The 121,896-nt window shown below is 41.8% G+C and overlaps 2 protein-coding genes and 1 pseudogene across 2 annotated transcripts; all 3 read right to left on the bottom strand.

Moving 5' to 3' along the window:
• Window positions 1-5,420: 5,420 nt before the first annotated feature.
• LOC139447056 (uncharacterized) lies at window positions 5,421-11,572 on the bottom strand. Its single transcript, XM_071228210.1, has 4 exons — window positions 11,484-11,572; window positions 7,940-8,152; window positions 6,255-6,488; window positions 5,421-5,680 (listed from the first exon to the last, which is right to left on the bottom strand). The coding sequence occupies exons 1-4, from the start codon at window positions 11,536-11,538 to the stop codon at window positions 5,421-5,423; spliced, it is 762 nt and encodes a 253-aa protein (XP_071084311.1). The 5' UTR covers window positions 11,539-11,572.
• Window positions 11,573-22,412: 10,840 nt separating this feature from the next.
• On the bottom strand, window positions 22,413-75,683 carry LOC139449116 (uncharacterized). Its single transcript, XM_071230599.1, has 38 exons — window positions 75,434-75,683; window positions 74,125-74,340; window positions 73,058-73,255; window positions 67,439-67,663; window positions 66,548-66,772; window positions 65,264-66,082; window positions 63,789-63,844; window positions 62,992-63,144; window positions 61,451-61,533; window positions 60,106-60,286; window positions 57,780-57,924; window positions 56,466-56,696; window positions 55,233-55,478; window positions 53,246-53,463; window positions 52,669-52,742; window positions 51,265-51,460; window positions 49,232-49,373; window positions 48,055-48,282; window positions 46,448-46,663; window positions 45,574-45,798; window positions 44,937-45,182; window positions 43,795-44,012; window positions 42,371-42,447; window positions 41,411-41,612; window positions 40,656-40,791; window positions 37,105-37,307; window positions 36,721-36,812; window positions 36,047-36,248; window positions 34,931-35,045; window positions 33,325-33,735; window positions 32,838-33,064; window positions 31,931-32,025; window positions 29,443-29,632; window positions 28,071-28,188; window positions 26,993-27,219; window positions 25,555-25,628; window positions 24,030-24,228; window positions 22,413-22,547 (listed from the first exon to the last, which is right to left on the bottom strand). Exons 1-38 carry the CDS (start codon window positions 75,681-75,683, stop codon window positions 22,413-22,415), a joined length of 7,494 nt encoding a protein of 2,497 aa, XP_071086700.1.
• An 18,483-nt stretch (window positions 75,684-94,166) lies between these two features.
• On the bottom strand, window positions 94,167-97,679 carry LOC139448782 (uncharacterized; annotated as a pseudogene).
• Window positions 97,680-121,896: the final 24,217 nt, after the last annotated feature.

Genomic DNA, 121,896 nt, shown 5'->3' with positions numbered 1-121,896 from the left:
TATTAATGATACACAAAACTGAACCATAAAACCTGTCGACCAAGGACAGTAAAATTACTAGATTATCACTAGCATGTCATCATAACTATGCATAACGATACAAGGTAAAAATGGGCTATACATCACCGATAACCAAAGGTAGGTCACCATACTAGGTACCATGGGACCCGTGAAGATTCCGGGATAGAATAGGTCTTCAGCAACCCATGCTTACCGTAAAAGGCGACTATGCTCGTCGTAAGAGGCGACAAACGGGATCGGGTTGTTAGGCTCGCTGACTTGGTTGAGCATGTCATCGATCCCAATTGCGTGGATCGATGCTCATGATGTCAATCACTGGATTGTTTGGTCCAGTTTCGATTATTTACAGACCGCCGTCATATAGCTGGAATATTGCTGAGTGCGCTGCTAAACAACAAACAAACACTGACAGTGGAGCACATCTCTGTATCCTCTGGAACAGCAGTCAGGTCCCTTGAAGTGACTACAACAGCAGCATAATGGTTACAACACATGCATTGTATCAAACTGCACCTGGTGCTCATCGTATGAATCTACATGTCGCCATTCCATCTCAGTGGTGTGTATTAACTCGAAACATTGAAACCACCGTATCCACCGATCTAAACCGAAACGTCGCCTTTACATAAATTAGAGAAGTTGCTATCCATAAACGTTGTCTACTTTGTCATCCGTCAACTTCTAAGTAATGCCTATCACACAAATCACCGTGTCAAGTTTGGCCGAAACCGCCACTTCCGTATGCACACAATTCTGAAAGGTTATATCACTATAGTATATACAGTACATCCGTCAGTTCGATATAAGCGTGTTCGTTATGAACGTAGTTTACTGTAATGTCTATCAAACAATTCACCGTATCCAGTTTGGCCGAAACCGCCACTTCTGTATGCACACAATTCTGAAAGGTTATATCACTAAAGTATATACAGTACATCCGTCAGTTCGCTATAAGCGTGTTCGTCATAAACGTAGTTTACTGTAATGTCTATCAAACAATTCACCGTTTCAGTTTGGCCGAAACCGTCTCTTCCGTATGCACACAATTCTGAAATTTATATCACTAAAGTATATACAGTACAACCGTCAGTTCATTACAAGCATGTTCGTTATAAACGTAGTTTACTGTAATGTCTATTCAACAATTCACCGTATCCAGATTGGCCGAAACCGCCTCTTCCGAATGCACACAAATCTGAAAGGTTATATCACTAAGGTATATACAGTACATCCGTCATGATCAGTTCGTTATAAGCGTGTTCGTTATTTCGTATTTCACTGTGACAGTATACATAATTCTGATTTACCTTACACTGTCATGCACTCGTTCAAAGTACTGTAGGTCCATTATCGGTGTGTTGCTGCATCTATACATCAGCTAACGCATTTCTATAGGTCAATTTGGTGCCAGATGAATAGATATAATAGATGAATAACATTCAATTATATCTGGTAGTAAAAGAGTTAGATATTTGTAGCGGAGTAAATAGTGCTTTGTGGGTCGACATGTTATCTTTTAGCATATCAACAAGTCGTCACTTCTTTGAAGTAAATCTGTAAGTCTCGTCTGTGTAGGAGACAAACAACTTTTATGTTTTTGTTGTGAATTAATTAGTTGTCTGTTTTTAGTTATAGATGAAGACGTTGTCAGTTCTTTGTTGAATAAATTGCCTGATTCTTGTTTGTGTCGATACGTTGTAGCTTCTCCGTTGTCGATGGATACGCGTCTGTTCTTTAAAGTAGATCAACGTGTTATCTTTAGTTCTTTCTAGAGCAGAAGGTTGTCAGTTTTAGGACCCGTGAAGATCCCGGTTTGAATAGGTCTTCATGAACCCATGCTTGACGCAAGAGGCGATTAACGCGGTGGTCAGGTGTCCTGACTTGGTTGATGCATGTCATCGTATTCCAATTGCGTAGATCGATGCTGTTGATGTCAATTAATGGATTGTCTGGTCCATACTAGATCCTTTACAGACTGCCGTCATAAAGTTGATATATTGCTGAGTGCGGCGTTAAACAAACAAAACAAAACAGTTCTTTGTAGTTGATAAAATAGAGGAATAATATTGTGTTAATTATTTCCGGTTTGCGGGTATTAATGAGTAGGTTCTAATGGAGGTCCGGATAATTTATTTGGAACCGATGGAGTTTGGTCCTTGTAAACAGCAGGATGTGTGCATCATCTAATTTTTTGTAAACTAACGGTAACACTCAGGAATGACATCATAAACAATGGACACACGCATGTGGACATGTGCATCACAGTGCCGTCCATTGAGAAAACGTTGAAATTTAGCATGACAGTTATTTGTATGCCGTTATATGTTCGGGCTGGGAATCACGTTAACTCGTGGTTTTCAACCGTAATGAGACACGCGTACATTTAGCGTACGATTGTGCTTTTGAATAAACTTCATATCCTGTCACGTGTGCATCGAACATATGTAACGAAAATTAAAGAAATACTTCTGTTAATGTCAATATGACATATATATATGTTCTGAATAAAATAATTCATGAGGCGAATTACTCATCTTTCTTCTTTGCATAACCCCGCACGGGTTAAATTAGAGCCGCAGCCTATTTTGCTTCTTGGGGCGGTGGTAGCCTGGTGGTTAAAGCGTTTTCTCGTCACGCCGACCACCCCGTAAGAAGCGGGGTTATATCGGGTGGTCAGGGCCTCATTTCACAAAGGGATCGTGGCGGTATGACTGTTGTATTCTAAACTATGGCTGTTAGCCACATCTTCAAAGCCATTCCGCTCGTCATTTTAGCGAGTACACACGTATCTTCAAATGCCGCTCTGGCGAGAAGACCGTATGATCGGAGATCTTCGATCGCTTTGTGAACCGGGGCCCAGGTTGACATAGTTGATCATTACATCAACCACTGGTTTCATTCCATTATAAACAGGCCGCCAGATATAAAAAGAATATTGCTCACAACAAACCAAAATTTAGTTGACTTGCCTTTGCATGTGTTTGTGACGGATGCCACCAGTTGGAAGGATAAGCCTACCTTTTCGCGAATACTTGATATCATCACTATTTGATAGTGATTCACGCTCATGGTATAGTCGGAATCTTTCTCATGAACGTGGAAAGGGTTTTGTCGCATATCTTTATGCTTATGGAAAGGGTTTTGTGGATGTTATTCACAGAAACAAATGGGGAATCGTCAATAATTTTGACTGGCCAAGATTATGTATGATGTTCATGCATGTCCCCACATCCGTTGACAGTGAGTGTGGTTTTACGCCGCTTTAAGCAATATTCCAGCATCACACGGCAGGGGACACCAGAAATAGGCTTCACACATATTGTACCCATGTCGGGAATCGGTCTCGGATCTTCGGCGTGACGAGCGAACGCTTTAATCTTCAGGCTACCTGACATCCGTTGACAGGTGAACTGTGTTCAGCTGAACAGGTACAGAAATAGTAGCAGATCTTTCAGGCTGTTTAGTGACTGGTTTGTTTGTTTGTTGCTTAACGCCGTACTCAGCAGTATTCAAGCTATATGACGGCGTTGTGTAGTTAATCGAAGTGATTAATATCATGAGCATCGATCCACGCAATTGGGATTGATGACAAGCATCAACCAAGTCAGCGAGCCTGACCACCCGATTACGTTAGTCGCCCCTTACGACAAGTATAGTCGCCTTTTACGGTAAGCATGGGTTGCTGAAGATCTATTCTATCCCGTCAGCCCGTTTGTTAGTCAGTCCGTTATTATTCTGAATGATGAACGTTGTGTGTGTTGTATTATAAAAAAAACATAAGGGATATGGCAATTATGTTAGATTTCCTCCAGAGAAGACGGAGGTTACAATCTTGAAACAACTGTGGACCCTTGATGACGACCCGTGAAGATTCCGGGGTAGAATAGGTCTTCAGCAACCAATGTTTGCCGTAAAAGGTGACTATTCTTGTCGTAAAAGGCGACTAACGGGATCGGGGGGTCAGGCTCGCTGACTTGGTTGATACATGTCATCGATCCTAATTGCGTGGATCGATGCTCATGATATCAATCACTGGATTGTCTACTCCAGACTCGATTATTTACAGACCGCCGTCATATAGATGGAATATTGGTGAGTGCGGCGTTAAACAACAAACCAACCAACCAACCAACCAACCCTTTGTGACTCTAAACGCCTACATACATGTACATCAGGTGAGGATCGTTGTGGTGGGTTAAAGTCCATTTTAACACTCTTGTTGAAAGTTAATAATTAAAGTCATTGGCGTGTATTCAGCTGATCCTACTCACCAACAACTTATAATATTATTGTAACGCATGCATCCATCAGTGAAGACACGATCCATGTGTTGGGCTGAGTTCTTTATTGCACAGCTTGATCACGTAGTTACAACGGTCCTGTCAACATTATCACATCCAATAATAAAATACTCTATACCAACTGTAACTGACATACATGTATAGTTAGATGCACATTACTCTGTACAGGACGTACAAAATAACTTAATAGCAAAAGAGCATCACAGCATACAAAACATCAACAAAAGGTAAATGGCAAGTGACTGCTTAATTACAATAGAGATATTAACTTTTTATCTTTTCTACTGTACCTTACCATAATTTTTAAGAATGAAATGACGGCAATGTATACAACACTTATAATTACCAACTATGGGCTGAACCACGTATTCTCACGAGCAGGTATTACCTTGGTTACCACTACCATATCCAAGCTACAGTATAGCAAATGCACCAAATAATACAATAATTAACTGTATAGACAAAACTGCCAAACGTTTACTATCAACAGTTATTCTGTACCCAACTACACACTTGAAAAGGTTAAGTTATTACCAAACTGCATGAACAACAATTATACTACTGTTATAAGTGTAAAACAATACAACAATTTTTATCCATATTTTATACATTTTGTAAACAATTTTTCTAAAACAAACTACACTAACCTGAAGTGTGGTTTTCACAAACCCAGCAAGAAAAGAATAGATGTTCCCACTCCTGTTGTCACCAGCCAATTGATCATGCATGTAGCCTGCTCACAGTACAAAATACATGTACATTTCCAAACCAATGAAACTGGCAATGAAACTGGTATTATGAACTCCGAATTTCTTAACCAGAGAAGAGTGTGTGAGTGAGTATGGTTTCACGCCGCTTTTAGCAATATTCCAGCAACATCAAGGCGGGGACACCACAAATGGGCTTCACACACTGTACCCATGTCGGGAATCGAACTCGGGTCTTCGGGGCGACGAGCGAACGCTTTAACGACTAAGCTACCCGACCGCCACTTAACCAGAGAAGAACGTATTGATATTGATGCTTTTGTTCGCTCATCATGTCGTTGACATGACGCCCCAGTATGTCACATCTGCAGAACAAATACTGGATCTGGTATTAATTGAACTGGTCAGTCAGGAGACAGGTGATGTTGCTGGAACACTTCTCGATGGTGTATTTGGTCCAGCCGGCTGCTGCTGCTGCATCTTCTGGGTTGGATGTCAGGAGACAGTTGGGAGCAGCTGTTGGGTTGTAGCTGAAACTGAGGCAAGGCTGGAACACGTGACAATGGTAACCGCATTCATTGGCAGAAGCAACCGTGAGAGATGTCATCGGTGTTTGAACCTTAGTGTTCATCATTTTTTGGTACTTGGTTCCTGAAATCAACACGAATTATCATTTGTTAAAGATGTATATTTCTAAGCTCAGATAATTAAAATACAATAGCTACTTAATCGTCAACAAAAACATGTCATGTTGTATGAATGAATTTGCTTCAATCCTCGAAGCAAAAAAGTTGGAAGCTATTCCAATGCTTGTTTCTTTCTTTCGTTGTTTGACGCCGCATTCAGCAATATTCCAGCTATATAATGGTGTTCTGTAAATAATCGAGTCTGGGCCAAACAATCCAATGACAAACGTCGATCTTCTCAAATGGGATACAACATGCATCAATCAAGTCAGCGAACCTGACCAACCGATCCCGTTAGTCGCCTCTTACAACATGCATGGGTTGCTCAATATCAATTGCAACCCAGATCTTCACCGGTGGGAAGGATTTCAATACAAATAATTGATAATTAGCTATAGGAAGATATCTGCCTGAAAAGATAATAGGGTTGACAGTTACTGGCAGATAGTTTAATAGGTACACAGTTATGGCAGCTCCGTGGCTGTGGAAGGATGGATGACATATTGCCAGATGGTTTCCCAAGTGACAAGGTATATTACCACGTTGTGTTGTTGGCGTGCCTTCAACCTCAACCTCCCCAACAGCTAGATAACCAGTTAAGTGTCTCCAGACCTTCACGAATCTGACCGGTCGTGGGTGGGAACAGTTGAACGTGAAGGTTTCTCCTTGACCAACAGATGCTGGACACTGGCCGCAGACAAAGATTTCCACATCTGGGCAGTCCATGCTGTCATCAGCAGACACGCCCACGTACGCACTTCCCAAGTATGCCTCTGTTTGATACAATATTTTACATATTATGGGTTGTGTGTCCAGTCTGGTCAAAATGGTCAAACTCAGTAATTCAGTGACTTCGTAACTCAACAAATCACTCATCCCTGTTTAAGTAAATGTAAGATAGTTACATCCTTCTTTGTTCGTTCTTTAATGCCGCACTCCGCAATAATGTCGCTAGGTATATGACGACGGTCCGTACACAATACAGTCTGGACAAGACATTCTTGTTATTGACGTCATGACCATCGCACCCGTGAAGATTTGGTCTTCAGCAAGCCATATGTATGTTTGTCATAAGAGGCGACTGACGGGATCGGGTGGTCAGACTCGCTGACATGGTTTATACATGTCATCGTATCCCAAATCCATGAATCGATGCTCATGGTATCAGTCAGTGGATTTTGTAGTACAGACTCGATTATCCGTTTTCAGTATTTACACTGCAGGTACACATAAAACAAGAAAGAAGTGAGCAAAGCCCACATACCCCCGTTATCCCCGCCGGTCACCAACAATTAGTAAACAGTTTGTTAATCAATGAAATATTACATATTTCTACCTGAAGTTAACTTCAATGCTTCCAAAACTAAGATTGAGTTTCAGTGACAATTGATATTAACTATACAAAACCAGTCATCAAAATTTCTAAAATCCATCATGTTTCCATGACAACAGCAAAAGAGAACACTTTCAGAATCTTATAACAGATAAAAAACAATCATAGTGGTTAATGTAGCAAGTTTTCTGAAGCTAGGATTCACAATATTGTAAACATGGATCGTACAAAAACTCTACCGAAAGTTTAAGTTTCTAATGTTTCCATGGAAACGGCAAAAAATAAAAAATTCAGAATCTTCAAACTAGCAAAAGGCACAAGTACTCATTGTGGTAAATGTGTGTAGCAAGCTTGGTGAAGCTAGGGTGCATGGTTAAAAAGTTATGGGCTGTACAAAACACCCACCCTAAAAGTTTAAGTTTTTTAATGTTTCCATGGAAACGGCAAAAATTAAAAAGTCCAGAATCTTCAAACTAGCAAAAGGCACAAGTATTCATGTTGCTAATGTGTGTAGAAAGTTTGGTGAAGCTAGGGTACATAGTCAAAGGATATAGGCCGTACAAAACACCCACCTTAAACGTTTGAGTTTCTTATGTTTCCATGGAAACGGCAAAAATTTAAAAAATCAGAATCTTCAAACTAGCAAAAGGCACAAGTACTCATTGTGGTAAATGTGTGTAGCAAGTTTGGTGAAGCTAGGGTGCATGGTTAAAAAGTTATGGGCCGTACAAAAGCTCGGACTTAAGGACGGAAGGACGGACGAACGGAACGCTATAAACCCCGATTTACTTCGTAAACGGGGGTATAATTACAACTTTGTGGCTTACATGGGACATCGAAGTGTGCAGCTGTTGATATTAAGATTACAATTTCACAAACACGGAGACTCACCATTACCATTGTAAATGGCACTTGTAACATATATGTTATTGATAGTATACCACCCCTGAAGATCACCCTGCCAGGAGGGATTCACATAGTCAAAGTTTATGGCTGCTTGGCTTTGGATGTTCCCATCATTCGCAAACGAAGCGGCGTTGTCGATTCCATTCATTTTACTCGGCTTTCTCAGCATAATGTTCTCTGCCTTAATCAGTACAATATCTGAAAGTATTGAAATCCTGGTGAAATTCACGTCACATTTCATGCAGCAAACACTTTTCTTCAGTAGCCAGAGATACCTTTCACGGTATGTTTTGTAGGTTATGAAAGTAAGTAACAATCTACGAGGAATTACGGTTTATCTTTCCCAGGGAAAATAATAATTTAGACCTCCAGTGAGCGTCGGGAACGAGGGATCTATAGCAAGGCAAAGATGCCCTATATTATTCCTAGCTTTGAGTTGGTTGATCTCTATCTTACCCATAATCAAAAGTAGTACAAACCTCTTAAGACATATTCAGAGAAATGTGTCCCGACGCAGCAGAAAACAAGCGACCTTTTCACGACACCTCGGATTCTGTAAAATAGGGGGCACGGGTGGCCTGGTCGTCTTAGGCGCCGCGATTTGCAATGCAGAGAGTTGCGTCCCTTGGGCGCGCCAATAACCTATGATTCTGGGTTCAAATCCCGGTTCGCCCCGATTATGATTCTAGGTTTGTCAGCACATACCCATGCACAGACACTTGCATCACTTCGGGCTTTCCTCCCACATCAAGCTGACACGCCGTGATATAGCTGGAATACTGTTAAAAGCGGCGTTGAACGCAACTCACTCACTCACCACTTTTGCCTTTAATATGTAGTATTTTTGTGTTAGCTACACGCACACAATTACAACATGCAAATGCAAGTAAACAATTTTGAGTGCGAGAAGATCAGGTGAAGGTCACATGCGTTGACGTAACGTAACAGCGGCTCACTCAAAAATGTTCAAACATTAAACAACGCAAGTCATGCAAACCACCTGGGGGTATGTATGGATGAATGTGGAATATTTATAAAAACGTTAGGTATTCGGAATGTGAATCCAGAATTGTACCACGTCGGTTTGCATATTTTGAACTGGATTTTCTTTAGCGCGTTTTCTATATTTCCCAGCAGAAAATTGGTGAAAATACATTATGTTGCGCGTCATCTGTATCAATTTGATGAAAATAATAACCCTCTTAACCTTATTCAGATTTACGACAATGTCGTATTGGCCACAGCAGATATACACACGAAAATTTATCAAAAGGTGAAGACCCTCCATTCTGTATCCCTTGTGATGAGAGAATCACGGTCAAGCATGTCCTGCTTGACTGTTGATTTTTCCATCATAAGGGATCAATATTTCAAAGTTTCATCGCTAAAGAATCTTTTTAACAATATTAGTTCTCTTTAAAGAAATAGTGAGTGAGTGAGTGAGTGAGTTACGATTGAACGTCACATCGACAGTATTTCAGCCATATCGTGACGAGAAGCACATTTAATACATATATTATGACTAAATAAAAAGCTCTCAATTATCATGTTCCCATGGCGAGAGAGTTAACTGACTATAAAAGTCAAGTTTCCACCCTTGCCGAACTAGGCTGGAATTACTTGGCTCGATCGTAGCGCCACCAGTGGCTATTACCAGGTATGTCCCTTCTGAGCCTCTCCTATGGACCAATCAGATTCCACCTCTCGTATCACTTGCGTTTGCTTCACACAAAATGGTGGCGCCCAGTCAGGACGATCTGATCGATAATCAAGATCTATATTGTGATAAAACGGGTCTTACATCGCAAAATGCATCAAATTACGTGAACTCCTTGATTAAAAACATGACAAGATTTGGAAAATATCTGCTGACGAGTTGGCGGTGCACATGCTTTGCAAATCCTGCAATCGACCGAAATCTACATGACAGTTTACGAACCGGATTTCGATTTCGGTGGGCGAATTTGATTAGACTATGCATAGACTCGTTAGTCCAGCCAAAATGTAGCTCCATAATACCAGCCTAGTTCAGCAAGGGTGGAAACTGGACTTTTATAGTCAGTTAACCTCTTGTCTCGGGAAGATGGTCAATGATGGACAGTACATAATAACTAAAATATCACTCGATTTAAAAAACTAGTTGAGAATATATAAAAGCAGAAAGTATTAGGTAACAACTCATTATTAAAATGAGCTAGAGATCGTTAGTCACTAAAGGGAGATCACCATACTAGGGACCATGTGGGGGTCTTACAGTACCTTTGCTTCCTGCATGGACCCCGGTAGAATTTATATCACCCTACAGTCACTGGCGATAGTTTGCCAGTTAAGCCTTAGATTAAAATGACGAAAATACTACGTTTAAAAGTCTGGCATGCATATAAATACTTCGAATGATTTGGGTTGGTTGGTTTGTTGTTTAACGCCGCTCTCAGCAATATACCAGCTATATGACGGCGGTCTATAAATAATCGAGTCTGGACCAGACAATACAGTGATTGCATGAGCTTCGATCCAAGCAATAGGGATCGTTGACATGCATCAACCAAGTCAGCGAGCCTTACCACCCGATCCCTTTAGTCGCCTTTTACGACAAGAATAGTCACCTTTAACGGCAAGTATGGGTTGCTGAAGACCTATTCTACCCCGGAATGAGTGATTTAGGACTTACATATCCACTCAGAGGGACAATAATTTAACGCTATTTGAACCCCTTCGAGGATACAGGCACCAACAAATTATGTTATTGAATAGCACTACCAATTTATAAAACTAGCTGATCAATGGTGATGTAAATATATGTTTCTTATGAATTGTATAATTATTAACTGAGATTGTTCATGGCTGTGATTGTTTGCTTGTATGTTGTTAAACGCCGTACTCATCATTATTCCAGCTAAATGACGACAGTCTTTAAATAAACGAGTCTAGACCAGACAATCCAGTGATTGATATCATGAGCATGACAGGCATCAACCAAGTCAGTGAGCCCCAACCCGTTAGTCTTACGACAAGCATAGTCGCCCCAACGGCAAGCATGGGGTGCTGAAGACCTATTCTACCCCGGATCTTCACGGGTCCAAATAAGCGAGCCTGACCACCCGATCCCGTTGGTCGCTTCTTCCGACAAGCATAGTCGCTTTGAACGGCATGCATGGGTTGCTGAAGACCGTTTATGGCTTTGCCCTTGACGGGGTTTGAAATACTGTAAAATCATTGTCCCCCTGAGAGGGTATTGTAAAACTATGTCTTTCAAAGTACCTACCTTGGTTTTAATTGCAGCATAATTTTTTGTTTTTTTAATTGATGGCTAAAAATGCATGTCATAGCCAGCAGCTGATCACTGTATCGTCTGGTCTAGACCGCCGTCATATAGCTTGAATATTGCTGAGTGCGCGTAAAACAAACCAACCAACCCAATTGCGTGGATTGATGTTCAACAACTAACTAACTAACTAACTAACTAATGAATGTTGTCCAATCTAACTAACTAATGAATGTTTTCGAAAACGTTAAAATGGTTACATACCTTGTAGAGAAATATAACACAGAGCGACCAGTAGATTGAGGCCTGTTTTTCTCATCGTGGTTGTCTAAGTTTCTGAGCATCAGTCACACTCATACTGTTGTTGAAGGCTGCTTCCGTCATGTTTCATTGCAGAAAATCAATCGACTGAAGTACAGACAAAGCCGCTGATTAAAGCTGTTCGACAAGTGTTTGACACATGAAGTACAAAAATATCATGCTGATGAACTCTTTCCACTCCAATCGATGTATAGATCTACATAGACAATTGGGACTGATCGCCAATTGGACAGATGTGTTATTCGTGGAGTCCGAGTGTTTGACTGTGCCCAAAGCAAATATGAGTCCGCACAACAGGACACTATCGGGATATAAAGGTACGGCTGTCCCGCCACAGGCTTGGCTCCTTCTCATCCTTTGTTCTGGCAATGGTACGTAGCTATCTTCCTCGTCCTGTGTACTGCTATATTAACAAACCAGACCAACGTAAATGTCCTAAGTCAATAAGTTGCTTCTTTAACAATGGTTGAATATTGGTTGAAGTCAATACTTCAACTAATGTTGTGGCTATGAATGAGAATCGCAGTTACTGATGAGTCTAATCATAAACAAATATTGACTTCCTTCGGAACATCTTGTAAGATCATTAACGAGGTACTATCGATTAGTTGCACATGAAAGTCAGTTTTCATCGTAAAGGTAGGTTATTCATAACCTCGACAAAAATCGAACACTAACATTGTGCGTTGTTTATTGCAAACTTGACTACCAGAAGCTCACAGAAGATGACCAACCATCGTATACAGGCAAGTTCAGTGACTTGGTTTGACAAAAATGTCAGTCATAAACCTTTACCAATTAACAAAACTGGTACGAATGACACAAACAATGAACCCCCTACCAAAGAAGACAAAAGTGGAAAAAAATCCAAAATGATTGGATTACTAAATACAACTGGTTACAATTTGACAGTTCACTTGGAATAACTAGTGATGTTTGTGTTTCTGAAACCAAAACCAACACATTACCTGTTGGCTGCCTTAATTATAGGCATTCCACTCTGGTGAGGGACCCGTGAAGATCCGGGGTAGAAGGTCTTCAGCAACCCATGCTTGTCGTAAAAGGCGACTAACGGGATCGGGTGGTCAGGCTCGCTGACTTGGTTGATACATGGCATCTATCCCACCGAACCTGACCACCCGATCCCGTCAGTCGCCTCATACGGCATGGGTTGCTGACGATCTATTCTACCCCGGATCTTCACGGGTCCGTATCAGTTACAAAGAAACTCCTAATATACACAAAATCTCCCACTTCATCATTTGATGTTGAAACAAATTTCCTCGCTGATGTGTAAGTTCCTGATGGCAAGGCTACTACTCTCCAAGAGGTTGTCAAGGAAACTTTACAGGGCCGTGTCAAGCATCGTTGCTGTGGAGTCAGACGGGGCCGCCGTTGTGACTGGACGCAAGAAAGGTTTCGTGGCATTGCTCAACGAAGAATCAACTGTGCCTGTTGTCGGTGTCCACTGCATTGCTCAGCGCCTTGCTCAAGTTACTAGACAGGCTGGTGAAAAATTCCTTACCTGAAGAAATTTCAAGGCACTTTATCAAACATATTCTATTTCTTTAAGAAATCTTCTGTCCCAGATAGCATTCTGACGTTGGCCCAATGTCGGCAATGGCTGGCAGTGTCGCGGTCGGATTTCATACATTGGCCAAACTTTGGTACAACGTCAGGTCGCATTTCGGAAATTATTTCCAAGGGGCGCTACTCTTAATTGACAGCTTCTCATTGAGGGCGCTGCGTTTTAACGCCTCTCTACGAACAGACGGCGCGACACAAGCACAAACTCGATCATCGGAATACATGTCCTATTTTCTTTGAATATATAGAGGTAAGTGTTTAATTAATGTCTTGTTATAATGTTCAAACAGTTCCCGAGAAAAACAACAACCATTGTTCATTCAGAAATATCAACACGAGTAATTATTTTCCAGAAATTGAAAACACCACGTTCACTAACTTCATGACCGAAGCCAAAAAGTAATATGTCACTCTGAAAATATAGCATACCGAAAAAAATCGATCTTGTCCGTGTCATAAAGTGTGACGTGATCGTGAGGACGAGTTAGTGCAAAGAAATGTGCACCGTATCGCGTAAGTTGCAGTAGCTAGACCTAACAGTTGGAGGTCACCGGACAGCGAGCGACCACATGACAACCTAAAAAAATACTGACTATGGTATTTGTTAATGAAAACTAGTTGTTCCTATTCTCGCGTATGTTTACAAAATAACAAGCAAACTCAAATGAAAAGGTCAAATTCGTTTTCGCTTGTGACAACTTAACGTTCAAAAAGATCAATTAAAATGAACGATTGAGAACGAGACTTCTAACATTTAAAGCAATGATAAAATAATACCATGCAGACTCATACTGATCAATGTACGGAGCTTTTCCCAGTTGTCGGGAACATCGCGAGTTCAGTTATCGTTCACCAATCAGTGGCCGTGGGATTGTGTTTGTTGCTATTTGGTTGGTTGGTTTGATGTTTAACGCCGCACTCAGCTATTTTCCAGATCTATGACGGCGCGGTCTGTAAATAATCGAGTCTGGACCAGACAATCCAGTGATTAATATCCTAGGCATCGATCCACGCATGACCGCGGCCCAAGCTCCTCTCTCTGCTAGTGAGAGATTCTGATAGAAGAAATCTCTTTTTTGATCTGTCGTTACTAGGGATGCCAATGAGCACGGCAAATCTGTGCAGCCCACGAGGCTGTCGCACAACGTCTTCAAGCCAACACTGACGGTGCAGGCAGAGACAAAGTTTTAATTTTCTGCACACGTTTTCAATAATATTCAAGTATGGACTTTGTGCCGGCCACAACATTGTCGGGATATTGTTCGTAGTTTTCCCTTGCATCGTATGTCTTGACACATGGTGTGGGGCATTATCATCCTGGAATATCCAGCGGCCCTGCGGAAATACTTTTGCCACTACAGGCCACAAATTCTCATCAAGAAAGTCTACATATTTCTGGGAGTATATGTTCCCATCAACTGGTACCAGTGTCCCCACACCGTCGTATGTCAAGCATCCCCAAAACCTAACAATCACCCACACTTTCGGGTCAGGATCTGCATGTTCACTTAAACACCTCGGGGCCTATTTTTCATCATCCTTTCTCAAAATAACGACTTTTCTATCTTTCCCCAACACAATCTGCGTCTCATCAGTAAAAATAACTCGTTTCCAAAGATTTTCAACAGTTTGATGAAGTCTTGAACGACACCATGCCCGTCTCCGAACCCGATTACGCTTCGATACGACAATTTTCTTCTTTACAACTCTTTCTTTTGTAACCATAAAATTTCAACCATCTATTAATTGATGTCTCAGATATTGTTGTTGGGGCCTGAGCATTAAAAAGTCCTGTTATGTCCTTTAATGTATTCCTCCGATGACCTTTCACTATCCGTAAAAGTTGGCGATCCGACCTGACGTAACATTTTGTTGGCCGACCACTTCGAGGTGTGTTCTCCAGAGATCCACGGTCTTTATGTCGTTTGAGAAATTTCGTAATGGTAGAAGGATTAATTTTCAACCTTTCAGCAATTTTTCGGCCACTTACTCCATCATTTGACATTTGTACAATGATTTCTTTTACATGTACCGGGATTCTCTCCGCTTGGTTGCCATTGCTAAGCAGACGACAAAAATAACAAAAGAGGGGATATTTACTTCCCTTGTCCGATTCATAGGTGTTGACCCACTTAACATCCCCATTACAAAAGATCCGTCATGAATCCGTTTAGTAATTATTTATAGAGAGCGGAAAACGCGAAGCGGTTGTAAATCATATATTCGGCTGCCATTGTGTGGAAAACTTTTTTGGCCTTTGGATGCAGTCACCTTTTACGGCAAGCATGGGTTGATGAAGACCTTTTCTACCCCAGAGTCTTCACGGGTCTGTTGTTATTTGAAAGGGATGGCATAATCGGTTATTTATTTGTGAAATATTTAGAAATTATTAACTACCACGGGAAATTACGGTTAAAACTAAGGTACAGCAGAAAGGTGAAGTTACTGCTTTCGAATAATCTCAGTTGATTTCTATTGGCCGATAAAAGTATTTGCCAAAAATAACACCATTGTACGGAAGCCTTTTAGGGCCATTTGTTTGTTTTTTTTATACAATCTTGAAATTTCAAGATACTAAGTTGAAATTTCAAAATACTATCTTGAAATTTCAAGATATAGAAGTTGAAATTTCAAGATACTAAGTTGAAATTTCAAGATACTAAGTTGATATTTCAAGATTATTCACTTCAAAGGTATTTTTACATCTTAGGGTGTTAAAAACTTATCTTGAAATTTCAACTTAGTATCTTGAGTTTCAATATAGTATCTTGAAATTTCAACTTAGTATCTTGAAATTTCAACTTAATATCTTGAAATTTTAACTTAGTATCGAAAAAATTGTACCATTGAGATCAGACTGTTAGTAAATGGAATTTATCTCTGCTGGTTTATTTGAGACTGTGATACTTTAAGGTTTCTATTTTTCTTTCAGGTGGCGTTTACAGTATTGTGGAGGCATATTTTTAAAGTACATCACAGCCAGAAAGGTATGCATGATGCAATAATATATACAAACATCTTCAATAAAAAAAATTAGATGTGCTGTGCAAAGTTTGATATTGATATGTATATTTTCTGAACAAATATGATTCTTTAAATGTTTTTTGAACTTAGAATATTTATTTTTATTTCAACCTTTGTGCGACCTGAACTTGCTACTGGCCAATATGACATCGTCTTTTGTTGGTTGCCCAGTCATGTGGGCATCAAAGGCAACTCAATGGCTGATGCTGCTGCTAAAGCAGCACTCAACAAATCTGTGACACCACTTCTTATCCCATACACTGATTTTAAACCTGTAATCAGATCTTATATTTGTGATCTTATGCAAAAGAAGTGGGACTCCCAAGTCGGTATCAATAAATTACATGCAATTAAACCAAATATTGGTTACACCTACTTGGGCTGTCAGTCCAGATTTGAAGAGGTCATTATGCGACGATGTCGTATTGGCCATAGCAGGTATACACACGAATATCTTTTGAAAGGTGAGGATCCTCCATTTTGCATCCCTTGTGATGAGAGAATCACCGTCAAGCATGTCCTGCTTGATTGTGTTGATTTTTCCATCACAAGGGATAAATATTTCAATGTTTCAACCTTAAAGGATCTTTTTAATATCAGTGTTCATTTAATTATTGCCTTTTTAAAAGAAATTGAATTGTTGCATAAATTTTGATTGATATGTTTCGTATATAGTATAATTTTTATAATTGGTAAAATAAATTTGATAACTGAGATTGTTAGTGGCTGTATCCTCGAAGGGGGTTGAAGTAGTGTAAAATTATTGTCCCCCTGAGAGGATATGTAAGACCACGTCTTTCAAAGTATATTTATTTTGACCACATTTTTAATAGTAGTATATCTGTTCGTTTACCTTTGGCTAAATTTGTCATAATCGCCAACAGCTGAAGGGATGATGTAAATCCGGCTGGGGTCCATGCAGGTAGCAAAAGTACTGTAAGTCCCCATGGACCCTAGCATGGTGGTCTACCTTCAGTTGCTGGCGCTCTATAGCCCGTTTTTATACTGTCATGTTTTGTATAGTGCTATTGATTTTATGATTAAATACTAGTTTTACATTTATTTCTGTGATATATCTAGTTATTTTACTGTCCCTCGTTGACAGGTTTTTACATAAGCTTCAATCTATGTATTATACTTAACCATTGCTAGTCACAATATGGCTGAAATATTGCCGATGTGACTTAAAACTTAACTCACTCATTGTGCGACCTATCACTTGAACACTACTTCATGGATTCTTTTCCAATAAGGGGTACAGTTTCTATACCCATAGAAAAGGTGCAGTGCGATGTTTGGTTTTGATTAGTGTATTTTCTAAGAAAATATAGCTTTTTTCATGTTTTGAACTTAGAATATTTTTTACTTCAACAATTGTGCTACCTATAACTTGAGAACTACTGCATGGATTCTTTTTATATATTAATTGGCGAGGTTGATTTTGATATGTGTATTTTATGTTTTGAACGGCAAAGGTTGATTTTGATATGTGTAATTTATGTTTTGAACTTAAAATGTGTTTTTTTTTAATTCAACATTGTGTGACCTTAAACTTGAGAACTACTGCATGGATTCTTTCCAAATTTAAGAAACTGATTTCTATAGTACTAATCGAAGAGGTACAGTGCAAATGTTGAATTTGATATGTGTATTTTCGGGGGAAAAAAATATTTGTTTCATGTTTTGAACTTAGAATTATTTTCTTCAACATTTGTGCGACCTATAACTTGAAAACAAATACATGGATTTTTTTCCAATTAGGAGTAGTTTCTATACCAATAGGCGAAGTGCAGTGCAAAATTTGATTTTGATAATTAAGTTTTTTCCATGTTTTGAACTTTAAAAAATGAATGAGTCGTTACCCTTGTTCATTTCAGTGTTAACAGCTTTTCTGCCTATGTATGATGCAAGAGTATTTTGGCATTACTGTTCATGCTACCTTCCCAGTTTTAGCAGTTTTTAACAGTTTAATGATTTGGAGGGGTGGAGGTAGCACTGCTGAGACTTTTTTCAGATATCAAATTATTATTTGGGGTAAGGCAACAATTTTTTATGTGAAAAAAATGTCCCTTGCCTTGCCATATTTATTATACCCCCGACCTTTTAGGTAGGGGGTATATACATGTAGTTGTACCAAGGTTCCGTCCGTCCGTCCGTCCGAAAACTTTGTCCGCGTGATTTCTCTTAAACTATTCATTGGATTCATCTCCAACTTAGTACATATAATCTGTTTCATATGGAGGGGTGCAGTGAAAAGAAAAAAAAATGTATTTATTAATTTTCCATTATTTATGAATTTTTCAAACCCTAACCCTATCCATTTTCTAATGAAAAAGAGTGACTTCCATCAGGCATCTCACACAGTGCAATTTGAGCGTGATGGACTGGTTCCACGGCCACCTCGACAAACTCATGCTGTATCGGGAGATGGGAACTGTTTTTATCAGATCCCTCTCCTATGTGTTAACTGGAAGTCAAGAGCAACATGGAGAACTACAAGCTCTGGTGGTTTCACACACAACGTCACTACAGGGCCACGCGTGGCACTATTTTTAAGCTATTTAAATTGAAACTACTGACACACTAGGCGAGTCGGGGGTGTTAGTGAGCCTAGCTCACTTTTGCCCTTGTTATATTTGTGTCATTGTTTTATTCAGTTACCATGGCACAAGGAGAGACTATGGATACATTTGAAGATCATCCCTGTGATAAGTTCTTCTGACTCTACGTCTGAGGATTGAAAAGGCTCCCCAACCACTCAGCCCAAGTTCTGACTTGTCATTTAACAAATTACTAAAGGTCCCCGAAACCAGAATTCTATTGTCATGTTGTTGCTCTCATCATATCTTTTAATGGATCAAGGAAATGGATTATACATGATAGGACATCCGATGCATGGACTATTTTGCTTGTCTCAGCGTTGCTCCTCAATGCTGAATGTATTGGGTAAGGCCAAGAAATATTAAATGTTTCAATTCATGCCGTCTTATTGTCTGATGGTTTTTAATTTGCAAACTCAGGGGGGAAATCATATATCTTTTAATAGTGTTGAAACATTTGTGAACAATATTCACAATATGCACATAGTCATGAAAATTGTTTTGGAAAGTAAATATTACATCACCAAAGTGTAAATGTATTTAAACCATTCTGATTTTTTTCTTGGCCGTATTTCGAACTATGTATGCCGAGGTACCCTGCCAGAAGAGAGCACATTTCATTGGCATGCTCTTTCGTGGATAGCGTTCAGAGTGAATTTAGTTTGCAGAATTCGAACGTATTGCTTGTTACCTGATGTCTTAACTAGATTGGTACAAACATTTCAGGCTGCCAGGGAGGTAGTGAGGAATTAAACAGGTGTAATCTAACGTTTCGGCCAACGTTGGCTCAACGTCATTTTGACCGGCGGCCCAGCGTTGGCAAAGAAACGTTGACCCAACATTCGGCCAACGATATTCAGGCAACGTTGAGACCCAACGCTAGCGCTGGCCCAACGTCTGACTGCTATCTGGGGTCAGACGGGAGCGTTTCTATGCATTAGAGGAGGTGTTTGAATGTGCAAATGTCGCTTAAAAAGAGATTCACAACGGCAGAATAGATTGGTTTGTTTTTTTGCGGCGCACTCGGCAATATTCCAGCTATATGACGGCAGTCTGTGAATTATCAAATCTTGCCCAGACAGTCCAGTGATAGATATCCATGCTTAAACATCGATCAACACAATGAGGATCGATGACGTGCATCAACCAAGTCAGCGAGCCTGACCATCCGATCCCGGTAGTCGCCTCTTAAGACAAGTATAGGTTGCTTAAGACCTTTTCTACCCCGGGCTGACTGGTTTATGTCATTGGCACAGTTACAACCTAAACTCACTGGTACATTGGCATCGGAACAGCCCTTGTACTTGAATTAATCCATGAACTTCAAATCATTGAGAGATAAAAACAAATGTCTTCACCAATGGCTGATAACCAATGTACTGCCATTTCACTTGGGCAAACGATCCGAGTAGAGAATATGGGTCGTTAGCAATCAATGCTGCTGTAAGAGGCCACCATCGGGATCGGGTGGTCAGGCTCGCGGACGTGGTTGATGCATGTTATCGTATTCCAATATTGCGAGACCCGTGAAGATTCCGGGATAGAATAGGTCTTCAGCAACCCATGCTTGCCGTAAAAGGTGACTATGCTTGTCGTAAGAGGCGACTAACGGGATCTGGTGGTCAGGCTCGCTGACTTGGTTGATACATGTCATCGATCCAAATTGCGAGGATCGATGCTCATGATCTCAATCATTGGATTGTCTGGTCCAGAATCGATTATTAATACAGACCGCCGTCATATAGCTGGAATATTGCTGAGTGCGGCGTTAAACAACAAATAAACAGTATGGTATGGTGTAGTGTAATCAATCTAGGTCGGTAATGTGAGAACAATTAAATCGCACATCAGTAATACACTATTTGAAAACCTGGTCGCCTTAAACGGTACGTACGCGAAAATAAATCCTCAGAAACTAGTTTTATTACCGGGCTATGATATTATGCAGGTTGACTGAACGTGGCTCGTGATGCCTTCCGTATATTTTGAGCGTGTCTCATGTCCACACAATCCTAACTTGCTGTCCAGCGTTAAAAGGGTTATATACCTACTCATTCGCCGGCCATTTTGTTATTCCTCAATTTCTTGAAATAAAATAAAGCGTTGTTTTCTTTGTTTGTTGTCTAACAGCGCACTCAGCAATATTACAGCTATATGACGGCGGTCTGTAAATAATCGAGGCTGGACCAGACAATCACGTGATTAATATCATGCGCATCAATCCACGCAATTGGGATCGATGACGAGCCTGACCACCTGATCCCTCTAGTCGCCTCTCACGACAAGCATAGTCGCATTTTACGGCAAGCATGGGTTGCTGAAGGCCTATTCTACCCCAGATCTTCATGGGTCATGTGAGATTTTGAGCTTTTGGAAAATTGTCAAACTTTATCATAACCAGTTTTTGAACTGTGGAGTTTGAATTGTTAACCTGATTAGCAAACATCAATGATACGAATATATTCTCTGCAGGCTTGCGGCCTCTCACTGAATTATATGACAGAAATGACCCTTTACCCTGACCACGCGGTAATGGTTGGTTGGTTTGTTGTTTAACGCCGCACTCAGCAATATTCCAGCTATATGACGGTGGTCTGTAAATAATCGAGTCTGGACCAGACAATCCAGTGATTAATATCATAGGCATCGATCCACGCAATTCGTCTTTCCGAAAAGTCAAGTTCATTGAGAGTTATCCGTCTTGTTGGAACTCTTCAATTGGTTGGATGAACTTCCGTCGAGTACTGTCAACTTCAGTCGAAAATAGCGCGCTGCTTCGAAGCTGTCAAAATGGGGAAGCAATACTGCTGTATTTGTAGCAATTTTAGGGGAAAGATAGTCGGTGAAAGAATAGTATCACTACACGTCATTCCATAGTCCTGCACCATGACCGTGGAATATACTTATTTTATGAAAAAATAATAATCTAGAAATGCATACAAAAGCAAGTCTAGCCAGCTCAAGCTAGCTCTATTAAATCAGCATAGGGAATTTTTTTTATTTTTAGAGTCAAGAAGGATATTGTGTAATATAAGATTTCAGAGACTAAATGTTAGTCTAGTCATTCCAGTAAGCAAGTCCCTACGACAAGCGTGGATAAGGCGACTTCGGTTAGTGAGAAAAGACCTCACAGTGACCAAGCACACGGAAATATGCTCAGAATATTTCGATTGTCTTCACCAGACAATCGAGTGACTAATATCATGAGCAACGATCCACGCAATTGGGATCGATGACATGCATCAACCAAGTCAGCGAACCTGACCACCCGATCCCGTTAGTCACCTTTCTAGGCAAGCATGGGTTGCTGAAGACCTATTCTATCCCGTAATCTTCACGGGTCCGACGCAGTAATGTACGTCAATCCTGATGTAAAAGTGTGTTTCTTTTTATCTATTTTCCAAAACGAAAAAAAGGAATAAAAAATAAATTTCTACACCTCTTACACTAAAACAGTTTTATTCTCAACTAAACACATTTTGATTTCAATAATCATTTTATAATGTTTCTAACTACCATCGACGATGAGTACAGTGACGAGACACGATATTAGATGTATGAACGAAAGACGGTTCCCGACACACAGGTAAAGCCATCACCAGACAGTCACGTGAAGGCAGGGATGGTCAGCTGAGCAATGTGTCGGGTGGACAGGTCACGGTTACCCCCGCGGGGGGATGGTGTCGAGGAACTGCAGTTCGGTGATGCTGACGCCGTTGGTGATGATGAGGTTCTCTGTCCTGCTGGCGGGCGAGATGTACAGGTAGTCGTACAGGTGGGTGCCGTCAAGGACAATCTGGAACAGGGTAGTTTCATGTCTCGGCTTTAGTCATTACAAATAGATATTAATCACTGGATTGTCTGGTGCAGACTCGATTATTTACAGATCGCCGTCATATAGCTGGAATATTGCTGAGTGTGGCGTTAAACAACAAACAAACAAACAGACCCCTGGTACGGGTACTTGCAGTACTGACTTGTCGTAGCTTGCCATGCAGAGGAGAGGGACATATTTGAATCTGAGCCGGGTGTGTATGTGTCTGTGGGTGCGTGCGTCTGGTCAGCTAAATTTTTTGGGGGAAAACAACGTCCGACTTTTCATTAGTAATGCTGCTGACAAAACAAACTGAACTGTTGTTCTTTGTTATCCCCACGACATATAATGACGGGGGGATATAGCCATCAGTATGTCCGTCCGTCCGTCTGTCTGTCCGTCCGTCTGTAATCATTGTTTGTCCGGAGCGTATTTCCTAAACCGTACAACCTAGCTTCACAAAACTTGGTACACTTACCAATCAGGCTCAGTAGAAGTGCCTTTTGCTATTTAAGAGATTTTTAGAATTTTATATTTTTGTCGTTTTCATGGAAATATGATGAACTTAGGAAATTTGAGGGTATTGTTCTTGTCCGGACCATATCTCCCGAACCATACAACTAAGCAACTAAATACATTTGAAGATACACACAGTTTACCGACATGCCACGTCGGGGAGATATGTCATCTTCGGTTGACTCTTGTTTGTTCTTTGACGCCGCGGGGGCACGGGTGGCCCAGTCGTCTAAGGCGCTCCGATTCGCTATGCAGAGTTGCGTCCCTTGGGTACGCCAGAAACCTATGATTGTGGGTTCGAATCCGGTTCGCCCCGATTATGTTTCTAGGTTTGTAAGCACCATACCCGTGCTCGTGGGTTTCACTATAAGTGGTAAACGTCTGAGACCTGCATCACTTCAGGCTCTCCTCCCACATTAAGCTGACACGCCGTGATATAACTGGAATAATGTTAAAAGTGGCGTTAAACCACACTCACTCACTCACTCTTTGACGCCGCAGTCAGCAATATTCCAGCTATTTGACGGCGGTCTGTGAATAATCGAGTCTGGACCAGACAGTCCAATGATTGATATCATGAGCATCGATACACACAATTGGCTTGGATGACATGCATCAACCAAGTCAGCGAGTCTGACCACCCGATCCCGTTAGTTGCCTCTTACGACAACCATAGTCGCCCTATGATGAGCGGTAAAAAAAAGGGAGGCAACTCTGCAAAGCAAATTACTTACCGCCCATGACATGGATGTTCAATAAATAATACATAAATACATTTTAAGAAAAATGGCTGTGAGGTATATTTACAGACATTGTGTTATTTAAACAAATTACAAATCTAATACAAAAAGGAATGGATCCCATTTACGGGTCGCAATTTTTCAATATCAGCTGCGATTTCTGACGGCACCTACATGTATGCTTTTAACAATAAAGATCATGACTTACTGCATATTTATCTGAGTGCAACTCCACTAGAAGTGTGAACAATGTGTTGACATTCATTGGAGGATTCGCAATATGTTTCGAGAACAAGACATTATTCAAGATGGCGGTCTTGAAGGTGAGGGTGGAGTCACCGGCTGCTGCCACGTGAAACTCGACCATCAGCTGTGCCTCGGACCCAGCCCGGAGGTCAAACCAGAAACTGAAATTAGACATGGTGACATAAAATGATTATTTCCAGATGAGCAGACCCCCCAACTACAGATGTTATTTGCTGAAATTGCAAACATGGCTGACCAAAGACGAGAGAGCTGAAATAATACATTGAATTCGTACAGAAAACTAATGGCTGTGGCCTCCTGAGAAGACCTAGCACATTGTTTGTTGGTTTGTTTGTCGTTTTACGCCGCACTCAGCAATATTCCAGCTATATGACGGCGGTATGTAAACAATCGTGTCAGGAGCAGACCATCCAGTGATTGACAGTCATCATGAGCATCGATCCATGCAATTGGGATACAATGACATTCATCAACCAAGTCAACGAGCCTGACCACCCGATCCCGTTAGTCGCCGTCATACAGCTAGAATATTACTGAGTGCGGTATATTAATAAAAATAACTATAAATAGCTTACTTAAATAGACTTATATGAGTGAGGTTTATCACCGCTTTGAACAGTATTTCTTCCAGTTATTATTATCACGGCGACTAGCGGGATATGGTGATCAGGCTCACTGATTTGGTTGATATATGTCATCGTTCCTAATTGAGTGGGTCGATTCTCATGATATCAATCACTGGATTGTCTGGACTAGACTCGATTATTTACAGACCGCCGTCATATAGCGGGAATATTGCTGAGTGCGGCGTAAAACAACAAACCAAACCAAAAAATTATCACGGCGTGTCACCTTGATGTGTTTGGACACAGTGAAATGGATTTAACGCCGCTTTTAACAGTATTCCAGTTATATCGCGGCGTGTCAGCTTAATGTGGGTGGAAAGCCCGAAGTGATGAAGATCTAGGGCATTTACCACTTTGGTGAAACCCACGAGCACGAGTATGGTGCTGACAAACCTCGAAATTAATGGGGGCGAACCGGCATTCGAATTGCGGCGGCTTACACCACTGGGCCACCCGTGCTTCAGGGTGATGGAGGGACAAAGTGTATAAAAAAAACTCCTGAGGTATTGGCAATGACAATAATCATGGTGTCGTGAAGACAAGCCTGCCCCGGAATCCCCATTGGAGACATGACCCGTGAAGGGGTAGAATAGGTCTTCAGCAACCTATGCCTGCCGTAAAAGGCGACTATGCTTGTCGTAAAAGGCGACTAACGGGAACGGATGCACATCATCAATCCCAATTGCATGGATCGATGCTCATGATGTCAATCGCTGGATTGTCTGAACCAGACTCGATTATTTACAGACCGCCGTCATATAGCTGGAATATTGCTGAGTGCGGCGTTAAACGACAAACCAACCAACTATTGGAGACAGACCCCTAGGAGAAAATACTCACTTGTTAGCTGTTGAGGCTGTTAGTTTAATGGCCATTCCGTCAGCCAGTGGGCATGGAGGAGGGTAGAGCGTGGGCTGGAATAGGCATGTAAATGTTCAGGAAAATTCTTACACTCGTTTCTTGTTCGTTCAATGCTAACCAGCCATGCCCTTTATAACGCCCTAATGCGTCGCGTAACGTACGACGCCTTCTCATTGCGCGGACAATCTCTCACCTTACCCGGTCATACCTACTTGGGTTGTTAGTCAAGACATGACGAAGTCGTTTTACGACGGTGTCGTATTGGCCACAGTCGGTTTACACACGAATATCTGCTTAAGACAGATGAGGACGAACCTCCTAAGTGTATCCCTTGTGATGAAAGGTTCACCGTCAAGCATATATTGCTTGACTGTGTGGACTTTGCAATCGCAAGGGATTCACATTATCAAAGTGTAAATCTAAAAGATCTCTTTTCCCGTGTCAGCGGGCATCTCATCATAAATTACTTGAAAGAAATTGGTCTGTATAATAAATTGTAAATATGTATGTGAATAATTAAATGCTTGTTTTTAAATTTGGTGTGATGCTGTTAGCAACTGACATTAATAAAGGCTCTGTCCATCAATTTTCATCAATTGTTTTAAATATGACATTGCATAAATAACTAAATTGTGTATATACTAGCTTGGTCTCGTCGCTATATGGCTGAAATAATGCCGATGCGACGTTAAATTTTAACTCACTCACTCACTCGAATCTTCTAAAAATAGAGTCATGTAAATTCAATATTTATTTCACATACTTAAAGTTAACAGGCCTATTGTACATTACAAATTGTCCAGTAGTGAGTGTCTTGCATTACAAACAAACTTTTATCCCACAGATTTTCTAAAATTCATAGCTGAAATATATACATTGATAAGTTAAGCAAATGTATAACAATTTATGTTGACATAAATAAAGCTATATAGATAAGGAGAATGGCTAAACTTTTTAAAATATTTACATCGTGGCTCCGAATTTGCTGGGCAAACACGTCTACGTTGTTTAAGTTTAAACTGACAAATTTTGTTTTCACCTGGAATACCTGTATATCTTCCCGTCTAAATAAATAATTCGTGTGAGTGACAACGCAATCTTGCAAGTTGTACGAATTTACGAACGTTTACATTTATTAAATATTTTTCAGTAAGAGACCGCTCCTTAAACAAAGAATAGCACGTTAATTTACTAGACAAGAAAAGAGACGCATGCCAATTCTAAGTGTACATGTCCTTTAAGGTTTGCGAAACACAATTAATAAAGTTACAGGAAAAGAATTACGGCAATAAACATGGTCCTGTATCATTTATATTTTTTATCAAGACAGAACTGTTGATTGAAAACGTAGTCAAAATATCAAAAGCAGGTTTTGTGGTAGTTTTACTCTGCATAACAAACTTTTAAAAATACCAACCATGGGTAACTTTGCTACGTTTGTCCATCTGTAGCGTTTGCAGATCTGGTCTGGTCCCACTAACCACTGACCATTCTTGCCACACGTGACCTTGTCGTCGGCGCTGCAGTATTTGTAGTCTTGGACGCACTGCAGAGAGGCCTCGGAGCCCACCGTCGTGTCGTTGCCGGTGACGTGAGAGCTGGGGACGGTGGTGACACTGCACGTTGCGCTGAGCCCGGGGGAATCTGCCGGGGAAAAAATTGTCATTCGGCATGACTCGTGTCATTCCGGTTGGTTGGTTGGCTTGTTGTTTAACGCCGCATTCAGCAATATTACAGCTATATGACGGCGGTCTGTAGATAATCGAGTCTGGACCAGACAATCCAGTGATTGACATCATGAGCATCGATCCACGCAATTGGGATGAATGACATCCATCAACCAAGTCAGCGAGCCTGACCGACCGATCCCGCTGGATATAAGCGTGATTGCAAACACATTATCCACGTGCCTAAAAGTATCCTGCTGCTCATTAGTGAAGACAAAACAGAACTCTGAGATAATACCAATATAATCTCCATTTTAATTTTGGGGTGGTGGGTTAGCCTTGGAGTTCAAGTGTTCGTTCGTCACGCTGATGGACATGGTTCGATCTCCCACATACCTACAGTATGCGTCCGTCTTAAACTATTACAGATACCAATAAATCATTACATCTGGGCCAGACAAACTAGTGATGGATATAATGAGCAACTTCCCACATCGTCGGGTGACACGTAATCAGTCAAGTCACCGTACCTGATACATTCAGTAACCTCATCTGACAAGCAAGTGAGTCCGGGATCTGTTCTAACCGCTGGCAGCGACATTACAGCAACATCTAACAGTTCAAAATAGGTTTCATACATTGTACCAAAGTCAGATTCAAACCCAAGATATCGGCTTGACGAGAGAACACTTAACACCAAGGCTACCCTACTTCCCGAACCTTGTAAGTAGGTCAAAAGGAGGAAAACTGATACATATTCGATCATTATTAAAAAAATAATATCATTAAGTTTAGAAATAATGACGTCGTTGAAGGTTGTTTCCCTACTCTGCGGGAAGGCCTGCAGGTTCCTGAGATGGTAGTCTTGGAGGATGCTGATGTGCGTCATCTTGTCGAGACTGACGGGCGACGTATACGTATGCTCCAGCTTCCCATCCACGTAGATCTAAGTACACACAAATAACTATCATTTTCAAGTGAGTTGACAACACATAAAATAAAGGTTGTACACAAGTTTGGTATGGTGAAACATTCGTCTCGTCTCAACCCATGCTTGCCGTAAAAGGTGACTATGCTTGTCGTAAAAGGCGACTAACGGGATCGGGTGGTCAGGCTCGCTGACTTGGTTGATGCATGTCATCGATCCCAATTGCGTGGATCGATGTTCATGATAGTAATCACTGGATTGTCTGGTCCAGACTCGATTATTTACAGACCGCCGTCATATAGCTGGAATATTGCTGAGTGCGGCGTTAAACAACAACAAACCAACCAAACAACAGCAAACCCAATCGTCGCGTCACAGTCCAATTGGAACCCACGCCAGAACCTACAGAAATCCAAACTGGAACTGCAGTCTCGTGCGTTTGACTATCAGATGACCACAATGAGGCGGCATTTTTCAAATTGTCAAAAACTCAAAATGATCTCCTAATTTCTGTAGGATCCACTTGTCTGCAAAACAGCTGTTATGTGAACAACAGGTTAACAGTGATAGCAGTGTTTCGACTCAGTTGCTGCCAGAGGTATGATGTAGTCAACGGAATATGCCGAGTGGATTAGAATAACTCCCGAAATAAACTAAGGTTAGGTGAGGTGAAATTGGGTTTAACGTCGCGTCCAAGATTATTGCACTTATTTTGCGACGTGCATGCACATGTGTGTATGGCTGCTTGTACTAGTCTGGACTGATGCCGATTTATAGTGCCAGCACACTGAGATACCATGCCGCAGTTTAACATGAATTCCCCACTCAGACACAGTATACTGACTCCGAGCCGACCAGTCCTTGTTTTAGCACTTTAATGCCGAGCGCCAGACAGGGTAACAACAAGTACCATCTTTTAACGTCTTTTGTTATGACGCGGTCGGGTATGAAACCCCGGACCTTCTGCTCTCCGGGCGGACGCTGTACCTCTAGACCACGGTGGCGGTCGAAATAAACTAAGTGTGCCGGAAAGGCCATCTGAAGGAGGGTCGGGTATCAGAATCTTTGTTGATGAGGCGAATTAACAAAATTTCTAGATTTCTAAGCTGTGGAAAAGCAAATCTAGGCATCTGCGTCTTGTCATAACTTATAGCTCTATAACTTATTATACATCAAACCGCCGTGATATAAATGGAATATTGTTTAGAGTGGCGTTAAACACAACTCACTAACTCACTACTATACATCAGTAGAAACGACAGACAACCAAACCGTGTAAGCCCCTGCTTCATAACCAAAGACGACGTGGGACTCTTTGTTGACAGCGAAAGGGAAGGTTCCGATTGTCTCAAGGGGACCTCTGATTCCATCCTCAGAATGTGTGGCCGAGAATGTCCGGGCGTTGAAGTCTATGACGAGCTGGATACTCCTTGAAGATGACCCTGACAGTTCGATCTCTACTCTAGACGGCAGAATAAACAAATCAGTAACAATCAATAGAAGTGTATGGATTGATCGACCTATCGCTAACATGTCATCGCCCTTATGCGATTGCAGTTTACAATGTTAAAATGCAACATCGATATTGTCGTAAATATTGGGAGACTGAAGAATGTGAAGAAATATTAAATCGTGCTTATATTTGTCCAAGACATAATGAGAGGCACTGGAATTCCCAAAAGCATCCCTGGTATATGTTGCTGAAACTAGGAAATAGCGGGACAAAACATTACAACCATCCTACTATCGCGATAAAAGGATGCCAATGACAACATTTGTCGCCATATTAGACCCTTTTAATCATGAATATTGATAATTATCAGATCACATTCGGATGATGTCACAAAAAAACATCATTTGATCTCAGCGATAGAAAGGACGTTAAATTTTTTGTATTCAAATCGGCGAAACAAACACTTTACTATATATGCTCTTTACTATCGCCCTAATTATAACAGTCAGTTATAAAAATTCGAACCAGCACCTGTTAGTACAGCTCAAACAGAAGCCACGGAGAACAGTACGATCCTTCTCAACGCCTGTTCCTCATGACACACGTGACAAACAATGATGACAATCTTCGTGATCATTATATTAGGCCGTGACCATCCGGGGTTGAATAGGTCTTCAGCAACCCATGCCTTCCGTAAAAGGCGACTGTGCTTGTCGTATGAGGCGACCAACGGGATCGGGTGGTCAGACTCGCTGACTTGGTTGATGCATGTCATCGTATCCCATTTGCGTGGCCCCGCCGTGATATTGCTGGAATATTGCTAAACCAACCAACTGCGTGGATCGATGTTCATGATGTCAATCACTGGATTCTCTGGTCCAGACTTGATTATTTACATACCGCCGTCATATACATGTAGCTGGAATATTGCTGAGCTCGGCGTTAAACAACAAACCAACCAACCAACGTGATAGCAAAGCTGGGCTCGAACCCCCGAAAAAGACCTTATGGTTAAGCGAGTAGAGCGGGCTTTCCTTGACCACTTGGCTTCACCACCGCCTCTCAATACATGCTCTCCTTCTGAAACTGCGACCAGCGCGACAGGCGATGTAGACAGGCTTTTAAAAGTCACACATATCTAAAGCAGCGATTCAAGCAAATGGTTGTTGTAAACAAAACACTTTCTACGTCTGTCAATGAAAGCTTTAAAGAAGAACAAGATCATTTGATGTTCATCCATACAGTTAAAATCATCCAAAAAAAGGTCAAGATCAAAGTTATTTATATAGAGTCTACACATTTCCATATTTATATATTCGGACTTAATAACTGTAAACTCTTGTGAGATGGACCTTAATTCAGTTTGCCTTCCAAGTGAAGATCCGGGGTAGAATAGGTCTTCAGCAATCCATGCTTGCCGTAAAAGGCGACAATGCTTGTCGTAAGAGGCGACTAACGGGATCGGGTGGTCAGGCTCGCTGACTTGGTTGACTTGATTTAACGTACAGCTTAATGTCCAAAACAAATTATTTCTTGATTATGCTTTTTTTCAACCAAAGTATATGAACAGAAATAACATAGGTTCAATTTTCGAAATGACGCCTTCATCGTTTTCGATGGAATATCAATAATATTTATCTTTTTTATCATAAATTTTTAGATTTCAGTGAATTTCCTTCCTTTGAGATTCAGCAGGGAGTTAAAATCGCTCACATTCATGTTTTGCAAGTCATTTTTAATCCAAAAAAAAAATTCATGTAGAGTGTTCATCAAGTACCAACATCTCCAGAATATAAAGGTTGGAATATGTTGTTCAGTACAGAGAAGAATATGCTCCATTAAAGGGTCATGATATCAATCACTGGATTGTCTGGTCCAGACTCGATTACTTACAGACCGCCGTCATATAGCTTGAATATTGCAGAGTGCGGCGTAAAACAACAAATGCTATATATCAGGATATAACAGGATCAAAATGGCTGTTGAATTTGGACTTAAAATGAATTCAGGTCAGGCTGGTTGGTTGGTTGGTTTGTTGTTTAACGCCGTGATATCACTGAAATACTGTTAAAACTCACTCACTCACTCACTCCTCATAAAACAGCATTACGGTTAAAATGTCTTTGGACATTCTTGTTGAGGGAAACAGTCTGTAACCGTTATTTTGAAGTTAAAGTGACACAAGATGTGATGCAGGACAAACGCTCGCTGAAATGAAATCGCACTTCATCACACTACACGGAACTATCCTGTCCATAAACGAGGTTGCAGTATACTGAGGATCAGTTGTACAGTTTGTTCACTTACGGATTGTCCGGGTTTGTGGGCGTGACGTACGCCGAGATGAGTGACCCTTCACCCATGAAACATGGCAGGTCCATGGTGGTAGTGTTGGGACCTCTCTGTAACGGGAAATAACATACCAACTGAGCTGCCCAGAGCCTAAGCGATATACTCCCCAGGGAGTTGAGAATGATAACTGGAATGCAAACGGAGCCACTGGTCGGGGAACAAATAAAACGGCATTTGAGCAGATACTAGTACCCGGATACCTGCAGTATATAAATGTACAATGTGAAAAATAATAAACGTGATACCTCTGTCACAAACTATTATTATGTGGTATTGAAGAAAAGCGGGCTCATAATCTATCTATGGAGTGAGTGAATGCGTGGATGAGTGAGTGAATGAGTGGGTGAGTGAGTAGGTAAGTGATTATCACGGCGTTTCAGGTGCTGGGATGGTGCTGACAAACCAAGAAACATAATCAGGTTGAACCTGGATTCGACCCACGATCATAGGCTCCTGGGACACCAAGGAAACACAACTCCCCTCAGACAACTGCAGCGTCTTAGACGACTGGGCCATCCGTACCAAACGGCCCAGTCGTCTAAGGCGCCGCGATTCGCTGTGCGACAATTGGGTTCCTTGGGCATGCCAGAAACCTATGATTGTGGGTTCGAATCCTGGCTCGCCCCGATTATGTTTCTAGGTTTGACAGCACCATACCCGTGCTCGTGGATTTCACCGAAGTGGTAAACGTCTGAGACCTGCATCACTTCGGGCTTTCGTCCAACATTAAGCTGACATAATATAACTAGAATACGCGATATAACTGGAATAATGTTAAATTCGGCGTTAAACCCAACTCACTCACTCTCTCGACGATGTAGGTGCAGAATTCATTCGCGCGGTACTGAAAATACGTTCTTACCCCACTGATAATTTTGTTCTTCTGGCATGTTCCCTGTACTTGTGACGTAGGTACGCCCTTCTCACATCTCGATAAGGAACTCTCTCCGCAGAAAATATAGTTCTCATCGCATGAATACTCAGTAATAGCTACCGAGTCAACGTGGCTATGCCGAACTACTTTCAGTGGCGGAGACACTTCCGGTCGAGGACATGCTTCGCTAAGACTGTGCCCTTCATCGCTATCCCCTTGCAACAACATTATTAAAAATATTTTCTTGGAAATGCATCTTATTTTATAAACTCGTAACATTTTTATTACTACTACTTCTACTACTAATAGTACTACTACTAATAATAATAATAACCATCTGTATAACTCGAAGGCTATGTAATTGTGATTTGAAACTGTTAAATCAGTGTTCGAAAGCTATAATAGAATTTTGATTTCAGTTTACGTTTGGCCTTGCCATTAAATCCTATAATTAGAGGTATAACGTTAATCTCACCAAATATCCAGTAGCCGTCGGTGCCATTGGTGCCAACTCGCAGAAGACCGACGTTATGGTCCTTTACTACATCCTCAATGATGGGGTTGACACCCACCATCTTCCCCATCCCAATGGACACCGTACCCGAGGTGTCCCACGACACCCAGAAAGACCTGTAACCATAGCACGACAGTGGCTTGTGCCATTTGGTGTACTTATTTCCCGGACATGACGCACACTGGGACAAGGTGTTCTGTCTTCCTCCGATCAGAAAAGTAGTTCCCTTGTCTGACGCCTCGCTCTCCCGGAGGTCAACAAGAACGTCGTTACAAGCTTGGACTTCAAAGATCTCATGTGTCCTGTCGTGTTTCGGAACGTCCATCCATGGGTTGGTCGGGCTGGTGTTGTGGATCACGTCGGTGATGTCGTCTGTGGTGTAGAAGATGTTGCACATGACATTGACACTGTGACAAATTTCAATCATGTACATTTAAGCTTTCTTCTTTGTTGTTTTTGTTTAACGCCCCACTAAGCAATAGTACAGATATGACTGCTATCAACCTGGACCAGACATTCCAGTGATTGACGTCATGAGCATGGATCTATGCAATTGGGATACAATGACACGTATCCATTAAGTCAGCGAACCTGACGAACCAGTCCCGTCAGTCGCCTCTTTGGACAAAGAATATGTTGCAGAAGACCAGTTCTAACCCGCATCTTCATGGAGAACACTTAAACAGCCAAGGCATTAGGAATGTTCAAGTTGATTCAATAAAAATGATTACAGAGACCTAACAACACAGACGCGAGGCATTTATGAACAACAGTTCCCTGTTTGTTTGTTTGTTGTCTAACACTGCACTGAGCAATAGATCCAGGGTAGAATAGGTCTTCAGCAACCCATGCTTTCCGTAAAAGGCGACTTTGCTTGTCGTAAAAGGCGACTAACTGGATCGGGTGGTCAGGCTCGCTGACTTGGTTGATGCATGTTATCGTATCCCAATTGCGTTGATCGATGCTCATGATGTCAATCACTGGATTGTCTGGTCCAGACTCGATTATTTACAGACCGCCGTCACGTAGCTGGAATATTGCTGAGTGCGGCGTTAAACAAACCAACCAACTAAGCAATATTGCAGCTAAATGACGGCGGCCTGTACATAATGGAGTCTTGACCAACAATTGAGTGATCGATATTGTGAGCATTGATCCACGCCGTCTGGGTACACGGAATAACTGAGCCTTACCACCTGATCCATATAGTCGCCTCTTACCAGCGTAGGATACTGGTGACGTATTCTTCGGGGTCAACTCTGTCAAGGTTATAATGATGACTGTCGATCTTCACCAAATACATGATCATTTCAATACCATTTAAGCCTTAGAGGAAGAAGGTCAAACTCATGAGAATGGCATACCGTGATATGCTTACATATTAAATACATCAGGCTGCCAATTTTATGACATCAATTGTGACTCTCGACACACAGTATGCTATACACAGTTACAAACATGTGGATTTAGGTGATGGTCAATGACGTTTCAAGGGACATCGTTCATGCCATTACTCGTCATCACATAAAATCCCCCATGAGGATTCCGCGTTCATTGAGAGACTTACTTGATGGTTTATACTCCACTCTCCTGGTGGCCAGGTTGGAAGTCTCTAACGCTGGTACTCCATACAGGGTGAACTTCAGCCTCATCTCAGTCACCTTCACCCCATCAATAAACACCTGAAACAAGAACAGTGCAACAATTGTTTTGAAATATAACCTGTCCTCCGGTCGATAACATGACATCAGACAATCAAGGTATATTTCTATGTACACTGCTCCATACCCATCGAATAAAGCATACTCATGGTGCTACAGTATTATAACCCAAGTGGGTCAGTCTGTGGTCAAACCACTCACTTATATGGTATATCACCTCCATGTTATCAGGGTGGACCTTCACTCATTCACCCACTCACTCATATGGTATCTCACCTCCATGTTATCACGGTGGACCTTCACTCACTCACCAACTCACCCACTCATATGGTATCTCACCTCCATGTTATCACGGTGGACCTTCACTCACCCACTTACTGATACATTATCTCACCTCAATGCCATCACGGAAGACCTTCACTTACCCACTCACCCACGTACTGATATGGTATCTCACCTCCATGGTATCACGGTGGACTTTCACTCACTCACCAACTCACCCACTCACTGATACGGTATCTCACCTCCATGGTGTCACGGTGGACCGTCACTCACCCACTGATACGGTATCTCACCTCCATGGTGTCACGGTGGACCGTCACTCACCCACTCACCCACTGATACGGTATCTCACCTCCATGGTGTCACGGTGGACCGTCACTCACCCACTGATACGGTATCTCACCTCCATGGTGTCACGGTGGACCTTCACTCACCCACTGATACGGTATCTCACTTCCATGCCATCACGTAGACCTTCACTCACCCACTCACCCACTGATACGGTATCTCAGCTCCATGGTGTCACGGTGGACCTTCAGTCACCCACTCACCCACTGATACGGTATCTCATCTCCATGGTGTCACGGTGGACCTTCACTCACCCACTCACTCACTGATACGGTATCTCACCTCCATGGTGTCACGGTTGACCTTCACTCACCCACTCACCCACTGATACGGTATCTCACCTCCATGGTATCACGGTGGACCTTCACTCACCCACTGATACTATATCTCACCTCCATGGTGTCACGGTGGACCTTCACCACCAGCTCAAACTCCTTCCCAACCTGGAACGGGAAGCTGGCGAGTTTCCTCATGTCCTTGACTGTGGTCCCGTCTACCACCTTGATGCTGGAAGTCTTGTAGCCCCGCTCGGTGAAGGAGCTCTCCAGGAACATCAGCTGTTTTCCTGGAGCTGACTCAAGCTGTACTGAAAACCTAGCCAGAACAACAAAGTGGGAGGTTTACTGGTATTTGATGTTGAACGATCAATATAAATAAATCATGTCGTATTATCGTGGGGTTCAGCAACCATGACCAGTCATCATATTTCAATCATCATCATCATTATCATCATCATCATCATCATCATTTCGTTCCGATTGAAATTAATGGTATGTGTAGTTATGTTGACTTTTCTCTTTCAATGATAGCAACGGGGTCGACCATTTAATATTTTCCAGGAAGTCGGGGGAACTGATATTTGTAGAGGCAAAATATTTTTCTCTGAAAGATGGAACTAAACAGTTTGATATGTTTTTACGACACGTTTGTTTCAGGACATCCACATCCTAAATTCACATAGACACACACCCGCAAAATATCAAATGGTCGGTCTCAATGCAACATAGCATGCCCTAATCTTATGAATAATGATACGCAAGTTTCCAATAACGGGTAGCATGGTTACCACGTGTTCTCGGTGGGCGTGGCGAGGACCCGAACTTCCGAGTTGACAGACAGAGGGCAGCTGAGATTTTGGTGATACAGCGGTCCTGTGCTCTGTGAAGTACTCATAGGCATGAACATTTACAACATAAAGACATCTCATACAAGAAGCCACCATCGACAGTTTCCTAAATTATTATTATTACTTTTGTTATTATTATGAAAACTCGTCACTTTTCCCACAAGCTAAAGGTAATCATTTTGGGAGCTTGTCCCACCTATATCCCATTGATATTCTCATTATCATCATGAGCCGCTTTATGAAGTTATAATCATTGGAGGTCATTTCGTTAAAACCTTAATATGTTATTCTCATATTTAATGCCTCAGTTAAGAGGTATCTTACAGAGTAGTGCCAGACACTCTTGAAGCAGTGCGCCTGTAGGTCCCCCCAGATGCCCCCGACACAGGTGCTTGGCTTGATCTCCCCACACATCGAGAAGCCGGCTTCACAGCTGTAGTGGGCTACCAGAGACGAGCTTGTGGACGTCACGGCGACGGTGGCGTGAGGACGATGCGGCGGTGACCTGCAGTCGAACGGACCCGACCCTGCAAATATCGATCTACTGGACACCTTGTTGTCAGTGGTACTTCACTATGCCCTTTATTCACAATAATATATCAGAAGGGTTCTTTAACGTGTACTCTAGGGCTGGGACGAGACCAAATTTACTACCCGGGTACCCATCCCTCTATTACCCGACCCTACCCGGGTACCCGCTGTAGGTCTCAAGGGATAGGTCCAGATGTCCGACTGGGAATAGTTTGACTACAGCCCTTGCAAAACGTATTTACGTACATGTCATGCATAAAACGAAGTTGACTGATTTTTTATCTTTATTCATCCATTTCAGAAGGAATGGGTGCATAGTCAAAACGAAAATGCAAACATCAGTCACTTAAGGTGTAAAACGTAGAGTTCTAGATATTTCTTTGTCATTAAACCATATATGACGTGACTAACACCGGATCCGGGTCGTGCAATGGGTACCCGGGTCCTACTCAGTACCCACCCGACCCGAGTACCCGCGTTACCCGTCCACTCCCTAGTGTACTTCATGTTTTCTATGCCGTCGTGTTCTGTGTCGTGTTTTCCATTTGTAAGTGATTGCCTTCCATTGGGTCGATGGCTTAGTTCACTGCGTGTCAACGTGCCCCAGCGCCGTCGGATGTTGCTGATAATATCAATCACTGGATTGTAGGACCGAGATTGTGTTATGTACAGACGGATGGTTGCGTTAAAAACATTCTCTGTCCTCCTCCATTGGGCGCATTGCGAGTAATGTTCACATACACCTCGTCCCACAGTAACTTGTTTGTTTGTTAGTTTGTTTGTTTGTTGTTTAACGCCGCGCTCAGCAATATCCCACCCATATGACGGCGATCCGTAAATGATCGAGTCTAGACCAGACAATCCAGTGATTAATATCATGCGCATCGATCCATTTGGGATGACATTCATCAAGTCAGCGAGCCTGACCACCCGATCCCGTTATTCGCCCCTTAAAACAGGCATGCGTTCCCGAAAAACAATTTTAAACCGGATCTTCACGGGACTTATATAATCTGAATCCAGATGCATAAAGACAAAACATAATACATCAAGATGCTATTGTCATATGCATCTGTTTTATTTTTCATTTCTTGATCGGCTGCCCTAATCCATTCCTGTGGTCTCGCATGGCAGTTAACACCAACGTCTTTATCATACCCACCTACACGAGTTACCTCCCTTCCATACACCTGCACCTCACACAAGCTTAGCACATCATTGGGCACTCTTCGACGCGGGGAGGAGATCCGCACATATCGTCCTGCCGCCGTGTTGGAACATGTGATTGTCCCGGTGGTATTGTGGGGGAACACTCCCTTATACATCACACACGTGTTTCCCGTGTCCCCGGGTTGGGGGTCACTGTAGAACACCTCCACCTTGAAGTCATGGAGTCCATTGTCTGAAACAGTAAGAGTGAGTGAGTGAGTGTGTATGGTTATACGCCGCTTTTAGCAATAGTCCAGCAATATCACGGCGGGGGACACCAGAAATGGGCTTCACACATTGTACCCATGTCGGGTCTTCGGCGTGACGAGCTAACGTTTTAACCACTAGGCTACCCGACCGCCCAAGTAAGAACACGGCAGAGTAGTAGGTGATGCGTCCGGTTGAATGTGATCCGACTCCGTGTCCCCGTGTCTCCACATAACCCCATTTCGTATCAACCGGGTACCCCTTACGTCGACGGAATTCTAATCGCAACCGCTAAAACCTGACAGATCTGACGCACAGCCAACGCACAGCGTCCAATAGGTTATATTGAATTCGGTATATCCACAGATCCAAGATTTTGAAAAAAGATGGATGCAAATAATACCGGAGTGAGCACTTAACATGTTAGGTGAATGAAAAGGGGCGTGCACCCCTGCACAGACACACCCCTACCCACCTACCCCCATCTGGATCCGCCTGGGTGCCGGTACCCATACTTACTGCAGAGTGCACTGCCGCAGTCTTCTCCAGTTGTGATTTCCAGGTAGGAAATATAGTATACATTATCCAGTTCCACCTGCCACCACGGGTCAAGGTCACCGCTTGCTGTCGTCCAGCAGGAGTTGTCACCCCACTTGTTTGACACAGCACCATCAACGACTCGGTCAGATGTTACGTTGAGTTGGAGGTCTGAACTGGATTTTGTAGGCCGCAGTTTAGCTAAATTTGACCTAATTGCGTCTGAAATAGTAAAAAAGTAAATTATTAGCACTCTCATTTTGTGACTTCAACGTCTGTAAAATGTAATTTAACTAAGAATAAAAAGTCGGTATTTGTCACGACATAAATTATGTCTTGTAAAACCGAAATACGATTATATTTTATTGTATATTGATATTCAAATGAAATTAAAATATCACTTGCAAAACAATGGACAAATGAATCAATTATATGCTGAACAGAGAAATATGTTTTCTTTCCGTGATGAATAGTGCACATGAATATTAAAATCAGTGTCACGTGTCGCCTTACCATTGGCTTATCGTACGTACATACTCGAAAACAGATTTTCCGACAAGAGTAATGTTATTCCAATTTAGCTAAAAGGATAGATCCTGTATTTTTCTATCAACTTTATAATACGCGTGTATTGGATGTATGGGCTGTTTGTGCGTAGCTATATGTTCCGTTTCCAACTGAAATGCATCTAAATATAAACAAAAAAGACGTCCTTATGTTTAACTCCGTTTGTTTACTGTTTATCACCGTAGTCTTTTATATTCTAGCATATCGAGTCTCAGCCAAACTGACCTCATCTGGTACTCCTAGATTCTCGGACCCTACATCAGTTTCATCTACAAAACACTTCAGCCTATAGTCAGCGACGGAGAAGACAAGTCGGAAGTGACGTAACGGGATCTGTGAGTTGGGTTTGCCGCCATTTTGAACATAATTTCATTACTGATATATTCATGAATCAATGAGTGTGTGAATGTGTTTCACGTAGATTACAGCGATATTCCAGCTACATCACACCAAATACCAGCGTTGGAAACGAACATGGGTCTTCAGCGTGACAAACGCACACTCTAATCTCTAGGGTACCCCACCGCCCCTTATATTGTTTGTTTGTTGTTTAACGCCGCTCTCAGCAATATTCTACCTATATGGCGGCGGTCTGTATATAATCGGTGGAACAGACAATAGTGATTGGCAACGTGAGCATCGATCTACAGCATTGGGATACAATGACATGCATCAACCAAGTTAGCGAGCCTGACCACCCGATCCCGCCAGTCGCCTCTTAGGGCAAGCATGGGTTGCTGAAGACCTATTCTACCGCAGATCTTCACGGGCACCTTACATTATGGGGTACTGAGAGCTGAGTAAGAGTTGTGTTATGTAATTACTTTGTGTAGTTGGAATAGCTCCAGCTGGCAGCACAGACAATTTCCTCATGGCTCCGGCAGTGGTGATGACGCGGTCGACGGAGTGGGGAGCCATGATGTTGGGGTAGGCGTAAACGGACTTGCCGTCCACGGCAATCTGAACAATAAGACAAGGGTTATAGTCAACCCGCACTCATTGAGTCCGCTCACAACATGATGAACGGTTCACAAGCTTAGCCGTCTCGTTCACCCAAACAAAGTCTGACTCGCAAAACAATTTTCTGGTCACCAATTGGTTGACCGGTCATGAAGTACGTCTATTCGTTGACTGACGCTAAATGTAACAGTCTAAAGTTTTCAAACTTCTTATTCTTGTAGGGATATTTATGAGACATTTTTGAATTCGAACTTGCACATCGCAGCGTACCCGTGACGGGAGTAAGTGAGTTGAGTTTAACTCCGCGATTGAGAGTATTTCTGCGTCATTTGGTAGACCAGTTGACAGTGACAAGGTCGTATAAGTTTACCACAAGCATCTAGTGGTGTCGATAGTGAGTGAGTGAGTTAAATTTATCGCCGCTGAGAACTGTATTTCAAAGAAACAGCGTGTCACCTTCATGTGTGAGGAAAGCCCGACATGATGAAGGGTTTTTGACGTTTTTCATTTTGGTGAAACTCTCCAGCACGGGTATGGCCATATATTTGATGTCAAGGATGACATAATATCACTTGAGAATGATGCAGACGACACTATCAGCTAAATAAATATGTCTCACATCCACGTGGTCCGAGAAGTAAGTGACAACCACTTTAGACTCCTTGCCGGGAGTGAACGGCAGGTCCGGCACCTCCACTATAGTGGGTGCTGGCTGCATTTGCGCAGTCAGGAGCTCGAACTTGTCCCCTGTGTCGGTGAACTTCATGTTCATCTTAAGGATGTTATCTCCATTTCGTGAGTTTAAAAACGTCACGCTTGTTCTGAAACATTAGACATGAAACTATGAAGAAATGAATGAATCAACACCACACGATCATTGATATGACTCGGAAAATGGGAGTGAGTGAGTGAGTTGGGTTTAACGCCGCTTTGATCAGTATTCAAGTTATATCGCGGCGTGTTGGCTTGATGTGGAAAGAAAGCCCGAAGAGAAACAGGTCTCAGACGTTTACCTCTTCGGTGAAACCCACGAGCATGGGTATGGTGCTGACAAAGCTAGAAACAGAACCGGGATTCGAACCCACGATCATAGGTTTCTGGCATGCCAAGGGATGCAACTCTGCACAGCGAACTACGGGGCCTTAGACGACTGGGCCACCTACGCCTCCCCCAGCAGGACATGTGTGTATTGCCCGGACTGTTGTACAAGAATATAGTGCAATACGTAGGTCTGTCTGTATTGTATTGCAATTTACATACGGACGTACTCAGTGGTCTAGTGGTAGAGCGCCCGCAGAGGGGAAGGTTCGGGGTTCGATCCCCGGCAGCGTCATATCAGATTGTACTTGTTGTTACCCTGTCTGGCGCTAGGCATCAAGGGGTTAAAACAAGGACTGGTCGGCTCGGAGTCTGTATACCGTGTCTGAGTGAGGCATCCATGTTAAACTGCGGCATGGTATCTCAGTGGACTAGCACTATAAAATCGCCATAAGTCCGGACTAGTACAAGCAGCTACACACACAGAAATGATCTCACCAAAGAACGGATTGGGTGTCGGATGACACACGAAACGACTCACCCAGGTGTCTGTGGGATGACATACATTTCAATAGCCTCGCCTAGCTTCAGCGGACAGGGCAGGATGACGGTTTCAAGCTGTGTAACAATGGAATATGTTGTCATTTTGAGATGGATCAGCATGTCATCACTCAACGGGAATAGTGGTGCGTTTTAAAAGTTCAAGATCTAATGTGTATAAGGTATTTACAAAATGAAAGATTCGTATCAAGGAATACAACTCTACACAACGAACTAAGTGAGTGAGTAATACGCCGCTTTTAGCAATATTCCAGCAATATCACGGCGAGGGACACCAGAAATGGGTTTCACACATTGTACCCATGTCGGAAATCGAACCTGGGTTTTCGGCGTGACGAGCGAACGCTTTAACCACAAGGCTACCCGACCGTTCCTCGAACTAAGCTGGAAACTTGGAAAGGGTCATGCCTTTTGGTGAGGTTTGTGATCTGTCGGCTCTGTAGTTTTTATTTTGTATGCTGATTTTTTTATCCAAGAGAACTCGGAACTACCTTCACTGACTAAGAGACATATGTCTAAGTCAAGGTCGTTAACTGACCGCAAAAGTCAAGTGTCCACCCTTGCCGAAATAGGATGGAATTTCGGAGGTGCGTAACGAAATCGACATGCGATTCGTAAACAGCATGACAGAATACAGATGTCGGCCAATTGCAGGATTTGCAAAGCATGTGCACGTCAACCGGGCGTCGAAAGATAGTTTCCAAATATTTTCATGTTCTTGAGTCAACGTGCTCGAGTCTTGTCGACATGCACTGGGTATCTGGGGATTAGAGATGTGAAACTCTTCACATTAACTTGATCAGATCATCTTGTCTGGGCGCCGCGATTTTATTTGAAGCAGATGCACGTGATATGAGACGCGGCATCGGAGGTGCGCTACGATCGTGCCACAAAACTCCGGCCTGGAAACTGGACTCTTACAGTCAGTTAGCTTCCTGGCCTCGTGAAGATGACTAAGAGACCCAACCAACCGAATTCAGGAGGCCGATAACAATAGCATTCTCAAAGCTCTATGTAGGTTTGTGTGTGATGTATTTAATTCACTTCCGATTTACATTTTATATGACACCCGTGAAGATCTCGGGGTAGAATAGGTCTTCAGCAACCCATACTTGCGGTAAAAGGCGACTATGCTTGTCGTAAAAGGGGACTAACGGGATCGGGTGGTCAGGCTCGCTGATTTTGTTGATACATGTCATCGATCCCAATTGCGTGGATTGATGCGCATGCTGTCAATCACTGGATTGTCTGGTCCCGACTCGATTATGTACAGACCGCCGTCATATAGCTGGAATATTGCTGAGTGCGGTGTTAAACAGCAAACAAACAAACAAGCAAACATTTTATATGAAGGTTTATATAACGTCAGAGATTGTAACTAAATACATATACTGTGGTACTTACACCAGCAGGGTTGCTAGTGCTTAAGCTTGTCTGAAGGCAGGGCTCCATCTGCCCCACCCACCCCTCCTTGGAGGAACACGAGTGGGTGTGGACACTGCTACACGTGGAGAAGCCGTCTACACAGTAGTATGTGGCCAGCGCCTCTCTTGCTGTCCGAGAGATGGTGACACGGGCGTTAGGGTGCTCTGGAGGTGAAGGGCAGTCAAGGGGAGACCACTCTAAACAGAAAAGGTAGATTATGAGTATCCTTGACACATTGAGGGAGCATATTGTGTAGAATAATTCTGCCGTATGGAAATATAGTCAACAATGATGGGGATGTTTGCGACAGGGTATTGTTCAGTAACGCTTCAAAATAAACAATTGTAATCTCTGAAGGGAGTGATCAAACATATTTGTCATCCACAAAATATTATTTGTCTATTTTTCAAAATGATCCCAGATTTGCCCCCTCTTACTATAATAATCAAATGTCTCTTGTGCGTTCCATTGTCTTCACGTCTCTGATTTAAACAGATTTTCCTTCAAGTATTTTTGCGTCTCGACATGATTTATAATATAGGAGGGTATTCATTCCTGCTACTACCGATCGCCACTATACACGTATACAGTGAAACAACGTTAATATAGATTTGAAATTAAAAAAAATTGTCGGATTAAAAAATCAACGTTATAAAGTAAAGTCAATACCAACAATCAACGTTCGTATTAATGAGGTTTCCGGAATAACAAGGTTGTCATCCACAAAATATTATTTGTCTATTTTTCAAAATGATCCCAGATTTGCCCCCTCTTACTATAATAATTAAATGTCTCTTGTGCGTTCCATTGTCTTCACGTCTCTGATTTAAACAGATTTTCCTTCAAGTATTTTTGTGTCTCGCATGCTTTATAATATAGGAGGGTATTCATTCCTGCTACCGATCGCCACTATACACGTATACAGTGAAACAACGTTAATATAGATTTGAAATTGAAAAGAATTGTCGGATTAAAAAATCAACGTTATAAAGTAAAGTCAATACCAACAATCAACGTTCGTATTAATGAGGTTTCCGGTATAGCAAGGTTTGTTCCTGCACCACCATGACAAAATGCCCACCATGGCTGTTTACTGTTCTACCTGCCTGTCATCTCATTACCTTTCTTGACCATCTTGTCGCCATACACCTCCACTTCACCAATGGTCATCAGGTCATCCTTGCTCTGTATTTTGTCAGCCTTGACCCTGACGTAGCGGCCCCACACGTCCCCCCTACAGGAAAGTGTCCGCGGGCCGTCTGAGGGGAAGTCCCCCGTGAACTGGGTGCATGGTTTGGCTGGACTGGTGTTGTCGGTGAGTGGATTGTTGACGTAGACGTCGATGGAGAAATCGTGTAGCTTGTCTTCTGTATATATGCATTTGGTTCACATGAAATTATGTTCCAGATTTTAGATATTATTTTAGATGTTATTTGTTCAATAGTTTACAAAAGTCTCCTTGCAATAAACGGATCAGTGAATTCGTAATTAAGACATTGTATAATAGCATGTATAATATTATTTGAGCTTTAAAAAGAAAAATCAACCATGCCACAGCAGCACAAGTTTTTTTTTCAGATTTTTTCCAGAATAATATTTTATCGATAAAGAACTTAATATTTCATTACCATGAATTAATTTGTTAAGAATCATCACGCATATATGTCTAGTCAGGTACACTTTAATATAAGGCACCATGTAGTCCACTAGCAATGTTGGGTACTAAATACATTATCAAAGCAGAGTATCTTCACTTACCTAGCAGTCCATACACTTGGACTTCACACACAGTGAAGTGGTCCTTCAGTACCCCACTCATCTGCTGTAGGCGAACAAAGCGGCCGGACACCGACGCAGCACACTGTATCTTGTCAAAGGCTACGATGCGGCCAGGGATGTCCCTGCACACAGTGGGCGTGGCTGAGGGGTCAGTCTCTGGATTGGTGTGGTACACCAGGACAGTCATGTCCGAGAGTTGGTCAGCTGCGAAATGTACAAGTTATTCAGATTTAACTAGAGGTATGATCAAAATACAATTCATCATACCTTACATTAAATACAAGCTTATGATTGGTTAAGGAACGGGCGATGATTGGTCAGCTACGAAATGTCAACAATGGCATATAATATCAGCATTGCTACAGTATATATATAAGATGTTTATTCAGACTAGTGTATTTCATGCCTTCTTGATAATGAATTAATATTTATCCCATCAAAATAATTACATGCATTAAATTATCTGTGTCGCAGCAATCGGAATGTCCTTTTCGTAAACATGCGATTCAGCCATCGTTAAAGAATGTAGATGACAGCAGTGCAGTGCATTTAAACAATTATGAATGACTGCAGTTGCAGTTACACATTCAAATATAACCTGAATGATGTAATTTGTGAATGACTTCCAATAACAGAGGAAAATAACAACATGCAGACAACTCTTCCAAGGCCGAATTTTGGTCCATTGAGGTCATCCAGTTATTAATCTGTATTTAAATTGATGATAGTAGTTTAGTGGGCGTGTCCTGTTTTCTTTACGGATTTTACTAGTTGTTGAGACAAATGTGTTTTCCTCCTTCGCCAAACGAGCTGCTAGAAATTACATTATGTCAGAATTTATTTCAGTACTCACGGTCGCCATCAGAAGGTGGTTGTAGAGCCACGCTGTCGATGGCGTAGCTGTTGCCGAGGTCCACCATCCACCATCCAGTGTCATCAGTGCTGGTGAAGCAGCTGCCGCCGCTCCTGGCGGCGTTAAGGTCACCGTCAACGGCGTTGTCATACCGAGAAAGTGCGCCGTTGTTGCCGTTCCCCAATGCCTGTTTGTTGAGTGCTAAGTTCACACTTTCTACAACAGCAATAAAATAGTGCTTGTAAGTGAACATTTGCAAACTACATCTATGCATCGTTTTCCAAAGCAAGGTTGGAAGAGAGGTTTGCAAACAAATATCAGAAGAATTGCAATATTTCGCGAAGCAATTTCCGTTTTGAGGTCGTGCAGGAACACGTAACCAAATGAGTTACTTTAAGGGTTGTGATACTTTAACACTCGGTATAACACTAAGAAAACTTCAATATATATACTTTTGTAAATATGTTAAAAGGAATAAGGAAGTGCGCACAGTGAATTATCTTGATATGTCAATTTCGTGCACTCATGAAAAAACTATATTTATAAATAGAGCGTGTCATCACAAAACCTTCCAACAGTTTCCGGAGATTACCGACTTCATAATGCTCCTTAATATTGATTTTAAAAATTGACTACAGCAAAGGTATTCCCGGGATATACGTGAAATAACGCTTGGAGTTTTTGATGACTGTGTTTTCCACAATTTCCAGTAAATATTCCTGGAATGATCGACTCTGCGAATTGAACGAAATGGAAGTGATGTTTCGTGTAGAGAGATGTTCCACATCACGTTTTCACAATATTTCCTCGTTGCCTTACAGCTCAGCGAACTTACAATAACTGACTCATAAACCCAACTCAGACTAAAAATAGTCAGAGTTAGAGTGAGTGAATATGGTTTTACGCCGCTTTTAGCAATTATTCCAGCAATATCACGGCGGGGGACACCAGAAATGGGCTTCACACATTGTACCCATGTCGGGAATCGAACCCGGGTCTTCGGGGTGACGAGCGAACGCTTCAACCACTAGGCTACCCGACCGCCCCGTCAGAGTTAGAAGTGTAAAGAGTTTTCGTTGCTTTGTTCGTTGGTTAAGATTGGTTATGATCCTTCAAGTTATGGATGCACCTGGTTGTTGTATGCTATATTGTATTTTGTTGATGATGTGCACTGTGTAAGCACGGGTATTCGTTTCTAAACATTAAACGTTTTTTCTCAGCCTGACGTATATTTGTTTTAAATGGTACCACTGAAGTCAAGACAATATTCCAGTACCTGCTGCTATTTTTCCAAACCAACAGCAACACTGACGGTGATGGCAATATACAAAGGTTCTGATCATTTGATATGATAAAAGTAAATGGAAAAAATAAATGCACAAATGTTTTTAATTGTATGTAATTTCTTTATCTAAAATATTAGTCGAGACGAATTATTCGCTAGCAATCCTGAAAAACGTTTGTCACCGAATTTAAAAGAACGAAATTGTATGTATCGAATTGTTTTAAAAACACCTAATTCCATCCCCTCTATACCAAGAATATGGAAATGTTTGGTCACTTATATAACACGTGACGTCATTGCAGAGAACACGTGACACTCGTACCACACCCTGGACACGTGTTGTTGATGTCTATCTTGATGTCCCGGATGTAGTACTGTCTGCCAAGGTCAACCTGGTACCACTGATCACCATCTCCCGTCTGCGCATGCCAGGTAGACCCATGTTCCCACGCCCTGGTGGGGTTCCCGTCCACGCCGTAGGAGGCGGGATTGCTGTAGGTGGTGCTGGCGTTCACTGGTGCATTGTGGGCCAGGTTCCCAGTTACGGGGTCTGTGGAGTGGGGTAGCGTAGGTTAATAATAATGTACATGTCCTCAACGTGGGACAGAGCAACAACAACAACAATAATAATGTGCATATTTATATTGCGCCAAAATCCATGCCATAAAGCGTGCTCAAAGTGCTACATTTTTACCCCGGTCAATGGATCAGTGTGCACTCGATTATCGTTCTCAGGTCCCTGGGGAGTATCAACAACCACATCACCATCTCAACCTACCGGGTACCCACTCACTGCTGGGTGAACAGAGGCACATTTTGAAAAGAGTCACTTGCCCAAGGAGCCACCACATGAGGCTATTTTATCATAAAAAGTACCCAATGGTGTAAAAATTCAATACATACTCAAAGACCCGTGGGCATCACCAATAGAAAATAACTGCTTAAGAGCTAAAGAACACCACCGTAGGGATGGCGTGTCATCGAATCCCGAATGCGTGGATAACAATATCAGTCACTGGATTGTCTGGTCTAGACTCGTCTATTTACAGACCACCGTCACAGAGACCAACAAACAGTCAAATCAAATGCTAAACAAAATGGATGACCTGTGACCAGAATTGGTCGTGTCCGAGCTGCCTGACGACACGCTCACAGGGCAATTCAGTCGAACAACAACCTATCTACATAATTACACAATACCTCACCGGTAAACGTCCGGTAAACGTCCGGTAAAATAGGTTTTCAGCAACCCATACTTGTAGTAAAAGGAGACTATGCTTGTCGTATACGTAACGGGACTAACGGGATCGGGTTGTCAGGCTCGCTGACTTGGTTGATGCATGTCATTGTATCCCAATAGCGTGGATCGATGCTCATGATGTCAATCACGGGATTGTCTGGACCAGGCTCGAATGTTACAGACCGCCGTCAAATAGCTTGAACATTGCTGAATGTGGCGTTAAACAACAAACAATCAAACAAAACTACACAATATTTACCTTTAAATACATCGAAGATCATGTCATTGTATAGTTTGGCTTTTCTGATGTGGAATCCAGGAGTTGATGTTATGAAATCTGCCTTGTGAGCGTCAGCTTCATCCAGCAGGTACTTGTACAACGTCTCCCCATCTACCTCAATCTACAAGTTAGGTACATCCAGGTCACTATAGCATCCTTGAATAGCTTGACTTTTTATAAAAATACAGTAAACTACGGTTATAACGAACTCAAAGGGACCACACATTTTATTTCGTCATAACCGTAGTTCGTTATAAACATATATACGGCATATATTCAGCAAATGGCCGAACCCCAAAAAACAGTTCGTCATAAGCGTGTTCGTTATAAACGTAGTTTACTGTACGTTTATAACGAGCACGCTTATAACCAACTGACGGATACAACGAACTGGGGGGGGGGGTTTCAGTCCCATTTGCTGTATTATAATAACAATGAGGCTATTTGTATAGCGCAAAATCCACATCACTGAGGGACATGCTCAATACATAAATTCAGCATTTGTACATACAAAAGAGAGAGGACAGTAAGATAGTAAAAATATACACATTCAGTTGTAGCGTTCAAAAAGGTATGTTTTGAGTCCGGACTGAAACACAGTGATACTAGATGCATCTTTTAGGCTGAAGGGAAGGAAGTTCCATAGAGAAGGATCGGGCACTAAGGACTTTAGTCTGTATTTTGGTGCAGACAGGAGAAGTTGGTCATTTGATCAGAGATTTCTGGCAGATTTGTATTTGAGAAACATTTCTTGATGAAAGGAAGGGCAAGTTGTATGAGTGACTCGTAAACTACAGAGATAATTTTAAAATCAATCCTCTCATGGATTCGCAGCCAATGTAGTGACTTCAAGATTTGGGAGATATGTGACCGAAGCTTTGTTGTCACTGTTCGGGCACCTCTGTTCTGTATCTTCTGCAGTCGGTTCAGCTGATCCCCTGATATTCCGACAGGACGACTGTTGCAATAGTCAAAACTAGACAGGATTGAGTGATCTTGCCAGGGCGGTTGTAGCATAAGTAGTAAGAAGTCGACGGATTGATCCAATATTTCTCAAATGAAAATGTCATGTCTTACAGAAAAAAAGTACGTGTGTCTCCATAGTTAGGGAGGAATCAATAAAAATACCAAGGTTTTTGACACGTGAGGAAAACGGAACAAGGATTGTCCAATTGTGAGGTGGGTTTGCTGAGATTTATGTGCGGAGCGATTAGGATTGCTTCTGTTTTATCTTCATTTAGCTTGAGCATGTTGGAAGTCATCCAGGATTTTACATTGTTTAGACAGCTTTCCATCTTGTTCAAAGATGAAATCTGATTGTCGAGAAGGGGACTGAAACTATCAACCAATTGTGATTCACGTAAGTGATGAGCCACATGCTCTTCTGATATCAAATGCCCAAGTGGTCTTGTGTACAAGGTGAACAAGATCTGTCCCAGGACACACCCTTGAGGGACACCACATGTGAGACTTTCCCTGTTCGATATTGGTGGCGAGGTGAAATTAGCTTTAACGTCGTCGCCAAGATTATCGCACTTATATAGCGACGTGCATGCACGTGTTTGTGTGTGTGAGTGGCTGCTTGTACTTGTCCCGACTGATGCCGATTTATAGTGCTAGCTCACTGAGATATCATGCCGCAGTTTAACATGAATACCCACTGAGACACAGTATACTGACTCCGAGCCGATCAGTCCTTGTCTTTGCCCCTTAATGCCGAGCGCCAGACAGGGTAACAACAAGTACCATCTTTTAACGTCTTTTGGTATGACGCGGGCGGGGATCGAACCCAGGACCTTCCGCTCTCCGGGCGGACCCTCTACCACTTGAACACGGAGGCGGTTTTGTTCGACATAGTCTTGTATATATGCTGTATATATGATGATAACAAATTACGGTTTTAACGAACTAGAATTGGTGGTCCCTTTGAGTTTGATATAACCGTAACGTCATGCTTTCCTTATAATCGTAGTTTGCTTTATACCAGAACATGACGTATTTCTCATACGTACCAACAAATGATCCGAAAGTACTGTCATGACTATGTGAGACTCCTTGTTTTTAACGAAAGGGTTTTTCGTTGGGTAGACAGCAGTAGAAAGTGCTCCTGATGCCAGGTGACTAAGCTGGATCGGTTTGTCTGTGGCCTGTAAGGTCAGGTTCATGAACAGAACAGTGTCGGTCTCGCTGTGCAGAACCAGAGACTCTCTGGAACAAAAGGTCAAGGTCACAACAATCCAGCTCAACACCGGCAGTCATTAGAAATTAAAAACTCAATTCTTCAAAACTGAACCAACCTCACGTGTTTTGATGTGAATACAAAACGTGGCTAATCAACAGCTGGATCTAGGGCCGAAAATGATCTAGTGGTTAAAGCGTTCGCCTATCACGCCGAAGGCCCGGGTTCGATTCCCCGCATGTAAAATTGTGTGAACTCTATATCTGGTCTTCCGCGCCGTGATATTGATTGAATAGACGGAGCATCATACTCACTTATTCACTGTGGTGCTCTGTCAGATTTGACAAATGAATAATATTGATTGTTTGTTGTTGAACGGCGCACTCAGCAAGTCCATTTATATAACAAGGGGGCTATAGATAATCGAGTCGGGATCTGCCAAGCCAGTGATTGACACCATGAACGTCTACGCAAGTTTGGTACGATGACATGCAATCAACCAAAGCAAAGAGCCTGACCACCCGATCCATTTAGTTTTGTTTGTTGTTTAACGCCGCACTCAGCAATATTCCAGCTATATGACGACGTTGTGTAAATGGTAGAATCTGGACCAGACAATCCAGTGACTGACTAACGGGATCGGGTGGTAAGGGTCGCTGACTTGGTTGATGCATGTCATCGTATCCCAATTGCGTGGCTCGATGCTCATGATGTCAAAAACAGGATTTTCTGGCTAAGACTCGATTATTTACAGACCGCCGTCATATAGCTGGGATATTTCTGACATAACACATAACAGTGAAACGTTTATGCTGGGGACAGAATATCGGAACTATAATAACGGAAAACTGTTGACATGACTCCTAACTGTATAAACCTGGTGGTGTGTTTTGCAGACAGGTGGTTAAATTGAGACACATTCTTTATCAAACTAGAGGATTAAGTGAGGAGAATTACCTGTATTTAGCTTCCAGGCATTTTACATCTTATATATAAACACGCTTATGGGGATCATTTGTAGTCATTATTCGATGTCAAACAGCGTCGGCGTTCGAAAGTTTTATATTTACTTAAAAAACATTTTTGGTAAAGCAAAATCTTAAAAGTAGGCTGAATTTGAATGGTCTGACTTAGTAGTTACAGAGGTATATTTCTTCCTGAAATCGGAGTTCATCTTCAGTCCAACTGAAAACGCCCTTACGTGTAGTATAATAATCATCTTTCTCCTGCAACTTACTCGTCCTGGAGAGGCGTGGCCCAAAGCTCGATCCCCGATCCAAGAACAAGGGGACAAATAGCGAAGTCGGACATCTGGAGAAGTAAACACAGACCAAGTTTGATCGTTATCCCGTATCATATACATGCGAAATTAAGTACTCCAGCGTTCATTCTGTTATCTGTGTGGCCGAGTCGTCCAGGGAGCCGCAATTTGTTATTTATTGAGTTGTGCCAGAATCCTATAATGCTGATTGGGTGATGATTCTTGTCGTACCATACCCGAGCTCGTTTTCGGCACCAATATTGGAGCGCCGCCATGAGTGATATGATAGGTAGAATCTGATTGGTCGATAGGCGATACAAAGAAGCGACATCACTCGTAATAGCCACTGGTGGCGCTACGATCGAGCCCAGAAATTCCAGCCTAGTTCCAAGGGTGGTAACTGGACTTTTACAGTCAGTTAAATACCTTGCCTCGGAAGGTTGGCGGATGCTCGAGACGTTGACGTTTAATCTTAACAACCGCGATAAAAATGACATTCTGTTCAAAGTGGCATTAAATCCATGTAATTATCAGATCTGAAAGGAATACCTACGCTGCCCAGAACACCCGCATCAAGCACTGTCTTGACGCATGCCCCAGGTGAGGAGTTCCACCCCGTCTCACTGGAACAGGATAAGACGTCATTTCCACTGCACATGACGTCAGTACCCTGGCACGTGTATTTAGCAATGGCCTTGGCAGGTGTGTACGATAGCTGTACAGCAGCGCCGTCTAGAAGTGGGGGGTCGGGGCAGGAAAAGGGAGACCACCCTGTTGTTTGTATGAAAAAAAGTGTTATTATATATAATAATGAAATTATGATGTACCTTGCAAAACGCATCTATACTACAGAACGCCCCGTGAAGATCCGGGTAAAGAAAATCTCTGAAACAATGCTTGCCCTAAAAGGCGACTAACGGGGTCGAGTGGTCAGGTTCGCTTACTTGGTTGATGCATGTCATCGTATCCCTATTGCATGTCATCGATCCCAATTGCGTGGATCGATGCTCATGATATTAATCACTGGATTGTCTGGTCCAGACTCGATTATTTACAGACCGCCGTCATATAGCTGGAATATTGCTGCGTGTGGCGTTAAACAACAAACCAACCAACCAACCTATTGTGGATATATCACCATGAATGTCGCATTTCTCAGTTTTGTTAAATTTTACGAAACAAAACCCAATTAAATGCCCATTGCAGTTTTCAAATGTCCAGACTCGATTATTTACAGGCCGCCATTATAAAAACTGTTGAATGCGGCGTTAAACAACAAACAAACTATAAAATAGAACAGGTTCTCTGGATTTTGTGGATATATCACCATGTATGTCGCATTTCTCAGTTTTGTTAAATTTTACGAAACAAAACCCAATTAAATGCCTTTTGCAGTTTTCAAATGCTACTATTTTCACATACATGTGAGAAGAGAGAGATTCCGAGACGACTAAAGCCCCAAGGGACAGTGAAGACTCTGGATTATGGCAATATTTACTGGGGGACAAATGAAAGTATACCGACTTTTTTATGTAATTGAAAATTAGAAGAACTATTGTTAAATTTGATTATGTCTTTTTAACCATCACACATTCCTGCAAAAGATGATAAAAGAAAATCTGTGGCTGGGTAATTTTGTGTTTTGGGTAAATCGGTTCAATAAAGACTGGGGTAAGAAATGAATTGGCAACCAAATCACCCTACCTTGTTTGAAATGTTGACAATTGGTGCCGAAAGAAGCAAATGTATTGATTTTCAAAGATAAGATGACGAAGATACCCGTCAGAACCATGGTTTATGAAAATATTATTTTATATTTTCAAAAGTTTTGAAATCAAATTATATTTTAATAAATAAAGCTTTGCGGAAGTAGTCTTTGGGAGCTGACTAAGCGACAGTACAATTCATTTTCTGAATATAATATAATATCACTAACTATTTAAATATTTTCAATTGAAAATGAAACATATGATTAAAATCAACATAGAGGTATACTTTGTTTTGCACCTCAACCTAGATAATGTTGGTGATGAGAATGACCGCGTCTCGTTGACAAGGATAAAAACATTAATTTTTCAACCCATGTATTTAGCGAAAGTTTTGTTTCCTTATTTACGGATAAACGTACCCAAACTTACAAAATCGAGCAATGAAATAAAAACAAGAACGGTCTTTTTTTCTCCTCATAAGAATATTGAAGTTTCTCTCTGACTTGCATTCCAGAAACTGTCCATACATGTCATTTTATTGTATTTTGCTTTTAGACTCTCCCATTTTTAAAGAATGCAAAACTTTAAAACTTTAAAAACCTGACATTCAGGTTATGAATAATAAGTTAATATCTGTTTGTTTGTTGTTTAACACCGCACGTATCATTAGCATCGATATACGTATGACATGCATGAACCAAATCACCGAGCCAGACCACCCGATCCCGTTAGTCGCCTCTTACAAGCATGGGTTGCTGAAAACCGATTCTATCCCTGAATCTTCACGGGTCTAATCTGTGTAGTAGGCCGAGACATGTTCAGCTGACCCACCTGTTCCCTGGACACGACCCCCGTACACCTCGGCCTCACATATGGTCATCTGGTCGGACAAACCCCCAGTCTTCACGCTACTGACCCTCACATACCGGCCCACTGCATCAAAGCCACAGTCTAGTCTCTGGACAGTTTGAGGGGGGAATACTCCCTCATACACGTGGCACGTCACCCCCAGCGCTCCAGGCTTTGACACCGGATCCTCTTTGAATACCTCTATTTTAAAGTCATGAAGGCGGACTCCTGGAAAATGAGAATTAGAATTCCCTAAAACCCTAAACAGTACAGTCTTCAATACAGGTACGATCGTCTACGGTGGCGTTGTGGAACTGAACCTTGCGATTATCGTAGGTTTTCAGAGCATTTGGTCACTGGTTTCCCTTCTGCGCTGTGGGTTTCGGAACAAAATTATAATAGTTCGAAGTTTTGTTGTCTGGTGTCGTAGGAAAATCGTGAGTAACGCAGGTCGTTTAGCATCTTTATGAAACAATCAGCGGTGATTTGGTACAGAGAGACAAAGGGTTTGCGAATCGAACCCAGGAACAGAGGATCCTGGTAGGGCAAAGAAATGTAACTCTACATGTACAACTTTCGCCATTAGACCACATGGTAACACATGGTCTTTATTGCATTGGAGAAATAACTATACTGTATATGTGAAATATCTATATGGTATTTGGGAAATAAATATACTGTATTTAGGAAATAACTGTACTGAATTAGGGAAATACTTATACTGAATAAGGGAAATACCTTCACTGTATTTGGGAAATAACTGTACTGAATTAGGGAGAAAACTATACTGTATTAGGGAAATACTTATACTGTGTTTGGGAAATAACTGTACTGAATTAGGGAAAGAACTATACTGTATTAGGCAAATACCTATACTGTATTTGGGAAATAACTGTACTGAAATAGGGAAATAACTATACTGTTTTAGGGAAATACCTTCACTGTATTTAGGAAATATCTGTACTGAATTTGGTAAATAATAACACTGTATATGTGAAATACCTATACTGTATTTATAACTATTTGTGGTGTCATCACTGAGTTTCAGTGACCCATTCATATTCTTTTCACCGTTTTTTCCCTTTTACTGGAATGTGTTTCAGTGGATAATCGATGATGGTTATTCTCTGGCGTTGACGTTTTATATTGACGAGAGAATGGTTTCATAATTGTATACAAGTACTATTTATTAAATAGCTTCACAAAGGGTCTCACCACACATTCCTTTGCATTCCAAGCTGGTCAGGACCAAATGGGAGACGTAGTATGTCCCAACAAGGTCAACCTGCCACCAAGGGTTAGGGTCGCCCTCACTGGCTGACCAACATGAGTTCCCTGTCCACACCACGTTAGTATTGCCGTCGTTAGCTCTGCGAGATTCCACGGAGTCGGAGTTACTGCTGGAGGATGAGGGTTTGTTCAGACCAATGTTGGTCACCATGGGTTCTGTGAAGAAGAGTGAGTGAGTGAGTGAGTGAGTGAGTGAAGAGTATATCAGTGATCTCTGGTCGTAGTATTATTGTTGTGAAACAAACAGCTGGTGCTGTACATCATAATCATAGTCATCATCCCACCTTAAGTGGCCATTGACGAGTGGAAACAATGCATCTTGAACAATGAACATCCGGGTTACAATTAGTCTTCAGCAACCCATGCTTATCGTAAAATTAGTTTCTTTGTTGTTTAACGCCGCACTCAGCAATAATTCAGCTATATGACGGCGGCCTGTAAATAATCGAGTCTGGACCAGACAATCCAGTGACTGCAATCATGAGCATCGATCCACGTAAAAGGCAACTGTGCTTGTCGTAAGAAGTGACTAACAGGATCGGGTGGTCAGGCTCGGTGACTCGGTTGATGCATGTCGTCGTATCCCAATGGCGTGGATCGATGCTCTTGATGTCAATGAGTGGATTGTCTGGTCCAGACTCGAATATTTACAGACCGCCGTCATATAGCTGGAATATTGCTGAGTGCGGCGTTAAACAAAAAACAAACAAACATCATACGCGTTCATTCAAGTCAAGTCATTTCATTCTCTAAAACTTCCTTGGTGGAACATACACAATATGGACATAATGGCAGATGAAAGACAGACATCATCTTTTTTACAGTTGCGAGAATAAATCGAAATAAATTTAGAATTGTGTTGTCATATTTTAGCCTAAAAGGGCATAACACAGATTTATATTTAAATACGCTTGATCAAGTGAAATACTTTCCTTGTAAATACATAATATTATATATATATATATATATATATATATATATATATATATATATATATATATATATATATATATATATATATATATGAGAGCTAAAATCAAGTCATTTAAAACGATAGTGAAATTCATCTGCAATAGATGGAGAGTCGCACAATCGGCTTGACGTATTTTGATCAGTTTTCAATATTCATCTTGAGGCGTATTTTCCACACAGTAACTGATGTGAAGATGGATATGTATCCATCTCCCCAAGACGCTGATGAAGGAGAACTTGAAGACCCCAGAGAACGTTCTAACTTACCTTTCCACTGAGTGGATTTGGGGACGCCCTGAGGGAAGTACGTAACTTGGTCGGACAAGAAGCCAGGGTCGATGAGGACTTTGTCCACGAGGTGAAGGTCAGCAGAGTGAGGGATACTAGCCAAGTGATGGCCGTTTACAAATATCTGGTAGGTAAAACAAACGAACGAGAAATGTGAAATGTGTTTCGGGCTACCATTGGTTGGTTTGTTGTTTTACGTCGCGCTCAGCAATATTCCAGCTATATGACGGCGGTCTGTAAATAATCGAGCCTGGACCAGACAATCCAGTGATTAATATCATGAGCATCGATCCACGCAATTGGGATCGATGACATGCATCAACCAAGTCAGCGAGCCTGACCACCCGATCCCGTTAGTCGCCTTTTACGACAAGCATAGTCGCCCTTTACGGCAAGCATGGGTTGCTGAAGACCTACCAGCAAGATCTAGACTTTTTTAAAAATGGTAACCACATTCCCTGTAGTTGGCTTTCGATGCCCCTGGACCAAAGCTGTTATTTCTTTATATTTCAATAGTTACTAATTAATTTCAGATATTAAAATTGGTAATGTGGGAGACATATTTAGAGATTTCAGCTGGTCATTTTTCTACTTGGTAAATTGACCCTCCGACATAAAAGCTCAGAAAAAATGAATGAAACTAAACTGATTTGTTTAAAAGTGTTTGTTCCAGTACCGTCTGCTCGCTGTTAACAAATTACACTGTAGATACAGAGGGGGAGGGGAGTAGATATTACAATTTAAATCAGAAAAAAATCAAATCATTCCAAACTTAACGACCATTTAATGTACGTACAATGAACGTGTGACCCATGAAGATCCCGGTAAAATAGATCTTCAGCAACCATGCTTGCCGTAAAAGGCGACTATGCTTGACATAAGGGGCGACTAACGGGATCGGGTGGTCAGGCTCGCTGACTTGGTTGATGCATATCATAAATCCCAATTGCGTGGATTGATGCTCATGATGTCAATCACTGGATTGTCTGGTTCAGACTCATTTATTTACAGACCGCCGTCATTTAGCTGTAATATTTCTGAGTTCGGCGTTAAACAACAAACAAACAAACAAAACAATGTACATGTCCATTTACATAGCGTCTTATTATTTACAATCCATTCATGTTCTCAGTAATAGGGTCTTTTGGGCATTTTGAAGTCAAGGTCCATTATCTGTTAACAGTATTTAATATTTGTTAGGGGGCACAGGTGGCCCAGTCGTCTAAGGCGCCTCGCTGTGCAGATTTGCCTCCCTTGGGCACGCCACAAACCTATGATTGTGGGTTCGAATCACGGTTCGCCACAATTATGTTTCTAGGTTTGTCAGCACCATACCCATACTCGTGGGTTTCTCCGAAGTGGTAAACGTTTGAGACCTGCATCACTTCAGGCTTTCCTCCAACATTAAGCAGACACGCCGTGATATAACTGGAATACTGTTAAAAGCGGCGTTAAACCCAACTCACTCACTCACTAACATTTATTAGAGCTGATGTGGACTCCGTGTGATCAGTATCGATACAGGTTCCTGCGCCTATCGCGACAATAGAATATGTGGTTTGATGAGCGATGACCATGGACACGTCTTGTGACAATCTGTGTTTTCGTGACCCCTCTACATTGAGAGAGCTCTCCACTGGCAATCTCTCGTCGACCAATATATATATATATATATATTAAACATATTTTATTGTCCAAAAAGACAAAGGGATTGGGCACAAGTGCACCAGTTATTGCCGTCTTCTCACTGCCGTCGAAAAGATGTGTCCTTGATCCCTCCACACTGAGAAAGCTCTCCATTGACAACAATCCAAAGATCACCTCGAACAGCGTGTATTTGAACCCTGTAGTCGAAGCGAGCTTTCCTCCGATAACAATCTCACCTTGAAAAGTGTTTCCTTGGACAATATACCCCAAATGTGCTCTCCACTGACAACACTCTCACCTTGAAATGCGTGTCCTTGAACGCAATAGTCCAAGTGAGCTCTCCACAAACAAAAGTCTGACCTTGAAGTGAGTGAGTATGGTTTTACGCCGTTTTTTTTGCAATATTCCAGCAATATCGCGGCGGGGGACGCCAGAAATGGGCTTCACACATTGTACACATGTCGGGAATAGAACCCGGGTCATCGGCGTGACGAGCGAACGCTTTAACCACCAGGCTACCCGCCCGCCCCCCTGACCTTGAAAAGGTGGTCTTTGGAGAATGTTGCCCATGGGAGTTCACCTCTTGCAACAATTTTATCTCGAACAGCATCGCCTGAAACTATAATCCTAGTGAACTCTCCAATGACAGCACTCTCACCTCGAATTGTGTGTCCTTGAACCCTATGGTCCAGGCGAGTTCTCCTCTAAGGGGGACAGGCGAGGTGAAGGTCGACGAGAGACCGGCTTCATTCCATACTATAACATCCCGTGTGGAGGGGTTGACCTCCAAGAAAAGGTACACCATGTCAGTGCCACTGTTTCCTAGGGCGAGCCGAAACCTGGTAAAAAATAGGTTAATCAGTAAACGAATAGTGAACAGCATTTCTTCATTGCGTTGCATAAACAGTAAACTACGGTTATTACGAACTCAAATGGACCACTTATTTTAGTTCGTTATAACCGTAGTTCGTTATAAGCATATATACAGCATATATACAACACATGGACGGGACTACAAAATCAGTTCGTTATATCGGTCAGTTCGTTATAAGCGTGTTCGTTTTAACCGTAGTTTACTGTAATCATAACAGTCCATGTATATGGCGCTGTGCCCCATGCATAAGCATGTCCTAAGCGCTTAGACATGTTATGACCCCGGTCAATGGATAGGTGTGCACACAACAATCATGCTCAGGTCCCTGGGGAGTATAGGCGCTCGAAGGAGAACAACCTCATTGCCATCTAGTCCTTCCGGGTACCCATTCACTGCTTGGTGAACAGAGGCACAACTAGAACAAAGTCACTTGCCCAAGGAGACACCACTGCATGTGCTGGTGTGGGGTAGGCCCGATGACCTAGTTATGATATCTTCGCGAGGCAAGGGAGTTAACTGACTATAAAATTCCAGTTTCCACCCTTGCCAAACTAGGCTGGAATTATGGAGACACAGTTATATTTTGGCAGGACTAACGATTGTTTACTTAGTCCAATCAAAATCGCGGAACGAAAGCGACCTTCGGTTCATAAACACCATGGCGACTGCTGTGCAGATTATAATACGGTAGATTGCAGGATTTGTAGAGCATGTGTACCGTCAAATGGTCGTCGACAGATGTTTTCCAAATCTGTTCAGGCTTTTAATCAAGGTGCTCAAGTGAGTTGTTGTGCTTCACGAGGTAAGACTCTTTTTTTAAGGAAAAAAATCTTTATTATCGATGAGATTGTCTTGACTCGGCGCCGCCATTTTGTATGAATCAGTTGCAAGTGATATGAGAGATGGAATAAGATTGGCCTTTAGGTGGGACATAGAAGGGACATAACCCGCTATCTCCATGATTTAAACAATGTAACAGCCTAGTGGTAGTCATTGGTAATGGGGACCTAGTCTGACCGGAATTCTCAGCTGAAGGCAAGGAGTCTGAATGAATGGATGGGTGATGCGGCGTTTGCCTTTAACACAGATATAGGCAGAGCAACGTAAGTTAGGGGACCATCATACTCACTTGTCCAGTATGTATCTGCCTTTGACCAGGAGACCGGACCCCGCCTCAGGCGAGCAGGTCAGTTGCACGAGGGCAGGAGCCGGCTGTAGGGTACATTATGAATACATGTATGTGACAAAATGTATCTCGGACGCTAGGGCTGGGACGGGTAGCTCAGGTACTCGGGTCGGTGGGTACTGAGTAGGACCCGGGTACCCACACGTTAGTCATGTGATATATTGTTTAATGACCAAAAAAATATCTAGAACGATTACATTACAAGTGATTTATGTTTGCATTTCTTTTTGACTTTGCACCCATTCCTTCTGACTTTATATGTTTGAATAAAGATAAAGCTTCAGTCAACTTCAGTTAATGCATGACGTGTATCTAAATACATTTTGCCCGGGCTACAGTCAAACTATTCCCAGTCGGACATTTGGACCTATCTCTTAAGACCTACATCGGTTACCCAGATAGGGTCGGGTAAGAGAGGGGTGGGTACCCGGGTAGTAAATTCCGTCTCGTCCCAGCCCTATAGGAAACTATGGCACGTGTTCTTCCTTAATAAATCATCTGCTAAGGAAATGCAAATATAAATAAACACGTCTTTAACAAGATCACTGTTCTCAACCGTATGTACATTTAGAGTTTGATTTGTGGAGATATTATTCAAGTAAGTATCATTTGACCCGTCACATTCGTCAAAACACTTACAGTGAGCCATTCAAACATGTGAAGACATCACTAATTACGTAACTATACTTTCTGCTGGAGATGATATACATGAATACATGAGACTTTTTAGGATATCAACTTCTTTTATTCTTTGTCACAACCTTTCAGAGCTACTTCTTGCTACTTCATCAGCATTCACCTGATGACATCTTCCCGAGGCAAGGGAGTTAACTATAAAAGTCCAGTTTCCACCCTTGCCGATCTAGGCTGCAATTATGTTACATTTTGGCTGGACTAACGAGTCCATGCACAGTCTATGCACAGTCTCATTAAAATCGCGTAACGAACTAGACATCATGGATTTCAACGTGCAGATTTCGGTTGACTGCAAGATTTGCAAAGCATGTGCACCGCCAACAGGGGGTGGACAGATATGTTGCAAATTCTTTCATGCTTTTAATCAAGGTGCTCGCGTGATTTGATGCACTTCGCTGGGTAAACCCGTTTTATTTCAGAATAGATCTTGATCATCGAGCAGATCGCCATTTTGTTTGAGGCAAGACATATGAGAGATGTAATCTGACTGTCAGTAGGAGGAACATAGAAGGGACATAACTCGCAATAGCCACTGGTGGCGCTACGATCGAGCCTGGAAAAATTCCAGTCTAGTTCGGCAAGGGTGGAAACTGGATTTTTAAGTTTATTATAACGCCTCGGGAAGATGACTGATGATGGTGAAAGAAGTAGCACTGGAACGTCGTGACAAAGAATAAAAGAAGTTGCTATCCATAAAAAGTCTGATGTATTCATGTTCTTCAAACTACCTATCAAAGACTTCATGATATGCATGTATCTTATAAATACAATACTTTCCCCCAAATTACCAAGTTTTTCCACGTGTTTGGGAGACACACTCCCAACGCTGACTGGTCCCATACGTCAGCCCCCGTACATATACTCCTCAGTCCTCCTTTACACACAGAATACCCATCGAAGCAGGAATACGTCGCCACAGCCTTCTCATGCTGATATGAAATCTGTGCGAATATCAAAATTCTCTCCTTCATAATCGTCATCAACATTGTCGTCATTATTATAATTATTAATTAATATAACTGATTATTATTATTGATCTATTATTATTATTATTATTATTTACAGATTAAAATTTAAAAAATGCGGCAATGAGGGTTTAGGTGATCCTGGCACAGTCAGGCTGGTTAGGCTCATCATCAGCTCAGGGCCCTTGCCCCCTCTACAAACAGCCCAGACAGAGAATGGGACTTCTCCCAGGAAGCGCTGCCTTGTCAAACCCACCCAGAACTTTTCGGAGAATGTGAAGACTCCCCAACACTGCAGCCTTCTGCATTACCCAGATTGTCAGAAGGGCTGTATTCCTGGTAGCAAACCCGGGTACTCTCCCAATGTCAGTCAACAAATTGGGAAGTACCAAACCAAAGGCACCGAGAACAATGGGGATTCGGACAACGTGGTACTTGGGTTGCAAGCGTGACATTTCGAATGCGAGGTCCGCTTATTTGCCATGTTTTTCCTCAATCTTGTCAATCACATTAATGTCAAAAGGGACAGAATATTCAATGATATAAATGATTTTAATGGATTTATCAAAAAGGACAAGAACATGTGTGTTGGTCTATATTGATTTCATTATTATTATTACCTTTGCTGTGGCATATGCAACACCCGGTGGCGTTAGACAATCATATGGAGCTGGCGCTGAAAGCAATTTACAAAGAATGTTCAGAGGCTTGGCAATATAACACCTTCATAAGCCATGGACAAAAACCTATGATTCCAAACTTTTCGGTCTTTGAAGTACAATCACGTTACATCCAGACTCAGCTACAATATTTCTCCACATTAACACACATCAGCATGGACAGAAAAGTCAATCTTCAAAGCCATCGAAATCAGTCAGAACAGCACTTTATCAGCTCATGAGGTATAAGAAACAATGCACAGAGGTAAATGTTATAATGTTAACAAAATCATAGAGTTTCTTTTTGGTAGATATCTTATAGCAGTTAAATAACTGCAGGAGTTGAAAATATAGTGTGCCTGGAATTCATCTCCAAGGCATAACTATCACACACTTTACAAAAATGTGTATTCAACGGAGTTGTATTCCATTATAAGTGATGTCCAAAGCAATCCAATGTAAGCTTTTGAGTGAATGAGATGGGTTTAGCGTCGCTTTGAACAAAATTCCAGTTATATCACGGCATGTCAGCTTAATGTGGGAGGAAAGCCCGAAGTGATGCAGGTCTCAGACGTTTCTCACTTTGGTAAAACCCACGAGCACGGGTATGGTGCTGACAAACCTAGAAACATAATCGGGGCGAACCAGGATTCAAACCCACGATGAGAGGTTTCTGGCGAACCCAAGGGTTCCAATGATTATCATTATCATCATAATGAGGATGTCGCACTATTGTTGTTGTAGTTGTTGTCTGAGCCAGGAACTCGCTGGCCATTCTCAATGTGCATTTTATGCAGGTAAATCCATCTTCCCGAGGCAAGGGAGTTAACTGATAATAAAAGTCCAGTTTCCACCCTTGCCAAACTAGGCTTAAATTATGGAGTTATATTTTAGCAGGACTAACGAGTCGGTGCATAGCCCAATCAAACTCGCGTTCCGAAATCGACATTCAGTTCGTAAACTGCCGTTAACCTATGCCCGGAATCGAATCTGGGTCTTCGGTGTGACGAGCGAAAGCTTTAACCACTGGGCTACCCAGCCGCCCCCATTGTATTTAGGTAAACATCGTTGGATGTTGTCTACAAAAAAAGGTTTCTTTGTTTGTCTTGCCAAAGAAATTATACATTTGGAAAAATTCACCAAAACAAGACTATGATACCCGTTAAAAAGACATCCCCATCGAAGAATCGATTCGTGTTTTTTTCATGTTAAGACACCGCCTCTTACGCCTTGCAGTTTTGTTCTGATCGGACATTGCAAATGATTTTCTTGCTATAAATTGGCTGCATCACACAATTCCACGTAATTTGGTCGATATTTGCTGTTGAGTTAAACGCAGTGAAGTTATATCTGAATCACATATGATTTGTGAGGGAACAAAAGTACAATGTTTAAATATGATCAAGTTTGCATACATTTATAGAAAATACACTTACGTGTTTCGTTTAATTTTGCAGTGATGGAAATGACGTCTGAAGCAAGGTTGCTTAGCGACTGATTCATGAACATCAGTTCCTCTCTACAACCACACTGCGGGGGCGTATTAGGTGGTGTTGCAGTCGACGTAGTAGTTGTAGATTCAGTTGTAGATGAAGTGGTAGTGCTTGGCGAGTATGTGGGCGGTGATGAGGACGTAATACTGGGCGTGGTGGTTGGGGGAGCTGTTGATGTAGATGTGGGCGTGTTTGTAGGCTGAGATGTCGATGTTGAAGTGGGCGTGGTGGTTGGCGGAGCTGTCGATGTAGAAGTGGGTGTGGTAGTGGATGGAGTTGATGTAGAAGTGGGCGTTGGTGTAGGCGGAGCTGTCGATGTAGAAGTGGGGGTGGTTGTGGGTGGAGTTGTTGATGTAGAAGTGGGTGTGGTTGTAGGAAGAGCTGTCGATGTAGACATGGGGGTGGTTGTGGGTGGAGTTGTTGATGTAGAAGTGGGCGTCGTTGTAGGCAGAGCTGTCGATGTAGACGTTGGCGTGGTGGTGGTCGGAGTTGTTGATGTAGAAATGGTCGTGGTGGTGGGCGGAGTTGTTGATGTAGAAATGGTCGTGGTGGTGGGCGGAGTTGTTGATGTAGAAGAGGGTGTGGTTGTATGCGGAGTGGTGGTGGTAAGAGAAGGCGCCACAGGAGGAGCTGCAGTGATGAGATCGCGTGTTGCTGCAATTGCCAGGCTTGGCATTGACGTAGGGCGCGCCACTGTAGATGTAGTCGCAGCTGCGGGGAAGATGTATGTGGGTCTCGTCGTGGCGCTTGCTGTAGGGTTTCCTGCGTAAACAAGATTGCTGTTTTGAAATTTGAAAGGGATGATCATCAATAAAATAAAAATGATTTAAGAATGATGCGGTTGAAGCCTTAAATTGAAAACACTGGTATAATTATTTAATGATTCACTTTTACACGAGGAAAGACAAACCTCCTCTTTCTTTAATAAGCTATGTTTGGATCATCATTACCTAAAGATATATATGGCATCTCTCACACTATCGACCTCGTGTTTCTATGATCCAGGTTCGATACCGTTATTAGCCGATACGATCGGCTATGAAAAGTGTTCAAGCGTGATTAACTTTCAATAAATTCATCTACAAATTAACGCCCCCTCGTTCGTAAGCATATCGCGATCGGGTCGCGGTACGGTCGCGACCTGTGACTGGATCTGTCCAATCGGGAACATCGATTGTCATGACCCGATCGCGATGGATGGGACTCATGTTTTGAACAGTAGTGTACCAGCAAGCTGCAGCGTCGTTGTGCTGCATGCACTTATTTCCGGGTAGAAGACCTCCCCTTTTGAACACTCCTTGATCGCCACCGTCCTCCCGCTCCGGCAGTGGAGGTGGAAGCGGGTGTAGCGCATGCTGGGGTACGGGACGTCGCCGTCGGGGAGCCCAACGCAGCTTGCTGAACACGGCATGCAGTACTGGGACTGCGAACAGTCTTTTACTTTATATTCACCTGGAATGATAAAATGTAAACTCACTGTCTGATAAAAGAAACGAAATTAAATGCAATATACATGATTATACAAACAATGAAGGGTGAAACGTTGAAACGGGTTTTTATCATCCAAAACTGGCTCCCACAGGAGATATCGCTTGGGTGAGATCAAGCTATATCTACATTGTAGATATCGCTGCAATGAAAATGCACCACAATGCTTTGCAGACCGTTGTGACGTCATTGTTACATGACGTCACAATCAAATGACATCACTAATGGCTCTGCTACTGAAGCTGTTAGCAGTTCTTTTCACACTTAAGAGGCTTTGTATTACTGTCTACAAACTGAAAAAAGTTGGAGGAATGATGTTGGATGATAAATAAAATCTCACCTTCTTGTCTTTTGATATCAAATATATCAACACTCGTTGATAAAAGTGGAAAACCTTTTCCCACTTTTATAAACTCATGTTGATATATCTGATATCAAAAGACAATCGGGTGAGATTCTCTGTATATATCGACTATGCTTTACCGCGATGAATTTTACAGACTAACGTTTTTGTCATTTTATTTCTAATAATCTCATCGATATAATTATTTTGACAACCAATATCCCGTAAACAAATACAACGGCATGGGCTGAATAGGGAACGTTACTTTTGTCAAATATACAACTCACACGGTGCTCTGGGTTCAAATCTATCGCCACATGGTACTGTAAGTTTGTCAAACATGACGCAGGAGCTGCTGCCTGGGTCGTAGAGGTGCATGTAGTCGCACTCCCTCTGGAACATCTGCAGCCCCATCTGATGTTGGGGGTTGGTGCAGTCGTAGGACTTGGCGCAGTCAGCAGGGTCGGGGAAGCGCGCCATCGGGTTCTTCGAGCAGAACGAGTTAATGGAATCTATAACAGAGACCAAAATCAATGTTGTAACAGCTTTCAGGAGATATGCGAATGTTAGCAATTTACGTAAACATTTTCATCATATACTTGAAGGTGTTATCGATGCAATACACCAATAAATATGCAAATGAAATCTTATAGCAGCAACTATTTCTTTGCTGCATATATCTCTGCAATTTCTGCGTGCCCAATCCGCGATTGACCAACATGCACAATATGTTCTGTGAGGGACTCCCCAAAGTGTGGGTGATTCTGTAGACATACTTGGCAGAATATTATTCGGCACTATCAAAAATAAGACGGTTCGCTCAAACACTATATTCAGACGCGGACATTATATGAGCAAGAAATTATTACCCTCGTATATTTCCGTAAAATAAATGTCATATTTTAGGAATACAAAATATGCATTACGCTTGCCAGAGACTCGCATACCACATGTTTTATTCCAATAGTTATAAGGATAACGCTATTTTTCAGGGCATTATCATTTGCAGAAGCCCGAGGTCTTTCATTAACTGCCCGACGAATGAGGGCAGTTGAAAAGACCGAGGGCTTCTGCAAATGATAATTCCCTGAAAAAAATAGCGTTTCTTTTTTATCATAGCTAAAACGAATGGAATTTGTTATCAAATAAAAAGAAACAACAATATCGGTTTTGAAATATTTACTGCAATCTACACGAATGACACTGACCAACCTTTACAAACATGGAAACGTCATTGAACAAACCAGATGACGTCACTATTGAACGTGACGCCATCTATCCCTATGACGTCATCTAACAACGGCTGTGATAATGGCCCGTCGTCAAGCAATATGAGGGCATTACCAAGTTACAGTGGCCCGCTCATGTCTGATAACTTGCGGGCGTATTAATGATGATTCTATCCATTTTAGATATAAATGATATTAATGATACAGACATATTCAGCTAACAATCTCTCTTCGTCATCCAAAACTCGCTTAAATGCCTTCATATGGGTGCGATATCGCTAAATACATTAAATACATAACAATGCCTTTTAGGTCATTGTGACGTCATCGGTAAGCATGGCATCACAATCAAATGACATCACCAATCTCTCTGCCACTGACGCTGATCAGGGCCCCGTTCCACAAAGCAATCTTAGCGCTACGACTGTCGTAAGTCAAGTGTTAAAGAATGGGAGTTACAATCACCTTAGCGCTAAGATCGCTTTGTGGAACGGGGCCCAGTGCCCACTTGCACAAAACGATGTTAGAGCTACGACTATTGTAAGCCTATGTTAAAGTATGGGAGTTCCGATCATCTAAGGGGTAAGATCGCTTTGTGCAAGTGGGCCCTGCTGTACCTTTTACAATCAAGACACCGCATGCTCATACAAACTAAAAAGTAGGGAGAATGATTTTGAAGGATACATAATTATAAAATGGCACCTTTGACTTTTAATACCGAAAATATACAACAGTCGTCGATAAAAGCCTCGGAACTTTTCTCGACTCATGTTGGTGCATGTGATATCAAAAGGCATTCGGGTTAAAGTTGGTTGGTTGGTTTGTTGTTTAACGCCGCACTCAGCAATTTACCAGCTATATGACGGTGGTCTGTAAATAATCGAGCCTGGACCAGACAATCCAGTGATTAATGTCATGAGCATCGATCCACGAAATTGGGATACGAAGACATGCATCAACCAAGTCAGCGAGCCAGACAACTCGATCCCTTTAGTCGCCTCTTCTAATTACGACAAGCATAGTCACCTTTTACAGCAAGCATGGGTTGCTGAAGACCTATTCTACCCCGGAATCTTCACGAGTCTCGGGTGAAAGTATCTATATGTCACAATACAAACGTATTCCTGAATGCTATTATAAAGATTTAAAAAAAAGAAAGAAAGAAAATCCACATCGTGTTTTCGGTTGTAATCTATGCGTCTTCATTGTTTGTCTGGGCTAAATGAAGTCACATGCTGTGTACCTCTGTTATTCATATTACAGATATATCGTTCATTGTTGATTGTTTGTTTGTTTGTTTAACGCCGCACTCAGCAATATTCCAGCTATATGACGGCGGTCTGTAAATAATCGAGTAATAACCAAGTGTTCGACACTTTCGAAACAAGCGTATAGTTGACAAAGTCATCTATATCCCCCGCCCAATTTAACACGTTATGGTACCAAACCAAGTAACTGACCCAACATTTCTTTTAGCCCATGTCAAATCAGCTGCAATGGAAATTCTAAAATAAACATTGCTAAAACTCCATAATATCAAATGGCACTAGTTCAGTATGCGCTTTATATATAGACATGCAATGTTTGGCAAGGAAATATTTAACAGTTTATTTGTTATACTCCTTAAGTAAACCAATCCTATATTAAAACTTAAATCCAACTTGTCATGGTAACATAAACAATAAAAATTTCTAAAAGTGCTATATATCATGCAAAGTTTAGTAAGAAAGTATTTAATGGTTTTTGAGTTACGCTCCGGAAACGAACACCACCCCTGTAGAACCTAAGTCCAACTCATTGCCATGGAAACGTAAAAAATAAAAAATTATAAAATTCCTAAATAGCAAGAGGCACCAGTCCAGTATGTGTTTGGTAAACATGCAAAGTTTTTGTTGGAAAGTATTGAATGGGTTTTGAGTTATGCTCCAGAAACAAACTCTACTCTTATAGAACCTAAGTCCAACTTGTTGCCATGGAAACGTAAAAAATGATAAAATTCCTAAATAGCAAAAGGCACCATGGCCAGTTCAGTATGTGCCTGGTAGACATGCAAAGTTTAGTAAGAAAGTATTTAATATTTTTTGAGTTACGCTCCGGAAACGATTTCGGGACCCACACAAGCACACACACACACACACACACACACACACACACACACACACACACACACACGCGCACGCACGCACGCACGCACGCACGCACGCACGCACGCACGCACACACACGCACACACGCACACACACGCACACACGCACACACACGCGCACACACACACACGGACGGCACCCATTTCTATATCCCCCGTTGGGGCGGGGGATAAAAACAGATCCCTAACGTCAAGAAACAGTTCGACAAAACGGATAATTTGAAGCATCAGAGTTCGACACAACGACTTTGAAATTGAGATCACAATTAATTCGGTTAAATACAAAACTAGTTCCTGGAGACTTACGTCTGGTCTACGTCTGTGCTACACAGCGGTGACCGCCTCCGTGGTCTAGTGGATACCAATCTCAATCAAATCAGATCTTAGTTCTCACTACTGGTCAAAAAAGATCTGAGGACATCCCATCCCATGAGGACACAGGTCACGTGAGAACACCTTTCATCCGACCAATCAAAGCGTCGCTTACCAGATCGTGATTGTGACAGTCGGAATGTGTTTTCTAACCATGCATCCTCGAATTGGTTAACACGCGGTATTCCGGGCGACAGTTACAAGCTTTACCATCATCCATCTCTTGCTTCAATAGGACAAACATTTGAAGGGAAGCTTAAGAGACTTTGCATTGCTGATGGGAAGTACTGCCATACAACCTCGGATACAAATTTTGGATCAAGAATTTGTCAAAATATATCAAAGCGTAGTCGCCAGTGTGAAACTTGTGCCGCAGAGCTCAAGAAAGCTGTTTTCTGATTCGCTCGTGTCGACCTTTTGTTAGTCATTTCATTGGTGGATCAAAGTTCGCGAAAGGTCGTTGACGTGACCTGTATGGGATGTCCTCAAATCTTTGTTAAGCGTGTCGAAAACCAATATCTGATTTTAATGAGATTGTGAGTGTACAGTCTTGGCATGGAGAGCGAAGGTCTGTGGTTCGCTCCCCGGCCGCGTCATACCAAAATACCTTAAGAAATGGTAACTGTTGTTACCCTGCCTGACACTCGGCATTAAGGGAACAAACAAGGACAGATCGAGTGCGGAATCTATTTTGTTACGGATGATGGTGTCTCAGTGGGTGAGCAATATAAAACCATCGGCACAAGTCCGGACTTGGACACACACTAATCTTGCTATAATCCTGAACGTTAAGTTAACCCCATTTCACCTCAACTCACCTCACCTGTGAACAAGGGGATCCCTAAAGTCACGAATCAGCTATTATACTGTCAGAAGGCCCGCCAGTTAATCAGACAAGGATTGACAGAACGTCTCGCTTGTCGCCTAAAAACCCACCTTGTAGGATTGTTTGCCATTTGTCGACAACGTCACTTTTATCCATTTCAGATACTCGTGAGAATATGTTCATTGTTTAAAACGGAAATACCTGCAACGCCCGAGGATATGAATGTGAATATTTACAACAGAATGAAACAGTTTGATGTCACAACAGATGTTTGCAGCGTTACGCTGTCTCCCACTCCAGAGAATATATTAAAAAAGGAATCCAATTCAAGTCTGGAATAAGTTAGCAAGTCTAGATTGCATTAGCTCTAGGCGCTGCCATCAAGCTGTTTTGACTCCATTTTAAGTTTATGTTTTATTTTGTGGATATATATTTTCAAACGAGATAATTTTGTTTCTTGGACTAAATGTTAGTCTAGATGTACTATAGTGAGATTGATAACTTAATAACTCAAGTGTCTCAGTTCTATGTATTTGTCGCTAATATATGAATTATGTAGCAGATTATATATCGTGTCGTAGGTGTATAATACCGATGTGAGTGAGTTTTGTTAAGCGCTGCTTTCAACAGTATTCCAGCCATATCACGGCGTGTCAGCTTGATGTGAGTGAAAGAGCGAAATGATGCGGGTCTTCGACGTGTACCAGTGTGTTGAACGAGTGAGTTCGGCACACACCAAAGGTCAAAATCAGTTCTGGTTTCGAAATAAACATTGACTGAAAAAGAAGTAGTATTTCAATCAGAGCTACGAATCAGAATGGTGTAATTTCCAATTCTTCAATACAAAAATTAAGATAGGGAGTTGTAATGTCACCGTCGACGAGGAGGCTGTCCCATTGAAAGAAGTGGAGGCAGGATACTTATATTCTGTAAATAATCGAGTCTGGACCAGACAATCCAGTGATTGATAACATGAACATCGATCCACGCTATTGGGATCGATGACATGCTTCAACCAAGTCAGCGAGCCTGACCACCCGATCCCGTTAGTCACCTTTTACGACAAGCATAGTCGCCTTTTACGGCAAGCATGGGTTGCTGAAGACCTATTCTACCCCGGAATCTTCACGGGTCAATATGTATATCGATCTCAGTGTTTATACACCTGTCATTACACTAATTACCAGGGAGTAGGAGGCACAGTTACTCTTAAAATTATCAACCCGCAATTCTCTTCGTCGCTTTTTTCTCCACAAACTCGCTATAAGGGTGAACTAATGCCGATACGGCGTTTAATCAAAACTCACTCACTCACTCTCTACACAAAACCTTACCTTGAATGGAGTTAGAACATACGGACCATTCCGGGTCGAATACCCAGCCCTGCTTATCGCACGTGAGGGTGTTGAGTGTCTGACCCCCTGCACACATTATGTAGTGTTTGGAGAACGGGGTGCCTGGAGCGGGGTGGGCTCCGTTCGCCAGGGTCGCGCAGGGGTCGACAGAGCGGCTGCACTCCGTCACGTAATCGCCTGGATACAACAAAGATTTGTTAAAGATGTACAAGTATCTTAGTTGCTACATAAGGCATCCTTTTTGATATTTCCTTTCACCTGCTTGATTTGCCAAATAGACAATAGTTACCAGGAGGCTGGGATTTTTTAGATGGACCCAGAACATTCTTGAAAACATTTAACTATGCTTCAGACAGTTAAAAGACTACCCCCACTCCCCACTCCCCCCTCCCCCATCCGAATACCCCTTATATGTCTGTCTATTAATATATTTCAGAATGATGCAGTTACTGTACAGAACCTGGTCGCTTAAAATGAAACAAAGAAGAAACGGTTATTCGACGGTGGTGTATCTAATACGGGGGTATCATATATAGTTGTGTTTTGGACTTCAGGTTTCAGTGAGTTATTAGGCAATATGTTAATACATGTTGGCAGTCACATTGGGATACTCAAACCAATAACAAGCTGTACAATATTCTACCACTTATATGTCATAACAATATCGGTGTTGGTTGTCGTAGAGATGACGTTGTTTTAAGCCGATGCCGTATAGGCCATTCACATTTTACTCATGCTTTCCTTTTAAAGGGAGAAGATGCTCCCCTGTGTATTCCTTGTCAATGTCAAGTTACAATGAAACACATACTTTTAGACTGTGTAGATAATGATTTAATACGTGCAACATATTTCAATATTTCTACTTTGAAACAACTTTTTACTCAAGTTCCTAGCCACACAATTATAGCATTTGTTGCGATGACTGTTTTCAACCTAGAAACGTTTTGATAACTTTTGTAATTATTTGGTCAAATTTAATTTTTCAGTGTATTTTCTCTTTTGCCCTGCGGTTACAAATAGATAGAGTAAGATGGACAGATACTTACAGCGAGCTGGCTTATTCCTACACGTCGCCGAGTTTTCCCGACAACCACCGGAAGCCGGGTCGAACAGAGTGGGGTATTTACACTCGTCTTCATACAGGAGCAGGCCAGCCTTGGGGGTAGTGCCCGACCCCCGGGAGCAGTTGTAGAACAGGGCACAGCTGCCGGGGTGGTCGAACACCAGCTGGGGGAACTTGACGCACCATTTGGAAGCCACCTCTGACAGAACATCAAACGTTTCAGGTGGCATAAAAATGGCAGCCTAAAAAATCAGACAATTATCTAATTAAATCTAATTATTTAAATCATCGTTATGTTTATGATTCTCTAATTGCATTATACACACATTCGAAGTCAAATAGTTAACTTGGATATGTCTTGGATTTATAAATGTTCTACTTTTCATTTGTCTCATTCATGATGTTAATGCATGCACGTGAGTGAGTTAATATTTAACATCGCATCGGAATTGCTTCAGAGTGAGTGAGTGAGTGAGCGTGTGTTGCTTTACGTCGCTTTCAACAATATTCCGGCAATATCATGGCGCGGGACACCAGAAATGGGCTTCACATATTGTAGCCAATGGAGAATCGAACTCGGGCCTTCGGCGTGACGAGCGAAATTTTGAACCATAAGGCTACCCCACCTCACCTAACTGCTTCAGACCCATGGCGACAGTGTGACGAAAGGATATCAAACATTTCAGTAACATCAGACTGTGTATATACAGACATCTCTGTTTTTAGTTGTATCTCTGACCCAAGTGTCCCTAGCTGAGAATATTATTCAAATAATAATTCGAACATAATTATTGAACTATTCTGTTGATAAAGAATAAATGATTGTAGTTGGGAGCCTAGAGGGTAACGGATCCACATGCCACCGGACACCCGGGTTCGAATCTCCACATGGATTCAATATGTAAAGACGTTTCTTGGTTTGTCCCGATCCACTAAGACCCGTGAAGATCCGGGGTAGAATAGGTCTTCAGCAACCAATGCTTGCCGTAAAAGGCGACTATGCTTGTTGAAAGAGGTGACTAACGGGATCGGGTGGTCAGGCTCGCTGACTTGGTTGATGCATGTCATCGTATCTCAATAGTGTGGATCGATGCTCATGCTATCAATCACAGGATTGTCTCATCCAGACTCGATTATTTACAGCCCGCCGTCCTATAGCTGGAATATTGCTCAGTGCTGCGTTTAACAACAAACCAAACCAAACCCGATCCGCAATGGCTAGAATATTGTTAAAATCGGCGTAAAAGACGCCTCGCTGTTGTATACCAGTACTTTGTATTTGTTTAACTTACGCGCCATCTTTGCAGCATTACACGACTCGGAGTCCCATTCACAGGTCCTGGAGCTCATGTCAAAGCTGAGCCCGGGGGGACAGTTAATCCACCTCGCCGGCCCCAGGTGGGCGTTGCTGCAGTGTAGGTACCCGCTACAGTCCCAGGGGATCATGGAGTAACCTCCCTTGGCTTGACCGCAAAACGTATCTTTGATCCAATTGGGCATAACTCCGTTCTCACGTGACCTTACCGGTGTGAATGGAAGCATACACGTCACCACCAGAACACACGTTGTCAGCGGCGTCATGTTCCTGCAAGTGGTATATCACTTCGGAATAAAAACAACAACACCCTTTTCATATATTAGAGATTATCATAGTTAAGATTAAACGCCGGGGGTAAAGAGGGTCTGAAAGAAATACATGTCAGGGCGTTTAATCGAGCATGAGTCATTAACTGGGTGTACGATTTTTTACGAAATTATTATTACCTGTCCACAACTTTTCGGTGAAATATGTTTGTGTATCAAATCTATCTTACGAACGCCATGGGGTTAAGTATGGTATCTCAGATGCATTGTTTTCGCGACTTGACCAGAGGCGGCCGGTCATAATAATATAAACTCTGGTCAATAATGACGAAAATATGACGCCATAATGCGAACTATGACTTCATGATATCCGTACATAGAGAATACCATTCGTGACCAACACGTGTTCTTCGAATAGCGAATCGTGCCCCACTCGTAAGCTGGTTCGCGGCTCACTATGCGCATCGTCAGCTGTGAGATGATAGACGCGGCCCAGCTAAGCCCCACCCGTGGCCCTTTTTTGCGAGTGGGTTCCGTCTAAGCGCAAACGGGCAAAGCTAAAAGAATTGTCAGCTCGTTGCGTCATGATGAACGTATTTATTATATACTTAAGTATGAAAGACTGAGTTTTCCGAAGTCGAGAAAAGTGATATTTTCTTTGAAAGTGAAAAATTTATATTTCACTGCAGTGAACATAACACTTGATATTTCACTGCTGTGAGCATAAAACTTTGACGGAACTATTGTCATGCAAGAGTGACCTCACCTCGAATTGTCTCCCTTTATCATGCGTGCCTGGCCCGTTCATAAACGGTTGACTTCCTTTTTACGTTAGTTCCCCACTTACAAGGCAACATAAGGACAGATGGTCATTTATGGAGTTAATATCGCTCATGCCGTTTGTTATTCTCTTGAAAATGTTTCGTTATAAACTGTAAATTTCCCTTTTAGCTCGTTAATCTAAACTGTTCGTAACATTTTTGTTACTTGACCAGCGTGTAGTCTTTCGCTTCAAACAGCAGTCTCGAAGTTTTCAAGAATATATTTTGTTAGTTAAAGTTGATTTTGTAAATAATCATATCTTCATGTATAGTATGTATTTATAGCTGGAGTGTGGCGTTAAACAACAAACAAACTTGAACCTAGCGCATGTACAGGCATAGACATGTAAAATATATTAGACTGCATGAACTTGGTTTAAATTCTGTAACGGAAAATAATACAAGACTGGAATCGAATCGTGTGACCAATTCTGAGAGATAACAATCAAGGCAAAAAGGTCATATAAGAATTTGATAAAGATATTGGAGCAGCACGGAAACATGCCGTTTTGATTCTGAATCATTAAGGAATGACGAAACGAGCAACAGATGTTTTAAGGTTGAAACAAACTATAAGGGAAATATTTCCTTCTAACTGCCATACACACGCAGTCTGTACCTGCCTCTTTGAAAGCTGTAGTCAGTATGAAATTCGAAGGACCAGGTTTAAAAAAAAATTCCTCAAGCATCCCAAACTATCTCAGAACATCTTGTCTTCAAAGCGTAAAATCTCAGTGCACAAGTTCATCAACACAAAGACATCACTGAGACCGAGAAATGCATGTCCAAGTTCACTTGGTATTAAACAAGAAAACTTGATCTTGGGGGACATCACATGTTGTTCTTTTGACTGAAGAAAGCACACAAACAAGGAAAACCATTTTCAAACTGCCCACAGTATATATTAATGTACCCCAATCCTGTTTTAAAAGGACCTTTGACCCAAGATGTGGATTGTGTTAACACAATGCCTCACCATGAGTAAAACTGGTAATCACATGAAGGAAGTACTGGGAAAACAAGACAGACATATCCTCCAACCACAATTGCCCATATGCCAATGTTCTGATACAGCATTCAATTATTGTGATAAAAATGGGTATTGAACATTTGAATCCTGGTCAGATGCATGTGCTTGCCTTGGATGAACCAAAACACACAATTGCTAAAACAATCCAGTGGAACTGTCCTGAATAATATGATGAAGTTCCTTATCATGTTTGGTAAACTTGCATATTGAAATAGATGTTTTCAGGATTCTCAGACACTGTCCCGACGGAAGTAGATGGAAAACTGCAATCTGTGCTGCTGGAATTGCCTCAGGCAGATTTGCTGATTCCTTCATCATGTGTACCCACCCTGCTACAACATCAGGCATATGTGCAATGTAAGGAAACAGAAGCGAACACAGAAGATCCTTTCAGAAACTGGACCTGTGAAGATTCCGGGGTAGAATAGGTCTTCAGCAACCCATGCTTGCCGTAAAAGGTGACTATATATGCTTGTCGTAAAAGGCGACTAACGGGATCGGGTGGTCAGGCTCACTGACTTGGTTGATGCATGTCATCGATCCCAATTGCGTGGATGGATGCTCATGATATTAATCACTGGATCGTCTGGTCGAGACTCGATTATTTACAGACCGCCGTCATATGCTGTAATATTGCTGAGTGTGGCGTTAAACAACAAACCAACCAACCAACCAAATCAGAAACTGGTGTGCACCGAGGTAAGCTGTTCAGACCCTGTTTCACTACTGACCCCTTGTTCTTGAACAAGAACTTTGCATATTGTGCTTGGTGAGTGCAATTCAAAAAGCAGATTTCCCAAAATTTGCAGCATCGCTTGTCATATTAATGGTTTGCATTTCTCAGATATGTCCCCCTTACGTGAAGATCCGGGGTAGAATAGGTCTTCAGCAACCCATGCTTGCCGTAAAAGGCGACTATGCTTGTCGTAAAAGGCGACTAACGGGATCGGGTGGTCAGGCTCGCTGACTTGGTTGATGCATGTCATCGATCCCAATTGCGTGGATGGATGCTCATGATATTAATCACTGGATTATCTGGGCCAGACTCGATTATTTACAGCCCGCCGTCATATAGCTGGAATATTGCTGAGTGCGGCGTTAAACAACAAACCAACCAACTACTCTAGCGGACAGACAAATGGATTGCCATTTGGTGTCTCACTCTGGCAGTGTGGGTTCGAATCCTGCATGGGACTAGTACTCAACCCAAAATGAATCTGTATTTAACTGTTATACCAAATATAACGTATTACAATATGTATGCTGTTCCTCCTACTGTCGTGCACCGCTGTACCACGAATATTGTTCGGATTAGTGACATACAATACTCGACGAACATTCTCTGGTGTGGCACATGAACAATTCAATGGCCGTATGAAAGGAGCTGGAATGGCAGTTGGATTGACTGAAACAGTCGAGAGTTTTCAAATTCAAAGACACTGTCACTATTTCATGCCTTCGCCGGTTCATATGCTTGGGATACGTGTCAAGTATTTTCTGAAGTCACCAATGCTTTCCCATCGTCAGCAGATATCTCTCACAACACAATGCAGATTCTTGAGCGGTTGGTCGTTCTCACTGGTTTATTTGGAAGGTCAATGAAAGGCAGAATCTCTCTTCATGAACATCTCAGACATTTGATAACATTTCACCCAAAGAGGCAGCTAAGACAGCACGTGTGTGCATGTGTGGGGACAGGTGCTTGACAAGCGTCTCACACTACAATCTATATCTGCCAACACTAAAACATATTGGAGGCTATCTTGGATTTTCATCATCAACAGGGGGCGCTGCATACCAGATTTATATAAAGCTTTGTTGCAATTGATCCTGACAAAGATACTGTGATAAATTGTATGGATTGACCACATAATAATGATATAATGAGTATAGATTAGTCATTGGAGATTTCAACCATGTTGGCGGCCATCTTGGACTTTCATCACCACCAGCGGGTGCTACATGCTAGATTTTAATTATATACAGGATTGTTGTGATAACTCTTAAATACATGACAATGGTAATTTGTATAAATAGATCAGATAAGTTTGATATATTGAATATATGTTGATATCATTAGAAATTTGAGCCACGTTGGCGGCCATCTTGGACTTTCTACCACCAGGGGTCTCTCCTGAGGTGGATCCATATCCAAAAATCTTCGCAATGGTTCAATGTATAAGTGTGCCAAGTTTGGTGCTTTTAACCAGAAGTGCACAATTATAGGCTTAACCGCCCCACTATTATAAGTCTACTTGTGTACAATACCAGAGAATCCAGTGATCGATAATGTGCGCAACCATCCACGCCGTTTGGGTAGGTGGATACTCCATCAACCAAACCACTAAAGCCAGACCACTTCATCCTTCTAGTCAAATCGTACGGCCAGCATAGGAACCGCCTCCGTGGTTTAGTAGGACAGCGTCCGCCCGGTGAGAGGAAGGTCGGGGGTTCGATTCCCGGCCGCGTTTTACCAAAGGACGTTTAAAGATAGTTTCTTGTTGTTACCCAGCCTGGCGCTCGGCATAAAGAGACTAAAAAATCGGCATTAGTCGGGACTAGTACAATCACACACACGCACGCACGCGCACACACACACACACACACACACACACACACGCGACGTTTCCACGTCACCTCACACACAAGCACAGGATTCCACGTGGGAATTTTGTATTTATGCAGAAGTGACATATACTTATCGTCCGGAAAGCGCGGTTTCCGGGCTAAAAGGGTCCAGATTAAAGTGCTTTACATTACATCTCGGACATGAATACCGCCACCTGTCATAAATGGATCAAGAGTTACAACAATATATTGAATAAAGTATTGAAATATGATATTTAATTAAAACCGGATCTTATTACAATGAGATTATTGAAAAACTCAATAAAACCCTTACCTCTTTCACCATACGGTAATCCACAATGGAGGGAGTCGCTCTATGTTGCTGATGTCGTGGAGACGGAGTTGGAGGTACAAGGCACAGTCGTCATCTGACCTTTGACCTGCCCTTGGGGCATCATCAATTACGTCTAACATGTAATCTCCCAAGTGGGTTTCTCGGCAAAATATGCAGTCACGCTGACAAGCACAACAATACCGAGTAATTATCTTCCGAGAAATGGCATTACTGTTTAATGCTGCACATGCATATCACATGTACTATGATACCCTTGTGTGCCATGGGTACCATCAAATGAAACTCACTTCGACAATAACTTCTTAAAAATGTTCCTTGGAAATTTATTATTTCAAATTTTTTTGACCTTGCATAATAGTGACTATATTTTATCTTCTTAATTTCATCTTGTGTCATGTTATGTAAACGATAAAGAATATATCACACATCGCTTTGATCTTGAATTGGTGTTTTAAGCAGACAGTTGACATAATTTTTACTTCCATGTAGGAATTCCAACATAAATAAAGTGCAGTAAAAAGCCTTCGTCAGAATGAGGACATATTGATTGACATACAAGACTGTGTAGAAGGTCGTAAATTTACATTTGTCAACTCAAAACACCGATAAACCCCTTTATCTCCGAGCATGAAAGGATTTCATCTTTACATCGCATATCTTGTCACTGTCGCTTCTTGTGAAAGCCGATTCAACTTGCATTGTTAATTGTCAGCAAACACATGCCCTGAATAATATACTGGCTGTTTATCTGTCTAGTCCCAAACAACACAATTACTTGTATCAGATGTTCGCTGAAAGAATATTTTTTATGAGATAAATATTTTTCATATCAAAATGATTTAATAAAATCGCCAAAGCAGTAAATTCACACTTTGCTTTAGCGGCATATGGCGAACTGATAGTATTGAAGTTATATGGTAACAATATACTGACAAAACACTAGTTGATGCAACCCATGTTTGCCGTAAACGGCTACTATGCTTGTCGTAAGAGACGACTAACAGGATCAGGTGGTCAAACTCGCTGACTCGGTTGATGCATGTCATTGTTTCCAAATTGCGTGGAACGATGCCCATTACATCAATCACTGGATTGTCTGGTCCAGACTCGATTATTTACGGGCCGCCGTCATACAGCTGGAATACTGCTGAGTGCGTCGTTAAACAACAAACAAACAAAGAACAAAGCGTACAGAATCTTAACAGCCTTCATCCTTAACACTCTGTATCGAACATGAGAGACCCGTGAAGATCCGGGGTAGAATATCCGACCTGTAGGTATTGAAGTTATATTTTAACCAAATACTGACAAAATACTAGTTGATGCAACCCACTCTTGCCGTAAAAGGTGACTATGCTTGGCGTAAGAGGCGACTGAAGGGATTGGGTCCCAATTGCCTAATGCTCATGGCGTCAATCACTGAATTGTCTGGTCCAGACTCGATTATTGTTTGTTGTTTAGCGCCGCACTCAGCAATATTCCAGCTATATGACGGCGGTCTGTAAATAATCGAGTCTGGACCAGACAATCCAGTGATCAATATCATGAGCATCGATCCACGCATTTGGGATCGATGACATGCATCAAACAAGTCAGCGAGCCTGTCAACCCGATCCCGTTAGTCGCCTTTTACGAAAAGCATAGTCACCTTTTACGGCAAGCATGGGTTGCTGAAGACCTATTTTAACCCGGAATCTTCACGGGTCGACTCGATTATTAACAGAACCCGGTCATATAGCTTGGATGTTGGCGTTCAACAAATAAACAAAAGTATTTACTAAAAGACGGTGCACAAATTCAACAATAGGTACTCTGTTGTTTGTGATGTCTGTAACAGGGACACAAATGGGTTGAAGCTGTCAACACATGATTTACACGGCACACGCGGAATGCCATTGATCATATGAACTTGACCTCATTGTATGCTGAGGTGGGCGTGGAGAGGGCAAGCGCCTGTTGATTGATTGGTTGGTTGGTTGTTTTGTTGTTTAACGCCGCACTCAGCAATATATTCCAGCTATATGATGGCGGTCTGTAAATAATCGAACCGGGACCAGATAATCCAGTGATTGACATCATGCGCAACGATCCACGCATTTGGGATACGATGACATGCATCGACCAAGTCAGCGAGCCTGACCACCCGATCCCGTTAGTCGCCTTTTACGACAAGCATCTTCACCTTTACGGCAAGCATTGGTTGCTGAAAACCTATTGAAGAGACGCACAGGTAGATTTTTAGGAAAGTAATTTTACCGAATAAAGTCGATATATTTAATTAAATATCTTAGATACAAATATGCAATTTTAAAGCTCGATAACATGTTATCGTTGTACAAAGGCATTGAAAACTGTTCATTGTCATGTCACATAAGGTCACACGGTTGCGCTGAATTCAGTGTCTTGTGTGACCGCCCCGGGCAGTAATCACGGCTCTGCAACTCCTCGGCACTGACTGGATAAGTGTACGAATTCTGTCCTGCGGTATTCTGCGCCATTCTGTTTGTAAAGCGTCAGCCAGTTGTTGGAGTGTCTGCGGCGTGTTCTGACGTTGACGTACACGTCGATCGAGTACATCACAGAGGTGTTCGATTGGGTTGAGATCTGGAGATCTCGACGGCCAGGGCAAGACGTTAATTTTGGCATTATGGAGGTAGTCTACCTTGACATGTGCTGTGTGCGGTGGAGCGTTATCCTGTTGAAACAGCTCCCTCTGGCGGTCAATGATTGGAAGAAGGTGTGGTTGAAGAATTTGATTCATGAAGCGATTAGCTGTCAAGTTTCCCTGAACCACAACCAATTCAGATCTCGTGGTGTAGGATATGGCCCCCCACACCATGACACTACCGCAACCAAATTGTCGAATTCACGTACACAATGTGGGGCAAAACGCTCATTTCGGCATAGGTAAACACGTTGAAGAAATCGACATTAATCGCTTTAGCACACTCATCTCCAGTTTCTCAAATTCCAAGATTGTAAGGTATGGCACCAACGCAAGCGTCGCTGTCGATGGATCTGTTGTAAAATAGGGACGATAACTGGTCTTCTTGGTCGGATTCCAGCCTCGCGAAGACGGTTCCTGACAGTCCCGTCCGATATCTTCCTCAAACCAGGGATGCGTCCTGCAGTCTCTTTGGAAAACTTTACACTGCCTGTCTTGAGTACAGTGATATGTGATACTTTGAAGGAATTATAGAACCGTAAACACATACACTGAACCGATATTCCTGGTCCTACTTAAGTAGGAAGAAAGTTAAGGTCATGGTAATAATGTCAATAATACTTTTACATACATTCCTGTTTTTAAGATATGAATTCATTCCCAGATGAGTGATTTTGGGGTGATCTAATATAAACTAGGTGGAACATTTCTCAGTAGACCATGTATAAAATAACATCCCGAGAATAGATCATAGACAATACATATTAATTGATACAATGTCATTGAAAAATGTTTCATCATATCAAAACTTATCCTTAGTCCAAATATATCAACTGATATCTATATCTGCTGTAGGAACAGACAATTTCTGAAAACTAAAACATATTGGGGGCTATCTTGGATTTTCATCATCACCAGTGGGCGCTGCATACCAGATTTGAATAATACAAAGCATTGTTGCAATTGATCCTGAAAAAGATACTGTGATAAATTGAATGATTTGACCAGATAATTATGATAAATGAGTGTAGACTAATGTCATTAGAGATTTCAATCATGTTGGCGGCCATCTTGGACTTTCATCACCACCTCGGGGTGCTGCATACTAGGTTTGAATTATATACAGGGTTGTTGTGATTACTCCTAAATACATTACAATGATAATTTGTATAAATTGGGCAGATAACTATGATGTGTTGAGTATTGATTGATATTAGAGATTTCAGCCGTGCTGGCGGCCATCTTGGATTCTCTGCCACCTAGGGGAGCTGCAAACTATATTTGAATTATATACAGCTCTGCTGCAATTCATTCCGCATGCATTAGTATGGATATATGTATAAATGGATCAGATAGGTGTGATATATTGAGTATATATTGTCACCATTAGAGAGTTTAGCAATGTTGGCGGCCATCTTGGATTTTCTACCATAAAGGGGCTCTGCTGAGGTGGATCCATATCCAAAAATCTTCGGAATGGTTCAATGTATACGTGTGCTAAGTTTGGTGCTTTTAACCCAAAGTGCACAATTTTATCCTTAACCGCCCCACTACAACGACGGAAGAAGTTGTCTCTGAAGATCCCTCATCAAGAACAGCTGTAAGTACCATGCTATTCTTTGGGATGTGTGTGCCGTTATTGTCATGAGTATCACGAATGCATGACTAGGATCATGGGTATACTTGTTGGATTGACAGGACCGTCCTTCCTTCCCCGATGTCAGTTCAACGCAGATCATGTTGGAACAGTGGTGGGAACAAACCCCTCGGAAACCAACCTATTCGCCTAATCCGCCTGTGATGATGATCAGTGACGATGATAATGAAGCACACAAGTTGGCTGCACTCCCTTCCATGGATCTGGACACACCCACCCTGCTTGATGCTTCTTGGTCACCTTCATCACCGGAGGATGTCTTCTCCTCAGGTATGCTAGAGGTTCGCGATGACGACAACGACGATGTTCCTTATGGAGAAGCTCAACTCACTTCCATACAGCGTGAATGTAGTGTCTGCCGCCATAAGCGTGAATGTAGTGTCTGCCGCCATAACAACATGTTGAAATACATAAGCTGCAACAGTGGTCAGTCAAGTGATGTGTCATGTCTGTTTCAGGGAGGACATAGACTGTACCTGTTTTACTGAGGGGTCCTAAACATTGTTGGGACCTATTTGGGACAGTATGATGAAGGACCACATCTTATGGTGACCCCATCTTCACTTGAAGAGCTTGGAAGATTTAAGATGAAAGGTATTCGCGTTCTTTGAGGGACACATGAATCACTCCCTCCTCAATTATTTCGTATTTCCTATGTATCTTGGTTGATGTTGTCTTTGTTCATTTTTAAACAGCGATGGACTAACTGACTCTTTGTCTCTTGATTTATCTCAACTCCAATAGGGTGGCAAACCGAGGGTAGAGTTGAGATGTAGTCAACGCTGTCTGTCTGTCATGTCTGTGCAAATGCTCGTTGTAAAAAAAGAAAAAAAGATTAAAGAGAAAGGCCATGCTTGAAAGATCAGTTGCCTTGTGTCTGTCACCCACAACATATGATAGAGCCCTATCACATCGTCAGTGTCATGTAAGACGTCATGAAGTCCACATCGTGTTCAGACTGTGGTAAGACATTTTCTAGAAGAGATGCCTTATGTCATAAAAAACATGGCCATGGCTTATCACCAAAACCATCACCTATGAAACGAGCGACATCACCGCCGCCGTGTGTCAGTCACCCAGAACACAGGATGGCGTCAGGTGGTGATGATGATGAAGAGGTCATTACCTCACCTTTGACCCTACGCCACACTTTTAAGTTGGTTGTTTGTTGTTCAACGCCGCACTCAGCAATTTATTCCAGCTATATACGACGGTGGTCTGTAAATTATCGAGTCTGGACCAGACAATCCAGTGCTTAATATCATGAGCATCGATCCACGCAATTGGGATCGATGACATGCATCAACCAAGTCAGCAAGCCTGACCACCCGATCCCGCTAGTCGCCTTTTACGACTTTTCCTTTGTGAAATCATGTATGGAGCAGATGCATCGCCCCGAGGTGTTGGATACGCCACCCCATCGCATCGTGTGCGTGTACAGTGAATGGCAACCGCTTCATCATGAGTTGGAAGAGATTGCAGACAGCTTACGGCTCACTCTTGAGCAGAGCATGAAAGAAAAGGATCGTGCCTTGACAGATAAAAGGGGTGGCCCCGCATTGGCTCGTCATCGATGATTTGCTCGGCGACAATACAAAAGAAGAAACGGAAGTGTTGCGATGGTTCACCAAGAAAAGTCATCACCGAAACACAACCTTGTTTTACCTCACTCAGAACTTGTTTGCCCAATCGCCGCAACATCGCACATTTAGTCTGAATGCTCACTACATGGTCCTCTTTAAAAATCCGAGAGATGCATCGCCCATCGACAGTCTGGCTCGCCAGGTGTTTCCAGGCGAAGTTCTTTTCCTGCGTGAAGCCTATGAAGACGCCACTAAAGAACCTTAAACTTACCTGTTTTTGTTACCTGAAGCCCACCACGTTGCAAGACCATCGAGTACGTGCCTGCCTCTTTTTGAGATCCGAGTTACCCATCGGGTATGTGCCGATCCTACGAGATGAGGAGAGACTTCATAAAAGCATGCGAACCCACTGACCTTCCTTTAGTGAAGCCACAGCCATCATGGGGCAAAGACGGTCTATGAATGCCATGCCTCCATCCCAAGATGTCCACGATACCGAGTGGGTGTCTGAAAAGGTGAGAGAACAAGCGAGAAAAAACACACTCTTTATGGACGAACCATGGCAACTCGATGACATTCTGGAGGCATGACCTTCTCCTTCTTACAACGTCTGAGGTCTTTTCAAACGTGGCCTAAACAGATGGCCCAGACCCTAATATGACACGACCATGGCTGGCTATTTCTATCATGGTCGAGGTGATCGTTTTATCTGTTATTGCTGCGGTGTGACACTCTGCCAATGGGAAGCCACAGACAAACTCTGAAAAGAACATTTGTAGCACACCAATGTACCCTGTGAATACTTGGGTGTGTTTTGTCCCGATGGAGAAGTGTGAACGAAACATACAGTCGCCTGTAACCCGAAGAAGCATGGAAGAGAAGAGCAGAGAGTCTTGTTCACTCCTAGTGACAAAGTTTCCTGTTCACAAAAATCACAGGGACACCCCATCATCCTGTGGCTTTTGTTTTGTTGGTTGGTTCATGTGAGCGCGGAATAAAATAGTTGAAATAAATAGGTGTTGTGTTGTCTTTAGGTTGTGGATCTGCATGCACACCCGAGGCAAAAAACAAGATCAACATACACCCCCAACAAAAAACAGGATCGAAATCTGACCAATCAGAAGCTTGGGTTTTCGACCAATCAGAGGCCACACACGCCCTGTGCGGGTCTCTGATGGGTCGAACAGTGGGTTGTGCCTTCTCTCCCATGGAACAGGCCTGTTCCTATGGAAAACAAACACAAGGGTCGATCATGTTTAGAAAACCAAGGAACAGACGAGGCGCGGGAACAGACTAATTGGCGCGCTGTGTTTCGGACCAATCAGCACACAGCGTGTTGGACCAATCAAAACAGGGACCATTTCGATCCGCTCCCTCTCCTATAAAAATAAGAGCGAAGCCACTCACACTGCATTCTATGAGATCAACATGGAAAACAACACAGAGAATTTGGATGTGGACTTGGAACTCAGAAGACCGAAGCATTGCCACCGCCTCGATGCAGCATGTGCAAAGGTTGTCTTCTAGTCTACGCTCTAGGCACGAAGGCACGTGATGGTACGTTTCAGTGCGTCTATTGTCACACCGTCATGAAGGACACTTACCTATGGCGTTGAAGCCGCACCAGCAAGTGTCCTGTCAGAAGACAGATGACAGTCCATCCATGCCTTTGTAGCACAGCGCCTATGTGGGTGAGGAGGTAATCTTCAAGATCAAACGGTCCTTTTCAGGGCCACCCCACTCTCCCGAAAGAACGCTTTCATCATTGCTTTGCCTACCAACCACAACAACAAAAACCCTCCTCCCTCCCTCACGCGCACCCAGCATGCCCCTGTTCGCCAATTCAGATGGCGGCACTTCCGGCAGGGGAGATAAATGCTGGATTAGGGGCCAAAGCGCTGCTATCTACTACTGCCATATAAAGATATATTCTTCAGTCTAGACGACCTATTAATAATACTTGTTTCAGGTCAAGAGACTTCAGAAAGGCATTTGGACAGATCAACACCCTGCCCACCTTCTTATAATTATCCTGCCCAACCATTGCTTTAAGTGCAACATTGACATCCCAAGCTATGGACAAACTTCCTGGTCCGTTAAATATTAAGAACCAAAAATAATAAAGGCAAATCCTGATAAACCCAATATCTCCTGGTGCTTTTAGAAGAAACTTTCTAATTATAACATCATTGCATGCGCAAAGTCTGTTTATATGCCCATTGTAGATGATTTTCCAGTAACTTTGTTGTATATGCCCATTGATTGGTATTCCAAAGCCCAGATTTACGCTTTAGCCAAATTTGATCACCCAAGCCTGCAGTCAACATCATTCATAACCATTTTCTCTCTTCATGATGAGGAGGTTCTAGCTTACGCAACAAATCAACTAAGGAAAGCTAATCCATAATATCAGACTTATTTTCTGTACGTCAAGTGTTGGTATTGGGTTTGGTTATCCATGGGAAGTCCCTCAAAATATCACTGATTATATTCAACAAATAGGACGAAGTGGTAGACAGGGACAGATTGTAGTAGCGGTTTTACATTTTAATGATAATAATATTGCTAAAAATGTACCTCATATTGGAGAAAATATAATAAATTACTGTCGAACAAAAAACTGCTTGAGGCTTGAAATGTTGAAGGTGTTTGGTTTTGAAGAGACTGCGCCTTCTCTTAATAAAAGTAGATGTTGTTACAACTGTGAGATAAAATGTCAGTGTGAGTTGGGCACAAAGGATAAATGAAACAAATAACGTTTTTTTATCTATTACTCATCCATGGAAATACTTAATGAAATACACTACTTAAGCGATGTGCAATGTAGATTGGAAATTCTTATTAATTTGTTTGGTTGGTTTGTTGGTTAAGCTTAGTCACCTTTTACGACAAGCATAGTCCCTTTTTACGGCAAGCATGGGTTGCTGAAAATCTTTTCTACCCTGGAATCTTTACGGGTCGCAAAATCATATTTTAAAATCTTATTAATCATTTTAACTTGTTAAATGTATTTATTTGGTACATATACAATACTTATTAACATTATAAGAGTACTTCCTCATTAACATAACCTATTGATGCTTTGTTGGTTATCGGGGAATAAGATATTTGAAAAAAATAGGTGTTGTGTTTAGGTTGTGGATCCGCATGCACACCCGAGGCATAAAACAGGATCGAAATCTGACCAATCAGAAGCTTGGGTTTTCGACCAATCAGAGGCCACACACGCCCTGTGCGGGTCTCTGATGGGTCGAACAGTGGGTTGTGCTTTCTCTCCCATGGAACATGCCTGTTCCAATTGAAAACAAACAAGGGTCGGTCCTCTTTGGACAACCAAGGCACAGACGAGGCACGGGAACAGACTAATCGGCGCGCTGTGTTTCGGAGCAATCGGCACCAGTGTGTTGGACCAATCAAAACAGGGACAATTTCGATCCGCTCCCTCTCCTATAAAAATAACAGCGAAGCCACTCACACTGTATTCTATGAGATCAACATGGAAAACAGCACAGAGAACTTGGATGTGGACTTGGAGTGAGTTAAAATTTAACGTAGCATTGGCATTATTTCAGCCATATGACTTGGAACTCAGAGGACAGAAGCATTAAACTGATGCTTGATATTCAACTTAAGTAGTTCAGCTTGTCAAGATTAAGAAATGAATCAAAAGGTGCTGTGAATAAGTGCTCATTTTAAGTTCTATAAGGACTTCTCATTCAAAGGTGAGAAAAGAGAAGTAAGATTTGGACACATTCAATCTCTTTTTAATTACCAGCTTAATCAGTTATTTATACCGTATTCGACGTAATTAGTGCCCCACTCTAATAAGCACCCACGCCGATATTTGCTAATATTGGCTAGTGAACAATCTTAATAAGGCACATCTTCTGATTGATCAATATACACAAATCTTAATTAAGCACATCTTCTGATTGATCAATATACACAAGACTTCGCGTGTTATATGCATCCTTAATTATGGCCAATTAAATTCTGGGAAAATATATGTCGTGTATAAACATTTCAGGCTGTCAGCATTAACCACGAAATTTTACGATCTTTCAACTGTTTTTTTTTTCACCAATAAAAAATCCCATAATTATTCCTATTCATAATAAAAACATTCCCTATTTTTAATTTTGAGAACGCCCTGGGCGCTTAATACGTCAAATGCGGTACTCATTGTTTTGTATCTCTTGAATCATTGCCACATTTGCAATTCATATATACATCAGATGTGTTTGTTTGTTTGTTTGTTTGTTGTTTAACGCCGCACTCAGCAATATTCCAGCTATATGACGGCGGTCTGTAAAACAATCGAGCCTGGACCAGACAATCCAGTGATTAAGTTCGTGAGCATAGATCCACGCAATTCGGATATAATGACATGTATCAACCAAGTCAGCGATCCTGACCACCCGATCCCGTTAGTCGCCTTTTACGACAAGCATAGTCGCCTTTTACGGCAAGTATGGGTTGCTGAAGACCTATTCTACCCCCCGATTTGAATGAAATTTTGAGACTATATGTACACACGATTTGAATGAAATTTCGTGTACATATAGTCCAGTGATCTTTACACAACCCCCTGATGCGCACGTAAAATAGCTATACATGTCTGGCCCTTTACTTTGGTTTGTTTGTTTGTTGTTTAACGCCGCACTCCGCTGTATGACGGCGGTTTATAAATACTTGAGTCTGCACCAGACAATCCAGTGATTCATACCATGATCATCTATCCACGCAAATTGGGTTTGTTCTTTAACGCCGCACTCAGCAATATTTCAGCTTTCTGGATCAGACTATCCAGTGATTAATATAACGAACATCGATCCACGTAATTGGGATCGATGACATGCATCAACCAAGTCAGCGAGCCTGACCTGACCCCCAATCCTGTTAGTCGCCTTTTGCGGCAAGCTTGAGTTGCTGAAGACCTATTCCATCCCAACGTAAGCAAACACATGTCAAGATACAATGGGCACTTTAAATGACTATATAGAGCTAGCTTCCCTTTACCTCGTTTCGTGGCGATTGAAGATTGATTGGTTGTTGGTTGGTTTGTTGTTTAACGCCGCACTCAGCAATGTTCCAGCTTTCTGGATCAGACTATCCAGTGATTAATATAACGAACATCGATCCACGTAATTGGGATCGATGACATGCATCAACCAAGTCAGCGAGCCTGACCTGACCCCCAATCCTGTTAGTCGCCTTTTGCGGCAAGCTTGAGTTGCTGAAGACCTATTCCATCCCAGATCTTCACGCAATTGGGTGATCTGCCCATGTGCTAACACACGATTTCGCCCAACTTGTGAGCAAATGACCCGTGAAAAATAGGTCTTCAGCAACCCATGCTTGCCGTAAAAGGCGACGAACGGGTGGTGATGCATGTCATCGTATACCAGTTGCGTGGATGGATACTAATGATGCCAATCACTGGATTGTCTTGTACATATTCCATTACATACAGACCGCCTTTAAACACAAACAAAATAACGTAAGCAAACACATGTCAAGATACAATGGGCACTTTAAATGACTATATAGAGCTAGCTTCCCTTTACCTCGTTTCGTGGCGATTGAAGATTGATTGGTTGTTGGTTGGTTTGTTGTTTAACGCCGCACTCAGCAATGTTCCAGCTATATGACGGCAGTCTGTAAATAATCGAGTCTAGACCAGACAATCCTGACCAAGGCAGCGAGCCTGACCACCCGATCCCGGCAATATGTCAGCCATATAGTGACTAAATCATGTTATACAGTAATAATACCTTCATATAGATATTAAAATCTGTCGACAAGGGCAATAGAAAAGCACTAGCTAGACTATCACAGATATAGATTTAAAACTAGCATGTTACCATGTAAATCGAATCAGCGCGATGAACACAAATGAAATATAAAAAAAACGTTAGCTTCCCGCCGAGATTATAGGGATAAAAATAGCCCCACGTGACAGACCACAACATTCCGATCGAAGCAGTCCATCATCAAGCATTATGTCAGCGGTGGGTCAAGGAGTCGACGATGATTTGGGAGAGTCGGACATACACATGTATCAGTCGATTCTCTCGATTCCGACTCCCAGGAAGAGATAAGCGGTAAGTAACATTAATTCATTTTCAGTAAATTGAGTATGTGTACTGTCAGTGTCAATGCAATGACGGGAATAAGAATTTTATGTTTTTGCAATTTTCGCAATTGTAGGCTAGATCCACTCGTGACAGTTTTAAATGTTAAAAATACCAACCATACCATAATAGTCATAGTAGAAACAGCCAACTTCCTTGTTTATTATTTCATGAAATATGAATATTAGAAATGATTTGAAAGAAATGCTCTCGTGGTAGTGAAGTTTTAACATATGTCTACATGTGGCCTACACGTTAATGGAAGAATATTTTTGTTAATAATTAAAATTATCTCTAAGGACACACTAGTTCCTACTTTGGACCTGAAGCCATATTTTTTAAAGAAGTATAATGAGTCAGTCCTCATAAATCTAAAAAAATTAACTTATTTGGAAATATTAAAAATATTCTTCTCTTATTTATTTGGCCTACCTGGGCATCATGTCCTTTCAAGGCCTTTCGGTGGGTGTGTGTTTCAATAACAGTGCTCTACACTAAATACTTTTATTGAAATCCGCTCAACCATCTTCTTTACCATTTCCTGTTTATACTTTTCCCTAGTTTACACTATGACATCATTGTCCCACCATCTTCTTTCAGGTGACGTCAGAACGTTTAACCCCGTAACTGGTGACGTCATCACTGGCAATCTTTTTGCCTTTCGCTGCTCTTGATTGCGGCGCTATCTCTAGCTTTCACAGTTCAATTTTATTTCCATCCCACCCTCCCCTACCTTGCCTCTTGTCAGTTCTCAAATGTCACTGTCCATTTACATGTGTGGATTACATTATAATAATGTATGTTTCTTTCTTCAGAATAAACGTTTATGGCGAGCATAGTACTTGTGGGCTCAATTAATGTATGCTCTATTTTACATGTCATTGACATCACCAAATTTATAGGCTCCTGCTCTTCAGCGGGAACCTTCCATCCCTCTGCTCATCAGCGGTTGGGATTCCAACCTTTTGGCTTATTCAATTTCTGCCCGCTTTTCAACGGGATATGTATTATTTTCTTACCGCTATCGCTGCTGCTGGCAACTCAAGTTGCCCATTTAACTACCTTTGCTTACCTACCCACAAGTACTGCCTCGCCTAGACCTTTCATCAAATCTATTCTTCTCTTATTTATTTGGCCTGCCTGGGCAACATGTCCTTTCAGGCCTTTCGGTGGGTGTGTGTTTCAATCATTAAAATTATCTCGACGGACACACTAGTTCACACTTTGGACCTGAAGCCATATTTTTAAAGGAGTATAATGAGTCAGTCCTAATAAATCTAAAAAAAATTAACTTATTTTGAAATATTAAATATAAATGTATATGTTTCATACATTTTAAATGTTATTGATATATCTTTAAGGATTTAGAGGTTGATTTTTCACCCACAATTTATTTTTTAATACCAAAACAGCCAATCAAATTAAAAAGTCTCTCTGTTATTGTTGTAAAGATCACTAGACTCTATGTACACACAATTTCATTTAAATCGGGCCAATTTTCATTTAAATCGGGCCAATAACAGTTGAGAACCTACGTTCACTAAGATTCAAAAATAACGTTTATGGAGGAAATACGTTTGTATATGGTTTTCCTCATGATAAAATCTTAGTTTACTAAAGGGATGTACTCAAGATACATGAAACAATGCATGTACAATAAAACAGGACTTAACACTCCCCAGCACACACAATAAACCTTCAACTGTCTCAACATGAACTGGGTCCCTTTATCCCTTTTTTTTAGCCTCCTATACTTTGCGCTACGTTCTTATCTTAGATGTCACCTGGCCTTGCTTTGAGGGTTCTCACATTATCAAGTCTTTCAATAGAAGGTAGTGTTGTTTCATTAGCTTCTATTGCAAGCTTGTTCATTACCTGAGTAAATGTGACAAGTACCCCTATGAAGGAAGATATTGCAGATGCCACTTGCCCGATGCAACCGCCTTGCACCCTCAAAGACGGTCTTCGGACAACGGTACCAGATCACGGAATGCAAGCATTCATTATAGCATTCTGTCTCGCCTTTCACCATCCTCTTAAGGAGGTTTTTATCAGACATTCTTTGATACACTGGTATCATCTGTTTTGCATCTAGAATATGTCTGCGTAAGCATTGTAGTGTAATCACCTTATAGTTGTTTACATCTTGTGTGATACAGTTTCCCGCAATATCTAAGAACACATTATCGTCATATTATGACGTCATGTATGGATGCGATGTCTGAGTAAACTATGATGGCTTCCTTCCAAGTTCTGTTGTTTGACGTGCATACTCCCGAGCATAAATGTGTGAATACATGACAAGCATGAGGCTCAAGATCATAAGCCAGTGCTCGATTTTAAAATACACAAACTCGAGTTGGTTGGTTGGTTGATTGTTTACGCCGCACTCGGCTATATGACGGCGGTCTGTAAGTAAACAATCGAGCCTGGACCGGGCAATCCAGTGATTGATATCATGAGCATCGATCCACGCCATTGGGATCGATGACATGTATCAAACACGTCAGCGAGCCTGACCACCCGATCCCGTTAGTCGCCTTTTACAAACTTAAGGGACCAGTGGGACATTTAGTGTGATGGGGAGAATCATCAGTTGACTTACAATGAAACTAACTTGCCCAGATTGCATTCCTTGAACCATCGATGTTACCAACATTGTTCGTGACAGCAAAGCGGTAATAATACTGAAAACTTTTGAGCCTTGTCTTAAGTGAGTTTTCCCTCTGCCCCTACCACCCACCCAATCTATTTTTTTTGAGTGGACAAATTAAGAAGAGCAGTGCCCATCCTTTAAAGAGCATGTTTAATGCAGTCTTCCTTGTGAACAATGATGTCTGGTCCATATAAGGGTTGAAGGTCGTTGACTGCCTTGTGGGCTTTGCTGTCACCATCTGAAAGTATACATGTATAACGTACATTATGCTTTTAATGGACCCGTGGAGATTCCGGGGTAGAATAGGTCTTCAATAACCCATGCTTGCCGTAAAAGGCGACTTACGGGATCGGGTGGTCAGTCTCGCTGACTTAGTTGATGCATGTTACCGATCCCAATTGCATGGATCGATGCTCGTGATATTAATCACTGGATTGTCTGGTCCAGACTCGGATTATATACAAACCACCGTCATATAGCTGTAATAGTGCTGTGTGCGGCGTTAAACAACTTATAAACCAACCATCTTACTTCTCCAATGAACGGGACCAAAGCCTCTTAGCGGCTTCAACTTCCATGGCATTGGAACTACCTTCATAATGTTGGCATGTCCAGCATGTCTTTCATTGTCCTATCCCAGACAGTTCATATGATGTTCGTTTGTTGTTTATCACCACACTCAGCTATAAATTATGACCGCGGTCTGTAAAAAAAAATCGAGTTTTGACCAGACAATCCAGTGATTAATATCATGAGCATCGATCCACGCATTTGAGATCGATGACCGTGCATCAACCAAGTCAGCGAGCCTGTCCACCCGATCCCGTTCGTCGCCTCTTACGGCAAGCATGAGTTGCTGAACACCTATTCTATCCCGGATATTCAAAGGTCCCAGTTGACATGGATGTACATGCATGACAGGATATTGACAGGACTTCTTAATGAATCACCAGATCTGTCAAACACATCGATAACCGCCCCAACACCATAATTTGATTGGTTTGTTGTTTAAAGCCGCACTCGGCAATATTCCAGCTATATGACGGCGGTCGGTAAATAATCGAGTCTGGACCAGACAATCCAGTGATTGACACTATGATCATCGATCCACGCAGTTGGGATCGATGACATGCATCAACCAAGTCAGCGAGCCTGACCACCCGATCGCGTTAGTCGCCTTTTACGGTCATGATACGTCATAACTAACAGTTATGTCAAACGGTACATCAGTTGAAACGGTCTGTTGCTCACAATAGGCATGTTTGATAATTTCAACACTCTAAAAAGTTCCTAAGTATTTTCAACAACATATGAAAGAAGTTTTGTTTTGTGTTGAAATGTCTTTGCAAGGAGACCTTCCATTCCAAAAAAACCCCATAACGTTTTGACTGCAGCATGACCAAGACCTACTTCTGACAAAAAGAGCATCACTCTCATTAAAATCAAATCTTAGTTCTCGCCATCGCTTAACAAATATCTGAGGACATTACGGGTCACGTTAGAACGACCTTTCATCCGACCAATCAGAGCGTCGCCTACCATATCATGAAAGTGACACGGGTTATTCCCAACGACAGTTACGGCTGATTCCGCCAAAATTCGTTTAACTCTCGCTTCCGTGGGTCAAACATTTGATTTGAAGGAGGCTTTGCACAGTACATGGGAAGTACTGTCATTCAATTTCAACCATATAAAAGACATTCCGGAATGTTCGTTTGTTCAGTTTTTAAAATTTTAATTGAGAACTGTGATAACATAAATTTCAAGCGTATTCTGAAATGGAAGTCGCCAGGCTGAAACGAGTATCGTAAAGCTCGAGAAAGTAGCTCTCTAATTGGTTGATGTTTGTCATTTCAGTGGTTGGTCAAAGTTCGCGAAAGGTCGTTCTGACGTTACCCGTAATGGAATGTCCTAGCTCAGATCTTTGTGTTAAGCGATAGCGAGAACTAAGATCTAATTTTAATGATATTGAAAGAGCATAGAAATGTCATTGACCTGAAAGGGATTGGTACCAGATTGAATACCTGACCTTTGTTTAGTGTAATTTTTGGCAACACACATCTGACTGTTTTGACATGTCAACATAATTTTACAGCAAATCTTTTCAAACATCAAAGACCACTAGCTGTTCATTTGTCTCATGACATCCATTGAGGTTTTCGTTCTTCATTGAGGTTTTGGTTCTTCATTGTCAAGCACATGAGATCGGATATTTTCAGCAGCTTTAAATTTTGACAAGTTTTCTGTCACTGCGAGACGTTCCATTCTATGAAGAAGAATTCTTTTAATTGTTTCCAGTAGGGATGTTTTCCTCAAAAGCGTGGTCCCCGGATGATTCCGATGCATCACAAAGGTCAAAGCTGTCAGAATCTGAAACAGGTACGATCGTGCCGGCACCGCATTTTGAACGTGCCTGCTTCATCTGACTTGCCCTTCACCCCTTGTTCTTACCATAGGCGTGTTGTGACCTGTGTTTTGACCTCATTTTAAAAAAAAATAAGAAAATTTCAGTCAAGGAAATAACAAAAACGAGATTTGCCTGTCAATCTTTTCGCTAAGCAGCCGCCATATTGCATACCTACTGTAAAAGGCGACTATGCTTGTCGTAAAAGGCGACTAACAGGATCGGGTGGTCAGGCTTGCTGACTTGGTTCATGCATGTCATTGATCCCAATTGCGTGGATCGATGCTCATGATATCAATCACTGTATTGTCTGGTCCAGACCCGGATATTGCTGAGTGCGGCGTTAAAAAAACCAAACAAAATCGTAAGAGGCGACCATCGGGATTGGGTGCTGATGACATTGATGATGCATGTCACCGATGATCATGATGTCAGTCACTGGATTGTCTGGTTCAGACTTGAGTGCGGCGTTAATCAAGAAACAAACACACGTATTCCATCATGCGAGGTGTGAAGGGATTATATATGTGTATCGCAACCCAACAGACCTATTCCGGGTGTTGCTGATCATGCAAATACCCGTTACTAGATCAAGTGAGTTGTGTATTGTAGCTCTTCCAACTTCCCTGACACCCAGGTGCCATTCTTATCACGTACGAAACTTCGCTACAGAACGTCGGCAACCTCGCCTATGTCATTAGGGGTGCTGGTCCGGTTATTTCTGTGGGACAAGTAGGGTGCATCCGTCTCTAGGAGGAGCCTACTTACAGCCCCCCCCCCCCCCCCCCCCCCCCTTGTCAGAGAATCCAAAGAAGGACCTGGGGATTTTGACAAACCAGGCCTCCAAGGACCTGTTAATCTCCCCACAAAAGCAGTGGACATGAATGCCCATGCTGAGACACTATCTCCTTCGGAGTTCAGAATGACCACAGCACCAAAATGTTCTTCTCGTCCACTGTGTTGCTACGGCAATGGACTATCACCGGTTGGCGTTGGAATACCTCCCTCTGTCGCACCCAGGATTTGTTTGTTTGTTGTTAACGCCGCACTCGGCTATAGTAGAGAGAGGACCAGACAATCCAGTGATTGACAACTTGAGCATCGATCCACGCAATTGGGATATGATGACATGCATCAAACCAAGTCAGCGAGCCTGACCACCCGATCCCGTTAGTCGCCTCTTACGACAAGCATGGGTTGCTGAAGACCTATTCTACCCCGGATCTTCACGGGCCGTCGCACCCAGGAAGCTGGAGGGCTGGTCTATACCGAGCTCTCCTAGGGCGACGACTTGAGGCATGTTTTTTACCATGATATCAGGAATGTCTATCTTTGCCATCTCAGCGTCCGCAGAGCGAGATAGACGGCTGTTTCAGTGTTCACGCACGTCTTCCACAGGTAATAGACGCTGACGACTTCATCTGAAATAGAAGTTTGTGTGTTTATTCCATATATGAACGATTCGTGCTCTTCCAACAGCATTAAAAGAAACTTTTGGTTATATATGTACCTTAGAAATGCTTTGCAATATAGATAATGTGTTGTGTTGTTTAGTCTTAAAGTACGGAAGACAACATAACGATTCCTGCTATTATTGTGAGAGTGACAAGACAGTATATTTCATGGACAAAATCACGTCACTTTTGGATCTCTTTTTAAAAAAAATTATATTACTATTGCGCAAGAGCTTAAGTTGATACAATTGATTTATCATAAATAAACGTCAGTAACTTAATGAATAAATCACATTGAAAATTGACGGAATTTTACGTACTTTTGAAGTAAATTAAAGGGAGGCGTACACACAAAATCACTTTATTTGAAACGAAACGCAATTATAGAAGTTTCAAATAGTGGGAAAGCTCAAAATATTAGATCTTTTTCTCCGAGCTAATTAGAACAGATTACACCCCTTTGGTTATGACTTAATTGGTGACCCGGCGTGAAGATTCCTGGGTAGAACAGGTCTTCAGCAACCCATGTTCGCCGTAAAAGGCGACTATGCTTGTGGTAAAAGGCGACTAACGGGATCGGATGGTCAGGCTCACTGACTTGGTGCAGGTCATCAATCCCAATTGCGTCGATTGATGCTCATGATATTTATCACTGCATTGTCTGGTCCAGACTCGATTATTTACAGACCGCAGTCATATAGCTGGAATATTACTGAGTGCGACGTTAAACAACCAACCAACCAACCAAGCTTAAGGCTTTCTTTTCTTGAGATGTAAATCTCCCCAACCGTGTCTGAAAATCCAAAGAAGGCCCTGAGGATTTTGACAAACTAGGCCTCCAAGGACCTGTTAATCACCCCTCAAAAGCAGTGGACATGAATGCCCATGTCTGTGACACTATCTCCTTCGGAGTTCAGAATGGCCACAGAAGCAAAATGTTCTTCTCGTCCACTGTGTTGCTACGGCAATGGACTATCACCGGTTGGCCTGAATTGGTTGGCGTTGGAATACCTCCCTCTGTCGCACCCAGGATTTGTTTGTTTGTTGTTTAACGCTGCACTCGGCTATAGTCGAGTTAGGACCAGACAATCCAATGATTGACAACATGAGCATCGATCCACGCAATTGGGATATGATGACATGCATCAAACCAAGTCAGCGAGCCTGACCACCCGATCCCGTTAGTCGCCTCTTACGACAAGCATCGGTTGCTGAAGACCTATTCTACCCCGGATCTTCACGGGCCGTCGCACCCAGGAAGCTGGAGGGCTGGTTGGTCTATACCGAGCTCTCCTAGGGCGACGACTTGAGGCATGTTTTCTGCCATGATATCAGGAATGTCGATCTTTCCCATCTCGGCGTCCGCAGAGCGAGATAGACGGCTTTTTCAGTGTTCACGCACGTCTTCCACGGGTAACAGACGCTGACGACTTCATCTGAAATAGAAATGAAAGTGTGCTTCGATTGGTTGGTTTTGTTTGTTGTTTATGGCCGCACTCAGCAACATTCCAGCTTTAAGACGGCGGTCTGTAAATAATAGAGTATTGACCAGACAATCCAGTGATTATCATGAGCCGATGACAATGCATCAACTAAGCTGGTGAGCCTGACCACCCGATCGCCTTCTACGACAAGCATGGGTTGCTGAAGACCTATTCTACCCCGGATCTTCACAGGTTGAAAGTGTGCTTCGACAACAGTTGAAATAAAAGAAAATAATTCAGAGAATATAGTTAGTTAACGATGCCTAATTTGAACAATCATGCAATATATAGATCTGTTAAGTATGTGTGTTTATTCCATATATGAACGATTCATGCTCTTCCAACAGCATTAAAAGAAAATGTTGCTTATATATATATATGTGTTTAAATCTTAGAAATGCTTTGCAATATTGATAATGTGTTTAGTTGTTAAGTTTATTCCATATATGAACGATTCATGCTCTTCCAACAGCATTAAAAGAAAATGTTGCTTATATATATATCTTAGGAATGCTTTGCAATATTGCGCAACATAACGATTCCTGCTATTATTGTGAGAGTGACAACACAGTATATTTCATAGACAAAATCACGTCACTTTCGGATCTCTTTTAAAAAAAAGTTGTTTTACTATTGCGCAAGAGCTTAAGTTGATACAATTGAATTATCTTATAATTGGTAGGTTTCTCGGCAGGATAAACCCAACGGATTAAAACGATATCTGTTTGGGTCATATGCAGATAAAGATGCAAAAATCAATGGTCAAGTAGGGACTACTTTCAGTGTTATTAAACAAACGTGGCGTCGCCCTTGTCATTCGGCGATCGAGTCAGAATTAACCATCATGCATCTGGATAAACTACAGGGATAATTGCTATCATTATCAAAATGCAGTCTAATATACGGAAAATCAGTGTCTAACTGTGACGTAGCTAAGGCTTTTTATAAGTTTTGGCACTAGGCCTAGCCAAGCAGGATCAGTAGCCTTATTTGTGCTTGTAGACTTCTGCGGCTTGAAATCTTTTCCACAAATAAAAATAGTTGGATTTGGCCGAAATATGTTTGAATTGTTACCTTGTTTCGTTTTGTCGCTCTGTGTACATCTGACTGCACTTCTTAACGTTATGACAGGACAGACCGACTGTCAACAACGTCTGAAAGTGGCCGTGACGTCTCATAGACTAGGGTTAGAGTAGCTTCCCTTTGACAAAGGGCAGTTACTCTAGCGGACAGACCGATGGATTGCCGCGAAAGGCAAGTAAAAACAATTGTTGTTTTACGTATATGTTGCTTCGCCACTGTATAAGAAACAGATTTCAGTTTGAAGTATATTGGCCACTGTCCGACTGACACATCACTTACCCTGTGACGTAAAATATATTAATGCGCGCATTCCAGGAAAACTCGCAATGTTTCGGTAATGTTTGTGAGAAAGGGAAAGCGATTTTGAAGCACAGAATTGAAGAATGGCATTATATGATAAAGAGGTTATCATGCTTGTGAGTTTGGGGATGGTAAATATCCTGTATTAGGAATAAACACTGCGGATAGAGATTCAAAGGTCAAGAAGGGACTACTTTCAGTGTTTATAAACAAACATGGCGTCGCCCTTGTCATTCGGCGATCGAGTCAGAATTAGACATCGTGAATCTGGATAAACTACAGGGATAATTGCTAAAATTATTTAAAAAAACAGTCCTATATATTGAAAATCAGTGTCGAACTACGACGTAACTAAGGCATTTTATAAGTTTTGGCAACTTTGGAGATATAAATCTCGAAACAATTTTGCGAGGGCACTAGGCTTAGCCAAGCGGGATCAATAGCCATATCTGTGCTTGTAGACCTCTGTGGCTTGAAACCTTTTCCACAAATAAAAATAGTTGTATTTAGGCGAAATATGTATGAATTGTTACCTTGTTTCGTTTTGTCGCTGTCTGTACATCTGACTGAACTTCTTAACGTTATCATAGAACAAGCCGACTGTCAACAGCGTCTGAACGTGGCCGTGACGTCTTATAGACTAGGGTTAGAGTAGCTTCCCTTTGACTAAGGGCAGTTACTCTAGCGGAGGCGGCCTAGCTTGTCGTAAAAGACGACTAACGGGATCGGGTGGTCAGGCTCGCTGACTTGGTTGACAAGCACTTAGTCTGAACAAGTAGGTTTTAATAATATACTTATAATATGCTATATTAATTTATATTTAAAGCTAATGTAGGAACGCAGGGACAACAGGCCATGGCATAGCTCAAATTGACCAGGTAAAACTACGGTATTTGTGGCTCCTGCACATTTCTTTAAAACTGACCCCTGCCTCGCCCTCGTCCCCTACCCCTTCCACGATTAGGTCAAACAGATTCACTCATTGATTCCCGTAGCCTAGATTCAGGGTCCGGTTTCCTCTTTCTTGTGAAAATTCTGTTTCACAGAGAGGATATTCTTAGCATTCAGAGTCACAGTTTCCTCTGGCATGTTAATATGAACAATACCCAGGGCCTGTCTCTGGGGATCGGATGGTCAGGCTCGCTGACTTGGTTGATTCCAATTGGGGTGGATCGATGCTCATGATGTGAATCACTGGATTGTCTGGTCCAGACTCAATTATTTTACAGACCGCCATCATGTAGCTGGACTATTGCTGAGTGCGGCATTAAACAGCAAAGTTGAAAATCTTTAAATTGACGCAAAATCACACACGGTGATGAATGTATATACATCTCAATTGCTCTTTCAGCATATCTTGTGAAGGTGACCCGTGAAGACCCGGGGTAGAATAGGTCTTCAGCAACCCATGCTTGCCGTAAAAGGCGACTATGCTTGTCGTAAAAGGCGACTAACGGGATCGGGTGGTCAGACTCGCTGACTTGGTTGATGCATGTCATCGATCCCAATTGAACGGATCGATGCTCATGATGTCAATCACTGGATTGTCTGGTCCAGACTCGATTATTTACAGACCGCCGTCATAAAGCTGCAATATTGCTGAGTGCTGCGTGAAACAACAATTCGAACAAGCAACCTTACCTCTAGTTCCTCTGGCTGACTGCTTTGGCCACTAAAGCGTTGACATGATCTGTTGTTCGATAAGGGGTGGAGGTGTCATGGGACCCCCTGTCCTCGAAAGCAGGTCGTCGCACCATGAGATTTTTCGCCGCACTTGATGCATCTGTGGGAGTACGCATGATGTGTTAAATGCGTATCATACGTTGAGTGCAGGGTCTGAAACCTTTGAAGCAGTCATCTGACCGAATGAACCACCTACCTGCCGACGGCAGCCATTTACCTGACCATTAACTTTGTCTCATCGTCGTAGAGGGTCTCGAGCCATCCTATGTCGGAATTCCAGGTCGTATAGACCCCAGGCATCCGGTCCAGATCGAAGTGCCGCTGAACAGATTGTCTCCATGTAAGATAGTAGACTTTGCACCACCCGTAGACTGAAATGTTCGGCAAGGTATATGTTCATGTAAATATGGAAAGCGGATGTCCAGCTTCCAAGTGTTTTTTTTCTTTGGCGCTTTCACAGGTTTAAATACCACCTTACCTGCCGTGTCGGTGACCATAGTAAGAGCTTTGCCCTCTTCGATGCCACTGTCGTTGCTAAGAAGATTCCCGATGTCAACATACTCACCTCACCATCCTTTTTCTTTGGTTTGTTGTTTGACATGTGCAGCAATAACCCCGGAGTCGAAGACGATGGAATCCCCCGAAGGACGGTTTTCATTGGTTGACGTGTTCGGCATTGCAACGTCACCAGGAGTCTCGTTCTGAAAATATGGGTTAAGGCCCGCAAGGATTGAGAGAATGCGCGGGAATACCTGCAGTGTCAATGCTATGTTGTTGAGTCAAGTTATTGGTCCCCGATTGTCCCAATTCTTTTGGAGCTGCTGCTCTACTGACGCGTTTTGATGATCATGGAAAGCTTGATCAGTTTGTTTGGGCGTGGGTATGGCCGCAGTGGAAGCTAAAATGCCAGACGGTATTGACACTCAATTATTTGCGATGGAATATTCTAACTCACCGTCCGCTGTAGCACTTGGCATGATGGAGATCCCGTTAACCTCGCTTGGGGGTGAGATGGCAACTCGACGTGCTTGTTTGATCCCCCTGACCAAACTATGGTTGATGGCAGCTCTTCTTTTCGCAGGCATAGCTATAATCCAAAATTCGCATTGGAACGGTTGTAGGGACCCGTGAAGATGCCGGGGTAGAATAGGTCTTCAGCAACCCATGCCTGCCGTGAAAGGCGACTATGCTTGTCGTAAAAGGCGACTAACGGGATGGTGGTCAGGCTCGCTGACTTGGTTGGCGCATGTCATCGATCCCAATTGCGTGGATCGATGCTCGTGATATCAATCACTGGATTGTCTGGTCCAATTTCGATTATTTACAGACCGCAGTCATTTAGCTGGAATATTGCTGAGTGCGGCGTTAAACAACCAACCAATTGAAACGGTTGTGCGACGAGTGTGACTAAACGACAGAGAATGATATGATTGAAGTAAGTAGAGAAAAATGCGGAAAGCGAAAATGCCATGTAAGACGCTTCGTTTCTTCCGAGGAAACGCGCGTGCAATGAAGCAACGGAAGTAGGTAAAATGTGTAAACATAAGATGATATACCTGCTATACAAACATTTAGTCGCTAGTACTAAATAAATAAGACGGCGGCCTGTAAATAATCGTATCTGCACGAGACAATCCAGTGATTTTTATCATGAGCATCAATCCACACAATTTGGATCGATGATCTGCATCAACCAAGTCAGCGAGCCTGACCACCCGATCCCATTAGTCGCCTTTTACGACAAGCATAGTCGCCTTTTACGGCAAGCATGGGTTGTTGAAGACCTATTCTTCCCCGGAATCTTCACGGGTCGTTCGGTGAATGGTTTACACCTACTAGTCCTTCTTTCCCCGTGAAGATGTGGTTTAGAATTGGTCTTCAGCAACCCGTGCTTCTCCTGAGAGGCGTGCACCAAGAAGATGGACAATGCAGCAGCCTTCCAAAAGGCAAGACGTGCCTGTGGACCACCCTTTCAACTGGCTTTTCATCTTTTGCTAGTTGACAAGTCATGTAGGCATTACAGGTAGCTGAAGCATCTCTTGCCAAACCGTTATCCAGGTAGAGAACAGGTCTTCAGAAAACCATGCATGTAATTAAAGGCGACTTACCGGATCGGGTGGTCTGGGTCGCAGACTTCGTCGATGCTTGTCATCGATCGATGATCTGTTTTTATAAACAAAGATTATTGAAGGGTCTGCCCAGGAGGTTAAAAGTACCGTAAAATGATTGTCCCCCTGTGTGACACGCAGTTCCTATCATAATCGATGTAACTATCATCAACTTGTGTTTTAAGCAAACCCACTGCCGATCATTTTGAATATTGGATAGAATTGTGTACTACCACCAGTGGCTGAAGTGATGACGTCAATCCTGCTGGGGTATCCTGCAGAGGCAGAGCAACCTTAGGTCCCAGAGATCCCCAATGAGGTGGCCTAGCTTTGGTTCCTTGTAGCCTAGCCCGTGTCCTCCTCCACTTGTATTAGTTCTCTGATCCGCTCTAAATTAGACTACGGCTCCATCGTTTATGGTGGAGCCTGTAAGAGCAATTTACATAAGTTAGATTCGATTCGGCATCGGTGACTACGACTCTGCCTTGGCCGATTCCGAACATCTCCTGTGGACAGCCAATATGTAGAAGCTGATGAACCTTCATTGAAGCAACGCCGTATCAAATTATCGTTACAATACATTACTAAAATATATTCTAACCCATAAAACCCTGCATACAACTGTGTTTTTGAACCACTTTACGAAGAACTCTTTTTTTCACAGTGAACCTAAGCTGGTCGCATCACTAGGCATTCGGATTAAATCCTACATTACAGCTGCCAATATTGATCTTGATAATATTTCGCCTTTCAGGCTTTTGTCTTCTCCTCCTTGGCAACTTATCAGGCCGGAATTAGACTTTACTCTTTCACAATGTAAAAAATCAGACACAAATTAATTAATATATCAACAAGAATATATACAAATTAGAACTAAATATGAATCCACCATTCCATTTTTACAGATGGATCCAAGGATGGTAGCACAGTCTCAAGTGCTGCTGTCATTGGATCGGAAACAGTATCATCCCGATTTCCAGACAATAGCTCAATTTTCACAGCTGAAGCTAAAGCAATATTAACTGCTTTGGAATATATCCAAAATAAGTCCAGTTGTAAACGGTTCATCGTCTTTTCAGATTTTGTATCATGTCTACAGGCAATAAAATCTAGCTCTTCAAGTCATCCATTCATTTTAGACATTTTAGAACTATATAATGACCTTGCTACTGGCCGATACGACATCGTCTTTTGCTGGTTGCCCAGTCATGTTGGAATCACGGGTAACACTATGGCTGATGCTGCAGCAAAGGCTGTTCTCAACAAATCTGTGACACCACTTCAAATACCATACAATGACTACAAGCCTGTAATTAGATACTATATCACAGATCTAATGCAAAAGAAGTGGGACACCCAAGTAGGTACTAATAAATTGCATGCAAGTAAACAAACTATCGGTTACACTTACTTGGGTTGTCAGATTTGAAGAGGTTATTATGCGACGATGTCGTATTGGCCATTCGCGTTATACACATGAGTATTTATTGCAAGGTGAAGATCCTTCATTTTGTATCCCTTGTGATGAAAGTCACAAGCATGGCCTTGACTATTGATTTTTCCATCACAAGGGATAATTATTTCCAGGTTTCATTCATAAAGGATCTTTCTAATGTAAGTTCTCATTTAATTCTTGGATTTTTAAAAGAAATTTTGATTATATGTATTGTAATAGTATGTGATTTTAATTTGGTAGAAAGATTGGATAACTGTGATTGTTGGTGGTTGTACCTTCAAAGGTGGTTGAAGTATCGTAAAAGAATTGTCCCCCCTGAGAGGTTGTTTAAGTCCCACTTCCTTCAAAGTATGTTTCATTTTCCTGGATTTTAATCGTAGAATGCTTGTTGTTTTTAAACACTTTGGCTTAAAATGTCTAACAATCACCAGTAGCCAGAGGGATGGTGTAAATCCTGCTGGGGTACCATGCAAGAAGCAGATGTACCGTAAGTCCCCATGGTCCCTACTTTGGTTGCTGAACTCTAGCCCATTTTTATAATGTATTGTTCCGAATAGTTATATTTTTATGGTAACATGCTAGTTTTAGATCTATATATGTGATAGTCTAGTGCCTGTACTGTCCTTTGTCGACAGATTTTAATGTCTATATGAATGTATTATTACTGTATAACTTGATTTAGTCACTCTATGGCTGAAATATTGCCGATATGCCTCTACATCTTAACTCACTCACTCAACAATTGTAAATACTATTGTTATGCCCAGATATGTTTGACAAATTTGTTTTTAAATAGAACTTTATATGTATGACTCACTTGTGTATATGCTGCATATATCTCGTCGCTATATAATGTCGATGCGACATTAGTGTTTAACTCACTCACTCGTCTGATATATACATGAATTAATATAGAATGTATGTTTACGTGGTAGGCGCAAGTCTACATTACAGGCTCGGAGGGCAGCGATCCTATCAGGTGGTCTGTTTGTCAAAATGTGGAAAGGATCTGTTTTGATCTAGGCCAAATGATATTTAACTAGAATTTCCCTTTATAGCTTCACTTTTGTAATTTGCCAAGAGTCCGGTGGCTCATGCGCAAATCTGGTGGGAATAAATAATCTTTTAATTGTTCTGCTTGAGTATATCTTCCGAGTATCCTTGGTGCTGTAAACGGAGATCCACTTGTTATTAGCATCGTATTTATAACACTCCAACACTTTCTTACGGACTAAGCCAGAACGGTGACGATTATGTTTTAAGGTCATATGATGAACGGAACCTCGATAATATACTGTGTGATTGGCACTTTTCAGAAGTTGGTAAGTTACAGTGAAGACAAAGTAGTTTTGATGACAACTTCTTTATTCTATTATGATGCGAAATTTGGGTACAAAAGCAAATACCAGCCAGAGACTCTTGCTTGACACTATAAGGATCTATTCCATCATAATGAAAATAGTTGGCATCTTGTCTTTGCCGTTTGATAATGCAGTAATAAAGGGTCATTGGAGCCTTAGTTTTATTTAAATCCGTATTCATAACACTTTCAACTTTATATGCCTTGTGTGCCTCGTGAAGACCAGGGGTAGAAAAGGTCTTCAGCAACCCATGCTTGCTGTAAAAGGCGACTATGCTTGTCGTAAAAGGCGACTAACGGGATCGGGTGGTCAGGCTCGCTCACTTGCGTGGATCGATGCTCATGTTGTCAATTACTAGATTGTCTGGTACAGACTCAATTATTTACAGACCGCCGTCACATAGCTGGAATATTGGCGTTAAACAACCAACCAACCAGTTTCGTCAGTCCAGCAGTTTCATAGTAGACTATGCCTTCAGAGGGAAATTTGCAAAAGTGTTAATGGCGAACGAAGATCAAAGTTCCTAATATCGCTAAAATACGGAACATAGTTGTTAGGCCCACACCACTACATAACACCACGTACCCTGAAATGAAATAAATTGCCTCGAGAGATCGTCGAGTTATGGTTATTAATGTTTTTTCAGTGTGACGGCCATTTGAATTCAAATACTCTGTGGGACAGGCCTATGTCGAGGGGGTCATGATTGGTTAAACGTTGCTTAAGTTTCAGCTTCACTGGTTTCAAGGAAGACATTCGCAGACGCAGACGACGGACAAACAGGCAATAAGATGAGGTCATTAGACCGCATCAGGTCATCTAAAACCATTCTCATGGCCATTACTCATCCATTTTGTTTTAAAAAATTACATGAAATTTGGTATTTACACATATATTCCGTTTTCGCAATATTTAAAGTCTGACAAGTCAATGTGTCTCAAAAGTAATAAAGTATATAAAGATTAACTTTTGCTGACAGAAACAGCTGAAATGTGGCATGCATGTTTCTTATGATTACATCATATGATCTTCAAAACTGTAGCAGTTATTGTCAATTTGTAGTCCTCGGTACGTATACAGTAAATATTTGTATAGCAATTCTAACATATACGCTTAAAGACGACCATGCTTGTGAGAGGCGACTAACGGGATCGGTGGGTCAGGCTCGCTGACTTGGTTGATGCATGTCAACGTGTCCCAATTGCGAGGATCGATGCTCATGATGTCAATCACTGGATTGTCTGGTCCAGACTCGATTATTTACAGACCGCTATCATTGTGGACATTTAAACTGAAGACTACATATTCAGGTGAACCCCAGTGCCGTGGCTTATTTTTCCATTGTTTACCCGCCCCCTAGAACGTAAGTCGAGTGACCGTTTACGCACATGACGTCCTCGTGTCACTCGCTGAGGTTGGGTTTGTTTATTACCCTACACATACTTTCATAAACCTGCAATGCTTTCTAGCATGTACATAACACTGACAAGTTAATCCAGTTTTATGTTGGCTCGCTGACGTAGTCTCTGGCATCATGACATGGAGGGTTTTGGGTGGTTTGACCGTCGAGAATCAAGGGAAGATGTACGGCATCAAAGGAGCTCTGCCACTTGAAAACTGCCAACACACACACACACACACACACACACACACACACATTTATATATATACCAGTGCTCATGATGTCAATCACTAACTTTTCTCGCCAAGGATCGATTATGTACAGAATGCCGTCATAAAGTTGGACTGTTGTTGGGTGCGGCGTTAAACGACAAAGAGACGAACGAAGAATTGTTTTGAACGATTTTAATTAAAAACTAGTCAGGGCTGCATTTATGTCCATATATATGCGTATGCGTCGTGTAACAGCATGCACTTAAGACGCTGCACCCACTTAAACAACATAGAAGAGACGTTTCGCACGTGCCAAATATACCTCATCACGATTGATCGTCAGAGATGAACGCCAGAAACCTAAGATCGTTGGTTCGAATCCCGGTTCGCCACAATAATGTTTCTAGGTTTGTCAGCACCATATCTGCTCTCGTGATTATCACTAAAACGGTAAATGCCCGAGACCTGCATCACTTCGGGCTTTCCTCCCACATATAGCTGTCACGTTGTGATATAACCGGAATATTGTTCAAAGCGGCGTTACACTTAATTCACTCACTCACTCACTCAAGCTTTCTTTCAGATGTTTCATTGCTCATATCAGCGAGAGTTAGACATAGATCTATATTCGAAATAACCACCTCGTACGAGAGAGATCTTAAAGGAGATTACAAAATAACCTCCAGATTGCAACAAGTGCTTCCCTCAAGAATATCAAATCGTTGTTCCATATCATCGATAAAACGTTAAAATGTTCCTTACTCACCGTTCAATCTTTACTGATGGATCCAAGGATGGTGGCAAGGTGGCATGTGCCACTATCGCTAGAACAAAACATATCTCATCTAGAATACCAGACAATAGTTCTATTTTCACTGCTGAGGCCAATGCTATTCTTACAGCCTTAGTATACATTCAAAAGCATATAAACAATATATCATCTTTTCTGATTCTTTTTCTTGTCTTCAGGCACTGAAAAAAGTCTCTTCTAATCATCCAATTATTTTAGATATTTTAGAACTTTATAATGATCTTTCAACTGGCCAATACGACATCGTATTTTGTTGGTTGCCCAGTCATGTGGGCATAAAAGGCAACGCAATGGCTGATGCTGCAGCAAAAGCAGCACTCAACAAATCTGTGACACCACTTCTCATTCCATACAGTGATTATGAACCTGTTATTAGATGTTACATCAGAGATCTCATGCAGAAGAAGTGGGACACCCAAGTGGGTATAAATAAATTACATGCAATAAAAGCAAATATCGGTTTTACCTACCTGGGTTGTCAGTCCAGATTTGAAGAGGTCATTTTAAGACGTTGTCGTATTGGCCTTCACGTTACACTCAGGAATATCTTTTAAAAGGTGAAGATCCTCCATTCTGACTCCCTTGTGATGAAAGAATCACAGTCAAGCACGTCCTGCTTGACTGTATTGATTTTTCCATCACAAGGGATAACTATTTCAAAGTTTCATCACTCAAGGATCTTTTTAACATGAACTCTCATTTAATTATTGTTGTTTTTAAAGAAATTGAATTGATTAATAAATTTTGATGTAGAAATTTATACATTTTATAAATTGGAAATATATATTTATGAACTGAGATTGTTAGTGGTTGTACCCTTGTTGGGGGTTGAAGTAGCGTAAAATTATTGTCCCCCAGAGAGGGTGCGTAAGCCTACTTCATTCAAAGTAATTCCTATATACCAGGTTTTTAATCGTAGAATGATTGTTTGTTTTAATTTTGGCTAAATATCTCCATAATCACCAATTTCTGTAAATCCTGCCGGGGTCCATGCAGGTAGCAAAGGTACTGTAAGTCCCCATGGTCCCTGGTATGGTGGCCTAACTTAAGTTGTTGGTGATCAATAGCCTGTTTTTATGATGTGTGTCTGTCATAATCCAATCATTTTATTGTTCTAAAACTAGTTTTAAAGTTATAATCTGTGATATATTGCTAGTTGTTGTACTGTCCTTTGACGACAGTTTATATATATATATATATATATATATATATATATATATATATATATATATATATATATATTCTTTAACTTGTTCAAGTCACGATATGGCTGAAATATTGCCGATGTGACTTTAAATATTAACTCACTCACTCACTCACTCACTCACTCACTCCTTACTGACGTCTGAAAGGATCTAAAATAGAAATCACTTCCTCAAACATCGTAAACACGATAGCCAAAAATACTGTATAGGTAAGGAAGTGTATGACATAAAACCGAAATTTAACTTGCATAAAGTCAGCAGTATTAAGAGTGAGTGACATTTTCATAAATAGACTCCTTGTTCCAAAGACATGTTTCGCTACCGCATCGCTGAAGTTAAACATAACCTACAATCAAGAGATACCATGATCCTCGTATAAAATAAGGTTGGAAGGGGCAGAATGAATATTTATGAGCTTTATGGACAATCCCGCTTTGTTTTTTTTGTCACATTCTGTACGTGTCTATCTTAGCCTGTCCATCACAGCCATCAAGACCAACCCACAGGATATGAAGACCACCACCGTATGTAGTGTATGAGGTCACACCCAGGGGGTATTGACAAATAATTAATGACGCAAACAACGTTCGTCGATTTCTATACTTACACATTCTTGTCACTCTCTTTTTGTGTTTTGTAGTCTCAATGATTTAAGGGGTTTTAGAAAAAAATACTTTTCATTTTCTTTGAATTCATTAAGTAAGCGTTTTACTCAGTGTGTGTGATTTCTTAATGTTAGTTCAATTGTTGGTTTTAATCTATTGAAATATTGCTTTATGAGATTTCAAATATAGTGAAACGGTAACGACAGTATGTTTGTTTGTTTGTTGTTTAACGCCGCATTTAGCAATATTCCAGCTATAGGACGACGATACAGGACAGTACCTGTCGACGGAGAGGATTTAACTGGCGAACATCTATTGTAAAATTAAAATATGGAGGTGGATGGGGATTGTTAGTTTAATGAAAGAAAGGTTTAAGAGACACATTTTTATGTTTTTGTTACGTCTAGTGGTTTTGTCATCATTTGCCATGGCTAATTAAATCTGTTGTAAGTTATTTTGAGTTGTTATACTGTCGTTCGTCGACAGTTTTATATTGCATATATGTGTATAATTTCTTCAAGTCACGTTATGGCTGATATATATATATATAGGATTGGACTCTAAATATTAACTTACTCACTGTATGTTATTTCTAACTGAGCGCCGTAATTCACTGCAGCTGCAAGTAATATTTTAAAAGGTGACTATGATTGTCGTGAAAAATGGGATCGGGTGGTCAGGCTCGCTGACTTGGTTGATGCATGTCATCGATTCCAATTGCGTGGATCGATGGTCATGATATTAATCACTGGATTGTCTAGTCCAGATTCGATTATTTACAGACCGACGTCATATAGCTGGAATATTGCTGAGTGCGGCGTTAAACAAGAAACAAACAAACAAACCATTACCACTAATACTGTCATCGTCACTGTCACTGCCACTACCAAGATACGGGTTAGACCGGTCTTCAGCAACCCATGCTTGTCGTAAGAGGCGACTAATAGGATCGTGTGGTCAGGTCGGGATTCCACAACCACTGAAATGGTAATTACTGCATCCACTATTACCTTTCGGTGGATTGATACATCATTAAAGATTGCTGCCGTTGTTTGTACAGTTGGCGAGTGGATGAAGTCATCCATTTGCAGCCGGGGTCAGCAGTGATTGTTTGAAAAATATCTCTTTTTTTGTCTTAATGTTTAACTAAACAGTATTGTTCACTAGTCATTTTGGACGTCCTACGTGAAATATGTTGTAAAAAATCCAATGGTTCGACTTCTTTCACAGTATTGCAAGTCCTAGACAATTTCTGTTAACACTCTGAAACAGTTTTTGTTTGCACGAATTTTCAAGAACATGCACTTTCGGTAAGCAATAATACAAAAGTCAACTTCACTTCAAAACGAAATCAGTATCCCTTTACACGTTTGGAACCAGCTTTCGACACACATCTTAAAATTCTGCAGTGTATTTGACGAATTCAGCGGCAGATAAATGCAAAATTCTGGACGAGTTCTGCACGGGTGTGATTTTCTGCAAGATTGGTACATTTCTGCACCGAGTTGGCATTTCTGCAAAATATTCCGCGACCGTGGAATCCAGAATACAGCAGTGGCTGAACATCGAAATATAGGCGGCGGAATCTGGCGTCACAAGGACTCCATTACTGCCAGACATGGTCCCTTGTATGCTGGTCTAACTTTGGTTGCTGGCGATCTATAGTCCATTTTCATTATGTGTGGTTAAATAATAGTTTCATCTTTTTAAATATTTCTAAACTAGTTTTAAAACCAAAATTGTGAAATATTACTGGTTATTATACTGTCCATTGTTGACTGGATTAAATATATTATTAATGTATAACATTTTCTAGCCGCGAATAGCTGGGATATTGCTAATGCGACTTAAAGCAACACACACTCACTCATTTTAACCCACTCACTCACCTAGTATGTAGGTAGCGAAGTAATTCGAGTGGGCCCAAGTGCAGTCCCTCACTCGTAATTCCTCGTACTCCAATGCTTAGTCTCTAAATGTTGACAGAATATAGAGACGCTGACAGTATTTATGGAAGAACATGACTAAAACCTGGCTAAGACTCATCAACCAACCCTATGCATAAAGTAGGAAAAAGACAGTGGAGTATTTTTTTTGACAGTTAGCGTGTTGTTTCATGACACATATGTTAATTTCTTACCGAATCAGAATACGTAATCTTCCTTTAAACAAACAAAGCGTGCATGTTGAAAGTGATGTTCTTACTTACGCAGTCACTGTACTGCTGAATGAACACTTGTCTGAATGAAGCAAACGGGAGATACCAACATATCAAAGGACATTTAAATTGTTTACACGTTCTATATCTGTCAAATACAATGAACTGAACAAGCGTAAAAGTTATTTTAATTTTTTTTAGGAATACTGTAAATGTCAATGTGTTGGATAGGTCAAGTGAAAGCGATTTTGTATTGCCCGGGGGGGATTGTTAGAGGGCAACACCTAGTTTGATGGGGAGCCGCGAGCTTCAGTGGGCTTGTGTGTACCGACGGAAGCAGTGAGCATTACAGGGTCAATGCTTAGGTAACAGGGACACGCTTTGCTGTTTGGATGCGCTGATTCGTCAGTCCTGTTTGGGGCAGTTTGGAGCATGTCTTTAAGGTGAGGAATATTAAACTGTTTAAAGAATAATTCATGTTTACATACTACATTAGTGGTTTTCAGTTATCAGTCCAATGTACTTCTCCAAAAAAGTACCAAAGGTTGTTTTGAGTATATACATACAACATACAATATGTATTCAATAGATGAATGTGGCAGCACACTTAAGTGATTTAGACTCGTCTACGTTATAATATATTCAAAATTTAATGTACAATGAAGTTTTAAAAGTGGATATATTTTTAGGGGATAATCCTTTACGTAATTTACACATATTTAACCAGATATAACAAATCTGTGGAACATTAAGAAGTTTTTTTTAAGATTTTTAATTAGTCATGCCATTACGCTAGTGCACCTTTTTCACTTTTGTTGCATACCTTGGATGTTCGAAATCATGGTAGCGATTATTTTAGAGTTACAAATACTGTTCAATATACTTGTGAATAGCCATAACGACAATACGTCCAACTTTGATTATAATATTGTTTGATTATAAGATTGACCCCTGGAGATCCGGAGTAGAATAGATCTTCAGCAACCCATGCTTGTCATAAAAGGCGACTATGCTTGTCGTAAGAGGCGACTTACGGGCTCGCTGACTTGGTTGATGCTTGTCATCGTATCCCAATTGACAGAGGAACCCCAATTGACAGAGGAACGATTGCAATTGATTATGGTCGTTGTGGAAACAGGCGGAGCATGGTTACAGAAGCAACATTGCTCATAATAATTGTGTCATCCAAATGGTTGGGGTAACAGAGAAATACTTGTCGCTGTGGCTTGGTTGGCGTAAGACCCGTGAATATCCGGGGTAGAATAGGTCTTCATCAACCCATGCTTGCCGTTAAAGGTGACTATGCTTGTCGTAAAAGGCGATTAACGGGATCGGGTGGTCAGGCTCGCTGACTTGGTTGATGCAGGTCATCGATCCCAAATGCGTGGATCGATGCTCATGATATTAATCACTGGATTGTCTGGTCCAGACTCGATTATTTACAGACCGCCGTCATATAGCTGGAATATTGCTGAGTGAGGCGATGAACAATAAACCAACCAACCAACCAACTTGGTTGGCGTAACGTAGCATTAGTTCTAACAGCGGATGATTTATATACCCGAGGATTGGTTTAATGGATAAATATTATAGTAGACGAAACATTGGTGTAACAGAGATGGCAGAAGATGAATGATTGGTGTATCGAAGAAATAATAGCAACGGTATAAAAGGAATGATTGGAGTAACAGAGGAATGATAATAATGGCAGAAGACGAATGATTGGTGTATCAAAGAAATAATAGCAACGGTATAAAAGGAATGATTGGAGTAACAGAGGAATGATATTAATGGCAGAAGACGAATGATTGGTTTATCAAAGAAATAACAGTAGTGGTATAAGATGAATTGATTAATGTAACAGAGGAATAATAGTAATGGCAGAAGTGAGTGAGTGAGTTGGGTTTAACGCCGCTTTTAAAAGTATTCCAGTTATATCACGGCGTGTCAGCTTAATGTGGGAGGAAAGCCCGAAGTGATGCAGGTCACAGACGTTTACCACTTTGGTGAAAACCACGGGCACGCGTATGGTGCTGACAAACCTAGAAACAATCGGGGCGAACCGGGATTCGAACCCACAATCATAGATTTCTGGCGTGCCCAAGGGACGCAACTCTGCACAGCGAATCGCGGCGCCTTAGACGACTGGGCCACCCGTGCCCCCTAATGGCAGAAGACGAATGATTGGTGTATCAAAGAAATAACAGCAGTGGTATAAGATGAATTGATTAATGTAACAGAGGAATAATATTAATGGCAGAAGACGAATGATTGGTGTATCAAAGAAATAACAGCAGTAGTATAAGATGAATTGATTAATATAACAGAGGAATAATATTAATGGCAGAAGACGAATGATTGGTGTATCAAAGAAAAAACAGCAGTGGTATCAGATGAAATGATAAGTGTAACAGAGGAATAATATCAATGGCAGAAGACGAATGATTGGTGTTTTGAAGAAATAAAAGCAATGGTATAAGACGAATGATAAGCGAGACGGAGAAATTATAATAATAGTAGAAGACGAATGATTAGCGCAACAGAGAAATAATAAAGATCGTAGAAGACAAATGATTAGTGCAATAGAGAAATAATAATGATCGTAGAAGACGAATGATTAGTGCAACAGAGAAATAATAAAGATCGTATAAGGCGAATGATTAGAGCAACAGAGAAATAATAATAATTGTAGAAGACGAATGATTAGTGCAACAGGAATTTAGAATAATTATGGAGGACGAATTAATAGTGCAACAGAAAAATAATAATAATTGTGGAAGGTGAATAATTTGTGTTGATACAAAGCATAGTAAGCGAATGATAAATGAACACCGAAATAATAAAAGTAGAAGACGAATGATTGGTGTAACAGTGGAATAATTGCAGGTAAGATATGTCTTGCAGTATATTGTCTGCCCCCAGGATGACGGTCGTTGGCAGCTGCGCTGTCCTAGTCTTGTGCTCGGTAGTTCTTCAAGTCTCTGGCACCAAAAATGGTTGGGCACCACAGTGGATGCATGACCGATTCTGTGACGGGCGCAACGAGTACGTGTCTCTCCCCTGGGACTGTTCGGGGTACATACATTGCGGGGACAAGAGTTCTCACTGGCTCAATTGTGCACCCACACTCAAGTTTAACAATCAGAGTCAGACATGCGATCTCAAGTCACCTTCGTGCGAAAATCCTGAAAGTAAGTGAATAGATATTTAATTGCTCTCATCTGCGTCCTTTGATGTCATCTATACCATTCCACTTTTGATAGGGATATTTTAGACCCGTGAAGATCCGGGGTAGAATAGGTCTTCAGCAACCAATGTTTGCCGTTAAAGGCGACTATGCTTGTCGTAAGAGGCGACTAACGGGATCGGGTGGTCAGGCTCGCTGACTTGGTTGATGCAGGTCATCGATCCCAATTGCGTGTATTGATGCTCATGGTATCAATCACTGGATTGTCTGGTCCAGACTTGATTATTTACAGACCGCCGCCATATAGCTGGGATATTGCTGAGTGCGGCGTAAAACAACAAACAATTAAACAAAATTAATACAAAAAACTTATTCTCATCATACGTCAAGTGCGTGTGTAAATATAATGACGTGTTTGAGTACCCCTTCCAAAGTTGAGTGGTTTATCAATAAGGCCATACTTCATTAAGTTGTCAGAAAGTTCTGTCAAGATGAATTTAATGCATAGTAAAACAACATTCTGATGCCATGCCATGAGACCATAAAGTCGAAAAGGAAACATTTTTTATCCCGGGATAAAAAAAAATAATAAAACATTTATCCCTGGATAAAAAGCTTATGAAACACTCCCAAGATTAAGGTGTACGTGCAGCGTATGTCCATCCCTCATCGTCAGTGACACAGCCATCACCTGGGACTTCGCGGAATAGATTCGACTCACGACATCGAACCTACCAATGATCAAATTGGCGATTACAAAACATTCGAATGTGTACCGATGATAATATTGTCACAATATATGCTGTATCGAATTAATACATGTGATTGTTTTTTTTCTTTTGTTCCCTACACAATTCTTTGTGCAGTTGAAAAGAAATGGAATACAAATACATGTTTGCCATTAACACTTGTTCACCAATGTCACTGCCACCCGAGAAGATCCGGGATAGAATAGGTCTTCAACCCATGCTTGCCGTAAAAGGTGACTATGCTTGTCGTAAGAGGCGACTAACGGGATCGGGTGGTCAGGCTCGCTGACTTGGTTGATGCATGTCATCGATCCCAATTGCGTATATCGATGCTCATGATATTTATCACTGGTTTTTCTGGTCAAGACTCGATTATACACAGACCGCCGTCATGTAGCTGGAATATTGCTGAGTGCGGCGTTAAACAACCAACCAACCAACCAACAACTGCGACGATTAAATAGGATTGTAATCATTTCTACATATTTTATGCTGACAATTAGATGTTTAAACCGAACGAGGCTGGGCACATAATTTCATAAATATATCCCAAAATATGTATGATAGCTTACTTTTCCTTATAATATAAGTATGTTGTTATCACAGAAAAGATATGATCTCTCTCTCCCTCTCTCTCTCTCTCTCTCTCTCTCTCTCTGTTTGTTGTTTTACGCCGCACTCAGCAATATTCCAGCTATATGATGGCGGTCTGTAAATAATCGAGTCTGGACCAGACAAACCGGTGATTGATATCATGAGCATCGATCAACGCAATTGGGATCGATGACATGCATCAACCAAGTCAGCGAGCCTGACCACCTGATCCCGTTATTCGCCTCTAACGACAAGCATAGTCACCTTTTACGGCAAGCAAGGGTTGCTGAAGACTTATTCTTACCCGGAATCTTCACGGGTAAGAAAAGATATGAATCGTCGCAGTGACGTTGATGAACATAGTGTTCGAAAAATGAACAAGCAGAAAGGCTGCTTCTCTCTGTATGTAATGACTTTCGTACGTATTTCAATTGTGATATATAAAGCTAATCATAAATATTATGGGAGGGGGCTACATTAGTTGTGCAAACTTGTGCCCAATAATTTCCTTGTGAATAAAATATGTTTACATCAAACATTGTGGTAACCATGGTTCATGTGGCCTTGACATTGCAGCTGTAGCGACCAAATGGTGCCAAGTGTACTCAACCCTGAAGTTCGCCCACCCCCACAGCTGCTCTCTGTACTACGACTGCTCCAAGAACACGCCCTCTCCAGAGTATGGTCTCAAGGTGTACGAGAAAGAATGCAAATGGCCGACCCTGTTCGACCCCATCGAAATGGTGTGTCGGGAGGACACATTCAACACAATTGTCTGTGATAAGAGGCCGGTGACGAGATGTTAGTGATTAGTATACTACACAAGTTAATCGGTCAGATTATAGCAATGTGAAAGAATCGGTTGGTCCTTAAGTTCCATTAAGACTCAGACCGCTTCCGTGGTCTAGTGGTAGAGCGTCCGCCCGGAGAGCGGAAGGTCCGAGCTTCGATCCCCGGCAGCGTCATACCAAAAGACGTTAAAAGATGGTACTTGTTGTTACCCTGTCAGGCGCTCGGCATTAAGGGTCTAAAACAAGGACTGGTCGGCTCGGAGTCAGTATACTGTGTCTGAGTTGGTAATCATGTTAAACTGCGGCAAGGTATCTCAGTGAGCTAGCACTATAAATCGGCATCAGTCCGGACTAGTACAAGCAGCCACACACACACACTCACACGTACATGCACCTCGCTATATAAGTGCAATAATCTTGGACGCGACGTTAAACCCCATTTCACCTCACCTCACCATTAAGACCCACAAGAATATTTCTAGATGTGCATTGCATTCGACTGTGTGGTCTTGATGTCGGCATGCGTATTTTTTTATGAAAAAACGGTCAGCTACGCCTGCATATGCTGAGAATACCTTTATAATTCGTTATCAGATATGCTCATATGAAATCAGAATTAGATAATGTTCTTTTCAACACTAGCATGATTTGGATTTGTGCAAAACAACACAAATGATTTGAAAGAAAAAGGGAAAAGACGACGGAATGGCCAATTTTGACCGATTGAATAGATTTAAAACAATTGGTATAGATGTGTCACAAAAGTAGTGACGAGACAGAAATACGAAATTGAATTGAACTTAAGGTGTGATTGAAGGCGGTTCAAGAAGGCCATACGTCTATTCAGTCACCGCCCACCCATATCCTCACTCACTCACTCACTCACTAACTTCGACACTACATCCACCAATCCTGAAACTAAATCATTTTTGGTTTATGCATGTAATCGTATCCCAAATGCGAAAAACGATGCTCAGAATGTCAATCACTGGGTTGTCTAGTCCAAACTCGATTATCTACAGACCCCCTTCATATAGCTGGAATATTGCTGAGGGCGGAGTTAAACAACAAACAAACAACTCAAACACGAATTCACCCACCCATCCATCCATTCATCATACATCCACCGGCCATTCATTCACTCAATTACTCCCGACTACCCCCAGGTGACTACGTGACGGAATGCACCACCCCCGAGTCTCTCAACGACGCCTGTGTCAGCCTGCCTGATGGACCCCATGCCGAGCACAGCGCCCCCTTCAGCAACACCTACGTCCGCTGCGTGGGACAGAGAGTGCAGGAGAAAGTTACGTGCGACGCAGGGGAGGTGTTCGACACAGGCATCGGCAACTGTACAGGGAATTTCGAGAGTAAGAACAATGTCGATTGATAAGACAGACAAATCACTCGTTATAGGGCTTGTCAGAATACACTTTGTTGCGATACGATACGTGAAAACTCATGTTTCATCTTACAGAATAGACAGATAACAAACCAAAATCTGGTACATTTGCTTGACCCGTGAAGATCCGGGGTAGAATAGGTCTTCAGCAACCAATGCTTGCCGTAAAACGCGACTATGCTTGTAGTAAGAGGCGACTAACAGGATCGGGTGGTCAGGCTCGCTGACTTGGTTGGTGCATGTCGTCGATCCC

Source organism: Haliotis cracherodii, unplaced genomic scaffold, assembly GCF_022045235.1.
Source record: "Haliotis cracherodii isolate W230 unplaced genomic scaffold, xgHalCrac1.p SCAF_7, whole genome shotgun sequence".
NCBI classification, from domain to species: domain Eukaryota; kingdom Metazoa; phylum Mollusca; class Gastropoda; order Lepetellida; family Haliotidae; genus Haliotis; species Haliotis cracherodii.
Note: the sequence above shows the minus strand (reverse complement) of the source record. Positions and strands in the feature narration are given on the sequence as shown.

Bases quoted from the DNA above. Each gene is read 5' to 3' on its own strand.
- LOC139449116 (XM_071230599.1), bottom strand. From the start codon at position 75,683: ATGCTTCCATTCACACCGGTAAGGTCACGTGAGAACGGAGTTATGCCC. The intron at 56,697-57,779 runs GTAAGTTAGAAC...TCTTCTTCACAG, and splicing joins CAAATCCACTCAGTGGAAAG to AACCCATGGTGACCAACATT. The intron at 51,461-52,668 runs GTAAGTTGCAGG...CTTTTGTTCCAG, and splicing joins GCCACGCCTCTCCAGGACGA to AGAGTCTCTGGTTCTGCACA.
- LOC139447056 (XM_071228210.1), bottom strand. From the start codon at position 11,538: ATGAGAAAAACAGGCCTCAATCTACTGGTCGCTCTGTGTTATATTTCT. The intron at 6,489-7,939 runs GTGAGTCTCCGT...TGTATCAAACAG, and splicing joins TGCCATTTACAATGGTAATG to AGGCATACTTGGGAAGTGCG. The intron at 5,681-6,254 runs GTAATATACCTT...TGTTGATTTCAG, and splicing joins CACGCCAACAACACAACGTG to GAACCAAGTACCAAAAAATG.